At 35.2% G+C, this 143,907-nt stretch overlaps 14 protein-coding genes across 17 annotated transcripts; 5 read left to right on the top strand and 9 right to left on the bottom strand.

Moving 5' to 3' along the window:
* Nucleotides 1-5,355: 5,355 nt before the first annotated feature.
* LOC122305602 (red chlorophyll catabolite reductase) lies at nucleotides 5,356-7,774 on the bottom strand. The gene is made up of 2 exons (XM_043118195.1): nucleotides 7,332-7,774; nucleotides 5,356-6,097 (listed from the first exon to the last, which is right to left on the bottom strand). Exons 1-2 carry the CDS (start codon nucleotides 7,680-7,682, stop codon nucleotides 5,468-5,470), a joined length of 981 nt encoding a protein of 326 aa, XP_042974129.1. The 5' UTR covers nucleotides 7,683-7,774; the 3' UTR covers nucleotides 5,356-5,467.
* Nucleotides 7,775-13,675: 5,901 nt separating this feature from the next.
* LOC122305590 (heat shock factor protein HSF24) lies at nucleotides 13,676-17,141 on the bottom strand. The gene is made up of 2 exons (XM_043118186.1): nucleotides 16,011-17,141; nucleotides 13,676-14,695 (listed from the first exon to the last, which is right to left on the bottom strand). The coding sequence occupies exons 1-2, from the start codon at nucleotides 16,212-16,214 to the stop codon at nucleotides 14,090-14,092; spliced, it is 810 nt and encodes a 269-aa protein (XP_042974120.1). The 5' UTR covers nucleotides 16,215-17,141; the 3' UTR covers nucleotides 13,676-14,089.
* Nucleotides 17,142-33,069: 15,928 nt separating this feature from the next.
* LOC122305582 lies at nucleotides 33,070-34,310 on the bottom strand. Its single transcript, XM_043118178.1, has 2 exons — nucleotides 33,752-34,310; nucleotides 33,070-33,426 (listed from the first exon to the last, which is right to left on the bottom strand). The coding sequence occupies exons 1-2, from the start codon at nucleotides 34,218-34,220 to the stop codon at nucleotides 33,344-33,346; spliced, it is 552 nt and encodes a 183-aa protein (XP_042974112.1). The 5' UTR covers nucleotides 34,221-34,310; the 3' UTR covers nucleotides 33,070-33,343.
* Nucleotides 34,311-37,502: 3,192 nt separating this feature from the next.
* On the top strand, nucleotides 37,503-45,419 carry LOC122305565 (CLK4-associating serine/arginine rich protein). Of its 2 annotated transcripts, none has more exons than XM_043118168.1 (13): nucleotides 37,503-37,810; nucleotides 38,234-38,272; nucleotides 38,381-38,529; nucleotides 38,721-38,796; nucleotides 42,745-43,033; nucleotides 43,145-43,254; nucleotides 43,345-43,392; nucleotides 43,490-43,693; nucleotides 43,962-44,063; nucleotides 44,264-44,397; nucleotides 44,509-44,647; nucleotides 44,889-45,020; nucleotides 45,102-45,419. In XM_043118168.1, exons 1-13 carry the CDS (start codon nucleotides 37,614-37,616, stop codon nucleotides 45,127-45,129), a joined length of 1,647 nt encoding a protein of 548 aa, XP_042974102.1. In that variant the 5' UTR covers nucleotides 37,503-37,613; the 3' UTR covers nucleotides 45,130-45,419. The 2 variants fall into 2 exon arrangements, with proteins under 2 accessions (XP_042974102.1, XP_042974096.1); XM_043118162.1 differs by having other exon boundaries at nucleotides 37,504-37,810; nucleotides 44,886-45,020.
* A 9,468-nt stretch (nucleotides 45,420-54,887) lies between these two features.
* Nucleotides 54,888-56,797, top strand: LOC122305553. Its single transcript, XM_043118152.1, has one exon. It carries the CDS (start codon nucleotides 55,177-55,179, stop codon nucleotides 56,377-56,379), a length of 1,203 nt encoding a protein of 400 aa, XP_042974086.1. The 5' UTR covers nucleotides 54,888-55,176; the 3' UTR covers nucleotides 56,380-56,797.
* A 3,918-nt stretch (nucleotides 56,798-60,715) lies between these two features.
* Nucleotides 60,716-69,161, bottom strand: LOC122305542 (zeaxanthin epoxidase, chloroplastic-like). The gene is made up of 16 exons (XM_043118141.1): nucleotides 68,482-69,161; nucleotides 66,843-67,005; nucleotides 66,306-66,380; nucleotides 65,848-65,948; nucleotides 65,573-65,688; nucleotides 64,632-64,843; nucleotides 64,224-64,315; nucleotides 63,711-63,825; nucleotides 63,499-63,602; nucleotides 63,035-63,080; nucleotides 62,821-62,885; nucleotides 62,626-62,712; nucleotides 62,309-62,363; nucleotides 62,117-62,205; nucleotides 61,947-62,034; nucleotides 60,716-61,084 (listed from the first exon to the last, which is right to left on the bottom strand). Exons 1-16 carry the CDS (start codon nucleotides 68,982-68,984, stop codon nucleotides 61,013-61,015), a joined length of 1,983 nt encoding a protein of 660 aa, XP_042974075.1. The 5' UTR covers nucleotides 68,985-69,161; the 3' UTR covers nucleotides 60,716-61,012.
* Nucleotides 69,162-76,411: 7,250 nt separating this feature from the next.
* Nucleotides 76,412-80,169, top strand: LOC122305520. The gene is made up of 5 exons (XM_043118118.1): nucleotides 76,412-77,687; nucleotides 78,371-78,725; nucleotides 79,210-79,291; nucleotides 79,466-79,713; nucleotides 79,854-80,169. The coding sequence occupies exons 1-4, from the start codon at nucleotides 77,126-77,128 to the stop codon at nucleotides 79,670-79,672; spliced, it is 1,206 nt and encodes a 401-aa protein (XP_042974052.1). The 5' UTR covers nucleotides 76,412-77,125; the 3' UTR covers nucleotides 79,673-79,713; nucleotides 79,854-80,169.
* Nucleotides 80,170-80,731: 562 nt separating this feature from the next.
* LOC122305524 (heterogeneous nuclear ribonucleoprotein 1) lies at nucleotides 80,732-87,310 on the bottom strand. Of its 3 annotated transcripts, none has more exons than XM_043118132.1 (14): nucleotides 87,177-87,310; nucleotides 86,786-86,914; nucleotides 86,563-86,652; nucleotides 84,169-84,234; nucleotides 83,947-84,012; nucleotides 83,700-83,785; nucleotides 83,505-83,550; nucleotides 83,147-83,201; nucleotides 82,547-82,623; nucleotides 82,249-82,384; nucleotides 82,039-82,166; nucleotides 81,858-81,962; nucleotides 81,447-81,587; nucleotides 80,732-81,235 (listed from the first exon to the last, which is right to left on the bottom strand). In XM_043118132.1, exons 2-14 carry the CDS (start codon nucleotides 86,801-86,803, stop codon nucleotides 81,170-81,172), a joined length of 1,080 nt encoding a protein of 359 aa, XP_042974066.1. In that variant the 5' UTR covers nucleotides 86,804-86,914; nucleotides 87,177-87,310; the 3' UTR covers nucleotides 80,732-81,169. The 3 variants fall into 3 exon arrangements, with proteins under 3 accessions (XP_042974066.1, XP_042974065.1, XP_042974068.1); XM_043118131.1 differs by having other exon boundaries at nucleotides 87,106-87,272; XM_043118134.1 differs by lacking the exon at nucleotides 86,563-86,652 and having other exon boundaries at nucleotides 87,106-87,272.
* A 4,072-nt stretch (nucleotides 87,311-91,382) lies between these two features.
* Nucleotides 91,383-95,766, bottom strand: LOC122305516 (triacylglycerol lipase OBL1-like). The gene is made up of 5 exons (XM_043118106.1): nucleotides 95,215-95,766; nucleotides 92,924-93,117; nucleotides 92,785-92,818; nucleotides 92,017-92,636; nucleotides 91,383-91,853 (listed from the first exon to the last, which is right to left on the bottom strand). The coding sequence occupies exons 1-5, from the start codon at nucleotides 95,531-95,533 to the stop codon at nucleotides 91,578-91,580; spliced, it is 1,443 nt and encodes a 480-aa protein (XP_042974040.1). The 5' UTR covers nucleotides 95,534-95,766; the 3' UTR covers nucleotides 91,383-91,577.
* An 11,298-nt stretch (nucleotides 95,767-107,064) lies between these two features.
* LOC122301465 (transcription factor HEC1) lies at nucleotides 107,065-108,223 on the bottom strand. The gene has a single exon (XM_043112843.1). The coding sequence runs from the start codon at nucleotides 108,004-108,006 to the stop codon at nucleotides 107,167-107,169; it is 840 nt and encodes a 279-aa protein (XP_042968777.1). The 5' UTR covers nucleotides 108,007-108,223; the 3' UTR covers nucleotides 107,065-107,166.
* A 9,912-nt stretch (nucleotides 108,224-118,135) lies between these two features.
* On the bottom strand, nucleotides 118,136-119,923 carry LOC122293332. Its single transcript, XM_043101884.1, has 2 exons — nucleotides 119,848-119,923; nucleotides 118,136-119,267 (listed from the first exon to the last, which is right to left on the bottom strand). Exons 1-2 carry the CDS (start codon nucleotides 119,921-119,923, stop codon nucleotides 118,444-118,446), a joined length of 900 nt encoding a protein of 299 aa, XP_042957818.1. The 3' UTR covers nucleotides 118,136-118,443.
* Nucleotides 119,755-120,663, top strand: LOC122305508 (protein RALF-like 34). Its single transcript, XM_043118093.1, has one exon. It carries the CDS (start codon nucleotides 119,970-119,972, stop codon nucleotides 120,363-120,365), a length of 396 nt encoding a protein of 131 aa, XP_042974027.1. The 5' UTR covers nucleotides 119,755-119,969; the 3' UTR covers nucleotides 120,366-120,663.
* Nucleotides 120,664-130,940: 10,277 nt separating this feature from the next.
* On the top strand, nucleotides 130,941-132,445 carry LOC122305492 (mitogen-activated protein kinase kinase kinase 20-like). Its single transcript, XM_043118068.1, has one exon. The coding sequence runs from the start codon at nucleotides 131,042-131,044 to the stop codon at nucleotides 132,218-132,220; it is 1,179 nt and encodes a 392-aa protein (XP_042974002.1). The 5' UTR covers nucleotides 130,941-131,041; the 3' UTR covers nucleotides 132,221-132,445.
* A 2,627-nt stretch (nucleotides 132,446-135,072) lies between these two features.
* LOC122305502 lies at nucleotides 135,073-137,022 on the bottom strand. Its single transcript, XM_043118080.1, has 3 exons — nucleotides 136,200-137,022; nucleotides 135,880-136,065; nucleotides 135,073-135,775 (listed from the first exon to the last, which is right to left on the bottom strand). Exons 1-3 carry the CDS (start codon nucleotides 136,683-136,685, stop codon nucleotides 135,488-135,490), a joined length of 960 nt encoding a protein of 319 aa, XP_042974014.1. The 5' UTR covers nucleotides 136,686-137,022; the 3' UTR covers nucleotides 135,073-135,487.
* Nucleotides 137,023-143,907: the final 6,885 nt, after the last annotated feature.

Below are 143,907 nucleotides of genomic sequence, written 5' to 3'. Positions count from 1 at the left end.
CTTATCTTCAGACCTCACTTGATCAGCATCAGTCCGCCAGCTTCCAGCAGCTGAGTAGATACACACATATGATCTGGAAATTTTCAGGGTCCATCTTAAAGAGCCATCGAGCAAGCCAGCCACCAATTTTCTCTCCGAGTTTCAACACAGCCATGGATTCTGTAAAAGCACCCAAAGAAGACTCGGCCAGACTTACAAAAGCTTTCCAAGCCAGTAGTACTCTCTTAAACCTTAACAGCGACATAAGCCTCATTCGAGCAATCTGAAGTGGCATCAAAGGGTTCAAATTAATACTGGGTGAGTGGGTGTTACGTACGTGCAGCAAGATGAGGGCGGATATACAGATCCACAAAAGCAGAAGTTCATCAAGGAAGCATACTGGGGTAGAGTAATTGACCTCTTCGGTCATGATTTCAAAACCAAGCCAATGAATTTAAAAGTGCTTTAGTACATCCGGCAGGTAAGAAATGCATATATACCTCACGGCAATATTAATTCAGCTCCTGAGTCAATATGGTGACAGGCCATTTTAATAATACCTGAGTCAACATCGTCGGGTCAAACAACTCAAATATTGCTTCCCCAATGATCTCTTGCCTTATCTTATGTTGAGTTAAACCATGATGAGATGATGCTCTCTAGGTTTGTCTCTCCTACGTGCGCAAAAAAGAGTAAGTGTTACAATTATTAAAAAAAAAAATCAATGAATTAAACCCATAAATTAAAATGACTTTATATGATAGATTAAATCTATTTTACAACAAAAATAGATTAACAATCTAACGTACCACATTATTTTATAGGATGACTTTTTTGATATCTCTTTACGTTTAAAATATATTTTTTATAAAAAGTTGTCTGTTAGAAATTGATCAGAGAAATTATGCCAGCATTATTTTACTTTTAATGACATCACCCTGATTCCTTTGCATTCACCTTGGCAGTTTCTTCGTATTTGAAGGAAATTCCACCACAAGCATTAGCCAATCGATTAATGCCGATAATCCAACGATCACACACCAAAACCAAGTTCATAATATGATTAGAATTATCGAAATTCGCAAAGCAAATAAAGCATTATTAGAGTTGGGAATTATTTCTAAATCTCCGAAATCCAATTATTTGGAATTTCTTACGGACAACGCACCCTGGCTTCGCTTGTTGTGTTGGGGAAAATGTGTTTCTTCCGAACTGCTAAAAAGGAAACTTTGAGAACATAAAAGAGAATGGCAGCAGAATTTTGGGAAGAAAAGTGATTTCATTCCTTAGTAAATTCCTATACAATGTCTAGATATATATATACACATGGTTGAATACAACCAAAGAATGACAGAGGATGCAACGAATTGTGCTAGCACTACAACCATGTACAGGGAGGGAAAACAATTTACAAAATACATTACAGAGAAGTATCAGCTAGTTAATTCATAGTGGGCACCTGCAATTTTGGCCTTTTGTTCAGCTTTACATGAGGATGTGTCCTTCTGTGGCTTGAGGAAAATACCAATTAATGGACCTTCTAAATCTTGAGACTTCCCCTCAAGATGGGCATATATATTCAAGACGCCTATCTTGGATAGTAGAAACTGAAATGCAGTTGTTGGCAATGCTTTGGTTAATACATCAGTAAGCTGAAATTTAGAAGCAACATGTATTGGTATAATGATACCAACGAGAACCTTTTTCCTAACAAAGTGACAGTCCAACTCTATGTGTTTTGTCCTTTCATGAAAGATATGATTCTTGGTAAGATAGAGAGGTGACTGACTATCATAGTAGAGTAAAGCAGGTTGTGTGTGTTCTGTTTTGAAATCATTCAACAGAGAAAGCAATCGAACAATTTCATAGCTTGTGTGAGCCAGAACCCGATACTTTGATTCTGCTAATGATCGTGAGACAGTGGCTTGTTTCTTAGATTTCCAACTGATTAGAGAGTCACCAATGAACACACAAAAACCAGTGATTGACCTTCTAGTTTCTAAACATGCAGCCCAATCAGAGTCACTAAAAGCTTTGAGATGCAATGAAGTTTGCGAAGGGAAGAAAAGTCCCTGCCCAATTGTGCCCTTTATGTACCTCATGATCCTATGAGCCGTTTGTAAGTGGACTGGAGTTGGCTTGTCCATGAACTAACTTAGAATATTGATCACATATGTTGTGTCAGGCCGTGTGCTTGCCAAGTAAATCAACCTACCTACCAACCTTCTATAGCCTGTAATGTCAGTCAATAAGCTTGTATGAGAGTGAGCCAGTTTGTGGTTGAGATCTATGGAAGTGTTAACTAGTTTGCAACCAAGAAAGCTTACATCCTCAAGAATTTCAAGGCTATACTTCCTTTGACAGAGTTGGATTCATGTTGCAGTTCGAGCAATCTCAAGACCTAAGAAATATTTCAAGGATCCAAGGTCCTTGATCTTGGTGAACTTGAAGTTGGGTGGGAACCCAATTAGCCTATACCATCTGTCCTTGGTATATCCACCATTTCCACAATGATTGCAAATAAGGTTACTTCGATCATTCCTTTTTTTTTGGACCCTGATATGCTCCTAATGATGAGTGTTCTGGTGCAGGTGACATGATGGTGCAAGCTTACCTTTGCCTTTCTTCTTACAAGACCAGGGAGAAAGTCTTGTCTAGGGTTGGCATGGGACTCATGAGTACTATTTGTCCTCTAATACTATCAAAAGAGTCATTTAAACCCATCAGAAATTTAAAAACATAATCTATTTATTGAGCCTTACCAACATCACTTAGAGCATGGCAAGTGCAGTTCCCACAAGAGCATTGAGGTAGGGGACAATAGTTGTTCAACTCTTCCTAAACAATATTCAACTTGGTAAAATAGTCACTCACAGAGCAGTTTCCTTGGACAATGGAACTAAGTTGATGTTGTAGGTAATATATTCTTACATTATCAAGTTGAGCAAATCGATCTGTAAGCTTTTCCCACACCTTTTATGCAGAGTTGATGTATAGCACATTTGAGGCTATGTCTTTGAATATGGAGTTGAGGATCCAAGATAACAAGAAGTTGTTACACCTCATCCATGGCACATATAAGGGGTTGGACTACTCTGGGGTGAGTATAGATCCATCAAGAAAACCTAATTTATTCTTGATGGATATGGCTAGAGTGAAAGATCTGGTCCATGAGAGATAGTTGGGGCCACTCAAAGGAGGTGTGACCACTACAGTATTAACATTGTCACTATGGTGGAGGAAAAATGGACTGTTAGGATCTTCATAGGGTGAGTTTGCATGAGGTAATGCATTTGCATTTGTGCGAGAGGATTCCTCTTTAGCTATATAAGAAAAAAGATAAAAGAGCAGATGAAAAGAGAATGAAAAATGAGTTGAAAGGTATGAAGAGATATAGGTTACACAACCTGCTCTAATACCATGCTAAAAAGGAAACTTTGAGAACATAAAAGAGAATGGCAGCAAAATTCTGGGAAGAAAAATGATTTCATTCCTAAGTAAATTCTTGTACAATGTCTAGATATATATACACATGGTTGAATACAACCAAAGAATCACAAAGGGTGCAACAGATTGTGCTAGTGCTAAAGAATAAATCCAAAAACATTTTCCTTTAGCTCTCGCTTGCTCCTGCTTACTCTCTTCCTCTGAAACCCAAATCCATTTTCTTTTCATCTTCATCGGGCAGAGGGGGTTCGGAGCTTAGGCTTCGACCACCTGCTCCCCAAGCCAGCCCTAGTGGCATTCTTAAGCTTTTTAGTTTTTCCTCTAGGCTTTTATGTTGTTTTCCATCCTCAATGCCAACCCCAAACGATCTCCTATTTTCTGGCATCCTCCGACCAACATACGATGCCGATTTAGCCCTTCCGGCCACCAACCTACTTGTTCGTAGAAGAAAAATCTGCTTCTGCTTGGCGCGTTTGACGCACGCATGACCTCTGCCATACACGCTTTCAACGCATTGTTGCGTCCTAGAGTGGCTTTGGCTGCCACTCGCGGCCCCATCGACTTTAGAGGCCTCTGCTCCTCCGGAGCTGTCCGTTCATCCACATTCTCAGATAGCGCGTGACTTACACGCGCTGCCACTGCATGTGTTGGCTCCTCGTCGACGATTCGGCTCAGTGCCAAGCTGCTGCCCTATGTTACCACTTTTTCTAATCTGTGATCTTGTTAGAGAGGTCAAGGACCTCCCCAAAAATCATTTCAATACGACAAGTGACAGTGCATCCACCACCTTCACTGCTTCTAGTGGAGATACTACCGTCTATAGTGGTGGTTCTATTGTTCACTTTATTACGAACACTCCAATTCCTTCTTTTCAAAAGACGATGTCCTCTTATAGGACATGGGTAGGGTCCAATAAATAGGTCTCAAATAATCTCATTTTTTTCTTTTTTCATCATCACTATGCACTATTATTTATTATTTTGGGACGTTTATTGGGAACCCCACCCCTCTGCATGTATCGTGTTTTTAGTTTAATGTTATTGACTTGCTAAAAAAAAAACAGAGAGAATTGTGCGAGCACTACAACCATGTACAGAGAGGGATAACAATTTACAACGTAGATTGCAGAGAAGTGTCAGCTAGTTTATTCATAGTGGGCCACTGCGGTTTTGGCCTTTTGTTCAGCTTTACAGTTTACATGAGGATGTTTACTTCCGTGGCTTGAGGAAAATACCAGATGGAACTCCCAAATCTTGTGAAGGACGTTGGACCACGCGGTGATGTTTTGTCAACATAAGCCTAAAGTTCGTGGGCTCCGCCAATTTTATTCTTCATGTTAATAATCCTATTGTAAACAAATAAAACCCATTTTTTGAAAATTTATATATACATATAACACGAATAAATAGAAAATACAAGAGGCATAAAAATAACAAACATTTAAAAAAATAACAAACAAAATTTTTCATTAAGAAAGTAAAAGCAAAAACAAAAAGAAAATTCTAAATGTTAAAATTACCAAACAATTGAAAAAAAAATACAAAAAGAAAATTGTAGATTTTGTATGTCAAAATTGTAAATGTGATTTTACAACGCCAATAAGGACTGATTTGGTCATATAAAATTAAACTATTTTATCTTATTTCATCTCGTATAATTATTATAAATTTTTTAAATTTTTATATAAAATATTATAAAAAATTCAATTTTTTTTAAATTTCAAAATAAAATTAATATTAAAAAATATATTATAATAATATTTTATTTAATTTTCAATAAAACATCTTATCTTACCTGATTTTATCTTAAATGTCTAACCAAACAAAGCCTAAACATGTGTGTGTATTTATGCCTGACTAATGCATGTTTCGGCGAATATTATATTTGCTTTGATCTCGAAAAAAGTACAAATTGATCAAAGACAGCAAGTACAGCCAAATTAAAGCATCTCATCTACTTATTTATAATTTATAAATTTGGTGCGATGAGAAATCAATTACACAGCTGAGCTGAGACCCTCAAAACAAATATCATCGATCGATCATGTAATATTGTAGGCACTTTTTATAACTCGCAAGACTCGGTCTGCCACTTCATGCCCGAACTGCTTCGGCATGCTAGAGCTCAAGTCCATCTCTATCGCCTTTCTCTTTATCAGCTTGTCCCTCTTTTCCAATTCTGCTCTCTGTTCTATCTCCGAAACCTCTCTAACCCCACCATCAACACACATATCCAACCAAATTCGCATAACCTCGTTCGCTATGGGACCGATATGTTCCCCTATGATTTCTTCCACACGTTCTGTTCCTGTTCCGGTTCCACCATCCTCGCATTTTATCCCAACCAAGATTCCAGTAGACGATACGACACGGCGGAAGTAGAGGGACGACGAGAAGTAGGGTTGCACTTCGGGGAGTCGAGCCAGTCGTTGCCTACATGCTTCGAGTTGGGTGTCTTCGTAGAAGGTTTTGAGGTAGTCGGGATGAAGGACGGTGTCCTTGCGAGGGATTAAGTCGAGGAAGAGGATGAGAAAGGTGGGGCTGCATTGCACAAGTTCGAATTGGAAGTGGGGAATGTCTGTTGATGATTTGAGGTAGCCAGCGATGTTGGTTATCTCCATGGCACCACCACCTTGCTCCAAGTGTAGCCAACTTGCCAATATGAAATCAATCTGCCAGAAACCATGCATTATAAGAGAGATCTTGTTCACAACTCCTTATTTTAGAAGCAAAGCAAAACGGGGGATTCTTTTATTCACTCATTCAAGGGGTTTCAAGTGAAAAGTTAGGACCATACATGATCTTCTTCATAAGCATATACACACACTTTAGAAGAATGGATATCCAATTACAAATGTCATAATGATATGACATGTTATGATGCTATACTCCCCTATCCAATCACATAAGCACTAAAGTTTATACATTTGTCAACATAACGTGAATATCTTATACGTCTGCTTCTATTAAAACTCATTTTTCCAGTCAAATTGATTTATATATAGGCCAAGTGGGATGGATTTTAGGCCTCAAGGGTCACTTCAAAAGGTGAGAACGAAAAGGGAATTGCAGTTTTACACGTTTAATTTCAGGGTTCAGCCATGGCATGTCCCAATTATATACCACCATTGCCACCAGTCAAGTAAATTTGAGAGGGACAGACGTGGCAGTCAATTCTAGATCATTCAGTTTTGTCCTTTGTTTCCCTTATTGGGCCTTATCTATTCATTCAGCATTATTGCCAATTTATCTGAAGAGTTCCTGATATTCTTGCTTGGAATCATTACTCTGGAAATCTAAGAACATACATACATACATATATATATATATATATTAATCAGATGAAAGGAGAACCGGAAGTATATCTTTTAGATAAATCTACAAATGAAGCAATACGACATGCATGCACCCCAAAGAGAATAAAAGCCACACAAAATAATAAGATGTTCCGTTTTCCATTGTCAAACCCGTCGTCCCCAAGCCCCAAAAACCAACTACTAGTAAAAGCAAATCCTTCTGGATCTAAGAAAAAAATGAACAAAAACAAATCATATCATAAACGGTAATGAGAAAACTAGGCGAAAAATTAAAGCAAAAGTTGTGGAGATGCAGAAGGTAGTTAAAATTAAGTGCCTTCATATGATAATATGAACAATTATTGGGAGCAACAGCCATCCATGGCTTGCCAATTACCCAAGAATACGGCAAATTAGTTGACACTTTTGGGGATATATATACCCTGAGCTTAACTTTACAAGGTTAAGATCCCCGGAAGATGATGGTTAATTTAACTAGTCATGTAGTAAAATTCACCAAAACAAGAGTAAAATGGCAAATTGGTGCCGTATGTAACAACTACAGACATAAAATTTGCGTGGGTGAAAGAGAGGGAGAGAGAGAGAGTACAGGAGAGGTGTCGACGCCGCATCTAATTGAAAGAGTGCCCTGAGAAGTACCACTTTCATTCTGGTAGTATTCGACATCGGAGGGGACCGAAGAAGGAAGAAGATGGTTGCCGAGGCGATTCTCTATGGCCGAGATGAGGCCGAGCATGGTGTCTCTGTGTGGGGCTAATAGGTGCGGGAACTCCATAAGTTTCGACGCTTTTGTCGACATCATCTGTTGCTCCATACGAGACGGTATTGGTGGTGTTGGAAAGGCAGAAAAAGAAGAAGATGATCGGCGAGGACAGGGAGGACCTGCTCTTGATAACCTCAGGGGAACAACATGTGCTGGCGGGGGAAAAGTAAAAGCCATTCAGAAATTCTCTCTCGCACGCAAGATAGTTTTCCTTTTGAAGGTGACCTCCCTTCTGGTATACCCACAAAGTACAAGGCAATGCGGACCCTTGTGAGTTATGATCTTGTCCACAATTTTTTGCTTCCAATGCTACAAGGAACAGAAATTACATTTGTCGTTTAGATTGTGTGATTTGTTTGACGATATATAGCACCAAACTTACCTTCTTATCAAGAATTATAACTCTCTATATAACTATTTTATAAGTCTATAATTTTAAGTGGAGTGGTTTTGTAAATTGGATTTATTTTTAATAGCATGATAAAATTATATTAATTAATTAATTTTAAATGAGTTGTAAAATAGTTATAAAAAAAAATATGTAAATATATTATTGCCCAAATTCCAATTCAAAAAAAAATCATCTTTATTCTTCCTAAAAATCAAAAAATGTCTCCTTGGGACCTGGAGGATTAGGTCCTCCCTTTCTTATTTTTCTTCCCCCCTCCTGATAAGAGTTTTTTCATCTTTTTTTCTATTCTCCGGAAGGTCAAAAAGATGTTTGATCTCTATGGCTTTTTCAGCCACCTACTTTGTACACACCACTGTACTCTCCCGGCATCGCTCTACAAAGATGGGCCAAGTAACACTGCCGTCTAAGTACTAGTGATGTGGCTTACACGAGGCCCGCGTTGTGCATGAGCTCCTCGCGATGCTGAATTTCTCGACTTCAAGGATACTAAAGGATTGTGCTGTAGACGATCAAGGATAATGACGGATTCTTCATTCCACTATGCATGTTCTGAAGTTTTCCTACAAAATGAAACAAAACAAGCAATCACGGTATCTTTTTACCGATTGTGATTTTGAGGTTGATCCAGGACCCCAAGCATCTGGCTCATCACCCTTAACCTTTTTTTTTTTTTTTTTTTAGCCCCTCCCTCCATGCAAACATCCATGCAAACATAATAACCATTGCAATGAAATTTTCGTCTTTTATATTTATTATTGAATTCACCACGTAAAGAAGAATTGCACACCCAGGTGCCTACGGTTCCACCAAACAAATGTAAAAAAAAAATAAAGCATGCATTTTCAATTCTATTAGGTTTGTTAGTATGCACTGGCAGAATATTTTTTATTCATTTTTATCTTACATTATTTCATTCTTGTAATATATATATATATATAGTGGTACAAATCACGTATACAATGACAAATAATATAGTTCAGATTTTTCTAACTTGAGTACTCTATTTTATCGTCTTCAACCTCTCGGTTTCCATTTCCTGATTCTACTCTGCACCATTCTTAATATGGTACCAGAGCTATGACAGAATCGGTCTCTAATACAGATTCAAACATGACCAAAAATCCTGAAACCAACCCCTATCACCCCGCTAGTCCTTTCTTCATCCAACCAGGTGAAGGAGCCTCATCGCCATTAGTACCAGACCTTCTAACCACTGAAAATTATGTCACATGGGCTAGAACCATGCGTAGGGCTCTCAACATCAAAAACAAATTAGGATTCATTGATGGTAAGATTCTCAAGCCATCCAATGATTCCGACCCCTTCTATGCATCTTGGGAGCATTGTAACTACATGATTATCGCTTAGATTTAACACTCTACTGGATTAGAACATAGATTGAACATCGCTCATGCCGACACTGTTGCAAACGTTTGGAACAATCTTCATGAACGGTTTTCCATCCCAAATGCTCCACACATCTTTCAACTCACTAAATCTATTTCATCTCTTACACAAGACGATGTTTTTGTCAATCAATACTACAATCAACTCAAAGGATTATGTTATGAACTTGAAATTTATGAACCAATGCCCATTTGTTCTTGCAGTGCCGTGAAGCCCTTGCTGGAATATTCACACAAGAGCAAAGTTATGCAGTTCCTTATGGGACTTGACATCTCTTATGACTCAGTTCGGGCCCAGATCTTACTCCACGATCCACTTCCCCCATTAAATTGTGTTCTATCCCTTGTTCAACAGGAGGAACGACGCCGACAACTCCACTCTTCTCTAGCACCTCTTGCGATGGCCACCAGAGGACCTGATTGTTGTCCCCAAAATTCATCTCGGAATGAACGTTTATTCTGCTCTCATTGTAACATATCTAGTCATTCCTTGGAAAGTTGTTTTCAAGTCAATCCAAACCTCCCTATTTGCTCACATTGTCACATACCAAGGCACACCAAAGAGAAGTGCTACAAACTTCACAGTTTTCCTCTTGGCTATAAGAATAGTTCTAAATCTAATTTGGCTGCTAATCAATCTACTCTTGCGTAGGACAAAATTGGTCATGGACCACCTATTACTCAAGAGCAGTACAGCCATCTCCTTGCCTTGCTTCATCCAACTCAATCCAACATAGCCACGCCCTCTGCCAATCAAGCCAGCACAATCTCTTCTCCTGCTTCTGGTATTTCTTCCTTTCACTCCACTCGCACACATAGTAGCATTTCTTAGATACTTGATACCGGAGCGACACATCACATTATTTGTAATCCCAATTTTTTCACCTTGTTTCACACACAATCAAATTACCAAATGAGACCACCACCACAGCCACCAATCTCAGTGATGTTCACCTTCTTCCCTCCTTAATTCTCAAAAATCTATTGTGTGTACCTACATTTTCCTTCAATTTAATATCTACCCAATCTTTAGCCACTCACTCTAATTGCTATCTAATTTTCTTCTCTAATTCTTGTTATATCTAGGACCTTTCATCTTGGATAACGATTGGACAGGGGAAGGTGATTAATGGCCTATACCATCTTCAGCTTGCAAGACCCAACCCCACTACATTACACTCTATCTTTACTACTTTACATCCTACTACTGTAAACATTTTTGCAGTTTCAAAACTTGATGAATTTAATTTGTGGCATTGCCGTTTTGGGCATACTTCAATGACTCCACATATATTGAATGATATTTACAAAAATGGTTCTAAACCCACGGTCTCCTCCGCCAATCCTTGTGAAATTTGTCCAATTGCAAAGCATCATAAATTGCCTTTTCCATCCTCCAATATCATGTCCACTAAACCTTTTGAACTAATTTCAGTCGACATTTGGGGTCCTAACCAAACTCGAGCCTACAATGGTGCCGAATGCTTTCTTAGCATTGTTGACCAATTTTCAAGATGTACCTAGATATACTTACTCCAAAACAAATCAGAAGCTCGCACATCACTCCAAAAAAAACTTTCCCTCATTGAAACACAATTCGTTCAGATAATGGTGCCGAGTTTAACATGCCATTTTTTTTATCAATCCAAAGGTGTTGTGCATTAATTCATTTGTGTAGCAACACCTCAACAAAATGCTCTCACCGAACACAAACATCAACATATTCTCAACGTCGCTTGAGCCTTAAAATTTCAATCCGGACTTTCCATGCAATATTGGACTGATTTTGTGACCACTACTGTTTACTTAATAAACCGAACACCCACCCTAACTCTAGATCTCAAACCTCCATTTGAAATGCTTTCCCAAAAAAAAAAAGTCATCTTATTCACATTTAAGGGTCTTTGAATGCCTGTGTTTTGCGTCCACACTCACTCATGCCCGCTCCAAATTCAACCCACGAGCTCGCCAATGCTTGTTCCTAGGATACCCTTATGGTGTCAAAGGCTACAAGCTCCTCAATCTGCACACCCAGGAAATTTTTCTATCACGAGACGTAACATTTCATGAATATATCTTCCCTCTCAAAGAGCCTGCGCCCCCAGCCTTCCAACATCATACATTACCCCGTGCATTTCCTGAAAATACCACCCTTACGTTCCCTTCTAATTTCCTTGAAAATATTCCCCCATCTGACCACAACAACTTCTCCCTTACCCATCACGGACCTTTCACCACCAGATCAACCCATCAACTCCAATACTCCAACTCACATCACTTCGCCTTCCCCACCTATTCCTTGACGATCAACTTGACCAAAACAAGCTCCAGCCTATCCCAAGGACTTCCACTGTCACTAGGCCATTGCACTAACTCTCATACAATCAACATCCAAGCAGGAAGTCCATGGTTCTTCTTCTTTGACAAATTCAAAAGTAAAATTTCCTTTATCTCATGTTTTATCTTACAATTCCCTCTCACCATCTTTTAAAGCTTTTACCTCTTCTTTATCCATCCACATTGAACCAACCTCTTATTCTCAAGCCATCAAATAACCCATATGGCGTGAGGCAATGGAGTAGGAGCTCATTGCCCTTGAGCTAAATGAGACCTGGTCCATGGTCAATCTACCCCCAGGCAAGGAACTGATTGCATGCAAATGGATTTATAAGTACAAGTTTAAAGCCAACGGGTCCATTGAACAGCCAAAGCCAGGCTGGATTTATAAGTACAAGTTTACACAACATGCAGGTATCGACTTCCACGACACATTCTCCCCGGTTGCTAAATTAGTTTCCATCCGTTATCTACTTGCAGTTTCCGCTATTAAAGGATGGGATCTCCAACAGTTAGACATCAACAACGCTTTTCTATATGGAGAACTTGATGAAGAATTGTACATAAAACCTCCTCCAGGACATCCAACAGCCAAAGAGCAGAAAGTATGTCGTTTGCACAAAAACCTCTATGGCTTACAACAAGCATCTCGTCAGTGGAATACAAAATTTTCTTCCTCATTGGCTGAATTTGGGTTCATCCAGTCCAAGGTGGATTACAGTTTATTCACAAAGCAAACGACTACTTCCTTTATCACACTTCTCCTATATGTCGATGACATAATTTTAATGAGCTCAGATACTAAGTCCAGCAATGAAGTCAAGGCCTTCTTGGCAACTAAGTTCAAAATCAAAACTCTCGGGTCCCTCAAGTATTTCCTTGGCATGGAAGTGGCTTATTCCAAGGTCGGTATCCAAATTTACCATCGCAAGTACGCACTAGACATTTTGTCAGAAACTAGTCTACTTGCAGCTAAACCGTCCCCACTTCCCATGGAACCCAACCTCAAGTTGATGAAAGATGAAAGTGATAAGTTCCATGAACCTACTCTATATCGAAAATTAGTGGGCAAATTGCTCTATCTTACGAACACCAGGCCCGATCTTAATTACAGTGTCAACCTCCTTAGTCAATTCATGGAGAAACCACATGTCCCTTATTACAATGTCATCCTCAAGATCCTTCGTTACGTTAAAGGGACTCTTGAGTCAGGGTATTTTTTTCCCACAAATTCCAAACTTGAACTCATTGCATATTCAAATGCCAACTGGGCGAATTGTCCTGACACACGCAGATCAACTACTAATTTTTGTGTGTTTTTGGCCACTCACTCATCTTTTGGAAGTCCACTAATTTTTGTGTGTTTTTGGCCACTCACTCATCTTTTGGAAGTCCAAGAAACAAACTACCATCTCTTAATCATTTGCCAAGTCTGAATACATAGCAATGACTAAAGTATCCTGTGAACTTACATGGCTACGATATTTTCTTCATGATCTATACATCAACATTTCCAAGCCTTGCGACTTTATATTTACTCTTCATCTTGTGAGGGGCTATTGAATTCACTATAAAAAGAAGAATTGCACACTCAAGTGCCTACGGTTTCACCAGACAAATGTAAAGAAAAATAAAGCATACATTTCTAAATCTATTAAGTTTGTTAGTATGCACTGGTAGAATATTCTTTATTTATTTTTGTTTTATATTATTTCATTCTTATAATATATATATATATATATATATATATATATATATATAGAATGGTACAAATCACGTATACAATGACAGATAATATAGTTCAGATTTTTCCAACTTAAATACTCTATTTTATCATCTTCAACCTCTCAGTTTCCATTTCCTAGTTTTATTCTGCACCATTCTTGATATTTATTCCAATTTAAATGCTTATTTGATTTTAAAACACCCTCTAAGTCGGTAATTTTGATAATCACCTCCCAAAATATCAAAATATTTCCCAAAGGGCCAAAAGTCCACAAAGCTTGCCATCTTGATGGTTCGGTAAATCAGAAACTACAGAGATTACAATTAATTATTTATTATACATAGAAACTCCAAACTTTTCTACAAGAAATCTGCATTTTTGCAGTTACATAATTATGCTGATCAACCATGACGCTGCAAATTTTGTAGGAAGCGAATCATGTATTGTACGTAACCTTCAAGTGGATGATAAAGAAGATGTGGAGACCCCATTTTGCCCTTTGACCTCCCACATTCCACGACAACTATTATTTTAATTATCTTAATTACATAAAATGAAGAAAAAATAGATATATAGAATAGACCTTCGCCATAGTGCCGTCGAGAGTCATCTAGCTTAAAACCAGCAACGCTAGCCTGAAAGCGGTGCACCAGACCTCATCCTACGCACCCCGCCCCCTCCCTACGTGGCACACGTTGCTTCGTTAATTACACACCTTCATTTCCTTCGCTTCGGATCTATCGAAACACATTTTCTCATCGCGCCCCCTTTTCTTCCCATTTCCTTTCAACCAAACACCGAACAGTTTCAAACTCTCCTCGTTTTGTCCAATCCTATTATTTTCGTCATCATCATCACCACCAACCAATCCATCGCGGCTGGACCCACTTATTCCTTGCCGCATTATGCGATTGATTTGATCGGGCCCCACCTTCAAATACCCGGTCAGAAACGCTACCAGCTCCTCGCACTGCTGCTTCATCTGTGCCAGCTCCGAGCTCAGAATTTCGTTGTCCTTCTTCAATTTCTCGTTCTCGCCGGACAAATCGGTTACCAGCACTGTTGTTGTCGTCTCCAACGACCCCGGGTTCTTCGAATCCGGGGAAGAAGTGGAGGTGGACCCCAAGTCCTCGCCAGAGTTTGACGCCGAAGAGGGACCGTCGCCGGTAGATTTAACCCCAGCAGGATCAAGTGCCGGAGCTGAATTTACGGTCTTCCGACGTCGGATCTGAGAGAGGAGCTCCTTCTGCCCTCGCTTGAAATTCTCGTTTGCGAACTCCCACTTATCCGGCACGATCTTACGGAAGCCCTGCATCATCATTCTAGAATCAGTTCATTATTCATTTTATTTTTATTTAATAATTTATGATGTCGCATCAACTTAAAATTCGCAAGTAAATTTGGTAGCCGTCAGATTGGAAAAAAAAAAAAAAAACAGATCCAAACTTAATAATACACGTGTGGCAGCATCCGAATCAAACTACAAGAGTAAAATGATACATCCGATACATCCAAAATTAATATTACTACCTAATTTTTTTTTTTTTAAATTTGAACTATAAATTTCAAAATATAATCTTTTTATATAATTTAATTAAAAATAAATTTCTATTAAGTGATTGAATTTAATTTTTTTAAGTTATACAAAAAAATTATATTTTGAAATTTTTAATCCAAATTTAAAAAGTAAAAGGGATTAAAATGATACTATTTGAATGTTGAAGTATCTTCAACACTTCTCAACTCTTCTCACTATTATTTATTATTTTATTATTATTTTTTATCTATTTTTATTACTATTCATTACTTTTTATTTATTTTTTATTATTATTTATTATTTTATTATTATTTTTTATCTATTTTTTATTATTATTTACAACTCTTCTCAACACTTCTCAACACCCATACCCAAACAATAAAGGAGTAAGATACCGTTTTAGGTTTGCCAAGAAAAGAAAAAAAAATACCGTTTTAGGTGTAGTTTAAATAGTAAATTAAAATGAAATGAGTTAAAATAAAATTTAAAAATTAAATAAAATATGATTAGAATATAATTTTTAATAATAATTAAAAATTTTAAAAAATTATAATAATAAAAGAGATCATAATCCTTCCAGAAATTTCTCCATGCGTATGGAGTGGGGTAGGCAGATTAGCTGTACCTCCAATCGTACAGTAGCAAAGATCAAACGACCGATATGGCCCTCAACAACCAACATATTTGCATGCGAAATAGGGACAAGATCGTCTTATCAAATCGAGTGCGAACCTACAACTACTTGGAACCTTCTGGGAGTAATATCTATTTTCTCCTCTCACGACATACCTAGGCGTGAATTGATAATATATTTCAGAACCCTCGACGGGATATGATTTCAGAAAATTAAAATAATATGAACATAATCATGAAGATAAATCGATGTTCGTTTATAAACTGAACAAATAGAAAGATTGGCGTTTTAAACTTTTATTTAAATTCAGAGATATCGATGCAATATGACTTATTCGGGGCAATATTATTCTGAGATTTATAAAAATGGAAAGAAGAATTGTTGAAAATCTGATAAATGGGAATTTGTGATGGTAGAGACGGGAATTAGGAGGATGTGATTGTGAACACTTACGTATGTGTTAAGCTGGCGGACGAAGCTGGAGAAATTGTTGTGCTTGAAATAGTTAGGCAGCAAATCCTTGGCGAAATCTGCAGTATTCCACACCACAAAAGTGGTGCCGCTTTCTCCCCACGATACCACATCCTCCGTCTCCGGATCATCCACCAACTGATACGTCTTCGTCAGGAACGGCGCCGGTACACACCTTTGCGCCATTTCTCTCGGATTTGTCCCTACTCAACGAGCGTCAACAACCACCCAAACTAATTGATGTTCCTTTTTTTAATCTAACAGAAAGAAAGAAAGCAAGCAAATCTGAAAATAAAAAGATCAGAATCAAACGAAAATAAAAACGATCGATCGGTCAATTCTTTTCAGCAACTGAAGAGCAAGAGAGCGGTCAAGAATTCCCAGCCCCAGCAGTAGAAACCGGAGAGAAAGAATCGAGAGTGAACCGGATTATTGCTCCGATCAGATTCCATTAGTCAACACGGAAACCGGTTGTCGTGGTTGATGAGTAGAGAAAAATACCATAACTTCCTGTGAAAGACTAGGGATACTGGGATAGTATTCCTCTTCAAAGTTCTGGGAAGCTACACTTTTATATAAATAAAAAAGAAGGGAAAGAGAGGACGACGTTACTGAGAAGGAAAACGTACGTGGGTTCTAGAAATCTTGAGAAACGTCAAAAATAAAAAAATAAAAACCGCTGTGGTTTAGTCGCCTTTCAAAGCTAAAGAAAGAAAGGAACGAGTAAATCAACACGCTATTATTATATAAATAAATACAATAACTTTTTTCCTTTTTCTCAGACGAAAATGATGATGGGAGAATGAGAAAGAAATGGAGGTTTTTGTAATGGGATTGGTGGAATTTATCATTTGGCCTTTTCTCTCTGGTGGGAGAAGCTTCTAATACATTTCAAAAGCAAGGCAGCGAACGTTATGAACGCGTGGCTTTCACACCCCCCTACCATTTACTCTCTTTCAAAGACGTAGAAGTTGAAGAAGAAACCCTACCACCTACCTTCCATATTTTCTTCAATTGCTTCTTTTCATCGTCACTTGCAGAAGATGCATCTGCCCTTTCCGCCGACACCACAGCTCCCTACAATTTAGCCCCCTTTGGATCGATATTATTACGGACGCAAGCTCGAAGCTGGCTGCCGCTTCGCTTTGAGTCTTTGACTTCGATAGATGATTTCTAACCTATCTCATCCGATCCTCAAATTTAAATATTATTTAAATATAAATATTTATTAATTTTTAATATTTTTATCTAATTATTATAATTTTTTAACTTTTAAATAAAACATAAAAAATAATTTAATTTTTAAAATTTTTAAAATAAAAATTATATTTTAACAATACAGCAACTTTATAATTTTTTCATTTAATTTTTTCTCTTTCATTTTTCAATATTTTATAAAACATATTAACTCAAACTATTTTATTATTATTTGTTTGATTAATTAAAACTAAAAAATTCATCTCATTTTATCTGAATCCATCGTTACAACATTTTTAAATTTTAATATAAAATTAATATTAAAAATTTATATTATTATAATATTTTATTTATTACTATTTAAAATATCTTATTTTATCTATATAATTGAATAGATAGATTTCTTATCTCATCTCGTACTATCTCCACGTTCAAAATGAGGCATAAATCCAAGTCATTTCCTCTACATTCAACGGACCATCAAAATGTACTACCCATATAAATGAAAGGGTATCTTTAGGAATGTATATTTATGGTGAATTAATGCTAGATATACCGCCTACTGTTTTAAGTTGGCTCTGTTTAGGATCAGCTATCTTGACTAGGTGATTATTACTACGATTATAGTCCATATAAGATCCAGATTCATCAAATTTAAGGAAATTCTCTGTCTACTGATTTGGTTAATAATTTTAATGTTACGTATAAATTTTAGGTATGTAAAATTAATTTTTTTTATATTTTTTATTATATTAATAAAGTACATAAAAAATATATAAAAGCGTTTATATATAGAATTTTTATTATAAATATATACGCTTATATACTTGAGGTTTTTTTCCAAATTACTAATCTAATTTTAATGCGTTTCCACTCTTGATCGCACAATTTGCGGATAGGAAAGGTTTGAATGATTCCTTATTTTGGGGAATACAAATGGTCACATGATCGTTACAAAGATATTTGGAACACAACTACTGCGTGGAGTTGCTGTTAGTTGCCACGTATTCACAAGCTTTCAAACATGATAAGGTCTCTCTCTCTTATTTTTTACCACCGTTGAAATAAAAATATTATTAAAATGCATCGAAAATTTTGTTGACTCTCTCAAATGACAAGGCTATGAAATCACATTCTTCATTTCGTCATAAAAAATTTTTTCTTTCATATTTGTTTTATAAAATTATACACGTAGTTCAGTATATATATATATATATATATAAAGAATGCTACGCATCATCTTATACTATATATTTTATATATTAAAATATTATTTTTTATTTTTTTTTTATTTTATTCTTATTAAATTAATTAAATTATTTAATTTATCATCTATATACTATATATTTATTATAAAAAAAAATATAATGTATGAAATGTAAAAATAATAGGAAGAAATTTTATATATATATATATATATATTTGTTTTATAAAGGAAGGATCTGAGGATCACACGTGCAGAGTTTTTTAGTTGCGGCTATCGCGAGTTGGGGAACTTGGGTTGCTAAAATTCTTCGAACTCTTAAAAGTCCAAAGGCAAATATCAAACGCAAAATCGCAATCAACGCGGCTTTCGTTTTCTCGGACCCAAAATAAAAAATATCATTTATAGGTGGCGTGAACCCAAGGAAACCTCCTCCCCCCTTTCCATCTTCGTGCCTTCTTGTTGGACGTTGAAAATTTAAATTTTGTTATATATAAAAGTATAATCGTATATTAATTTATATATTAATATTAATTTATTAATATTTAAAATTTAAATTAATATTATTTTTAATAAAATTTATTTTTTGACCAATTACATTATATTAGTACACAGATTAGTACATAATTATATTTGTAACTATATTTTTTTTGAAAATTTAACATCGTTTGATGGTACATATTTGATTAAAAAAAATACGTAAATAATAATAATAAAATAATCTAGATTAAAAAGTGTGATACTATAGTCATAAGTTGTTTTTGCATATTTTTTTAATACTTTTAAGTAGTTTTTGTTAAAAGATATCATAATATTATTAAAAAGTACTTATTTAATCGTTAAGTAAAAAAATAAAAATAAAAAAAGCCAGTGCAGTGAGAGTTATCAGTGGACTCCATAATTTTCTTTTTTAAAAAAAAAAAAATTGAATAAAAATATTATAAAATTAAAATATAATTTTTAATTTAAACTTTGAAAATGTTAAATCTAATTTGTATTTTGTTTAGAAATTAAGAAAAATTATAATGATTAAACGATAATATTAAAAATTTTAAAATTTAAAATTTAAAATTATTTATATTTAAATGTTGATATGACATAAAATGTAATGAATAGAGATCATTTGTTAGACTAAACGCGGCCTTAATTCCTTATAATCAGTCACGCCAATGCCAATCATATTGACTTTTGGAACGAAGTCATTTTCATATAAATATATTTACACAATATTATTTTTTAAACGTGGGATATTTTTGGGCATGACCGTTCGTAATCGTCTAAGTTAGACATTTCAAAATCAACGATACGTAGTTTGGTGGTAGAAAGTGTAATGTTTTAAAACATCATTCTCATAATAGATTTTCAGTCATCTTGTTTTATCCATATTCGACTTATATATTCGTACTATACTCAATTTTAGACTGTATTTTATTTATATATCTAAAACTGAATAATATTAAATATAGTTTTAAAATATATAAGTCTTATTTAAAAAATGTAGAGCCCACCATTAGAAAAATAATTTATTTTTTTTCACGTGAATTATAGATTTTGCCAATTTTTTTAAAGATAATGTACAGAACTTACACATCTTGAGACAACTAATAATATATTTTCGTAAAAATTTATTACAAAAAATACAAGATACATACTCACATTCTTTATATTCGCCATTATCTTTATGTCTTTCTTAATTACTTGATCAACCTTAATAGTAAGGCTTGTCTTTTTTTTTTTTCTTTTGTTGATAATATTTAACATAACTAGGAGTTTTAGAACACTTAGGTCTGGTTTGAATAGAGAGATATTTTTATCTTATTTTAATATTCAAATATCCTAAATATAAAATATTTTTTTTTTTAATTTTTTAATTTTTTTTATCTAATCATTTGTACGATTAGTTAAGATTCATCCATCAACAGTATTATGTTATGTTATGTGTTGTAACATTAACTATATATGTATACACACAGTATAATAATACAAAACAAGATAAGTGAGATACGTACGTACCGTAGGTGGACCATAACTACGAAAATTAATGTAAAAGCCATAAGCACTAAGCAGGCCAGATCAACTCCACGTACGTACGGACGCTAGCTAACGAATTAAGTGTCTTGAACATGAGGAACTTGACAGATACAAATAATTCAAAACTAAAAAAATAATTGCTTAAATTATTACAATTAAGTGTGTAATTAATACGATCTGCCGGCTGTGAATCGCATCCTCCACTTATTCCTGAAGCATAGCCCATGAGATCATGATGATGATCTGCTGATCATCATCATGAACAGTGAAAAATATGTCTTCATTTTATTTTCAGTTTTTGTCGAATCAAAGCTTCGGGTCATGCGTTAAATATTATACAGTCAGATTCATTGAAAAGTTGACCAAATCGACCATTTATGTTTATATATACTTGTCACATTCATCGTTATATCTTGGTATTATTATTATTTTTTAAAATAGATTGTTAAATTCATTTAAATTGAAATTATAAGTGTCATTTATCAATATAGAAAAATTTAGATTATAAATCAACATATGCATATGCTCAAGAGTATTCCCATATACATAATGACGAACATTGTCTTAACTTCTAAAATTTTTATATGCCAGAAAAAAAAAATATTATGTAAAAACAGAGCGAAAAGACTCCCTCCAAACCCTTCAATTGAGTAGTTATAGAATGCTTAATAAGGGAGCCTAGAGACAAGAAAAGAAAAAAATGAACTCCATTCTTATTGTAAATAAATATTGTTTTTATTGCAAATATATGGACATGAATAATTTTGTAAATTTCTTTGGATAAGATTTATCTTATAGATAGTTATAAGAGAGAGTCGAGACCGAGTCTTCCATGTATTATTGATTGAATAGACTGCACATATACACATAATATATGCTAAAAATAGGTTTTCCCAAGCAAGCGATGTTATTTGTTTTTTTCTTTGGATGTCTAGTACTATTAGAGTATGATCGTTTTCAAATTTTGAAGATGAATGAGTCCGATCTGAAGGTGGCTATGAACGGGCATTCATCTTTGAACAGCTACCAACCCCTCTTAGGAAGAAACGTTAATGTTGTTTTAAAATAAAAATAAAAATGTTTTTGCGAGTATATGAAAATCAATTAACTAATTGACGGATGTTGATATTGTATTATGTTTATTATAAAATATATTAATTATAGTATATAAAATATGTTAGTTTACAAATTTATTTTTATAAAAATTGTATTTATTCTTTTTAGAATATTTTATTTATTTCATTCTTCTCTTCTTAGAGAGAAATGAGATTTGATTTGATTTAGTGATCATCTCATTTTATATAATTATTATAATTTTTTTTTAAATTTTTAGATAAAATATAATAAATAATTTAATTTTTTTTAATTTTAAAATAAAAATTATTTTATTAAAATTTCAAATTTTATGTCATTTATTTTAAAAAATCTAATTACAAATATAATTATATACTAATATATATCAATCTATTATAATTAATTAAAAAATAAATTTTATTAAAAATAATATTAATTTAAATTTTAAATATAAATAAATTAATATTGATATACAGATTAATATAATTTATTTACATGTAATAAAATTATTTATCTAATCTGGTTTAATAGGCTAGCAAAATGCAAAGACGCACCTCCCACGTCATCCTGACCTAGCTAGCTTCTACCTGCAGCCCTTCCTCCGAACTTACGGACGTACGTACGACTTTCGAGTTTATCTCACGCTGTCTCTGTATCACGGGTTTACATTCATCTACATTTTCTTCTTCTCTTTTAATGCCTACTACTTCAACGATCTTGGCAAAAGATTCTCTAGATGCACGCGGATATAAAATATGTTATTATAATACATATAAATAATTTTTTTTAATAAAAAATTATATTCCTTCCAAACTATAACTTATTATTATTATTTTTTAATAAAAAATAATATTTATAATTATAATTGTTCAAGTATTGTATAATTTTTTTAAAAAAATAAATTAATATAAAATATACATAAAAAAATTTAATTTTTTTAATCATAAACTCTATTATTTTTTAAAACGATTATTGTTAAATGGAGGGGGCGCCCACACAGGCAGACCTCCCATTTTATTGCATGCATTGTAACGCATGGCTCATGCGTTACACAGCCGGGAAACGCATGGCTTTAAGCCATGCGTTTCCAGCGTTTTGAAGGCTGGCCTCTACTCTTTTTGATTCTGGTGCATCAAAAAATAATAGTAAAAATCTCTCTCTCACTTGTTCTCTCTTGAAATAGTTTATAGGCTGTGGATTTATTAAGTGTTACTCTAGTTTTATAACTACGTAGTACACTTTACCACTAAGAGAAAACATTTGGTTTTTTGTCGCGCTAGAGAAACTTGTAGAGCATTTCTTTAAGCTAAGCCTGAGGTACTTTCCGCTGTGCTTTCTAACATTGGTATCAGAGCTTTTTAAATTGCTTCCAGTTTCTTTTTGGCATATGCATGTAAATTGTGATTGTTTTTTTTTTATGTGATTTGCGCACATGTGGTGTTGCATTTTTTTAATAAAAAAAAAACTTTTTTTTTATTTGGCCGAAGCCGCTGCAGTGGTGCAGCTCACACCACTCCTCCACCTGGTGGTGCAGCGCACACCGTAGGGTGCTGCGCGGCACCCCTGCAATGGTGCTGTGAGCACCACGGTGCCGCATGCACTGATTGGAGCCCACGGTGCATGGTGCACCATGGAGGCACCGCCTCGGTGCTGCGCGCACCACCGTGGTGCTGCGTGCACCACCCAGGTGCTGCAAGCACCTCCCTAGGTGCTGCGGCAGCACCTAGCCTCCTCCGGAGGTTCTTTCCGACGAACAGAGGCGTTGGTAACCTCCTAAAACGGTGGCTGAGATTTGCTGGTTTTGCAATTATTGTTCGAACAGTAACTGCTGGAGGAAGAAGATGACTAATGTCATTTGTTTTTGTTGCATGGGCTTGGGCCCTTCGGCCCACTGTTTTTGTTGCATGGGCTTGGGCCCTTTGGCCCACTATGTTTTGGGTTTAAAAAAAAAAAAAAAAAAAGGGGGGGGGGGGGGGGGGCGCTGGGCTTTTAAGCCCAGTGTTTTTTTTCTATAAGTTTTTTTTATTAAAAATCGAAAAAAGTGGCACAATGGGTTTTGAACCCAAGACCTACCACTAAACTAAGGAGAGGGCGCACCACTGAGCTGCGAATATTCTTTGGTTTAGGTGGGGGTTTTAAATGTTTTTATAAATAGTTTTTGTTAAATAATAATATTAAAAAAAATTGGCATGATTCAATATATGCTTAGATATATTGTTATATTACATGTGATCTTTTATTTAATGTTATAGATTAAATGTGATAACATGTGAATATTTGTTTATTTTCATGCTATTTTTTTTTCATAATGTCATAATACATGCGATCTTTTATTTAATTTTTGAGAATTAAATGTGATAACATGTATGTGTGTATTGAACATGTGGAAATATGATTATTTTATCATCTATGAATGTTAGACTTGAATGTTTAGACATTAGTCTTTATTTCTTTTAGTGATAAAATAGAAAATCTCACTAAGTAGTCTTAGTTAGAATTGTCAATGTGAATGATAGGCTGAAAGAATTGCAGTGACCCCAGTAAGAACTGTAAATGCATTGTATAGCCAAAAGACCATGGTGACCCCAGTAAGAACTATAAATGTACTGCATAGCCAAAAAGACTACAGTGGCCCTAGTAAGAACTGTAAATGCACTGATGGGACAAGAAAAATGGACTGTAATGGTCTCATATGAACCATCTTTGTAGACTGGTCCAACAGGTTGCTGTAGTCTGGCTGTCTTTGTAGACTGGCCCAACAGGTTACTATGGTCTGGGTAGCTGTCATTGTAGACTGGCCCAAAAGGTTACTGCGGTTTTAGTAGGTTATGTCTTTACATGTGACTAGACCTAGATGACTACTTAAGATAGTGGGAGTATGGTTGAGATTTATGATGATAAATTCTCTCATATTCGTTTTTTAAAATTTGCGCGGGAATTGAGCTAGAAATCTAATAATTGGATATTGTAGCGCAAGAGATGATTCTGAAGCCTAGCGATTTTTCGATCTTGCGACATGTCTAAATTTTTCTTTTTCTAACTTGAAAGGATGCGGCAGATTTCTTAGGTGTGTGAGTAATATCCCTTCTTTGCGTATTGTAGTGAAATGGCATCCAAGAATATTATTGCCGACTTAAACAAAGGGGAGAAATTAGATGGGGAAAACTATGACATATGGCATCGCAAGATTCAATATGTCTTAGATGAGCAAGAGGTCTTGGAGGCCTTATCTCACACCCTTACTATGTCTGAGGAAGGGAACTCGGAACAACACAAGATAGATCAACAAGCCTATACCCAATGGGCTAAGAAAAATCGGTGCGCGCGCATAATTATGTTAAGCAGCATGCACAATGATCTAATGTGTGAGTTCGAGGTCTATGACACTGCCCCAAAGCATGTGGGAGGCTTTGAAGTTGAAGTTTGGTGGGACTTCAGCCACTAGGTTGCGTGGATTAACCATAAGGTTCGACTCCTATAAGATGCGATCTGACCATACGATGAAGCAGCATCTTAGGGCTATGTCAACTATGATCCGCGAACTTAGGTCGGCAGGAAACAACCTGACAGATGAACAGCAAGTACAGGCAGTGATAAGATCACTACCGAATTCTTGGGAGAACATGAGCCAGAATTTGACGCATAACGAGAATATCAAAGACTTTGATGATGTCTCGCGTCATTTGGAATTGGAGGCTGAGCGCCTAGAGGCTGCTAAGCCCAATCATACGGCCTATGTGGCTAATGCTGGTTCGCGCAAGGCATCAAGGTCTAAGCGCAAAAAGTCCAAGAATGGAGTGGCTGTTGGACATATTAAAAAAGTGTCAGGAACTTCTCAGCGCACCAAGAGGGGCAAGCGCGGGAAAAACAAGTCAAAATTAGAGTGCTTCAACTGCGGAAAGATTGGCCACTTCGCTCGTGACTGCACTGAGCCGAAGAAGGTACACTCTAACTTTTCTCGCATTGTTTTTGTAACTAGCCATGTGATGGTTGCTGACTCCTATCCTTTGTGGACTGTTGATTCAGGAGCGACCGAGCACATAGCTCGAGATAGAGTCGGATTTGTGGAGTATCGCCGAATTCCAACTGGGAGTCGTGATATCAAGGTGAGGAATGGAGCTAGCGTGGAGGTACTGGGACTTGGTACCTACAAGCTGGACTTGCGGGGTGGCCGCACTCTTTTCCTCCACAATGTGCTATACGCTCCCGAAATCCGACGAAACTTACTTTCAGTTGTCACTCTATTAAAACTTGGTTTTCGGATTGTTTTTTAAAACAATTATGTTTCCTTTCATTTGGGCCATGTGTTTTATGGCAATGCTTTTCTTCAAGACGGTTTTATGATATTGGATTTGGTTTATTCTAATATAAATGAATCTATTGCTTTTCTTTCTTCATCTATTGATAATTTGGATTCATACACATGGCATGCTAGGCTTGGCCATATAGGGCAAGATAGAATGACTCGATTAGTTAAAGAAGGCCTGATAGGCAATCTCGCTAAGGTCATCTTGCCCACGTGTGAACATTGTCTAATGGGAAAAGTTAAGAGAAAACCGTTTGGAAAAGCCACTAGGGTATCTTTTCCACTTCAATTAGTCCACTCATACATCTGTGGTCCAATGAGTGTGAGGGCAAGACACGGAGGTGTCTACTTCATCACTTTTATAGATGATTTTTCACGTTACGGTCATGTCTACTTAATCTCCCATAAGTCTGAAGCATTGGAATGTTTTAGGCGATATCTAAGAATGGTCGAGAATCAGTTAGATAAGAGTTTAAAAACTCTAAGAACTGACCGAGGATGAGAATATCTCTCTGAGCAATTTAAAAAGCTCTGTGATGAAAAATGAATCAAAAGACAGTTAACAATGCCAAGTACGCCACAGCAAAATGGCGTGGCGGAAAGGAGAAATCGAACACTGCTTGAGATGGTTAGGTCAATGATGGCGCAAGCAAACCTACCAATTTCTTTTTGGGGGATGCACTTTTGACTGCTGCCTACATTCTTAACCGAGTGCCCTCCAAATCAGTAACTTCCACCCCATATGAACTATGGACCGGCGAGAAACCCAAATTGAGTAACTTGCGGCCATGGGATTCAACGGGTTTTGTTCATGATCTTTCTCATAAGTATGGGAAATTAGGCCCTAGAGGGAAGAAGTGTATCTTTATAAGGTACTCAGAACACTCTAAAGGGTATGTGTTAATAGGTGAACAAACTGATGGAAGTGTAACTGAGATTGAATCACGAGATGTGGACTTCATTGAAAATGAATTTCCAAGTAGAGGTGAGGTTGATAGGAGTTTAGAACTTCATGAGATTGTGGAACAAGAGGAAAGTGTTCCAAGGAATTTAGTTGAGAATGAGGAAGATATTCTTCAAGCTCCTACAAATGATAAAAAGGACTTAAATTCGAGTGGGAGCACACCGCTTGTCAATCAATCACAACAACCTCAGCCGCGTAGAAGCACACGTGAAAGTATTCTCCGTCGTCGTTTTGAGATTGAAGGGGAAACTTTTATAGTAGCTCCGCATGATGATGATGAGCCTAGGACAATTCATGAGGCTCTCTCATCTTCTACTAAAGATGAGTGGATGAAAGCTCTTAATGATGAAATTGAGTCTATGAAGACTAACCAGGTCTGGGATCTGGTTGATCTACCGACATGGCGTAAGATTATTGGGAACAAATGGGTTCTTAAAGTCAAATGCAAGTCGGATGGATCGATAGATAAGTACAAAACTCGCTTAGTGGCGAAAGGATATACCCAACAGGAGGGTATAGACTATGAGGAAACTTTTTCACCAGTGGTGAGATTTGCTTCAATTCGCCTGATTCTAACTATAGTAGCAAACATGGATTTGGAACTCTACCAAATGGATGTTAAGACAGCATTTCTCAATGGAGAACTAGATGAGGAGATTTATATGGATCAACCAACGGGTTTTGTGGTCAAAGGTCAAGAGCGCAAAGTGTGCAAGCTCAAACGATCAATATATGGCCTAAAACAATCATCTAGGCAATGGTACCTCAGATTCCATCGAGCCGTTCTTTCGAATGGGTTTACGATGATCACAGAGGACCATTGTGTCTATGTCAAAAGGTCCAAGAAGAGTTTCATTATGTTGTCATTATATGTTGACGACATACTACTAGCTGGAAATGATAAAGGGTTGATAGTCGCCACAAAAGAGTGGTTATCCTTCAATTTTGAGATGAAGGATATGGGTGAAGCAGAATACATTCTGGGAGTTAAGATCTATAGAGATCGTTCAAAGAGACTTTTGTGTTTGTCCCAACAGACTTACATAAAGAAAGTCCTCGAGAGTTTCCTAATGAATGAATGTAAACTCATTGACACCCCTGTTGCAAAAAGCGAGAACTTATCTAAAGAGTTATGTCCTAAGACTCAAATAGAAAAGGAAAAGATGGCCCGTGTCCCTTATGCTAATGCAGTGGGTAGTCTGATGTACGCAATGATGTGTACTCTGCCTGACATATGCTATGCAGTTGGCTTAGTGAGTAGATTCCAATCTAACCCCGGACTGGCTCACTGGAAAGCAGTCAAGAGGATTATGCGATATCTCAAGGGAACTGCAGACTATGTGCTGTGCTATTAAGGTTCAGATTTGCAGCTAAAAGGTTACAGCGATGCTGATTGGGGCAGTGACCTAGATGAGCATAAATCAACCACTGGGTATGCCTTTCTGCTCAACAATGGCACCATTACATGGAGCAGCAAGAAACAACCCTGTATAGCTTTATCCACCATGGAGGCAGAATACATAGCTTGTTCTGCAGCAGTTCAAGAAGCTGTTTGGTTACGAAGATTCCTCAAGCATTTAGACATTGGCACGGATTCTTCAGATTCAGTGACAATATTCTGCGATAGCACAGCTGCTCTCGCATATGCTAAGGACTCTAAGTACCATGAAAGAATCAAACACATAGATATCAGATATCACTACATCAGAGACATGGTAGTGCAAAAGGAAGTGGTTCTGAAACACCTCTCTACAAGTCGCATAGTTGCTGATCCCTTAACGAAGCCCATAGTAAGAGATGTCTTTGAGGCTCATGTTAGGAATCTAGGACTGCGTAGACTGTAAATGTTTTTTGTGTTTCAAATTACATTGAGATGTAACCTTTCCTTTGGGATATTAATATAATATGATTCAGTTATTGTCTTTATCGTATTGTCTTTCTAATTCACACACAAGATATGTCAATAGGCTTAGATCAGCTCACTCACACGAGCGATCGCCTCTAGCGCTTAAGAAGTGAGTAGAGATGAGACATTGTGTTCTTAGATACTTGTCCAAATGGATAAGTTAGATGACATAAAGATATGTCGTTTTAGTGGGAGCTAAGATCAGGTCCAATGAGAGGACTATGCATGGGTTACCCCCACAACCTATGTAACCTGTGGTTAGCCAGATGTGAGATCCTTTTTGACACCTTGGAGGCGAGCAAATAGAGGAACTCGGGTTAGACGCTTAAGGAGCGACTAAACTAAGATCTGTACGGTGTTGATATAGACATATGCTCTTTAAAAAAGAGAAATCCACCGTAGCATGTATTTCATACTACATGTGCTTATTCGACCAAATGAGTAAGTGAGTAAATGGTTCTCCTCTTTCTCACTGTGTGAGTCTCATTTTTTTAAAGTGTCCTTTACTTTTGACTATGTCACAAGATGGAGGTTATAATGTCTGCTACTTTGGCATGTTGTCTATGGCCATGATTAATACTGTCTAAAGAGGCATTGCTGGGAAAGCGGTTTGACCAAAATTGAATGATATGAGTGTAAAGAGAAGATTCTTCGATATCGCATCTTCGATAGTGTTTGCTGACGTCAAACTATGACGCTACATACTGGTAGCGACTAAGGTTGTGAACATATTGAAATGATTTAGAGATAGTCAAGCATTGTTTTGAGTTTTCTGAAACTCAAGAGGGTTTCGAAAATGCTTGAACTGATGCGATCGAATGAGTCTAGGACATAACCAAACATTTTAGGGATGTTACTATGCTAGTCTTCTCTGGGAGAGATTTAGTGTATGTACTCCCACTTTTTTGAAGATATGTTTGGTGGTCGCACGACCTATTTACTTGTGTGAACAAGATTGAGAACATTAGAGAGATGCAGACCTAGGGTCATGCCTATTGTGTGCGAGTGGGAGATGTTAAATGGAGGGGGCGCCCACACGGGCAGACCGCCCCTTTTATTGCATGCGTTATAACGCATGGCTTAAAGCCATGCGTTACACAGCCGGTAAACGCATGGCTTTAAGCCATGCGTTACACAGCCGGTAAACGCATGGCTTTAAGCCATGCGTTTCCAGCGTTTTGAAGGCTGGCCTTTAAGGCCAGCCGTGTAGGGGGGGCTATATATAGCCCCCCTCCTTTTGATTCTGGTGTATCAAAAAATAATAGTAAAAATCTCTCTCTCACTTGTTCTCTCTTGAAATAGTTTATAGGCTGTGGATTTATTAAGTGTTACTCTAGTTTTATAACTACGTAGTACACTTTACCACTAAGAGAAAATGCTTGGTTTTTTGTCGCGCTGGAGAAACTTGTGGAGCATTTCTTTAAGTTAAGCCTGAGGTACTTTCTGCTATACTTTCTAACAATTACATTTACACACTTAATAACTATATATAACGTTACTATTTCCAAAACGACCATCAAATTGTCATAAAAATTATCCTAGTTGTCATTTTGCCTACCTACCCTCAAGCTATCAAGTCCATTGCAATTTGTGGATCAAATCATAAAACTATGTTCCAAATTGGAGTTACTTGTTGAACATCCTTCACTCCAAAGAATCGTCACACGCTATTGATATATTACAGTAAATAAATCATTAATTTCTGGGAAGAATCCAAGTTATCAGAAGGAGCTACCAAATATTTAGATCACACTGGATTTTTTATGAAAGAACAAGATATCCAAAGGAGATTATGCCCTGCATGGGGGATTGAACCCAGATCAAGACCTCTACTGTCCCTATGGTCATGAAACTGAAAGCAGGCCAAATATAAACTGTTGGCAATGCATTTCCTCTGTGTGTGTGTGTGTGTGTGTGTTTATACGTTGTAGTTGCATGTTTCTTGAAGCTGCTGGCTATGTTATGGATTCTGTTGCCGCTCTCAAGCCATTTAATGAGATCTACACTTTCTTCAAGCAAGTTCTTGTACATAATAAATCATCAAAATGGAGTGTGCATCTCTTTGTTTAAGGTCACAAAGGCCATTCAATCATGAGTTTGGAAATTCAGAGAAATTAATCCCATTAAACTACTAATTTAGAATTGACCGGAAACTTAAGAATTAATGGAAGAATACAAAAGTAGAGATCTAGAGACTACACAGGTTTGCATTGCAAACAACATATATATACATAAATATATATATAAGTATTGAGTAGTGTAGGGTCCAAACCGTCCAATTAATTGGGTAATGGAAATACGTAGTCTTTGATGTGAAAAGGATTTTTTTTTTTAAAAAAAAGGAACAATTCAAAAATATGGACGGCTTGTTTGTATATCTCACTGTCAATCACACATATGTATCATCTTTTTTCTATCTTTAACATATGATGTTACTTTTAAAAATATGTACACATGAAATGCGCGCACACAAAGATTTACAACTGGTTTTGGTCCGCTGTAGGCGTAGCTGGACCCCATTTAGTGACAAGAGGCTGGCCCCATGACTTATAAGGGCAACAGCCCGCAATCATGCAGCCCAACAAATGGGGTCTATACTTCGGTCCCTCATTCTACAATCGCAAAAGTGATGCCCTGTTCAAAATAGTGCGAGCACTGTGTTTGGCACATGCAGCTTTGGTGACTGAGAAATGATATTTGCAATTTGGTGCCGAACAAAATTTTAAACTATTGATGATATGATATGATTTGCATATCACGTAAATGGTGTACGTGAATGATGTGATTTTCACACCATCTTGCAAGTAGAATTACTTGTAATACAGTGGGCTTCTCCTCTTATCCCCGCATCTTGATTAAAAAGAAAAGAAAAAATTCTCTAGCTCCTGGCCATTAAAAAAGGTATCACAATGCTTGGCAGAAGTTAATAATATCATGGGTCCGACCCATAGTTTTGAGCACTAGCGTTTTACTTGAGTTGTTTTTTAGCTTTCCGACCCAATAAAACTAAAAGAGAAAGAGAGTCTTGTCATCGCTTCCTATTTAGAAAAAAGCTTCTTGCAACCGGCTAGGGTAACCGATGCGATACCGTTTGCCCACATGGAAAAAATAAGATGGTGCGTTTCGTTTGCAATGAAACAAAATGGTGCTCCTTTTTTTTTTTCTCTCTTTCTCCTTCTCTCCATCCGACTCCTCTCCAACCTCTTATGAACATGCTGCAGGGAATTACGCACATCCCCTTCTCTCCATTAGTCCTGCTAACTCCCGCCAGTTTGAATTCCATGCTTCCAGAAACGCTTCATGAGCTTGTGTGCCCATCCAAACAGCCAACATCAGCTCCCCCTCAACCTTCTCCCCCTTCCTATCCTCCAATCCATACCACTGAAGCGTCGATGGACTGTCCGGGAACACCCATTTAGGACACTCCTTAGTATTAAATAATTTGAAAACGAATTCATTAAAATCTTTGTTTTCGTTGGAAAATGCATGAGAAAATTGTTGGTTTCTATGTTCCAAAGTATATGTATACAATCGAAAAAATTAAAATTAACACAGATGAGTAGAAGGTCAAACAGTCAAAGATGGAAATGCAAGGGGATGTAGGTGAACTTCTTGTTGGCAGCCGGGAGCTTCTGGAGGCATTGGTGTGCTATGGAATTGAAATTGCCACTGAGGCTTCTGAGCTTTTGGAGGCAGTGGGCATAGTGAGTGGAAAATAAACAAAATGCATCAAATCCCAAACTCAAAGTTTCAGCCAATTGCTTATCTTCTTCTTCTTTTTTTAAAAAAAGAAAAAAAAATTATGCTGACATCAGCCGGTTAGGCTACGGTTGTATACGGCGGATGTACCTAGCAAAGCTGTCCTATTTATAACGAGTTTCACTTGTAGGAACAGAAGTAGTATGACCTGCCCCATAACGAGTAATTCCACACGATGATCATCTGTTCCAAGTGTTGATTCTACATGAAATGTATTCTTTTCAAAATCAAAACTTCTGCCAGCATCATAATATCTAACCTTGGATTACACTCAAGTGTCTTTCCTTTCCTTTTCCCGAAAGGAAATAAGTTCTATCCCATGAAAGAAAACGAGCTGTAGCCATTAAGAAAAGTTATTCCAGTACTCCAGACAAAAAGCTCTACCAACATTGAGAGAGAGAGAGAGAGAGAGAGAGAGAGAGCTTTTGTTGTATTTCCTTAACCTAAACTTCCCCCAAACAGACGGAAATTACAAAACCCTATTCAATCAGACACAAGTATCTTCCTTTTCATGACCCTTTTATACCTAGAGTTTAGACAAAGAAATCTACCAATCCACCAAAACCAAGTGAAAATAGAAGACAGCTGGGCACTAGCAAATTACCAACACCACCGAATACAACCAATTAAAGCAACAAATTAACAGGCAAAAACAGTCAAACAGTACAAGTTGGTTTCCATTTAAATGGTTTCATTCAAATTTACTTTCATAATCTGGCTAATTAAAATTTAAAAATAACTAAAACAAGCAAAGAGTCGGTAGGGGAAGAGAATCATATCAAGTTGGTTGACGTTCATGTCTGGTTACTTTGACAACTCTGGTTTGGTTCGCACTTAACCCTCATACAATACCGATATATCATTCATTCATTCATTAGCTTGAACATTGCCGCACAGAACAAGCAACCACCTGCGCCCACTGTTTCAACCTTGTCTTCACCGTCTGAGGATTATCACCTTCACCAATCGATTTCCCGGAAAGAACAACAATAAGATTTCAGCACCACATAAATATATAAACATATATGTTTTCGATAAGGAGATCTATGCATTGCTATATATATACAAACAAATAGCTATAAGCCTATATGATCATTGCGCTAATTTCACGTGTATATAGTAACTAACACGTTGAGATGAAACAGATGGTAAATCTAATTAATTGGTATAATATGAAGGAATTCATATTCATGGAATCAGAAGTTTTTGGTTAAAAATGATGGCTTTAAATTTAAGGTAACACAAAAAAATATGGAGGAATTCATGAATACATGACATTTACCTGGGCCGAAAAGGTTGAGGGGACTACCGAGGGGAGACGGAGTGCTGTCGCACTCCGACGCCGTGGACGAAGACGGCGGAGTGGTGGTTGACTTGGAAACGGTGTCGTTGTATTGCTTGTTGACGGCGTAATAGAGGCCCAGAGCGGGCAAAGTATCAGACAAGCGCTTATAATCCACCTCGGGCGAAGGCGAGTCTTCGAAGCCGAATCCCAACTCGATGCAGGCCTTGAGCTCGTCAAGATCCTCGTCGGTAACGCTCTTGCTCCGTCGGTTCTTGCTGTTTCCCCTGCGCCGGAGCCACGCCTCGTCGCGGTAGGCGTCCGGGGACCACGAGTGCTGCTTGTAAAGAGGAGATATCATCGGCGGTTGAGCCAGCGACGGCGTTTCCGACGGTTGAGGTGGCGGTGGCGCGTGTGGCCGATACATGGGGGCGGCGGAGACCTCGAGCACAGCCCCTTGGGCGGGCATGTGCGGAGGTCTGAGGACCTCGGGCGCTGGGTCTGAGAGCGCTATGGCTTTTTCCTTATTCTGATGAAATGGTTGGGCATTGGCCCTTGGGATATATGGAAGCGGACGCGTTCTCAAGGGAAGGTTGTGGTGTGAATAGCAGTGGGCCAGTGGGGTCGGGTATGACTTAGCCGTGGTTGGTCCGAGTCATCATGATCTGTCGTTTAGCTTTGCTTCAGTTTTTCTTTACCTTCCTTTTTCCTGGAAAGTCATATATATTCGTTTGCTTGCCGAGAAAAATTAAGACACAAATGATTTAATTATACACGTCATAATTTAGGAGTCTTCTGGAAGTTAATAGGTGGGAGAATTGGCTGTACAGTTGTAGCCAGACATTTATATTCTATCCACATTTCTTTTTCCTTTTATTATTATTATTATTATTATTTTATCAACACAGAGTTTCATAATATCTGCTGAATGTATAATTAATTAACCTCGACAAAACGTAGCTAAATCGTATATATATATATTTTTTTTCTTAGTTGCCAAACAGAAGATATAGGAATATACAAATTACATGCACTGTAATTTTCCAAGGCTTCGTGGCGAAGAGAAATCCAGTCAAACAAATTAAGAGAATGGAGACTTTTTGCAGGAGATGACAGATCAAAGACAGATCCGTTGAATAAGAAATACAAGACCATCATAAAACGACCCTACATGATCAATCAAAATTGAGTTGAAAATGGAAGACATTGGACTTTTAAATTTCTTTTAAATAAAGCATATACTGTATTGATGCTTGGGTTCCATTTCCAAAATAATGAAAGATAATGGAGGTGATGCCGTCACGAGTCTGCTTATCATCTACTAAGGCTATATCGCAAAACCTAAATTAATCAACGTATGTAGACCGCCACAAGTAATCGTGTCCCAAAAGTTCAGGTGGGCGGCCGAAGTGGCGGCTACCTTGCTGTTGCTGCTTTACTCGGACATATTTATTAATTCTTGTTTACTCGACAACTTGACAAAACATGCTTTCGTTTTAGTGCAAAACAGGGAATTTTTTTGGGATTGCTCTCTCTCTTCTCTTTCTTCTAAGGAAATGATATGATACCGTTCCTTCTTCAAGGGAATGATCGTCGATCGATATGATATGTACAAGGCAAGTTACATGCATGTTGCAATATGAGACCAGGTCGAGGCTGCCAACAATTGGCACTCCAATACATTTCAGGATCTTCCCATCTTTAATTCATATATAGAAACGAGTGTTGCACGTAAAAAAATAGTAACTTAATTTGCGTCGTGTCTACATTTATTGTGCTTGGCTATCCTCCAATAATCATGTAGCCACTTTCTCATATTGGATATTAGCCAATAACTCTAGTTACTTTATAAGTTTATGGTTCAAATTAAATCATGTCAATTTATAAATTTTTTTTTATATAATTTCTTTGTAATTAGATTATTTCTCTAATTCTAGTTAGGGGTGGTAATATGTTACACGACCTGTTAACCTAACACAAACACGACACGATAATAGCAGGTTAGGGTTTAGTCTTAATGGGTTCGGGTCAAAACGGGTTGAGACACGATTGCTTAACGGGTTGATAACGGGTTAACCCGTTATGACACGATAAGAAAATTAAAATTATACCCTTATATCTAAAAGTAAAATTATTATAATTTCAATTTCGATATTTTTATTGTTGGATTGTAATTTTAAACTTGTAGTTAGCTTTATAATTTTTATAAATATTGTGATTTTAAAATTTATATAAAATTCTACTAAATTTAATCAGATCAAACTAATTAATTTCATATCTATTCAACCCATTTACATAAATAATTTGAAATGAATCGTATTGTATCGTGTTAACCTATTTTATAATATTTACTACTGGGTCAAAACGGGTTGACACGACACGACCCGTTATGTTAATGGGTCGTGTTAGGGTTTGAGATTTTGACACAATAAGCTTAACGGGTTAGGTTAGGGTTGAGCTATATAGTATAATATATATGCTTTGATATGACACGAACACGACCCGTTAACACGATTTGACACCCCTAATTCTAGTATTACATTTTTCCTCTATTCTTCTTATTGTAAGTTACAAATATAGGAAATTGAAATTGACCACTCGTATTTGCATCCACTCTTTGTTATTGAGTACTATCTACCAAATGGACAAAAAATAACATTAGATATAGTTTTAAAGAATGCAAACTCGCATATTTCTTTTGAAAAAATTGACCTTCACACTAAAAAAAAACTTAATTTTTTATGTGAATCTCAAATTTTTCTACTTTTTTTTAGAGAGGACGCGTTGAATTTGCAAACTTTAGAACTATATAAATCGTTTGGCCTCGATCAATGTGTTTGCATGTAAGCCGAGAAATAAAAAAAAAAAAAAAGTGTGTTGCATGCATTGTTACAATGCTCGTTACAAATTGTTTTCGGCTTTCAAAAATGAAGACTACCATTTGCTGAAATCTCTATTGAATGGATAATACTACTAATTATTTATTTTTTCAACATTCATGATGTGATATTAGATGATTATAGACTATTTATTATATTTCACTTGTAAACTTATAATTTAATATCACATTATGGGATAATAAAAAAATAGATGATGAGTAGATTTTTTCTTATCGAATACATGCCTACATCCATTTAGTATGGTTGATGCGTGATTTTTGGGATTAAGGGTTTGTTTGGCAGCATAACTATTCTCAAGTATTATTATATATTCTCATATATTTTCTTCTCAAGTATTATTCAAATACAAAATATTTTTAATTGCAAATTTTTAACTTTTTTATTTAATCATTAATTAATAATTAAAACTTTGTTAGACTTTCAAATAAAATAAGAAAAATAATACTACTTTTTCAAAATTTAAAATAAAAATAATATTAAAAAGTTATCTTCAAATAAAATTTTAACTTTATAATATTTTTATTTAACTTTTTTTTCTTTTAATATTTCTTAAAATTTAATAAAATATCTTAATTCAAATCATTTCATTACTATTAATAAATATATTGAAATATTCTAAATATTGGAACTTAATTTTAGTGAAACTCATATACTTAATTTTAGTGATTTTTTTCTTTTTTTTTTTTCAAATTTTGTAAATGGGAAGATATGGGCCAAGAAGTTGGGCCTATTACTACCTAAATGGCTAAATGCAGCCCACATAAGACGGATCCAATCGAATTGTGGCATGGACGGTCCAGATTCAAAGTTGACCGACATTCATCGAACAAATCGAGGAAGCCGGGTACAAGATACTGTGCATTGCGCTCACTCCAACACGCGCTAGGGTTTCGTTTCACCCAGCGAATAACGTAATCGTAATTGAATCGAGGCAGATAGAGAGAGAGAGAGAGAGCGCGAAGATGTGGCACGAGGCGAGGAGGTCGGAGAGGAAGGTCCACGACATGATGGACGCGGCTCGGAAGCGAGCGCAGAGACGAGCCGTGTTCTTAGCTAAGCGGCGGGGCGATCCTCAGCAATCGATCCAGGCCCTTGGCGCTCGCTCCCGAGTGTACCGGGATGATGCCCTCTACCAGGCCACTCAGGACCAGCAAGGCCTGTAAGATTCATAGTAAAATTGCCCTTTCCCAATTGAAATATTGCAGGAATTATGGTGTGATTTGGAATCGACTACGACTCTTCGAAATCAGATAATTGCGTGTTTCTTATGTCAATAATACAAGCTTTAGATGATAATTATATTTTTAGACGGATCGGAAGAAATGAATTTGGAGTTTTATTTTAAGATTAAACTTGGATTTTGCCATTAAATTTTAGGTTTATTCTATATTTACATTTTATACATACTGATCAGTTAGAAATCAGAATACCGAAGGTTCACAACGGTTTCTGTTTGACGAAAGTTGAATAAGAGTCAAAGGGTGCACTTTTGTTTTCCCTTCAATTCTCAAGTTTCATCATATTTTTTGTTAATTATCATTAATGCCATCTATTCTAAAGTTCTATATACCTTCTATCACAGGATACCTTGGAATGGGAAACAGGAAATTTTGATTGATAGGTGCGATGTTTCTCCTACGTTTTTTTTCTTTTGGGCTAAAATTCATCTTTCTACTGTCACTTTTCTTGACCGATATATTAATATTAGATGCTTCTTCTTTATAAGCAGATTTGATGGCCGTGCACTTCTGGATTTCATTCGGGATTCTGGGTCCCGACATTTTCGGGTTCAGGAGAAGTCTGAAGAAGAAGAAGAAGTAGAAGAGTTTGTTAATTTTGAGCGTTATCGGGATTTAATTAAGCACCGGCGTAGAGGATGTCGGTACTTTTTTATTTTTTATTTTTATATGATGTCTTAAATTCTGTAACATTTTGAATATATTTCTCAGTTTATACTTCTTGTTTAATGAAAAGGAATTACAAAAATATCATCCATCTCTTGGATCGAATCTTATGACTGGGGTTTAGTTTTAAACTTATTTGACAAGTGAAACTTTGTATATTAACAGTTACCGATGAGGAGGGTTTGCAACATGTAAACCAGGAGATGGAAGCGAAGGTTGTGGCTCCATTTATATCAGACAGGTTTGCCTCTACTTTTTTTTACCCCATTTTTTGTTGTCAGTTAAATCTTGCTTTCTATATTTTCTTGTAAGTAATTAATGCTCTGTACATTTGATAACTAAGTAATTTCAGGCATGAAACTATGGAATGAACTGAGACCAGCGTGTATAAAATGTTCTAAGGCTGAATTAAATATCGACTACACATCACTGATCAAAAAGAAAAAAATATTGACTTCGTTGTATAGGTTTCTGATTAATTCTTATGTTTGTATAATATTATGATGTTAAACACCTGCCAATATGTGATAATCTAGCATTAGAGAAGTTTTCTCTAGTTTGTTAAAGGAATTAACATGTTGGAAAAACTTGAAGACTATGTTGTCTGGATGGAAGCGGCTTTACTTCTCAAAAGGAGGGAGAGTAACTCTCATCCAAAGTACCCTTTCTAATCTCCCAACGTATTTCCTTTACTGGTGGGGGTGGTTATTCGGATTGAAAAGCTATTTCGAGCCTTCTTGTGGGGAGGCATGGGTGAGGAAAATAAATTTCATCTTGTGAATTGGCAAAAGGTGTGCAGCCCGAAGAAGTTCGGAGGATTGGGGATGTGTAACTTGATCACTTTTAATAAAGCTTTACTAGGAAAGTGGTTGTGGAGATTCCAATTGGAAGGGACTTCGTTGTGGAGAATGGTCGTGGGGAGGAAGTATGGGTGTGAATTGTGTTTTTTTTTTTTTGGGGGGGGGGGGGGGGGGGATGTTCTAAATGTGAGTCTTTGGAAATTTATCAAGAAGGGGTGGAAGGTGTTTGCTACACATATTAACTTTGAGGTCAGAGAAGGTACAAGAATTAGGTTCTGGTTTGACGAGTGGTGTGGTGATAGAGCACTATCTTCTGTTTTTCTAGGTGTTTTCAGATTGGCTGGAAATCAGCAGGCCGCTGTTTCAGATGTGCTGTGTTGAGCCAATGGTTCTGTGCATTGGAATATGATATTTTCTAGAAATGTGCAGGACTGGGAAGTTGAGGAGATGGAAGGTTTTTTCAGCTTGCTTTATTCAAGGAGGATAGGAGGTAATGGGAGCGATAGAATGTTGTGGAAACCTTCGGGGAGTAAAAATTCTTCTGTTAAATCTTTCTGTAAGGTGCTGACTGATTATCAGCCCGTTGTGTTTCCATGGAAGGGTATTTGGAGAGTTCCTGTGCCTCCAAAAGTTGCCTTTTTTATTTGGACCGCAGCTTTAGGAAAGATTTTGACGGCTAACAACTAAAACCTTGTTCATTTTCACCAAACATCTCATCTCATCTTACTTAATCATTATAACTTTTTCAAATTCCCATACAAAATAAAATAAACAATTCAATTTTTTCAAATCCCAATGCAAATGGAGTGGTGTTATATGTGCAAGAACAATGGCGAATCGATGGACCACCTTCTTCATTGTGAGGTGGCAAGGGAGTTATGGGATGGCCTACTTGGTAGAGCCGGGCTGTCTTGGGTTATGCCTAAGAGGGTGGTGGAGCTCTTAGCATGCTGGAATAGGCATCATCAGAATCCTCAAATGGCTGCGACGTGGAGGATGGCCCCTTTGTGCTTATTGTGGTGTATATGGATTGAAAGAAATGAGAGATGCTTCAACAACAAAGAGAGAGCGCAGGGGGATTTGTGGAATTTTTTTTGTACTTTCTTTGTTCAATGGCTTTCTGTTATAGTTTTAAAGGGAGGGAATGTTCATGAGATTTTGCTTTCTTTTCAGCTTTCTAGAATGTAACTAGGTGTCTCTTTTGTATACTTCCTGTGTACATGGGCTTTGCCTAGTTTTATTTGATCAATGATAATTCTTACTTATTAATAAAAATATTTTATGCATCCCCCAAAAATATTATTCATCATTAGTGAACACCACCGCTTAATTAAACCCCCAAAAAAGTTAAAACCACTTTTGCAAAACCTCAAAGAAACACTCTTCACAAAAGTTAGTTTCATTTGGGTTTGAGTTTTCACAGAGATTTAGAAAATGAGTTGTGCTGATTTTTCGAGATACATTTCATTGACGTTGCCAATTGAATTCTTATTTTTGTCTGTTTAAAGCTGTGGTCATTTGGGATGGGGTGATTGAAAAAATTGAAAGGAGGTTAGCGGGTTGGAAGAGGATTTATTTGTCTAAGGGGGGAAGATTATCTCTTATTAAAAGTACTTTGTCTAACCTGCCTACGTATTTCCTTTCTCTTTTTCCTCTTCCTGCAAGGGTTGAAAAGAGAATTGGGAGTTTATTTCGGAATTTTTTATGGGGTGGTGTTGGTGAGGAAAAGAAGTTTCATTTGGTTAGTTGGAAGAAAGTTTGTCAACCTTTGGATGGTGGTGGCTTGGGGATTAAAGATTTGAAGGTCTTCAATAAAGCTTTATTAGGTAAATGGCTTTGGAGATATCATTTGGAAAGTGAAGCCCTATGGAAAAATGTGATAGATGTAAAGTATGGAAGTTTGAAGGGAGGTTGGTGTTCAAAAGCCTCTAGTGGAGCATATGGGGTGAGTTTGTGGAAATTTATTAGAAAAGGATGGGATTTTTTCTCTAGTAATTTTAGATTGAAGGTTGGAAATGGTAAAAGAGTCCTCTTTTGGCATGATTTGTGGTGTGGGGATGCTGCTCTCAAGCTGGAATTTCCTGCCCTGTTCAGAATTGCAAGGGATCAAAATGCTGCAGTTTTTGATTCCTATTGTGTAAGCAATAATAAGATTGTTTGGAATGTTATTTTCAAAAGGGATATTAATGATTGGGAAGCGGATGAAGTTCAGGCTTTGTTGGTTAAACTTTACAGTATAAAGCTGGTAACTGATAGGGAGGATGGTATGGCATGGTCTTATGCTGGAAATGCTAAGTTTTCAGTTTCTTCTTACTATAGAGTTATGTCGAGTCATGGTAGTTGCGTTTTCCCATGGAGAAGTATTTGGAAAGTGAAAGTTTCCTCCTAAGGTTGCTTTTTTCTGTTGGGTGGCTTCTTTGGGCAAAGTTTTGACAACTGATAATCTTAGAAGGAGAGGACTGTTTATTTCTGATTGGTGTGTTATGTGCAAAAAGGATGGAGAATCTGTAAATCATCTTTTCCTTCACTGTGAAGTATCTAGATTCTTGTGGGATGAGGTTCTGAGTTGGACAGGTTTGCATTGGGTGATGCCCAAAGATGTGGTGGATTTAATGGTAGGATGGAAGGGTTTGAAGGGCTGTAAGAAGGCAGCGTCTGTTTGGAAGATGATTCCCCCTTGTCTTATGTGGTGCTTGTGGATAGAAAGAAATAGGAGATGTTTCGATGATAAAGAACGTACTTTGGAAGATCTTAGGGTTTTTTTCATGGGTACTTTGGGTTATTGGGCGAAAGTTTATGTAATGGTGGATAATTTCCTGAATCTGTTTTACTTTTTGGGTTTTTTTCTTTTTGTTTTCAGGAAGTTGTAGGTTTATCCTTTGTATACTTCCTGTGTACTTGGGCTTATGCCTATTTCTTCAATAAAATTATTACTTATCAAAAAAAAAAAAAAAAAAAAAAAGTTGTCAGGCCACCCAAATTATTTAAAATAAAAATGATTTAAATACCTTAGCAATGGCTTGCTTTTCTCCTTTTTAAAACTTCTGAGTCGTTTTTTTCTTTTTTGTCTAGCATGGTATTTTAAGACACAGATTGGAGGTTACTTCTGTGGTGTTCGGTGTGGGTTATTCATGGTCAAATTGCCTGTTTGTTTTTTAAGCCTAGATTTGAATTGATGAAGTTTGCTAACCTATTTTCATCACTTTGTTACGATGTGCTTTATTTCTAGTGTCCCATTCATAAATGTGGACACTGTTTCAAGGATATGTTGTCTTCATCACTTTGTGAAGCTGTGCACACTTATGCTTAAGAAATTTTTTTCTTTTGTTGTTTTGGGGGCTGAGGGGTTGAGATTATATGATTTTTGTATCTATTCTCTTTTCATGCAGATCTCAACCGCAACCTCCTGCAAGCAAAGGCTCTTATTCACAGGTGGGATTTTCTTATGAGGGGGAGGGGAAAGAGGAAGCCCATCTTTCTGATGCTGATGATAATGAGGATGATGATGAGGATGAAGAAGACGAAGATTTCAACAGTGATGATAGCAATGATGAAGGGATGGATATTATAGCAAAAGAATTTGGTGTAAAAAGGTATGGATGGCTTGTTTACATGGATAAAAAGGCTAAGGAGGAAGAGAAAAGGCAAAAGGAAGTTATCAAAGGTGATCCTGCAATTGTAAGTTTTGCACAAGCCCGTGGGCTGTTGAAGGAATATATATTATTTTGTACTGGATTTAACACTGCATGCATTTTATGGTTTTGAATATAAAATTCTTGACTTCTCTAGAGGAAGCTGAGCCGCAAGGAAAGAAGGAAGGTTTCTCAAATAGAAAGGGAGAGAGAAACAGAAGTTGCACGAGTGACTGGTGCCAGAGTGTTCCATCATGATCCATACCGGTAGAAAGTGTTTTCTGACTTCTGTTTCCTAGTGTTGCAAATGATGACACTGTTATGCTTTTTATAGCAGTGTTTTCTCTATTAATGCAGGGAGCCTAGACGAAGTCCAACTTATGAAGCTTATCCTCGCTCTAGAAGGCATGCACTTAGAGTTCTGTTTGGAAGTTGAATTTCTGGTTTAATTTCATGTAAAAGGAATAGTTTACACACTTGATTCTAATTATTGTGTCCGCAGATCAAGATCACGGTCGTATTCCCCATCATATTCAAGGCGTTATGTTCGTGGCGGGCATTCTGATGATGTTCATCGAAGCAAACCAAGGACACCAAAAATAGAGTACATTACTGAATTTGGGGGCTCCGGTGATGGGAATGAACTGAAGCTTGAACGATTTTCTCCACCCCCATCTCCACCATCTCAGGCTGACATGTTGAACCGGTCGGCGCACTCGACCTTTAATTCTTGCAAAGATAGATTCGACAATCTTTACTCTGCTGCAGCTTATCCCCCTTTTGTTGCCCGAGGCAAACTTTTCTGGTTTAGAATAGATCAGGCTTAGGGTTATCAGCGTACTGCCAGAGGAAGAGAGAAGGAAGCTTCCTTTTTGAAGCTTATTGTTTTCCTTGAAATGGATTGTTATAGAAAATCTTCTGACTTGCATGGAACCAGTGATATGGGTGTCCCTAATACTACTACTTTTGTGCAGGCCATCATCCGGTCGCATACTTGAGGCGCTTCATGTTGATCCTGCATCTAATGTGTCTCTTGATAAGGAAAAGAGTGCTAAAGTTTTGAAACCAGCAGTAAGGTATCTCATGGTGTCCGCGATAAGATTTCTTTATTTCATTTTTTGGCAGTGTCTTGAGTAGTTCAAGTAGATAAGCATGTCCATGAGGAGGTTTCATAACTTTGTGATTCTTTGTGCTCCATATCTTCTCATTTATGTTTTATTTTTACATAAATTTAGAATTATCACTCTTCTCAACTTGTTTTGTTTCCTTTTCACAGCACAACTTCAGCAATAGCAAAGTTAAATAAGGCAAGTACCTCTGGGGGGACTTTAAAACAACAACAGGGGGAGAAGAAGGAAACTCCTCAAGAACGACTTAAAAGGATTATGAGCAGGCAGCTGAACAAACAAAGTATGAGCCAGATTATCTTAATCTATGCCATCAGAAGACAGACACTGGTAGACAAAAACAAAAAACTCGTCGAAAAGATATTAACTATTGTGTAACTAATTCCTTTTGTAGTTAAAAAAGATACTGCTGCTGAAATGGCTAAAAAACGTGAACAAGAGCGCCAGAGGCTTGAAAAGCTTGCCGAAACAAGTCGCTTAGGTCGATATGGGCATCGGAGCCGCAGCCGCAGCTACAGCCGTTCTCCTTCAAGGTAGTTAAATTTATAGTATACTGTGCATGTGGGACCTATGCTTTTTTAAACTAAATGCCACTTATGGAGAGTGCCAAATCTTCTTTTCATTTTATTTTAGCAAGTGTGGCTAACATTGTAAGTACCATAAAGCATAGACTTGTCTCCTTCTCAAACTTGATAAATTCACCTTGGATTAATTTTGCTTTGGGGTTGCATATGCAAGTATTATTATGGACAAATGCTCTGTTTACTGCAGAAGATACAGGCATAGTAGAAGTCCAAGTAGAAGCAGGAGTTCCCGAAGATATTATTCTCGTTCTCGTTCTCGTTCCCATTCCCCCACCCGGTCCCGTTCCCGCTCCCGCTCTCACTCTTACTCCCGTTCTCCAAGGTTCACTGTTATCCTGTTACCTTGCAGACTAGACTTATTTGTACAATTTCTGGTGCCTGATTCCGAGAGCTAATATTGCAGGGTAAGAAGCCGTTCCAGATACCGATAGAGATATTTCTGTAAAGATGGCAGTCAAGGATTTAGATACTGTGCATGGAGGCTTTTGTATCCCCAAGAATGTAACTAATGGACAGCATTTCCCTGGTGCTTATATTGTTGGGTCTTGTTACTGTGAGGGAATATTAGGTAGCATGAATACTCGACTCATTCACAATCTCTTCCTTTTTTAGGCTTCTATTGGTTGGTTTGCTAAATAACGTGTATATATAACATCGATAGCAAGTAATTTTGATGTGCTGTGTTGTATCTCACGTTGAAATCGAAAGCCTTTATGGAAAACCCAGAGGTGCTCATATACCACATCTGCACAAAATGCGACACCTCGTGCGAATGCCGGTAGAGATTCTGATTAAAGCCAGTTTGGAACTTTATTATAGGGGTGTGGTAAATACATGAGGGTGGTGGGACAGTAGTGGTTTCTGAGTGGGAGCACTGAGAAGACACCAGTGCTGGTGGTCTGGCTGCGTTAGTTGCTGCAGTGCCGCCTAGAGTGTAGCCTTCCTGTTCAAGACCATTACTTTGTCGATAAATGACCGAGTTATGGTGGTGGAGTATCATTATTCAATGACTAAACCCGTCGAACAGATTGATAGGACAGGGCTTCAAGGCCAGGAAACATGAAAAAAATTGGCTGTGTTGCGCGTTGCAGTGGAATGACCTAATGAGTTTTGTGATCATCGTTTTTATACATCACATTTAATTTTTAATTTTTTTTTCGAGTTATTTTATTTATTATTCATATATTACATATTTGATAAGAGAAAAAAATAAAATAAAAAAATAAAAAATTATATGTAATATACGTCAAAGGGCAGTGGGGTGGACCCATTTTTGTGTTCAATAAACAAATATTCACATTGGTTGATACAAGTAAAGGTGGACTGTTACGGCCCGTGCCATGTTTTTTGGGTATTTATCTAACATTTCTATAATTTGGAGAAAATAGAAATAAAACAGTTTATTTATGATGCGGCAGCAACACACGCATGCTACGAATAGTTATGAACTACTCAGGTATTGTATAATCTTTTTAATAAAAGTAAATTTTATTATTAAATAATTTTTTTATATAAATTTTGTATTTATTTATTTTTTTAAAATAATAACTTTGTACACTCATAATTATAACTATAATAGCTCGTTGTCGCGTAGAAGTGGAAACACTCAAGACTTCTTTTTAGGAAACAGTAATCAGCAGTAAAAAAAAATTTAATTATAAACGAGTCTACGTATCAATATGTACATATTTAATATAAATGGTTAAAAAGTCAGACTTTAATTAAAATGATACCAATTTAAATTTTGAATATAAAAATAATAATTTTGGTACGTAAATTCGTTTATACTTAATAAAACTATTTGAATAACTACGTATAAATCCCATAAAATACTCTCGTGTCTCAGTCCAAACTCTTACACAAGAGTTATTGGTTATGCGTGTGTATTATCGATAGACAGGTACGTACGTAGCAGAGATCAGGTAGCCTCAAAAAACGGAAATGCTACGGTTCGATGTCAGGACAGTTTGGCAACTCGGACAAGGTCACAGTCTCAGAGCTATTCTTCTTTCTTTGAGTCTGGATTGGAGATGGTAGGATTGGAAAATGATATAGTTTACTGTCTTCTGCAACACATCTTTCAATCTTTCACTGGACATCCAGCCATCCCTAGTGGTTGTGGATTTCTGGATGCAGAGGGTGCTTCAATTCAAGTGCCAATGAATTTTGGGCACGCTTTATGTCAGAGATGAACTTCTAATTTAAAAAAAAAAACCAAAGACATGTAATTTGTTTATTGGACACTTGAATGTCATGTTCATCATGTTGAGTCACATCTTCAACAATCTCAATGTTTGATTATTCTTTGAATGTGTAGTCTGCATCCTCTAAGATGCAATTATTATTATTTGCTCATCATCTATCTTTTGGTCAAAATAAATTGATAAAGAATAAAGCTAAGATAGGCTTGGATTGGATTAAGGTAAGAATTATCTGATTGCCTAAAAAAAGTAAAATAATAATGTGATAATTCATTAGTGCAGGCCTCAATCGTATCAGGAAAGAGGACCCTTTGAAGCAACATTATTGACAAAAAAAGAAAAAAGGTTCTTTTGTTTGTGGGTGTGTTTTGCCATTGGCTGGTTGTTTGAAAACTTTGATCAGTATTTTCCATCTGTGGAAATGAGCAAAAAAGCTGAAAAATTATGTTTCAAGCCGGCCGCCTGATCATCAGTGCTGGCTACTGTAGTAGGATGTCATGCCCTTGAGGGCAACAGTTTTCAAGAAGTGATAGCTAGGCCATGGCTTTTCCATTCTACCTTATAGGATTCTGATTATGATATCCTTGTCAACCCACACTACATAATTAATACCCAAAAAAGTCATAATTGTTTCTTAGATTCTGCCTGAGCTTAAATTTGGCAAAATACATGTATCTTTACAGACCCTCAATTACTGTATTGTCCATGGATGACCTTTGAATCAACCTCTATTTTTTTTAAGAATGAAGCTAAGCATTGGTTCGAGCCCATAATTCTCGATTTATATAGAAAATAACTGCAAAAAATACATAAATGGTGTTTTGAATCAAGCGGTTGAGTTCCTTCAATGCGATGAATGGTTGAAGAAAAGACCACAAAGAGCAGACTGACAGAGATGGAAAAGGTTAATAAAATCTCGAAATCTAGCTGCAAATGATCAAAGTACGCCTAGTTGTAATAATATTAAATATTTCTTTTTGGGAGGGGTGCCTTTTTAATCTTTTTGCAGCTCTTTGGCATCGCTTGAAGCGCAAGGTATATATCTTTACGTTCCAGGTTCTTTTAAAGCTGCAAAACCCATCAAATTTACATCTACAAAAACCCCACTTTATTCCATTATCCGTATTGCACGCACGCATCTCATGTCTCCATGAAAGCGATGGATGTTCCTCGATCACTCTGCCTTTAGCCCTGCCTGGCCTATACATTATCACCTTTAACTTATTCCTCTGGCCTAGCTCGCTCTTTCCTACTGATCATATAGAGATCTGAAAGTAATCTTATAAAATACTGTTACCACCACACGAGCGGCCGGCGCCGATCGACTTTATAGCTAACGTTTAGCTTCACAAGTGGGATTCTAAATATTTACAGTGTATTTAAATTTAAAATAGGGAGATTTAAATCCAACTTGTAAATTTATATTGTTTAATGTATAGCGTTACATCTATTTTATAATAAAAAAGAGTTTTAGGTATTATATCAAGTCATAGTAAATTTCTTATAAGATGTATTTGTAAACCAAGCATTTCCTTTTATGAGAAGAGTTCGTCTCAGCTAACCGAAAACTGAAGTTGGAGGTGGGATGTTTGAACCACAGATATGGTCCTTGGTCACCTTGCTTGATAATGGCTGCATGCAATTAGGCAGATATTAGAGTGGACCTCCTGCTCTCTAATTAAAATGGCTTTAGCCGAAAGATTCCATAATGTGTAGTCGGCAATTAAGCACATTCTTTTGCAATATTCTCGCTAATCCAAGGATAAACTATGAAGAAACCAATCCATTTCTTAACAATTATGCATGTTTTACCTAATATTCCTAGAAACCTAGCAAAACCCACTTATTTTTAAGGAAGAAGAATTAAAATATGTTGGATCGAAGGTGAATGAATGAATCACATGGGATGGTGCGTGTATATATCCTAGCTGCTTCCTGGTTATTATATACAAACTTTCAATCCAAGAGTCTATATTTTAAGATGGGAGTTAGGTTAAATCCTTACCCTACAAAATGATTTTATTCTTCTAAGCATGCGTTTTATCTTTATAATGGTATTATATTTTCATCATAATCATCTTTGATCATCACTTTCAAAATTCCCTTCATTTATTTAATCATCCAGTCCGGTCTATATTTGAGGCTAGATCTTAGTTCCAATATGATATTCTACCAGTACTTTCTATCTCTCTCTCTCAAACATCATTGTGACATCACCTTAATTTGTTCCTACCAAAATTTGAGTCAACCGGAGGATCATGCCAAAACATTGTATTACTAATATAAAATATCTCTTCCTATCAATTAGACAAGTAGTGATTTCATAGCGCCAACAATTAAGAGAACTGAGAAGGGCGGGTGATGAGTTGTGTTGTCCCATCAAATTATAATTCATGATCCTCTTTCTCTGGCGTAGGGGTGACAATATATGATGCAACTCGTGAACTCAATACAAACACGACACAAAATTAGCAAGTTTGAATAATTTGATACTAACGAGTTCAGTTAAAATAGGTTGAGTACCCGTTAAGACGATTTATAAACGGGTTAATAACAAGTCAATCAGCTTAACTTATAATCAATCCATTTTGACCCGTTTAGATTTTATTTCAAAATCACAATTTTATTATTGTTAAGTGTATTTCTCAATATGTTTATGGTTTTATTGTTAAGATTGTAATTCTAAACCTATGCTCATATTTTTTGTTGTATAATTTGTAATATTAGTTTTATTATTAGTAAAAAATTGAAAAATATTGATACATATATATATATATATATATAATTTTTAAGATATTGTGGCTACTAATAAATATATATTATAACTTTTATGTAAACTTATGTTAATTAGGTCAAATGAGTTATGCATGTTAGTCCAACCAATTTACATGAAATGAGTTTAAATAAGTCGTGTCGGACTAACATATTTCAATTAATTATTAAACGGGTGACACAGTATGATCCATTATTTAAATGGGTTGGGTTAGAGTTATAAAGTTTGATTCATTTAATTTAACGGGTCGGACTTGGATTGACTTATATAATCGAATGTTCATGATTTGACACAATATGAATGCAACCCAAAAATACGAACTGTACATGTCACCCCTGGCTCTATCTCCACGTCGATGATATAATGATACAGGGGAGGGAATAAATTTAGAAAAGACGAAATTTACATTAAGTCACGTTGGAAGGGAGGGTCGTGTCTTTTGGAGAATTGAAAGGGCAGACACTGTCCGTGAGAGATGCCAAACTCATGGATGCCAACTCTCTGGTCGGTGCAAAATTACCTCCTTGATCGAAGCCCCAATCGATCAACCCTAATTTCCTCGGCCCTAATTTGCACAACCAATTGGTTTAATGTCAGGCCATGTAGTAGATCTTCTGTTGGTTTGCATCGAAATGCCAAAACGAATGAGATTGTGAGGGAAGACTCTATTCTCCTTGCGGAAAAGGGTTATGATTGAACAGAATAGAGATTTGTTCACAATTTGATTTCGTCCCAAAAAGATCTATTCTTTATAGTCAGTGAATATTTGAAGGCAATTTTATTGCAGCGACTAACTTTCGTCGTAAAAGGATAATTTTCCCACAAAAACACTCTCGTAGTTGGGCATGTCACTGCAACAACTCATTTCATTTTCCACAAACAAGTTTAGTCTAATAACACAAGTATTTCTCACTACGCTTTGTTGTGGGAAAAGAACTCGTGGCAAAAGACCCATTTTGTTGTGGTGATATTATATATAGAGTACCCAAAAAAAAAAAGTGAATTTTATTGGGTTAAGTAACTCTGTACCCCCTAAACTACCCGGTTTTTTTAATACTTTTTATTACCATAAAGTATTAAAACTAACACATTACATCCACCAACTACTGTCGACTATATTTAAATACCACCCTCCATTTTAATGGAAGCAACCATGATCAATATATGATCCAGCGCTAGAGCTACAAAAATCTCCAAGGATTATATATATATGTTAAACTCTATGTGACGATCATTATTAATGTTTTATGTAGATCTTAGTATCATTAATGAGGAAGTGGAACTTTTCTTACAAGGGTAAATCATATATTCCTTTGTTGGTGGTATTTGGTGCATTATTGATGCCGACCTCGAGATATCTCTCAAGGGTGAGATCCGAAGTTTGAATCCGCCATTAATCCTATCATCTAGAAATTAGAAAATGAAGTGTCATATTCATTCATTTTCTTAAGCAATTCAAAATTTCCTCCAACCGATTAACGAAGCGTACGTACATGTGTGCGCGCTTGATCTTTGAATAGGGCACCTAACTGAATTTATGATGAAAGCTTTACATATCATAACAAATCATGCCGACCCCGCCATGCATGCGATTTTCCTACATATATGTCATGTCCCTGATCTTCTACATGTAATTGCCAAAGAGAAGAGGATTGATTGCCTGACTAATCAGTGTTTAGAGGAACATAAATGTTGGATTGAGGAAGACAGGCAAGCAAAGTTGCCCACTACGTTCGATAAGAGAATATTCATACGGCCATGTTGTTAATTAATGTTAAATATGGACCCCTCCAACACCTTTGCCCACCAATGTTCCTAACTATACAAAAGACAACGGCATATATCCAACTACGCGGGCGCGGTACGTCTATATATATTGATCTATGGAGGAGAACTGATGCCCCAATTGGTTCCGATCCTCGTCGACACAACCATTTGGTGACATTTCCTAGAATTGTGTTACCTATGATTTGGATTGGAGAGACCCTGCTGTTTGATTTGTTCATTCACGCACGCATGCATGCATCCAACCAATTCTAATCCATTTTTTATTTGTAGCTCTTGTTGCGAGTTGATAGACCATGCACGCTTCTCAGCTTGGTCCATCCAAAGCCCCACCAATCTTAGCAGAAGTCTCTGATCTCTTTCTCAATAGCTAGCCTTCTTAAATAATTAATGGTACTGGAAAATTAGTTTGATTGAAAATAGGTGCATGAGGGTGGTGGTGGTGGTGGTCCAATAATCTCATGATATCACTTTCACAGAGTTTGGTGGTAAACAGTTATTGGGATTGAATCTTCGGGATAGCATTATCATGTGGACTGCTCATGTGATCAAGCCCTAGCCTGAATTCCCCATTCCGATTCCCGGCTAGGATAAGATCAATTTTTCTAGCACAAGTTACCGGCCAGCCATTCTTTATTTATTTTAAAAAAAAATGTTATATATATTTTTTGCTTCAGAGCAATTTTGCTATTCTTTATCATGAATTTGCAGGCTCATTGTAGTGCGAAAATGACTATTTCCTTACAAAATGGGTCTGTTTTAATCGTAAATAGTTATTCTCATCTTAAATAATCTGTTGCAAATACTCATTTTTCTTGTAGTGACATCAACAATAGTAATCAACTATCTAAAAAATTTTAAGTGATTCCCTATACCAACCACTTAAATGAAAAGTCAGTTAAAATGTGATATATCAACTGATATAAATAAATATGGTAAAATTACGAATAAGGAATATATGGCATATATCTCTTTACTTAATTTGTAAGTTTCTATTGCATGTGGTGATCTATATTGGAAACCTTGAAAAGTCTAAACAAGTCTCTACTTATTAATCGTCCATAAGATTGGTCATGTGGACGTTATTTAAGATTTTATATAATATTAATTGAGACATTGCAAGTGGATCGATGATCATCACAATTTGCTAATTAATTAATTTGCTGTGACAGTTGCATTATGGCATTAATTAGATCAATTGAACACTTAAAAGCTTATAATTATAAAAATATACCTCACAAATGAAGACCGATGTTGATCACCTTTTACATCTTACAGACCTATCTAATAATATATACATATACATATATATCGTGACCATGATAAACTCTCTCTCCTTTTCTTTTCTTTTTTTCCTGTGGATGAAAGGTCGACCGACGTTCAAGGCCGCTTTCACATGTTAGCTTCTTTTCATTCTATTTAATTTTTGCAAGTCAATCAGACATCTGATAACAATTAATCTCGTGGGGTCAGTTCATGAGAAGTAACACGTTATAACTTTTTGTCATAAGGTCACGTTACATATATATTATGTTATTTTTCATATAATAAATTATACATAAATTATTTTTAAAGCCATTTATTTCTTGTTAACCTTTGAATTAGATTATAATATATATATATATATATATATATTATATGCCGTCTTCATCATGAGTATATATTAGCACTTTTGAATCGATTGATCACTTCAGTCCAACTACTTAAATATTTATTACAGTGAAGCACTAAATTAAATCGTGAAAGCAGTAAAAGACATAAAAATTTAACCCAGCTGGCCTTAGATCTATTTGCTTTGTCCTTTTGATTTTTCATATATTTATGAAGAGTACGTACATATCTCAAATTAACTGGCATCTTATGCTTTATTCTTTGGAAACTTCAGCTTCCTCTCGTTTGCGCGCATGCATGCATGCCTGATCGATGCATCAGTACTACTACTTGACAACTTGCATGCATGCTAGCTGCTTTGTTTTATCGATGGAATATTCAGTACTGCTAGCTGCTCCAGAAAAAGAGATTTTAATTTTAATGAACTCTTTTCTTAAAATATGTGATCCCAATTATACTTCAATTTTGAAAACAAAAACTTAGTTTTAAATTGAACATTAATGCAGAGAGGTAGGGCGGTGTAGTTCCAACGTCGACCTCTCAACAATAACCTTTGAGGATGGAAGCTCGGGCATCCTGTGATGAGTATCATGATCTTAGCCTAGCTTTATAAATTTTTTCATGTGATCTTTATAAAATCTTCCTCATTATCCAATTGAAATCATATATATTAATTGATTGATTGTTTAAATAAATTGTAAAATAATTGTATTGATATCATCATTGTTCTAATTGTCACGCAATTAGTGGAGTGGAACTAGCAACCTTTATATATATATATATATATATGCTAAAAAAAACAACCTTAATTAGCAAAATGAGAATGTGGTGAATGGCATATGTACATAGGGTCTCTTTTCGGCCAAAAAGGTAGCAAACTAGGGAAGACCGACATGATATTTATTGAGATGGTACTTGGGATGAAAAAGATGAAGCCAAGTGTACCCTAACCTTGAGGAATAACTCCCAATCCAATCCTTATTTTATTTTTGACTACCAATAATTAGTTTGATTACATTTCTTTATTTGCTCATCTTTTTATTTTTATTTTTTATATGCTGTCAAGTATATAATATATATATATATATATATATATATCACAAAGGGGGAAAGAAAAAAAAGAAAGAAGAAAAAGATGTAGTTAACGTTAGAGTACAACTATGTAGCATGATGATTGTTGTGCTTTTGCTTTATCTTGCTGTCCATCTATACCAATGCATAATTACTTATGGGCCATACATTGCTCATACCAGACACTAAATTATTTAATAAACCATAAGCTTCGTTCATTGACTGGTTTAAGGAATTCCTAGACAAAACAAATGTTAATCAGATCATAATCTTACTTTCACTTTCCACTTACATCATGGTAAGTTTGGCGCCACCACTCCATCATCATCTCGACAACATGGAATAATCCCATAACTTCTATAAAGATTGATGGGTCTTAAAAAATAACATCATGCGGATAACTCGTCATACTTGGTTCAAGCAAAGCTGCCCAACGATGTCTGTCTACAAATTTTCATATGGAATTAATAAGGATGGGGTAGAGACCGAACTATTCACATTTATAAGCTATGAAAAAGAGTCGTTGCCCAACGACTCTTAACTGTAATTAACATTAAAAGAGAAAAACTAGCTTTTGTAATTATTTTAGTCATAGGAGTAACAAACGACTGTGAGTCAGTCAGTCAGTCAACATGGGGTAAACTCCCTCAAGGGGGTAATCAAGGGAAATCACTCAGGACTCGGTATAACGTCTCCGTTTCCGTTACCGATGCCCAAAATCTCAGAGTGGGCTCCAGCTTTTCCCCACCACTTCCCTCCTATATATATATCTCAAGCAACCTTCCTTCCCTTTGCATGCCATAGTAATCACTCTCTGGCTCTCTGTCTCACCCTCTTGAAAAGCACTCCGCTCCTGCACTTTTTCCTGTTTCTACTTCACAATCCCTACCCACAAACACAAACAGTTCTCTGCAAGAAAAATCTGACCCAAAAAGCACTGAACAAAACCATCGTTGGCAATATCAGAATCTCGTAATACGAAGACAAGACAAAACAAAACAAAACCAGCACAAAAAATCTCTCCTTTTTGAACGACAATGGTCGATGTTGACCGGAGAATTACCGGTCTGAATCCTGGCCATGTTGCCGGTCTCCGCCGACTCTCTGCTCGTGCCGCGGCCTCTTCTACCACTGCGTCCCTCCCTCTCCGCAACGGTCTCCTTTCGTTCTCTTCCCTGGCCGATAAGGTCATAACCCATCTTCGCAATTCCGGAATTCGAGTGCAACCCGGCCTCTCGGACGCCGAGTTTGCACGCGCAGAAGCGGAGTTCGGTTTCGCATTCCCTCCCGACCTCCGTGCGGTACTCTCTGCTGGATTGCCCGTCGGCCCGGGATTTCCTGACTGGAGAGCCTCTGGCGCTCGGCTTCATCTCCGCGCCTCGCTCGACCTCCCCATCGCCGCGATTTCCTTCCAGATCGCCAAGAACACGCTGTGGTCCAAGTCTTGGGGCCCCAGACCTGCAGACCCAGAAAGGGCTTTACGTGTCGCCCGGAATGCTCTAAAGAGAGCGCCCCTTTTGATTCCCATCTTTAACCATTGCTACATTCCTTGCCACCCGTGTTTAGCCGGAAACCCGACTTTCTTCGTCGACGAGAACCGGATCTTCTGCTGTGGTTTGGATCTCTCAGATTTCTTTGAGCGGGAATCTCTCTTTCGGAGCTCCGAGGCCGATCCTCAGGTTCTCAAAAGACAAAGATCCGTGAGCGAGAAATCGGCCGGGTCGTCCTCGAATTTCTCACGAAGGAGCCTGGACACGGGCCTTGCATCAGCCGGAGCGAGAACGCCACGATGGGTAGAGTTCTGGAGCGACGCAGCTGTCGATCGTCGCCGTCGGAACTCATCTTCGTCGTCGTCCTCATCTCCGGAACGGTTCTTTGAGATGCCCAGGTCCGAAATCCCGAAATGGGTGGAGGAATACATCGAACAAATAGGATCCGTTTTGAGAGCGGGCGGGTGGAGCGAATCGGATATATCCGAAATTGCACAAGTATCAGCCTCCGGATTCTTCGAAGGAGGAGAGATGGTTTTATTAGATAATCAAGCGGTTCTGGATGCTCTACTCCTGAAAGCGGACCGATACTCCGATTCGCTCCGGAAATCCGGGTGGAGCTCCGAGGAGGTGTCCGATGCGTTGGGTTTCGATTTTCGACCGGAGAAGGAGAGGAAACCGGTTAAGAAGCTGTCCCCAGAGCTGGTGGAAAGAATCGGTAAACTGGCTGAATCGGTATCCCGGTCATGAGATGCGTCATACGGTTCTTTTCCTCTAATCAATTTTCGTTTTTTGGGGGGTTTTATTTTCTATTTTCAAAAAAAATTAAAGCCTCGGGGTTTGGTTTTTCATCTTTGGGAGAAAAAAAAGGTAAAAAAAAAAAAAACAAAAAAATGAAAATACGAGGAAACGCGTTGTCGTACTATGTGAAACATAGCGTGTAAAAGATCAAAGTGTTGTTTATTGTTATTTTTATAGCAATTTGATAATTTTTTTTTTATATGTAATAACATAATAAAACTAATATATATTTATATATCGATGTTTTCATTTGTATATATTCCTTCTTTAATTTCCCTTTTTAATCGAATATAAAGGAACTACTGAAGCTTTAAGGACTCACTGTTGGAAGTGGGAACTCAAATAAAAAACGGTGACATCTTTTCAATTTTGATTCTCAATTGGATTGGAGACTCTTAGAATTGTGGAAGATGGTGTTGAGGAAATCTCTTCTTTCAAGAGAAAATTTAAGACAGGGATGGAGATGTTTTTTATTTTATTTCTTATATCACTTTATCTTCCTTGGAATTGGGGAAAAGATAGGGTTCATGCAGGGGAAATCTGACACAGAAACCTTCTCACCTTAGGATTTTTATTAAGGAATTTCATATAGTATCTTCATTTTCGATGTTATTAATGAATTAAAATTAATATTTACTTATTGTGATATATATCGTTTGGAGTGAATGTCACGAAGACTTTGGAGTAAATGTTATGGTTTGTTGAAGTGCCAGAGTAGATGGAAATGATGTTGGGAAGGCGGGTCCATAGGGCAGGGTTCGTACTTAGAGATGGGGATGGTTTGGAGGGTTGTGGCCGGTTTGCAAAAGTGAGGAGGGCTTCCACACCTTTTTTTTCTCCTATGATTTGTTTGGTATTGGATGTGAGGGTTGGATGAATGAGTAGTAGTACTTTCGGAGATTTTATTTGTTTTGGGTTTGGCTTTGAATAGTTCATTTTGAACACATTTGGGGGAGAGAGGCATCATCTTGTTTAGGTCCACATGTGGACGAGAACCATGTGTAAAAATAGAGACATTCTTAAAAATTTAATGTGGGATTAGTTTAGAGAAATGGGTTTTAAGTGGTTAATGGGTTTAGAGAAGTTGTTAGCTTGCAATTTTAGGTTGGTTCATTGATAATAGGTCCACATGTGGACGAGAACCATGTGTAAAAATAGAGACATTCTTAAAAATTTAATGTGGGATTAGTTTAGAGAAATGGGTTTTAAGTGGTTAATGGGTTTAGAGAAGTTGTTAGCTTGCAATTTTAGGTTGGTTCATTGATAATAGGTCCACATGTGGACGAGAACCATGTGTAAAAATAGAGACATTCTTAAAAATTTAATGTGGGATTAGTTTAGAGAAATGGGTTTTAAGTGGTTAATGGGTTTAGAGAAGTTGTTAGCTTGCAATTTTAGGTTGGTTCATTGATAATTTGATGCAATAATTTCCCCTTTTTTTGGGTAGGAACTTCAACATAAAGACACTTCCAATCCATACAATGCCCCATTTATTGAGCTAAAATTTTATGAATTCACTGAAAATTTACCTATATTTTTGTTTTGGGCAAAAATATATATCATAGGTAAAAAGTTTCTCCCTCAATGAATAATAAGAAAAGAAAAGAGCACTTATACAAAATAGAACAGTGATTTTTTTGACACCATTTCGTATTAATTTTGCGAAATGTCAGTGATTTTTAATCATTTGTGATTAGAAAAAGAGCTTGAAATATAAGGGTTTCAAATTCACAAACATTATTCATTAGATAGATTAATACAGGTTGACGATGACATTGAGACTCGGTCTTCTTTGAAATGATTATATATTTCTTCCTAAAGTCGTGCATTTCATCAAGTTTGTGAGCAATGAATCCATGATAAATGAAAACAGTGAATCAATCATGTATAGATATGAATTTGGAACCCATCATATTATCTGAAAAAATAAGGTATTTTTACACAATACGACATGAAGCTTTATGACATCTTACAAATATAAATATTAAAAAGAGGTAAAAATACATGACAAAAGATATTTATAATTTTAAAATATCTAATCTTCACGCACTCAAAAAATTTAAGAAAATTTAAAATTCACGTCATGAAATTAATTTTTATTAATAATTTTTATATTTTTTAAATAAAAATTACACAAAACTATACGTAACGTTACTCTCATTATATATTTATATTAAAACATTTATGATAATGAATTTTTTTCACCTTGTTTCGTAAATCATAAATCAGAAAGTTTTGAAACGCCTTGAGTAAGAGAGATTCTAACGTATTAGTGTACAGAGGCAGATTAATTTGTCTCTTCCGTGCAAGATTGGTGTCAGGGGTTTGTGGGCCTTTTCAATTGATGAACAGCAATAATGGGGCTGACACACAGCATTTTTATAAAAAGATAATCATAAATATTATATGTAATCGTTTTTACATATTTTTTAAATATTTTATTAATATGATTAATTATATAATTTTTTTAATATAAAATAAATATTTTAATTAATTATATTAATAAAATACGTAAAGGGTAAAGGATATACGAAAATAATTAACAACACAATCTCCCAAAAAACAAACTCTTACCAAAAATAATAAAATTCACAGCAACAATAAATGCTGCAACGGTCAGTGCCACCGCCCTCGTCTTACGGTTACCGTTGCTCTTGTCACCAAACGAATCCCCCTGCCCCGCGTTCACATCCTTCACGTTTAGGCACCGCAACTCATACAATATTAATGCAGCATGATGGGCCCCCAGTTGGATTAAAAATGGTCATGGGCTTCCCTTTTGACTTGCTGGTGTGTCTGTTCGCATATGAGGGCGCACCTGATTGGACAGCTTTTTCAGAAGGAATTTGTGGAGGGAAAATGCGGATATGATCAGAAAACAAGAAGTAATTCATCTTTTATCTATAGAAAAGGGAAAATGATCTGTGTAGTATCAAAGTAAGGTGTAGTTTGGACAGTGAGATGTGTGATGAGATGGTTTTAAATAAAAGTTAAATAAAATATTATTTTTTAATATTATTATTATTTTAATATTTAAAAAAATTAAATTATTTATTATATTTTATATAAAAATTTAAAAAAATTATTATAATAAGATGAAACAATTTTTTATATCCAAACTAAGCCTAAGTATGCAAGTTTCACCGTCTTTTTAAAAAAAGTAAAATACACTCTAGACTCATACGAGAGAAATCAATTTTTTAATTAATTTTTATTTTCAAATATATTGCAGAGAACTTATATATCATAAGATTGTATATAGGATTATTATAAAAAACTGAGTCCCGTTATGATGAAAAAGTACCGATATGTTTTTTTATTTTTTCCATAACTGTAAAGTGCATTGACACGCTGAACTTGCAAACTTTTCTTTACATGATTCGAACTCAAGAAAGCTCAGGACATATAAAACATATAGAATCACAGGCTGAGATTGAGAGAGCGGGCTGTAAAAGTAGTTCAAAACATTGAGGTTTGTCTTTTGTGTGGGGTGAGTTGGGATGGTGGGGGCGGGCGAGTTTGTGCGGATGAAAGGGTCGGTTTCTGATTGAACTAAAAAGAAGTGGGAGAGGAGAGGGGGGCAGAGTGTCTGTGTCTGTCTAGAAAGTGCGGCTACTTTTGTCATGCAAATGGTGACACAAGGATCTGGTTTGCAAGTTAATGCATGAGCGATAACAGGTGGTGGGTGATTCAAAGTTTTTGAGGACATTTCTAAGATGACTTTGGATTGAGACCACACACGTTGACATTAGGGGAGGAAGTGCCCTGGACTCTTCTGTCGCTGTTTCTGCTACAGAAAAATCTGCTGATTGTTTTAAATTTGTACATTATTATAGGGGCTAGGTGTTGCAATATTGTCAATGGAGTCACGTGGTTTGGTTTGGTATTTAGTCTTTTATCACATGGATCCGAAATAATGATTACAGAAAGTTGAGACCCTTTGGCCTTTAGTACTGAATTATGGCTAGAAGTTTCTTAGAAAAGGTGGGTTGGAATCGCCATTAGAGTCTTCCTTTGTTGGGTTTCTTATTGTGATGCAAGCTTAAACATCATACCTTGGTTAATTCTCTGCATTTTGTCGTTCATGACCTATTTTACACAATTTTATTACTGACCTTTTTTATTCTAAACAGCATTAAGCATAATTTGGGTCAGATGAGTCATGAATTACATACAATTTTCTTTTTCTTTTTTCTGTTTTCTTGAGGTCTATTGGGTCGGGAACAAAGCGAGTATTCCAATCATATCTAACAAGTGAAGATGTAGAGAGATATAAAGGAGGAGCTTAAAAAAAAGAAAGAAAAGCATCTACAACACAATCACAATGTGTACAGGCAAGTAATATACATGGGTGGGGTCCCCCTAAATTATTGTCAAGCCTGTCAATTTCACAACAGTGGGAATTAGTCCAGGATCCAAAGACAGTAATTCCGAGAAGCTTTTCACTGTTTTTAAAAGGATTTATAATATTCATGAATGCTCTCTCCACTCTGCAAATGCAGCAGAAGACTTACATCGCAGTGCCGCTCCCAATAAATGCTGTACAATTTCTGTATAAACTAATAGAGGAACTTCAGATTGTTCATACTGTCTGCACAAGTCCACTCTCCGCAATCTTTGGAGAAGATGTCATTACCTTAACCCGAAATGCTGCCTGCATATTACTTGGCTGGTTAGACGATAACAATAACTCTAGCATATTATTGCCACTTTAAGAACACATGTGAAATCCAAACAACAGAATCATATGATAACAGAAGAGGGAAAAAAAGAGCCTTTGACTAACTATTTTCAATGCTGGCTCATTAGCAGATAAACACCATGTAAAATCAATAACATTTTTTTCTCGAGAGAAATAATGAGGGCACGTTAGAACCCACATTCTGCAGGTGGAAGATCATACTTCTGATACAAATTTGAAACTGAAAGAAGATAAAAGGGGAACCAGTCACAAAGGCAATCACAGGCAAACTTGACATTTCATTTTGCAAGACCTACTTGTAATTTAACTCTACCCAGATATTTTGGGTGGATATATACATGTGCATTTTGTGACGACATCAATATATAAACCATAAGCGACAATATGCTATATACTGTGTAAATTTGCAACAATTGTTTCTACTTCTGCCTGTAAAATGTATGGTATGGTTTAAATCACTTTGGCTCAGAGAAAATGCATGAAAGTGGGTGGTAGAACTGAATAATGACTGACCGGTGACTGGACAAGACAAAGATTAACTATGGCTGGCAGCAGCATTCAGAGATGAGCTTAGCTTGTCTTTAGCTAATTTTGAAACTCATATAAGACTCCACGCCCTCCACACCCCACTCCCCCACCCTCAACCCCCCACCACAAACAAAAATAAAAAGAAGAAGAAGAAGAGCATAGATTTCATATGGAACTTCATTGGTTATGTAGTGGTCATGTCCAACATGCACTCATCCAAATTCAGCTGACATTATATTATATTCATTAAAATTCAGCAAACTCCAATACAGTGATTATTTACCACCTTCTTATCAGAACCAAACTCGATGACATCTGATGGACGGAAACGGGTAGGCAAGTTTGGAGGGACCCGATAGCGTCTCTCCTCATTACTGCACACGTACAGAGAATAAAATTAGATATGTTGTATAAACTGATAACAAAACAAATTGTCCTCCGCTTTCCATTACTTACTCTGTGATCCAGGTACCATATTCACTTCTCAAGTCAGTCAAGAAGAAGGCACCATCCTTGTAGCTAACACGTGCATGCATTTCAGAAACCTGAAAGAAAATACTTGTTATTTAACCTTGAACACAAAAAGAGGAAGCAGGTTCTTTTCCAGCTATAAAGTAAACCGCTGAAGTAGGCAACCGGCAATGTCACCTGTGGCAAAGGTATTGCTATTGATGTCCCTGGAAAGTCCTCATTTGTCACACTCCTGCAACCAAAATAATACATAAGAACGATTGACTTTTATGAGGAGAAAATATTAGTAAATCATGGGTGATAGAAGAGAATATAACAAAAAAATGTTAGTGCATGGGGTAGGACCGTAGGATTGTCTATAAATGACATGATTCATACTTAATTCAAGAACTGGAAAAGTAGCTCAACTGATGAGGACTTCTATTTGATCCATTGGAAGACCAGGTCTTATCATCAAATAAAACATAAATAGGTTTCATCCAAAAGCTTCATACCCAATAATGCAAGGCCTGTTCTCATCTCTGCTTAAACAAATAGGTTGTGAAGGGCCATTTTGATTTCCACATGGTAACAAAAACCACCTGCAAACAAAGATGATAAACATGAACCCCATTGATCAATGCATGTATGCATCAAGAAGAAGATATGTCAAAGAATGAAATTCATAAATACTAGGGCTTTGGACATACTCTCCACTAATGGCCCGCTCCAATGCCTCATCATCTGAAAACCATCTGCGTAACTGGTCATTTGCCTTCACAAAAGATTGACCACATACCACATATTAGTATCCAGATGATGACAGAATCCATTACTTTTGGATCACAAAATGAATGGGATAGACTTGTTTATGAAGTGACACAAAGTGACAAAGTACACAATAATGTTACTTAAGCAACATACTTTGTCTGAAAGTCTGCAACATGCCGGCCTTCCTTCAAGTTTTGAGCTGAAATGATAATATAGTTTGTTGAAAATGAGATGATACAGAGAAAATTTCCATTGCAACAACTCAAAGATCGTTTTTATAAATCATGTTTCTTATTCTCTGATTAAATTGAAATTTGAACTGTGGAAATTTGGAAATGCACTTTTTTTTTTCAGTACTTACGATGGTCAGTATTCCCTTATGCTACATCAGCCTTGATTTCTAGCGTGCATATCATATATATGCATTGATTATGGAAGTTTAAAAGTTGGAACAAGTGTGTATATAAGAAATTAATAATCCCTCGAAAAATTATTTTGTGACATCAAAAACTTGGGAAGAATCTGGCATAAAACAATAGATTTTAATACGTGGAATTACTAATTTTTAAATACAAGGAAACAGCTTGAGCATGGTAGAAGATGGTTTTAGGTCTTACCTGTTACCACCTAAGACCCAACTTAACATCAAGGGCATTGCCAAGTCAATAAAAAATCTCCCACCAACTCTCCCTGGATGTGGAATCCTAAACTTCGTCAAAAACTGCAAATAGGTTTGTAAGCATTGTGAATATCCACACAGCATACCAACTGCAACATCAAGCTCATTTTGTTTTTTGTTGTTAGTTGTGAGACTGAATAGAAAGCCTACCGATAATGGACCAAGTCCTACACCCAGATAAGCCTTGTAAGTTGTAGCCATCAATGCAGCCATTCTCGCCATTCCATGAATAATGGCGACTCGTAGTCTCCTAGATTCCTCATATCTAGGGGACCCAAAAAAGTGCGGTGTGACATAAGAAAGAGTACATCATTCGATTTAAATGTTATCTAAGAAACTATATGCCAGCCAAAATTTAAACAACATATATTTAAGATCAATAGAAATTTTTTCCTGTGAATAATTCTGATAAGATGGGCATTTTATTAAGTCAACTCAACTAAACACAACAGTGTGATTTCAATCGATTTGCGGTTTATCCCAAATGGGTAGCACAGTAGCCAAGAACAAAGACTTCATGAAGTTAAGATCACTGGTTAGACTCCTGTCCTCCCCCTTTACTAAGGGGTTCATTCATTCACTTAAAAATTGGGTTCCGCATATACCTGTTTTAGAGTTTCACCATTCACTTTTGAAAATTTTGCTAGGAAAATGACATACTACCTCTTCAGAGAAGAAACAATATCAATTGGAGTTCCTTGTTCAATGCTTTGTGTCCATGCTTTATCGAGTTCCAATGCGAGTTGATAACTATCCTGTAATAATGACATAAATGGTTTAAACAAATCTTACCTCACCCTTCATATGGATTCGCATAAAAGAGGCCCCATGTCCATTTGAGGAACTAATAAAAGCTTAATGATATTGTTTATTTAAATATTCTACAATTAAGAAAATCTGAAAAAAATTAGAAAATGAAAAAGAGGAAGGACAAGAAGAAAATGCTTATTATAAAAAATAAAATAAAAAATACACAGCTCCAGCAGATGAATTGTGATATAAATCTAACCCAGGATAATCATTAACTGAAATGGGATCAAAATGTACCAAATCAAAGATAGCAAGGAATACCTCAATGGCCATGCATCCCCCTTGACCCAAATTTGGCTGCATAGCATGTACAGAATCCCCAAGCAAGGTCACACGACCCTTTCCCCAAGTTAAAATTGGTGTGCGATCATATATGTCACGTCGAAGAATTGCATCTTCATCTGTGGCAAGTATCAGATCTATCACATTATCACACCAGCCCCCAAATATTTCAAGCAATCTTTCCTTTTTACCTGCACGTTGTACAACACCAAGAATTAGCAAGTAAAACAGTTTTCCGTACCCTTTTTTCCTCCCCTTTTCCAGTCAATGATCAGTAATAATCCCTCCATTTCAATAAATATGAAAGTTCACAAAGGAGAACAGGTAGAGTAGGTTCGATTTTGAATAAGGCAGGATCAAGTTTAAGCATAATACCAGAAGCTAAATGAACAAATGCTTATATTTTTGGGAGACAGACCAAAAAAGAAAACCTCTTATTTATTATGAGACAGAGGGAGACTTAAATTGCATAATTCCAGCCTATTTATTCCCCCACTATCTAAGGTTGGTCACTGGTTATAGCAGAATTGTCTTGATAAGACCTATTTTCAGGGCATGATTCTGCATTATCATTTCTTGTGCTTCAATGCACCATATGGGTCATGCTATTATAAATGATACTAAACTAACAAGTACCTTAAAGCATTAGACAACCCCAAATCTAAGTACAATTGAATAATTAACATGGAAGGACAAGGAAGATTAGAGGGATCCTCCACCAACCACATTGATGATATGACATGGAAACTAACTAGACAAACACTTGTAATTTATTACTAATTTATATATTTACTGCAAACACAAAAAGTAAGTTCATTTATGTGCATGAAAATTCCCTGTTCACAACCACACAGATTGCTATAATTTCACTTCTATTTCTTGTTTAGTCAGAAGAGCTCAAGTATCTAAAGTATATATACCACGAGGACCATCAACACCACCAGGTGGCTCCTTGTAAAATCCATACCACTGCATCTTTCCTGCACCCACATCTGAAGAAACGAAGTATTGTTTGTGTCCCAGAAATACTCGGTACCTTCAGAGAGAAGGATAACTGTAAGCCTCTATGCATGATACAAATTTATAAAAAATTACAAAGAAAAATGGTCTTAATGCATGTTTTAATCATTAAAAGGTAGAACTAAATGAACTAGGATAGAGAGCAAACATGTAAATCAAATATAATGAAACATACCCAACGGATTCAATGTCAGCAGGCACAAAATCTGCAATACCAGTATAACAAGTGTAGCCCGAGTAAATAGCTTCCGTGGATCCAAATAAGTTCTGTCTCACCTATTGAAGAGAAAAATGTTATCTACAATGTTGACCATCAAACTTCCTACCACTGGTGCAAATAATGTGTCCCAATGTTTGGAGTAGAAATTAACTTTAAGGAGCTGGTAGTGACACCAGAAATCACCGGAAAAAGTTCATGGGCCAGGTGATTGTGACCAATTGGTAACTGACCTTTTACAATAAGATATCTTGCCATACATCTTGACAGATATCATGATCTCTTTGAAAATAATATACTTCCTTTTTTATATTACTATATTTAAAAAGGACTATATTTAAAGGAAGAGAGAGTGCATTATACTAAAAAATGTCTAATAAACGAAGAGGCTTTTCATACAGGGTGCAGAATGCTACCTTCGACCATATACCATCAGCTCCAACCAGAAGATCACCTTCATGACACTGTCCATTCTCAAGAACCACAGTGACCTAAACTTGGGATTCAGAGAGAGAGAACAATAAAATGTTAACATCTCATCTCATTGTTAACAATAAACTTGGGATTCAGGGGATAGGTTTGGAAGTAAGATGAGATTCAAAATTTTCATCTCATCTCATCTCATCATCACAACTTTTTCAAATTCCCACACAAAATATAATAAACGATTCAACTTTTTCAAATCGCAATTCAACTTTTTCAAATTCTAAAACAATAATAATATAAAAAAATTATTTTATTCAACTTTTAACTTTCATCTCAAACTAAAAATTCTCATCTCACCTAAACCTATCCTAAGATATGGAAGAAACAGTAGTATGTAGGGATCTATTCATCATATGCATATTCCTTAAAGAAAGGAACTAAAAACTGGAAAATAACTTTCTATTTAACACATTTCTCGATAAGATTACAAGCAAAGCACAATCTCCAGCCAGTTAACAGCTAATTACCTTCTCTCCATTATCCTCAAATTTGACAACATTGCTGTCATTTATAATGACATCTTCCCCAACTGCATGAGCAAGAATTTGTTGCAAGGACATTCGGCTTATAACTCTCGTGACAGGAAGCCCCCGTTCTGCTGCAGGAGTGAATGTGTCAAACTTGATGTACCTGATACCCAACTTCATATTAGTTAATGCAAGAAAATGCTGATACTTGGAAGTTTCTCACAATGGTAATCTCGAAAACTATAATTATCCTACATATACAACAAATTAAGTTAAATTGAAAACTCATACTTTGGGATTATATTGGAACCAATCACTAATCTGACTGAGCATTAGAGCATTCAAGTATGTCTCTGTGCAAGGTATAAGCTTTCAACTACTTTATTTCACCAATGCTGGATTGGTCCAATGTAAAGATCATTTTCTGCCCAGGTGTTTTTTTTCTTCTCCTAGATGCGGTTCAACAATATCATGAGTGCTACTCCTTTCAGATAAAACGTATGCTTCCTTTTTCCTCTCTTGGGTAAGGGCATGGAATATTAAACTGTTTGAGAGGAGAACTCTAAAGTTAGTTCTCCTAGATCACATACCATTGATATTGTCAAGAGAATTTACATGTTTTTATTTATATATATTTTTTTACAACAACTACTTTGGGCAACAAATACATCGTAGTGCTTGCTGGCTGTTAAATAATCATCAGGACTCACCCCAACTAGTTTGCTGCATTATATTCGCATGGATTAAATTATCCATGAAACGCCTTTCCATACAAACGGGTGCAGTTGCAGCTAACTGATCTGAGGCATGAACTTCAGTTCCATAGCTTCATTAATTAAATTTGTGAGAATGCCTATGTTAACAGATTACGATGATCCAACAAGCTACACAATGCATTATCTGAAAAATACTCGTGAAAAAGGTTTTAAAAGTACAGCATATATACTAGGTTTACGATCACTTCAAACCAGAAGTGCAGCCTGCAAAATCACTATCTACTGCATCAATTACGTCACCCATTTAATCTAACCCAACCCTTTGAACTGCCTGTACATCACAAAAATTACAAGAAATTTAAGCACTTCCATGTAGATTGTAGCTTCAGTAGAGAAATAAATATGCTATAATAACTCTGGTTCTCAGAAGCATTAATAATTTAATCTATCTATGAGTTCCTTTTTCTTCACTTTTTTTTTTTTTTTTAAATGGCGGGGAACCACCCACGGCAGAGAGCCTTTAGAGCTCATCATGAAACCTAAATTCCCGAAGAGACCAGCATAGGAACCTACCGCCAGAGCCCCCCACTTAAATCGCAGTTTGATCCAGGGGGAATCCAACCTGTGACATGGGCTCATGCAAAGTAACTTGGAACGCTAAAGGTCCAGTCTACATCTTATGCAAAGCCACATCCGTGGACCCCCTGTTTATAAGTTTCTGAAACCAAACAGTCACCGAAAATAGCCAAGAAGTTAAAAGAACCAAATTTTGTTCTGAGAGTCCAATAATTTATGAATATGCAATAACTTCTCAAGTTCTTTTGATAGACATAAAAACTATTCACTACACAAACTTTAAGAATCGAACATATTACAATAGAAAGTAAAAACTACATTCAAACGCATAGTTTTAAACAACTTACCAATTGCCAGAAACCCCATCAACCAGTCCATTAATTCTATCCCCAGTGATGCATCCAACTTTCATAACCTCCTCAGCAACCTCCAAATCAATAGCTTCCAAAGCAGCCAATGCATTGCTCTGTATCTGAATTGGACCTCTGTACTGTCCCTCTCCTCTAATAGCACTCAAATCCTTCTCAAACACCACCACCTCAAACCCCTTCCTCTTCGCTGCCAACGCAAAAACTAGTCCACCGATCCCACCTCCAGCCACAAGTATCCGAAGCTTCTTTCGCGGCTCGCCATCTCTTTGTATTGGAGGTGACACAGTGGGGGCCTCTGCCACTTTAGCTTTCACCAGATCCAGCTTCTGCTTGCGCTTTCTGGTGTTGAAGTAATAGTTACAGTGCGTATAAGGAGGGAATTCTACTGGAAAGTCCTTGGAAACCAGAACTGGGAAGTGGGTTCTTGAAAAAACTGTGGTGGAGGGGTTGACGGAGTTACAAAGCAAAGTGGAAGCCATTGTTTCTTGGGAAAGAAAGACTTGTGCTCTGTGTCTGTGTTTAAGAACAGAGAAACAAGCGGTGGAATGACGACCGAACGGAAGGGGAGAGAGTATGTGAGCGGGCGTACGCGTGTGGGGTAGCAAAGATAGAAGCCAATCCCAGAATTTAACGCTAAGAATCGTGGTGCTCCAATAGTGGAGGATTCGAAAGCCATGTGGCTGTTGTTGGTCCCTTGTCCCCACGGTATAAATCTGCTGTGGAGGAAAAATCTTGCCGGATTTCTGACGTGGAGTGCGGCCAGGGGTGTAAATAATTCGGTACGGCAAAAGCGACCGAGTCTCAGTCCTGATCGGACCGATCGAATTATGAACCGGTGTCTCAAAATATTAATTTTACTTACATTTATTTTTATGTATTTTTTAAACACTCTATTAATATAATTAATTTTTTTAATTTTTTTAATACACAATTAATTATATCAGTAGAGTACACAAAAAAATATCCAAAATGACTACAAATAAAATTTTTGTATGTATATATTTTTTTAAAATATTTTTAATAATTTAATATAGTATTTATATATAATTATTATATAAGTTAATAATATAATTTTTATCAAATTTATTATCATTGACAATATAAAATATAAAATAATATATGCTATCAATTAATAAAAAATCATAAATTATGTAATAATTTATATCATTATATGTAAATAGTTAATACATCATACATTCATACATGCTTTACTATTTACACTTAAATAAAAAAAAATTTTAAATACCTAAATTGCATGCAAGCATCAATAATCTATGTACAATGAAACTATTTGATATTCATTAACCATATATAAAATGTATGACATTATTAATAATTATGCATTCTAAAGATTAAAGTCTAAGTTAGTAAGTAGTAATGATCAACATCATAAATATAATTATAGTAAAATATACTTTTAATGAGTTAGTTACAATATCCACAATAATAATTCACTTAATTTTAATTTAATAATTTAAATAATTTTTTTTTAATTTGTTTAAAAAATGAAAAAAAATAATAAAATAATTAGGATGGACTAACTAGACCAAATTGGACCATCGGATTGTATATATTATTAAATTAAAAAAATAGATTAATTTAATGTATCAACGCCTCTAGCTTCAAGTGCTCAACCTTATGTTAGGAATGGGTAGCAAAGCCCCGCACCCCACTCCATCGCCCCCACTCATGCAGGACGAGGGTTCCATTCCACTTATGCTGGTGGCGAGGGGTCTTGCCTGCACAAGAGGCAGGGGACGGAAGGGCTAAGCAACGCTCCGCATTTCCCCAATCCCACATAATATATTACATAATATATTATATATATTAAAAAAAATCCATTCAAAAGTGAAATGACGTCGTTTCATAATCACTTAAGCTCCCCCCTCCTCCCAAGCCTTCAGCTTCTCCATTTTCAAACTCTCTCTACCTCTCAGACTCCGTGATTGACTCACTCTCCTCTCTCTTGCCATTCTTCTCTCTCTCTCTCTCTCTCTCTCTCTCTCTCTCTCTCTCTCTCTCTCTCTCTCTCTCTCTCTCACGACATCTATCTACTTATCCAGTATCTTATCTCGCTGTCTCATGGTATTGCCAAAGGTAAGACTCTGCTGTCCTTTTTTTTTTTCTTTTTTTCTTTTTTTTTAATTTGGATCGAAGATTGGAGGAATGATAGGTTGAATTGGAGATGGAGGATAGGAATGATTGTGAAATTGTGCACTGTGGATTTATGGATTGTGATTTTGCATGTTTTTAGACCGATTAGATATTTGTTTTATTTATTTTTATTTTTTGGGAGTTTGTATTGTTTCGGATTGGAATCATAAACTAATTTAGGTTTCCAATCCGAAACCCTAAATTGATTTAGAGGGGATTGGAACCCTAAATTAATTTAGGGTTTCAATCCGAAATCCTAAATTGATTAAGGGGTTTCAATTGAAATCCTTGAAATTTGAAACCCCTAATTGAAACAGGGCTTTTGGATTGGTTTAGGAGTTTCCCTGAAATTTTGATTTAGGGGTTTCAATTAATGAATTTGAAACCCCTAATTGGAACAGGGCTTTTGGATTGGTTTAGGAGTTTTCCTGAAATTTTGATTTAGGGGTTTCAATTAATGAATTTGAAACCCCTAAATTGATTTAAGGTTTCAATTCAAACCCCTAAATAAATTTAAGGGTTTCAGATTGAACCAGTAAATCAATTTAGGGGGCAGGTAGCACCCCTACTTTATGCAACTGATGGTCCTCTCCTTGCTAAACCATCTCTATATTGATAAATGGTAGGTTTTCTAAAATACTTCACTTTAACTCGTCCAAATATTCAATATGCCGTGTATTTTGTATGTCAATTTATGCAAGCAACTCATGCCCCCCATCTGGTTGTTATTAAAATAATCTTCCAGTATTTAGAGGGCATGCTCAACTTGGGTCTTCAATTTGTTAGAACCTCCATATCAGCTCTTTTCACTGATGCGAATTGGGCAGACTCTAAGGATGACCTTCGTTCCACTATAAGACTTGCGGAATTGGTGTGGTTTATGCATCTGCTTCGCAATTTGGGTTACGTGCTACCAGCTTCGACATTGCATTGTGATAATATAAGTACTCTAAACATTTTCAAAAACCCAGTATTCCACCACAGCACGAAGCACATAGAAATAGAAGTTAATTTTGTCTAAGAGTGGGTCGCCCGAGGTGTCATCAAACTTGCTCACATTCTTGGCAATGAACAAGTCGAAGACAAGCTTTGGGTAGTCTCAAGTTCACTCCAAATTGAAGCAAGCTCTACATTAAACCCATCCCACCTTGAGCTTGAGGGGGAATGGAGAGACAAATCTCCATGAATCACTGCTTGTATCTCTTCTTATCAATGGTTGTCGTGATTCCTCTCCAACTGCATATTTCCAATTTATTGTAAATATTATATACGTTACATGTTTTTCCTTTTATAGTTAATTGTATAGCTATAATACTCTGTTTACTCCTCTGTAAAAGCTATATAAGTCAATATACCAGCAATGTATGAGGTAGGCTGTTTTTTCTTTTACAACCTCAATTGAAATTCAAGAAAAAAAAAAACATGATGTCTATAACATGCTAAGAGCACTAGTAGCATGATCAATCTAGCTAAATTTTGGCTAGGTTGTATAAAAACTAACTACAACACACAATATATGTAAAGTATTTTTTACCCAAAAAAAAAAAAAATGTATTTTTTACCAAACTTATTTTGATTGGCCAAATCTTAAATCATATTTTATTCATAAAATATTCCTCTTCCTTTATTCATCACGCGCCAATAACTGAGATGGATTGGCTATTTTATTTTGTACACTATTTGGTTGCGTTTGGTTTATCAATTCATTTCAATTTAATTTATCTCATTTAATTATTATAATTTTTTAACTTTTAACATATAATATAATAAACAATTCAATTATTTCAAATCTCAAAATAATAATAATATTAAAAAATAATATTCTAATAATATTTTATTCAACTTTTAACTTTCATTTCAACTCATCTCAACCCAACTCACTGTCCAAATACTTGGACATGCAAGTTGTGGTACTCGTGGTGTGTCCTAAGCACTATTCGATCCCTGCATATAAAAGATCGAACAACTTATAACCATTAGAATATTAATGTTGTTAAAAAAAGACCATTAAAAGTTTATATTCCTTAGAATAATACGAAAGTTAAAAAATTAATATGGACTTATTTTAAAATGAATAAATATTTTAATTAAAATTAAAATAAATAAAAATTTTAAAATCAATATTTTAATAAACTAATAATAGATTTAGAGAATTTTTTATTTGATGATGTTAAAAAATAACTGATTAGCCACTACTAATGCTCTTAAAACAAATGATGATTCCTTGTTGGTGGAATGAATAAAGAAAACAAAGTGGTTTGAAGGATGTTTGAGAAATTTGACACATATATTACTATAATAAGTTCATTTGGATTCTTAAAAATGTGCATAAATAATTGGAAGGGTTATGGGCAAGTTTGGAGGGTAGATATGAAAATTTTAAATTTGAAATAAAAATTTAAAATATTATTTTTTTAGTATTTTAATTATTTTAAAATTTAAAAAAATTAAATTATTTATTATATTTTATATAAAAATTTTAAAAAAATTATAATTTAAGATAAAAATTTTATTCCCCAAACGTGTCGTAAGTGATAACAGAAAAGAGTGGACATTGACTCGATCGAGCACGAGTTCATGGTCTATACATTTTACAAAACATCACATCCAACAGAGAACTTCACACGTCAGTGTCAATCGTGAATGACTAAAATCCTATATATATAGGAAAAATATAGTTACAAGCATAATTGTGCACTAATCTGTACATTAATATGATGTGATTGGTCAAAAAGTAGATTTTATTAATAACAGTGTTAATTTAAATTTTAAATATGAATAAATCAGTGTTGATACACAAATTAGTGCACAACTACACTTGTATGTAGCAAAACTCATATATATATATATATATATATATATATGTAATGTAGTCAATAATTTAAAAGTAACATATAACATGTCTTGCTCTTTTGCAATTTGGTATTCATTTCAACAAAGTAGGTTGCTTTTCAAGGGCGGTGGTGGGAATGTCGTTAGCCAGTACTACTAGTGTTTGAACCAAAAAAGGACAATTTGATTGGTTACAGTGGGATCCAATTATGTCAGAGTTTAGACTTTTCCTAATACGTGGCATCTGCTAGGGGTTTAACAGCCTGGGCCCTGGCCTACCTTATCCACGTTCAGGTGCCCTTGTGCCCCTGTGACCCCAAAAAATAAAAATAAAAATAAATAAATAGTGGGCTTTGTTGCCATTGACGTGTTGAAAAACCTGAGCCTGAACTCCACTAATTCTGATTGTTGTATACGTGTCCAGTCCTAGCACTTTTAATTTCCAAGGTGATGAGTGCAATACACACCAATGTTGGAGAAAGGGCTGAAGAAGCAACCCATGCTCATCACACAAAATATTATTAATATTAATATTATTATTATTATTCATAACAAGAAAATATCAATTTCACTATCAAATATCGAGAGATTATTCTGTGGTTACAATGAATTAATTTTTCAGATGAAATTCCATCAAAATAAAAAAAAAAATAGTAAATAGAAGGAAGCCAAGTATACCCTTTTTTAGAAGAAAATTAAGTTATTATTAATTACAAAAATATTTAAGATAAGAAACAAAAATAAAAATAAAAATAAAATAGGTTGGGCATAATGCCTAATGGAAGTGCCGTATCAAAGCTGGGCTAAAAGGCCTGAAGGGAAGATATTGCATGAGACAATTGGCGAAAGGCCCATTGGAAGAGGGTTGCAAACAAAGGTACAAAGTACAAACACAAACTACAAAGTGTGGGCATTTCATTCTATTCGAGGTCCTCTTTGTTGTAGCCAATCGTCCATTAAGATGGCTTGCAATGGGTGATGGCGATCGATGCTAAAGTAATTAAGTTTAGTATAGAATGATTTGTAGATTATATATAATATTACTCAATTAACGAAAAATATATAGGTAGTCGATATCCAATTACTCTTAGATCTCATTTGATTATTAAAATGAGATGAAAAATTTATAAATAATAATTAGATAATTTGTTAATACTGAAATGGTTAACGTTAAGATTTTTATAGAATTATGAAAAATTAGATTGAAAAAATAAATTATAAAATTAAAAGGATATTTAGAATATAATTTCTTAATATAATTTTTATTTTAAGATTTAAAAAAATTAAATTATTTTTTATATTTTATTAAAAATTTTAAAAAAGTTATAATAATTAAATAAAAAATTAAAAATTAAAAAATATTTATATTTAAATATTGAGACAAAATAAAATAGAATGAGATATTTTAAACATGTGTATCCAAAGCAGAGCTTAATCTAAAGTGGTCCCTTTATTTTGATATGAATGGCCGGGGGTCTTCCAAGGTACATATGGCCGGTGCATGGGACTTCACACCATTGACACTAATGAGGTGATGAGTTGACCATGATATTTTGCAGAATCGAGAATTCATCTTTAAAGAGGCGTCGGCTGATCCATATTATATTAAGTAATTATTTTTATTCTTTTGTCATTTACACTGATATATTAATGGATTTTAAATAATGATAATATTATGAATAAATTTTTATATAAATTATAGTACCCAATATATTTATCAATTTAATGATCATATGATGCGTACATTTATAGTACAGTGAGATGTCACAAATTTCAAATACTAGTTTTTTCATCTCAATTAAGAAATGTGCCATTCACTTTTAAAGTTGTGATTGTGAAAAGATAAAGTAAAAATGAGTAAATGAAAGATTGAAGAAATTCAAACGTAATGGGTTCCACCATTGAATCTAGGGGAGATGGCGGAGAAGGTGTAAAGTCATTAATTTTTAGATAAAGTATAGAATTAAAGTTCGAATTCCAAATCTGATATATGAAATTACAACTTATCTTAAAAAGTTTACATTGATAAACAAAAAAATATAGATTTAATTATGTATATTCTTTAAAATTGGAAGAGGAGGGTGACGAATATTGGGGCGAGGAATGTCCCATAAGGGAGGAAAGAGAGGTTTTTCAAGGAAGGGGGAGGGGGGGGACCAGACTTGGGAGGCGGAGAACCTCATCGGCAATCACATGATGATCATTAGAATTTAGGCATGGGGGAAGTCCATTACCATATGCCGCCCTCTGCATGATAATGAATTCCATGTGACTCTTTTTTTTGTAGTTTTCCTTGTATCACAAGAAACATTGCATGTTATTTGTTCAGATAAGTATGGTTGACTGGTTGGACGCTCTTGCTACTTGGAATTTCATCACAGGTGCTTGAACCTTGAACATGAGCCTGTCCGACGTGCATTTATACTCGTGCTTCACTAGATGCAAATATTACCTCCCCAAAAGAAAAAGAGAGCGAGAGAGAGAGAGAGAGAGAGAGAGAGAGGAAAAGCAAGAAGACAAAAAGAAAGTGAGCAGAAAATGTAGGCAGATTATACTTATGGTCAAACTCATGTCCTTGGTACTGATGAGTAAAAGACCACTGTTTTACTGAAATTGACTAAACAGAGACCAGCATCCAAAGCCTTCCCTCAATCCCTATCACATTACCTCATGGCTTGTACACTCTTCTTTCCCCACCTCCTAAAAGTGTTTTTATTCACCCCCAACTGATCCCAACTGTTTTCATATGTCACCGACTGTACATTCACATTCATCTCTTTAACTGCTGGGCCATCCCTAAATGATAGCACTATATTGACACAAAAGAATTACACAGATGGGGGAATTCATATTCATCACATAGAGCCATAGAGGCAATTATGTTGTGGCAGAAAGCAAAATATTTGTGGGACAAGAGGTTTCTTTCTGCTTTCGAGAAATTTTAATTATTTTGGTGTGGAACATGGGCAAAGAATGTGACGATTTATATCAGAAACCACCTGTAAAACTCGGATATTCTCCAACACCCACCTCTCGCCGTATCCTTCCCTGAGTATCTTAACTCTTTTAAGTACCCCACGACCTCCTAGTGAGGTACTTACGCACACTTTATCCTACAAACCAAGCGGTTCATAAATTAGCCGTGCATGGAAATCCTAGAAAATATGTACCACTTTGTATTTGTGGTCTTTTGTTTGTGATATACAGGACGTAGGCGTGATATTGTCGGAATTCTGTATCTTCACAAAGCGATAAAATTGTCCGTCTGTCAGACGGACAGAGATTGAAAACAGAACATGTAGCTACAAAAGCTTATGACTATGCTTTCGAGCCACGTTCGGTGTCTTTTGCGTGAAGTTCGCCGACTTCGTCGCTTCTGATACTTCGATTTGATCCGAAATATGGCCGTATGCGATTGAGGGACCTTCAAGAGTGTTGCAGTGGTCCAAATCCAATCAAAACTATGGCCAAAAATGTCATAAGCTACAGCTGTATTAGATACGAGTGCGTATAAGATTTGTTCCCAAGTTAAAGGTTTTCTTCTTGTTCAATGATTTTCAATGTGAGTTGAGCTAATAGGAAGATACCTGCTTCACTATTAGGCATAGAAAACCAGAGCTGAAATCAGAAAACCATGAAGAAAGCTTCTATTTCTCCGCACAATCTGGGTGTATTGCAAAGCCCGGGGGCTCCTAGTTACCGTGACAAAAATTCCGGGAGCCAAAGGGGTTGGAGCTCTGAACGAGTGCCAATGCCAGGTAAAAGTAGCCGGAGGCATTTAAGTGCTGCTTCTTTGATGCCATTCAATAGTGGAAGGGCATTGCCTTCAAAGTGGGACGATGCTGAGAGGTGGATTTGCAGCCCAATTTCAGGTCAGAGTAATGGTCAAGTTACATATTCACAGCCTCATAAGCGGCCAAAGTCCAAGAGTGGTCCGATTGTGCCTCCAGGGGTTGGGTGTTCTTCCAATTATTCGCCTGCAATGCAGGTGCTTGACGGGAGCAGCCTGAGGAGTTTCCTTGTGGGTTCTCCTTTATCAGCAGGAGTATTGGCTGCTGATGGTCTCTTTGTTCAATATGGTAACGTTGGTGTAGGACAGTCTTTTGTAGTGGATGTTGAGCATAGTGTCGCACATTCGGGTTGTTTGCCTGGATGGTCGGAGCTGTTGAGTGAGCCTTCATCTCCCAGCTCTCAAGGTATGATCTTCTTTGCTTTTTTATTTTTGTTGTATGTAATGTTTTAAAACAAGAACATTGTTGAGAATGAATTCAACCTGATTATGATCTTAGGCTAGAACGTTAAATTCATTCAACAGGGTTGAAAGCCTCTGTGGATGGGTTATCAGTCAGTCAGATATCCATTAACCAGTGGTAGCCTAACCACAAGATGAGGGGTTTTCGTTCCAAGTTTTACCTTAGCCATCCAATTCAGCTTGCGAGGATCACCTCTCAGACAAATTCACAGATTTAGGCAGTAACTAGAGTTAAGGGATTTATTAAGGGCCTTCCACCTGCTCTAGGAAATTGAGATAAAATCGATCTGTTTCTGAATATTTTGTGGAGGAGATTATCAGGGAAGCATAGTTAGACATAACTATAGAACCTGCCCGGAAGAAACCAAAGAACTTGCCTGTGACCCAGTTCTGTCATAATTTTTGTCATATGAGGTTGAGATAGTAACATCCTACAAAGCTTGAACAAGAAAATTTTTGAATAAACTCAAATACTATCTCAAACACAATGAAGCATGAGTAATTTCGTTTCCACAGTAATTTAAATGCCTTATTACAGTTCACTGCAGAATAATGCATTTTTAACCTAATTAAAAGTCTTTACATGTAAGCTTGTATCTGTTACATCATAAATGTAATTATGTACAGATGAGAAACTGGATGGAACTGAGGAAACTGTGGCCTCTCGTGCTGTTTCGCGAAGAGATATGGCCACACAAATGAGCCCTGAGGGCGGCATCAACTCATCTCCTAGAGCGAATTCTTCATTTTCTTCAACTCCTCCATCTTTCACATCTATTGTGGAAACAGAGGCTGGAAGTTCTACTAAAGTAGAAGTTAAGGATGTGCAGGTTGACAAACGAGCCACTGTTATTAATTGGTCTAAAAAACATATAGCCAATAGGACTAAGAAGAGATCGCTCCATGTTGAAGACTTCAATAATGATAAGGAAACTCGAACTGCATCTTGGGATATTGCAGAGGCGGAAATGAACATTTCAAAGTATGTTTTCTCTGTATTATTCTTGAAACTCTCCTGCATTGTCCATTAGAAATACTATTTCCCAACAACTTGAACTTATATTTTATGTTTTTAGGTAACTTGTGGAGAAACACAAATCTTTAAACCTGCTTTCTCCCTTCATTGCATTGGTTAGGATATATAACGAGTAAAATTGAATTTGTCCATAAAACTGAGCAATCAATGATCTGCCTTTCTTTTTTTGGCTGAATCAATGATCTGTCTTTCACTCCTTGAATACGGGAACCAACTTATCCCTCATTCATGTCCTTTCTGAGCTATTGCTCTCGAAAGTTTGGACTAGAAACAACTGATTTTCTTAGTAGACTAGAGAAAACCTTTTCTGTTTGGTAAACAAATGTGGAAGTATGGATACCGAGAAACTTCCAGTGAAGCATTCAGTTGGTGGCAGCTATGTAGTCCTGTGTAAAAGGACTTGCTGTAATAATTCTATGGTCTCGTGCAGGTTGAAAAGAGAGGAAGCCAAAATCGCCGCGTGGGAAAGCTTGCAGAAGGCAAAAGCCGAAGCAGAAATACGGAAACTTGAGGTTAATTCACTTCTAGCATTACAACTTATATACCATCTCAGCTACATTTTGACATTTTGTTCTTGCAACACTGACAAAAATGCTGAGATGCCTTGAAGGATCCGTTTCTAACTTCCTATTTGAAAAATCTATGATTTTTTTTAATCCTGTTTTACTGACTACCTCTTGGCTCAGATGAAATTAGAGAAGAAGAGATCATCATCAATGGATAAGATCTTAAGCAAGCTGAGCATGGCACAGATGAAAGCACAAAAAATGAGAAGCGCAGTGTCAGTCCAAGAAGGCCATCAGGACCCCAAGACTTTCTGCAAGGTTGTTTCTTTCAGAAAGTTTGTGCGAATGGGTTCTTTCCGTAGTTGCTTTACCACCCATGAGTTCTAAATCTACATTCAGCGCTCTCCTCTAGTTTACCCTTACACCAGGTAATGCATGCACGGAATTTCTGTCTTCAAAGAAAAGTTATCAAAAAATGTATGAAGTTCGTTTTTTGCACGACATTTTTAAATCAAACATCAGGGATTGTACATGACTACTTCTACATTGGATTCTCCATTGCCTTCAGGTAAAAGGACAGCGTAGACCAGCCAGTATGCGGATTTGAGCAGTACTGCAGTAATATGATGAGAAAGACACTTTTTTCTGAATTCAAAAGCTTTATTTTTTGGCGTTTTTGTCAACAATACAAGCTCTTCAATCTTCATATGATTATCGTGTCTTTCAATATGTTTCTGGAGTACCTTTTTGGGCATTGTACAGGGTTACATCATGTGTTCAAGGACTAAGAATTTGGATCACTACAAACTCTTCAGTTCTTGTATTTATACTTCGACCGTTATTATTGATTGTGCATAAAAACCTTCCTTTGCATGTTTTACTAATCCTGTTTTCTGTAAATCTTTCGTGAAATACACCTTAATGGCAACAGGAAAGCTCCTTGTTATTGCAACATCAATCAATCAGCCTCATGCAGTTTCAAAATGCAGGGTGAACCTTCAGGAACAAAGGGACAGTTCCATGTCCCTCGGGCTTTTAACATTAGAATAAAAAAGACATCCAACACTTTAAGGTTTTTTTCCTAAACACGAATGTACAAAAACTAAAAGCTGAGATCCCTACAATCGCCTTAGTTTTATCTCAAGCCTTAATAGAGAGCGCAATGTGTCAATTTGTAATACACTGCAAAACAATGCAAAGTCCATTTATCCCTAGAAAAAATACATGAGGAAAAAGTTGGCAATTGAAATGATCCACGTCACTTTTTTTCTGTTTGAATGCATTGTCCAGTGTAAGGACAGGACTGCCAAGAATGGCCAAATTAACAAGCAAAAAAGAAAAAAAAGAAAGAAAAAGATTAAAGGGTTTGTAAAAGGATTTAATCAAATGTGAAGTAAAGAAAACCGAGTAAGGTTTACCACTAACTGGAACAAGAAGAAGCTAATGTTAGATGAAAAATAGTGACAATTCACGGAAGGGAAAATGTCACAAATCAGACCCATGACACTGACAACCCCACCCAACTGTTTTTACATGACTTGTGGGATACAGACCGCATCCTTCCCACCCAGCAATCCAAGCTATGATGAGGCCATGCAAAATTGAACCAAAAGAGGAAATTAATTACTAATTAGTTACTAATTTAATGCATATTAGTGAGCAAGGAGGCTCAATGCATCACATAACAGACTAACTCACTAATAATGTTTCCAACCTCTGACTGAAACATGACTTATTGAACTGTTTGAGTTGGGAACCGAGTATCAAAAAGCCATCCTACCAATAAATTTTAAGTGATACAGTTAATGGACTGCAATACATTCTTTCTGACATCCCTATATGACATCAGACGCAATTTCAAGTCCTCCCAGAGGCCAAGACTCTTTAGTATGGCCTGTACCTCCAATCTGCTCTTGATGGTCTCCCCCCACTGCCGAGTCCATAACCCCACTGGAAAACAAAGGTGGCATCATGTAAGCGAACATCATAAAATCTTATCGAGAAAACACACACATAAAAAGCAGTGAGGATTTCATTTATTAATTGCAGATGAGAAGCAGGTTCTACAAAGACAGAGTCTTCTCATTCCAAAGATTACACAAGTAATAAACAGAAGTCAATTACTAGATCTGCCACGGTGAAACCTTATGCATATACTCACATCATCAAAATCCAGGCTTCCATACATCCTGCCATAGGTTCGCATTGGACCACCATAGCCGCCAAAGGATTCCGCAGGATTCATCATAAAACTTCCACTGGGACCAGCATCTTCAAGAGGTGTGGCTGAATCTATCGCAACCTATAGAGCAAGTCAATGAATGAAATTCAACAATTTTTTTTATTAGTGAATTAAAGTCTATCCTTCATGACTAATCAGAGTTGAAAAATGGTTGCATGACATCATGCAAATAACACTTGGTAGAATCGCAAAATGATCACTGTTGAAAAAGCCTAACCTACTAACCTGACGTCACAGGAAGAAGGAAATAGAAAAAGAAGGGGAAGGGCGGGGAAATTGGCATGAACGATAGTTAGATTTGAAAGATATAAGAAAAGTTCATTTTAATACCTGATGTCCGCAAATCTCATGAGGTCTTCGAGATACACGATCTGCTACACCATCATCAGCAAAAGTTACAAAACCAAAACCTCGGTGGCCAGTCCTCTTAGGGTCCTATATCATAAGCATTTTCCATGAGTATCAGTCCCTTGAATCAAACATCTGCTAATATAATATGTATCTATCTTACCCTTGGAACATAGACATCTAATATACGGCCAAATCTACCAAAATACTGGCGGAGATCTTCAGAGCTTGCCTCCTGAGGAAGCCTCCCGACAAAAATCTTCTTGCCCATTCCTCGACTGGACTCACCCCCTAATTCAACATAATGAGGAAAAAATGAATGCATATTAATATTACTGGCATATACTTGACATATGGTTTCAAAGGTACTTACTCCCATAAACTGAGCCGGGATGATCATATAAAGTAGGAGCACCAAGGGCTGCATATCTAGTTGCTGCAGAAATATAAGCATTGTATGCACCATATCCACCCTGTGCCGTTCTGCCCATTGGCCTGAAGTCATCTTCCTGAAATATATCATATTAAATAGCTGAAATAAAAAATAGAATAGTGTTTTGAACAAAATCCATATATAGAATAGAAAAAAAAAAAAAAATGGACTTTCTTCTTTGAGGAGGGGGGTAAAAGGTGCAACCAAAAGAAAAAAGGCTAGGCGTGCTCTAACTTGCCTTTGGTGTTGCTCGATCAACAACTACAGTAGAACCACCCAATTCATGAGTTTCAGCCATCAAATTGTCCACAGAGTCTGCAAGACCACAAACAGATAATTACAACTAATTTACTGCTAACCTTGGCCACGCTTGCCGTAATTTTTATTATTAAAAAAAAGTAAAGCTTTTTATTTTCTGGGTTCTGAGAGTTAAAAACAAGAATTGCTAACAAAATTTCTTGAAAAATACATGTGTTTCTGCTAACTGAATCAATTAATTCCTTTCTCTTTTTGGGTTGGGCAGGGGTAACGGGGGGTGTGCTTTGCTTAAGCATGATCCCTTCGGACCAAAAAATATAGAGAGAAGAAAGGAAAACAGAATAAGAGCTTTTGAGGATTTCCCATGCAGATAGATTGAACTTCCATATGTCAGCACACTCGTAAATGTGTATGGGATGGTATATGATGGACTCAAAAAAAGATAACATGATAGAAAGGCATCTCCTCTTCCATTAGATGGTAGTTATTGGGAAGATAAAGGCAAGATGACGGCATCCAAGTTGCCAATGTCATGCAAAAGCTAGATGCATAGCACCAAAACGAAGAAAAATGGTCTGACCTGCACTTGCAAAGGTGATAAACCCAATTCCACGATGAATTTTTGAGCCTTGATCCTTCACAGCACATGGACAAAATTGCACCATGTTAATTCCACTAACGCAATCGTTGCATGTATACATTTGATTTTGTAGTTGTGCACGTATGTAAAAAATGTACATATATATGTGGATGTACGTATATATATATGTACATCCACATATATATACACACTCGTGTACTTGGGCTATGCATATTTCTATCAATAAAATTTGTTTACCGGTTAAAGACATATATACAAACATATGTAGAGAGAGAGAGAGAGAGAGAGAGAGAGAGAGAGAGAGAGAGAGAGAGAGAGAGAGAGAGAGAGAGAGAACCTTGGGCATGTACAAATCTGTTATATCGCCATATTGCTCGAAATGACTAAAAAACCAAAGAAGTAAAAAGCATTAGATCACCATGCTTATTCATCATTATTCATAAATTATGTTGATTCCCAGAATATACAAAAAAATATAAAGTATTATGATAACATAGAAATCATTACAATAGTGTAGAAATCAGAAACATACCTTCGAAATGTTTCTTCTGTCACAGATTGTGGGATTCTAGCAACAAATATCCTGGTAACTTTCTTTGCAGGTGCTCTCATTTCCTCCTGCCAATAGAAAAACATTACATATAATTCTCAGCTCAAAACTTACATTTCTGAAAATTACTTTTTCATTTTGTCGGACAAGAGTGAGAGACAGGAAAATTATAACAAACAAATAAAATGGATGATAAAGCATCTACTGTTTTATATTTTTATAACAGAACCTTCGGGGTGGCCACTTTAACTTCCAGCATTCGGTTTCCAAGAAAGTGCTCGCCTGACAATGCGTTCTACCACGAGAAATATTTCATGCATAAAAAATGAGGAAATACATTATAAAGATTTAAAATTGTAAAACCCAAATTGTTATCAGATAAAATCTCCCAAAATGTCTAGATACATGAAGAATAAAACCTGAATTCCAATGAATGTAAATCTGCACTTACCTTAGCATCTTCAACTGATGCAAATGTTACATAACCAAAGCCACGAGATCGGCCAGTTGACCTCTCCTAAATCGTGGAAACAAATAAGGAAATATAGGCCTTCAAAAAGTATTTCAGCATAATATCAAAACAATTAAATGTATGCATTCTGCACAAGGAATCCAAATATTCAATTATTGTTGAAAATGAAGTCGCTGATGTACAAACAAATTACAATTAAATAATTGAACCCCTAGAGATTGGCTCAACTGGTAAGAGCCTTGGTCTTAGTGGTATGCTCCCTTTAGGTCTAAGTTTGGATACTTGGGTGCAAAACATTTATAGGATCCATCAGACATTTTTTTTTGGGGGGGGGGGGGGGGGGGGGGAGAGAGAGAGAGATAAGTAACAAGGTATTATCTTGTAGAGACTAAAGAAGCCTCATAAAGGTCCAACTCCAGCCTTCACTTCAAAACCCAGAGGCTCGGCTATGTCCTGAGCAATGCCACATAAACATCCATTTACATTAATCCAGCAAGGAGAACAGTGGTTTAATTCCTAGTTCTATGAAAAATTTTCAATCTATGTCAAGGCTTCATTCACAAGGAAAGGTACTAGAAACCAACTACAGAAACCATAAATTTCATTCACTGAAAATGTACTAGAAAATGTTATGGGCTTATAGCGTTGCCTTACATGATTGTCAAAATGTAAGTATAAAATGAATTTGATATTAAAAATAATACAGGAAAAATATAATTTTAAGAGAGATCTACTACTAGATTCTTCAATAGTTCTAGAGGATTGAGGCAAGGGGATCCCTTGTGTCCTTTCCTATTTATTCTTGTCATGGATGCTTTGAGTAGAATGATTGATGCTGCTGTTGTTGGAAGCTTAAAGGTCTCGCACCTCCTTTTTGCTGATGATTCCTGTATTTTCAGTGGCCCTAATCAACACCATCTTTGATCTTTGAGAGACCTTTTGCTTTGCTTTGAATCTGTTTCTGGGCTTAGCCAATTTCTCTAAGTCAGAAATAGTCTAGTGGGTCCTGTCTACTTTGGATTTGGCCAACAGTTTGGGTTGTAAGATCCCATACCTCCATATTGAGATATCTAGGCATTCCTTTGGGTGCCCCTTACAAATCCTCGTTGATTTGGGATGGTGTGATTGAGAAAATAGAGAGGTTGGCTGGTAGGAAAAAAATGTATTTGTCTAAAGAGGGAGGAATTAATCTGATTAAAAGTTCGTTGTCTAATATTCCAACAGATTTTCTTTCCCTCTTTCCTTTACCCGCTGTGGTGGCCTGTAGAATTGAGAGAATCTTCCATAATTTTTTTTGGGGTGGTCTTGGTGATGATAGAAAGTCCCATTTAGTAAATTGGGATAAAGTTTGCTCACCAGTTGCTTGTGGAGGTTTGGGGTTTCATAATTTGAGGCTTTTTAAGAAAGCCCTTCTTGGGAAATGGCTTTAGAGATATCAATTAGAGAAGGCGGTGTTATGGAGAAAAATTATCGATGCTATATATGGGGGGGCTTAGGGGAGTTGGTGTTCTAAAGAGGTTAGAATTGTGTATGGTGTGGGCTTGTTGAAATATATCGGGAATGGCTGGGGGTAATTCCTTAATCGTTTCATTTAAGGTTGGTGGTGGAGAGAATTTGATTTGGCATGATCTTTTGGTGCGGGGATTTGGTGCTTAAGAATTCATTTGCTTCTCTTTTTAGGATTGCAAGGGACAAAGAAGTCGCCGTGGCTAATTCTGTATTTTTTTCTAACAACTTCCCTCAATGGAATGTGAGTTTCATTAGAAACTTACATAATTGGGAAGTGCCCGTTGTTTCATCTTTCTTCAGTAGGCTTTATGATATGAAAATTGTGCCAGGAGGGGAAGATAGATTGGTGTGGTAACATGCTAGAAATTCCATTTTTACTGTCAGCTCTTATTATAAATCACTGACTTTTCATTGTGTCAATCAATTCCCTTGGAAGTGTATTTGGAGATCAAAGGTGCCCAGTAAAGTTGCTTTCCTCCGTTGGTTGGTGTCTCTTGGAAAGATTTTGACTCCAGATAATTTGAGAAAACAAGGTATAATCTGTCTTTATTGGTGTTATTTGTGTAAGAACAATGGTGAATCAGTTGACCATTTGTTTCTGCATTGTAAGGTGGCTAAGACATTTTGGCTAAGACATTGTAAGGAGATGATACCTTTAGTTTGTCCAGACACAAACTAAGCGCAAACATTAATTGGAAACTAAAAACTGCAGAAACTGATCAAGTAGGTCTAATGAGAGAAGAAAAAAGAAGTATCAATTATGCTACTGTGGAATTAAGCTAAGGTGGTGCGAACACACATATATAGTTGCATCAAGTTGTCAGGCAGTGAATCGTGTGAGTTAAGATCTACGGGAGGGCTAACCTTCATGACAATGCAATCCTCCAATTCCCCAAATTTGCTCATATAATCCCTCAGCCCCTCCGTATCCACATCCCAAGGAATACCCAGAACCTAGAAATGCAAATATTTTACCTCACATAATCAAGAAAATGAGATTCAAGAAACTAAAAGTTCGTATCCTACAATTCTAAATTCAAGCAAAAAGGAATAAAATAAATAATTCTTTAAAAAAAAAAAAACTAACCACAAGCTTACGGTCCATGATAAATTTGGAGAAGGCTTCGCTGTAACAAAACGGAAGCGAGAAACCCTAAATCTCTCACACAAATATATATCTCTCTCGTCTCTCTAAATCTCTCACACTCTCTGGCCCCTGCACATGGTAAGCACACCTCTTTCTCACACACAAGTGTCAAATACCAAATGAGACTCACCATTTTCACCTTTCTTCAAAAAAGAATAAATTGATTCCCGATCCTTCAATTTGCGAGTCAAACAACTCCAAGAAAACGAAAAATTACAACAAAAAATTTTCTTTGTTTATGAATATACGCGCTCACTGACCTTTTTCGAAATACCTGCGGGATTTTGAAAACCCTAAACACAGAGGTCTTCCCCTCTCTTAGTTCTCTTACCTCTCTTCCTCTCGCTCGCTCGCTCGCTAGGGCGCCGCTCCGCTCAGGACCTTTATCGAATTTGAGGATTTGGAGACGGCACCGTCCGTGTATAACGAGGCTTCGTAAATGAGAAAGAATCGTATGGTTCTCAGACCACCGTATCTGGCTCCACTTTTTTTTTTTTTTTTTTTTTACCATTTATCTGGTTTCGTTAATTGAGTAATATTATATACTGTACTATCATTTTATTTGTATCTTATTATATATGATGTGGTATATTTATTACAATTTGATCATAAAGAAGCATATGATAAATTATCATTCAATAGTGATAAATATGACACATCTTACTTGAAACGCAAATAGGATGATAGTATGGTATATAGAATTTTTTAAAATTAAAATATCTTATCTCATCTTATTTTATTATTATAATTTTTAAAATTTTCATACAAAATATAATAAATAATTCGATTTTTTCAAATCTTAAAACAAAATTAATATTAAAATTTTATATTATAATAATATTTTATTTAACTTTTAATAAAACATCTCATCTCATCAATATTACGTAACCAAACAAGGCTTAATCACATGTCTTTGAGCTTGTTTGGATTTAATAGTATTTCATCTCATCTCATTTTAACTCATTTTATCATTAAAATTTTTCTAAATTTTCACACAAAATATAATAAAAAATTTAATTTTTTAAAATCTCAATTCAACTTTTTCAAATTTTAAAATAATAAAATATTAAAAATTATTATTCTATCAATATTATATTCAAATTTTAATTTTTATCTAAAACTATTTCATCTTATCTCAAATCCAAACAAACAAATCATTAACCTTTTCATCATATTTTGATATACATCAAATTAAATCCTCAGATTTTTTAAACATTTAATTATCTATAAATAAATTTTATAAAATGAAGTTTAAAAATTAATTTAACTTAATGCATGCATCATATCTATTTTTTAATCTATAAATAATTAAAAAAAAAAAACTCTACAACTTAATATATTATGTGAAGTTATGCAGCTTGTCAACTTCCTTTTATATGTTCAAAAAAAAAAAAAAACTTCCTTTTATAAGACTTTTTCGTAAGTTGAATATTTTCATTATAATCACCCAACAACAGATGCTGAAAGATTAATATTTAGAAAAAATTCTATTTATCATATTATATCCTCAATAATTTTTAATATAGAGTCGAATGATTGATTCCTAAATAGAGTATACCGAATGAAAAAAATCTAGTTACAAGTACAACGACGCACTAATATGTGCACTAATCTAATGTGATTGGTCAAAAAGTAAATTTTATTGAAAACAATATTAATTTAAATTTTATACATACAGGAATTAGTATTGATATATAGATTAATATGTGACTTTATTTATACGTAACAAAACTCATACTAAATAACCTCTAATAATTTAATACCGCATAATATAATTGTTGAGTAAAAGCATAGTAAATAGCAATATTTATATTTAAGAAATGATAAATATCATTTTTCCTTTTTTATATGGTCAAGTTACTATTATTTTAGATTAATTATAAATCATACCTAATGAAAATAATAATAACTAAAAGTTATACAAACATCACTTTATCATCATTATAAAGAAATACCTTTTAAAACACCTATAGAATGGGCTTTAAAATGTTTCTTAGTCCCAACCACAAGTCATTGTGCTCGAGCTATGCCATTTGCAAGAAGAATAGGGTTCCTACAAGGAAATATTTATCTTTGAGGTTCTAAATGAAGAAGCATTAATTGAAAAGGGTAAAAAGGATGATTTTGTGAAGGTTCTAAAAGAAGGAAAAACTTGAAAATGGTTTGTACTAAATTGGCCTATGGCTTCCCTTCTTTTACGGCATTTGACTAATATAGGAGAGAAATGCGGGTAGGTTTAGATGGTGAGATGATAATTTTTAATTTTAGATAAAAGTTTAAAATAATATTTTTAATATTATTGTTTTAGAATTTGAAGAAGTTAAATTATTTATTATATTTTGTGTATGAATTTAAAAAAAAGTTGTAATAATAAAATAAAAATTTTATATCTCATCTCACTTGTCAAACATACCATGCTAAAAGTGTGACTAACGCAATCATCAAGACGCAATAATTACCTCAATGGAACTTTGGTTTGCTTTTGTAGAATAGAAAAAGGCAATTAACCACTTTAATAAATTTTAGAAAAAATGATTTATACAGTTTTAGACTATTTAAGTCATGTGTACTTTATTTATAAAAAGTATAAAAAACATGAGATCCATATGAAAAAACTAACTTTTGCATGGTGGATATTTTGTTTGTTTTAAAAAAATTTCACGAAATTTGCATATCCTATAATTGTATCAAGCATTAATAAGTAATAATGTCAAGAACTTCACAATTTATTGTTTGGATAGATGAAAAATGAAACAAAATTTGTAAAGAATGGACCAAAAATCAACTTCCAAATAGAAAGAGAGAAAACAAATATAGCCAATCTCCATTACATCAAGACGACAAGTATTTTTCAAGAGAATCGAATATAAGCTAATTTCAATCTATTTTTACAGAAATAATTGTTATCAAAATCAAATATTTACTTGCCAATTGGCAATAACACACGTATCAAACCCAAAAACTGACCCTAATTACAATTCAGCTCAATCAAATAGTCAGGCCCACGTATATTCAGGACTTCGGCCCATGAAAGTCAAATTTAAGAACAGCCCATTTCATCTCGAACTTTACATCATTGGTCCACTTAGCCCCTTTGCCAATGCCAACCACCCAAATAAATAAAAATACACCACATTATTGCAAAGAACAACCAAATATAAATCTATGATCCACAAAATATATATGAAAAGTTATTGGTTACTAGTAAGGTTGTGTTTGGTCGTCATTTCAAATAAATTATTGATAAGATTCACTATTTTTTAAACTACTCATAAAAAAATTAAACTCATCTCGATATATTTTATATATTTTAATCTAAAAAGTTAAGTTCATCTAACCTACAAAATATTGCTATTCACAATTCAAATCAATTCATCCTATCAACATCCAAACCTAATTCTTTTGTTTTTGTTTTTAGTATTTGGGAAGCTAAGTTAGGTATGGACAGTAATAATGCAGTAAAATCATGGTTTTCCAACATGATTTGTTGAGAGTATTTATCATGTATATGGTGTCGGAGGATTTGATTGATTATGATTGCCATCTGCGATTGCTTCGCCTTATAGCATTAGACATGATGAAAGTGAATTCCAGTGCAAGTCATGATCAGTACCTTTCAAATGTACGTGTACATCAAAATATGTATATGGTCCATCGAGTAAAGCATGCATAAATTAATTTCTCCAAGAGTCTAAGATTCTTATCCTAATTCCTCTCATATTAATCAAGAAACCCACGCCAAGCTATTGTCATATCTATATAGAAAATTGACGTTTAGAATATATAATCAATTGATAAATTAATGTTGTGAGAATAATTTTATCGTGTCATCAACGGCCTACAATGTCATATATGATATTGATTGCAAGTATTTGTTCCAATAATATTTGCTAGGGATAAGCATGTTTTCACATCAGGCAACTAGCTATATGTTATAAATATTAGGGTTAAAAAAAAAAAAAACCCATGCAAAATGTGGATATATATACAAGTTATTCTATTATGTTGATGTGTAAAATGCACTATCCACATTACTTAAATGGTAAGATCTGATTCGTTATATTTAGATTTTAAAACTTATATTCCAAGTCAAATTATATCACGTAAGCATTTTGCATCGATGGTGTACTCTATGCACTAATACTTATAAATAGAGTTTATACATCATGAGAAATTCTATATAGAAACCTTATATCATACCCTTCAACGTCTTATTCAAAATGTGATTTGTCATTTTTGTCGCAGCTTCAACTTAGATTTTTCATTTATTATTATTTAATTAAAATCCAATCCAACCATATAATTTGTTGAATAAGTTCATAATATTAATTTATTTATTTCACAGGGAAGCAATGCTGACTAATTAAATGGAAGAGATATTGAAACCAGAAAAATAAATAATAAGCTAATTCTAATATTAATTGAGGCATGCATGCAGCAATATGCACTGATTCTGAACGGAGCAGTACTGAATTAGTGATCATTTACATATAAGATTATAGTACTGCACAGACTTTCCATGCATGGGATCGATCGATTTACAGTTTCCGAGCTGAAACTTCATTTAATTTGAAGGTACTAATTAAATAATACCATAATATATAACATCCTTAATTAGATCAAACCATGCATACCAATTTATAATGCAATACTACTTGAGGACAAACTAACAACGCCATGATAACAACTCCTAAAACTGTGTTGGGAATGAACGCAGTCATGTTTTCATGAACTACTTTTGGTTTTCTGGGTCCTTGGGACGTGGGAGAAATAAGTCAGAGGATCCCAGTCGAGTGGCATTTACATAATCTTGTGGGCAATGAGCTGGTATTCCTGGAATTATCAAACCAATTACCCTAAATATTTTGAGGAGTGAGCTTTCTCTGTACTCCGGTCCCCTTGTATACTTGATTGTAAAGCTTCTGAACAGCTCCCGAAATGCAGTTAGCATCATAGGAATGGCTCCCAGTGGTGAGAAATAGTTCTTGTTTGGTTCCTCAGAAACAATCTGCAATATTAATATATAAAAAAAAAAGCCCAAAAAATACATTAATTAAATATTACACATTAATGAACGATATATATTTCATTGATTATTTTGATCTATGCTATATACATGCATTGAATCACCGGATCGATCGATCGTCTCATGAATTAAATAGCTTCATTACCTTTCCTTCGTATGCTGTATTATAGTAGAGGCATGTCCCAAAGTGCTTGAACATCAGTGTTTTGTCATCGTAGGGCAACCTAGGCACCAGATCATTGCTGTAAACAAACCTAAAATAACGTATGTTGTACTCCTCCAAATGTTTTTCCATAAACTTCCCAAAGTTTTCATCTCCAACCCTAGGCTGCCCATACGTATAAACACCATCCAACCGCTCCAACAACAATTTCTCCTCGTGCATTAACAATATCGTTGGAAAGAGAATTGCTAGAGACCCACCCATACTGTGGCCCGTCAATATATACCTTGCCCGGTCGTTTTGTTTCAAAAGTTCTTTTAACATGTCTCTAATGGCATAGTACGCTAATAATTTTGGGCGGCTGTCGTCTTGTTTAACTAATTCCTTAGGCCAACCAACATTCTTCTGCAACCCTAGTGATTTCATGAAGCCGCCATGGATTCTTCCAACTCCATGAAGTTCATACCAGGAGATGTCAAAGTCAGAACACCATGCATCTGAATCAAAGGGTTCGGTTCCTCTAAAGGCCACAACAATAGTATCCTGCCCTTCGTTTTTATCTCGAAGCACAAAGGCTTGTGTAGTGGCTTTTTCTTGATAATCTGCCCCACAAAATTTATAAGAATCAACTATGTAAGATGTTATTTCTTATGAATATGCATACATAAGTAGTAGTGCATGCAGATTAATTGTGGAAAGATTTTTTAGAACAAGTGAAAATGAAAATTGCGTATCTGAATTATATATTACCGTTCCAGAAATCATAAGAATCCACGAACTCCATCTGCGCATGCATGCAAGAGACGAACGAACGTACGTATCAAGGTCTTAATCCATTAACAAATAAAATTACAGCTTAATTACATGAATTTAAGATAAAGATCTATACCTTCCATTGATCCTTGATCGTAGCTTCGAGATAGGATCTGTTCTCATATGATGCTTTAGAGGCCATCATAGACAGTGCTGCATGGTACTTACCATCTCCACACTTGATGCTACCGTCCAGCTCCACTCGCTTGTCCAAATTACCAATAAACGACAAGAAATTTGCTGATGATTTATCCGGTTTTTGCACACTCCCTGGGCATATAATCATGATTAACGGCCAGCTAAAACCATGAATTTTCTTCATCTTGATCATTTGAGATGAATATGATTCATTTGGAATAAAACATATTTAATTATTAAAAATGATTAGATTAATAAAATAAAAGGACGAAAGAATCTCATACTTTTAACTAAAGGAATAGCTTCCATTTTATCATTATATTCTGACGAGCTACACGTTGATTCATGCAGGTTTGAAATGATCTGAAAGGTGGAAGTACTTCCAGTACTTCAACGTGATACGTACGCAACAAGCCAATTCAACGGAAGTAAATTAAAGAAATTAATAAAGAACTATAACGTCATATATAGGCCCCATTAAAGAAGAACATAAACATATGTTGGAGCTCCTTTTTAAAAATAAAATAAAATAAAGAATACCATGATATCGATGGTGGGAGAATAACTGTCCTCATAATTAATTAGGTGTTTATGTTTATATGCCATATAGGAAGAGAAAAATGGGATAGAATCATAGAACTGAAGGTGTGTAAGTCTTACGTATTTATTTAAAATTTATTATTAAAAATTGTTTTCACGCATGAATTCTCAAATTTATTTATTTAAAAAAAAAAATCTATTTACCATCTTTTTTCTCATCATCTTATGATATGGTATTAGATTATAAGTTTACAAGTAAAATATAATAAATAATCTCCAATCATCTAATGCTACATTATGAAATAATAATGAGAATTAAGATGATGAGTAATATTATTCTTTTTTTAAATGTGCAAGACTTAACCAACTTAAAAATACAAATATAATTTATCTATATATAATAGAGCGCTAGCTAGCTCCTTATGAGTAACTCTGTCCTGTTTGCCCAACTACCATACATATATACATATCTATGTATGTATAGAAATTATTTGCAGTTCTCAAATGGGGCCTGCAGCCATTTATTATATTTGTATTTTTAAGTTGGGTAAGCCTCGCATATTTTAAAAAATAAATAAGTAAATTTGAGAATGTATGTATGAAAAAATGACTTTAAAAATGACTTTCTCAAATGAGGACTATACGCAGCGTTACTTTCAAATTTTAAGAAGGATATTTTTATAATTTTAAAAAATTATAAAGATAAAATTATTTAAATTTACGTTACAGTTTCTAAACGAGGACTAACGTAGCATTGTTCATATTTTCTTCCTTTTAATTAACATGAGAAAGGTCTAGGCCGGGAAGCCCTGCGGAAAGCAGAGTGCATTAATTAATTTAGGATAGTCCTACGGACACGGATAGATGTACTGCTGACCGATTATCTCAAAATGTTTTTTTTTTTAAATATTAAGAAAAATATTTTTTAACAATTAAGAAAAAAATAAAAATAAAAAAATAATTTAATAAATTTCTTATAAGTTAAGAAAACAAATAAAAAAAAGCACCAATGGGTGCAAATGCTTCGGTAGACCATCGCCAAGCATTTTTCATTAATTTGTGACCCACCATCATCAAAGTAATTAATAGAAACGACTACTACGCTTCGACCTTATCTTTTAATTTGGAATCCACTAGTGCTCCACTCAAATCAATAAGGCCTGCCTTGCTACTACTATTCCTCCGAATGCCCTGATTAGATTCCAATCGCACGGAAATCAGGATTTATTCACATCTTGACCTCATGTCCTCCGGTCTTTTTCCTTTTCCTTTCCCTTTCCCTTTCCTTTCTCTCAAAAAAACCAGGCACAAAGAACAAAAACAACACGCCAATACTCATAATTTGAAATGTATATATGCATATATGCATTTCGATTGAAGAATTAATGAACTACCGTACTACTAATTAATATGCCATAATGCAGACTGCATTCTTGCACATAACTAAATGGCAATGGGTTCATCGATTTTCCATGCACAAATGCATATGCAGATTAGTTGCAGATCATTTGAGTACTGCTGATACCTTTATATAAATCATCAACAGGCGCGGATATGTTAGTTACTACGATATTTTTATGATCTAAACACTTCTATAGAAATATATGTATCTCGTAGAATGTTGTATCGGTTTATAAGGGAGATATCTGGCTAGCAAGGAATTAGCACAGCATGAGGAGGAGTACTGACCTCGACAGAGATTTAGGAAAAGCCTACCCAAGCTGCGATTACTTGAAACAAGGTTCAGCCACGTCTCAATCAACGATCCAACAAATCCCAGCGGCTTCGCCACAAATTGCAGGAACTTCTGGGCAACTATGGAGATGAATATGAGCCACCTCCGACGAAAGCTTTCCTCCGTGCTATCATGGCCAGCGCTGTCCACAAAGTCCCTTTTCCCTATGTCACTGGAAAACAGAATGTGAATGAGATCGAGGAAGCGCACTTCCTCCGGTTTCAGTAGCATATAACTGCAAGAGAAGCCCTTGTCGCAAGTAGCGGTCGCCATGGCCAAGGCTAGAGCGCTGTATCTGCTAATAAGAGATCGAAGCAGAATAAAGTCTGGTGCTTTATGTTCAGATGTCCCTTCGACTATGCTTCCCAACTCTATATATATAATAGATAGAAAAAGCAGATGATGTACGTTGGGTTACCTAACGAAAAACAATTATAATATATTTTCATCATTCTAATTTCCTGATCAGATGATAGCTAAACTAAATATATATTTTTAGTGTTCATTAACGCGTGGAAACCGGTTTTGATCAATGCTAAAATCTATAGATCGATATATAGACGACAATCAGTATTGATTCTTTTGTTAAATTGAAAGGCAGTCTTCGCCATGGTGGCATTGGTAGGGTCAGCCTTGCCGTGCATGACAACTCATCGTTTATACATATATGGTCACAATCACGTGCTTCGATCCTTTTCCATATTTTTTTTAATATACTAAGCATCTGCCATCTGCCATCTCATCTCTCCTAGGGTTGAGCACCGTTCGGTCGGTCCGGATAAAATGATGGACCAAATTCTTTTCAGATAGGATCGGACTGAATATTTCTAAGGATCGGATCGGTTCGGTAGCTCCATTAGATTTATTTTTATTTTTTAAATTGTTTAATAAAAATTTTTTATTTAAAATATTAAATTAAAACTAATTGACTTATTAAATAAAAATTACATAGTAAATTGTACACTTATTAATATATACTAATATTATATATTATAGTTATATATTAAAAAATATAATAATATATTGATCTAAATATATATAGTTATAGATTTAATACTAATACCATAACTAATAATTATACTAGTAGTATTACTAATATATTATATGTTAGTGATAAATTGGTAATATTATATTAAATAATACTCTATATAGTTATAGTAATTTAACTATTATTGAACCAACTAGTGAGAAAAACTCTCCCTTCTCTTTAGGAAAAAAGTTCAAGGAAACCGCTTGAGGGAGGTAGGGCTCCCACCTCCCTCCCCTTTTTTTTTTTCTCCTTTCTAGTTAGCACTATGATGTTTTTATCAGTGTTGCTTTTGTTTTTTCAGATTGATAATAAAAGCTGTGACCGTGACTCTAATGGGATGAATGGCCTTTACCAGGCCTGGCTCCCAAATTCTTAATCTCTTTTATTCATGCAGTTGGGTAGGGAGGATTTACACATCGGTGGTGGAGGGTCTCGGTTGCATACGGCAATGATTTTGGGCGGTTTAAAAACCCATGACCCAGTCCAGTCCCTGATCGATTAGTATTGCGTGGTTTACACGACGGGGGGGAGCTAGCTTCCAGACGTATAAAATGAAGAATGCAAGCTTGAGAGTTGCATGCGGGGATGAGCATGATTTGGTGTTAGCTGCTGAAAGGATGGTCTGCTGAGGGGACGGTTTTGGAGGATCTACGACGGGAGCGAGGGTAGTGTGGCTTGCTCTCGGAAGCAATGATTTGTGTGTGGGTTTGGGATGCATTCTGGCGTGGTTAATGGACTATGTTTCATCCATGGAAAACAGAAGAAGCTTTCGGTTTGCATGCTAACGTGTATGGAGGGATAAAGCGTTTCTTCGGGGTGGAGCCTAACCATAGCTCTTGGAGTTTTTCTTCAAGGATGGTGGTTGGAGAAGGGGATTAGCGACAGTTGTTTACAGTCTAGTTGTAGTCCCTTTTTTTATATTATGCTCTATTTCTCTGTTTTTTCATTTGGTTTTACAGTGTTGGGCGGTAGTTTTCATTCTGTTTGGTTTTATGGTTTTTGTTTAGTCTGGAGGCGATGCAATCTTCCGCTTTTGTTGTTTAGTTTTCTGGGTTTGGTTTAGTCTGGAAATAAGTGGCTTCTGGTGGCTATGTTATGGAGTTGAGGACTTCGGTTGCAGTAAAGTTTTTATGGCCATAAGTTTTCTGGTGGCAGCATTCTGTTCTCTGAAGTTGGCGTCCGGTGCTCTATGAAGTTAGCTCGTATTCTGCTCGGTTATGCACGGATCGTGTATGCTGATATGAGAGAGTTGCAGGACGAGGCAGGAGGGAGAGTGGGCTGGGGTAGCATTCTGTTAGCTGCTCTGTCATGTACTGGTAGCATGACAGTGGGGAACAAAGTGGGGAGTGTAGGGGTTTTTGTTTTGTTTTATTTCCTATTTTATTAAGTGCATAATTTGAAATAGCAATTCCCTTTCGTCTTTTGGAGGAGAATGGTAGTGAGTCCCCATCCTCCTTTGGAGGGTGGGAGTGAAAGGTGTTTGTTTTCTCATAGACAAGTCGAAATGGACACTTCTATTTTTACAGAGTCTTCCATCTCAGAAGAGCTATGTCGTTAGAGAGTTTTATAATTTTTTTAGACAGTATCCGGCATAATGAAAGTTGTGTGCGAGGGGCTTATAACCGATGAGTAGTTGGCTAGTTAATCGGGGTTTGTACTCAGATTTTTTGTTACAGCTGTAACTTCCTTTATTCATAAATTGAATTGAAGTCTATTTTAAAAAAAAAAAAAAGTTATAGTAATTTAATACCAACATATTAAGTTATCTATATTAATATTATTATAAATTTATATATATTATAATTTATACTATAACTTTTACAATATGTTAATATATTTATATATATTAATACTATATATTCTAGTTATAGATTAAAGAATATAATAGTTATGTAATATTGTGATATATATAATTAATTTATATTTTTTTTATTTAGTATAATCTAGGGTGAAAAACTCTTAGACCTCGTATTGGACCAAATGAATTTAAACCTTTTAAAATTGGATCAATTAGATCGAACGATTAAGTCTGGTTCGGTCGGTTTATCCGATTTAGATGGGCCGAATCTCACCTCTGCATTAATTAATAATGTTCATAGCATATTTTTTGATCATTGAGGCATTGGACCCTACCAAAAATTATCACGACGTCATAAATTCACTTATATTGTATAACATATTATATATATATATATATATATTCCAGATCGATCTAGGCCAAACGTGGAAAACGCTTGATCTTTTGTTTCCCGAGGAAAGTGAGCGGAGTAAACATGCGAGGATCATCGTAATTATTGTTGAAGCCCTTTCCATCGATCTTTTGAGGGTCAACATCATCCATTTCTATGTCATCGTGGGGCAGCACTACAGCTACCGTTGGTAGGGCTACTGTTAATTATAATATGTGTTTTTATTTTTAATTTTATATATATTTAATATATTTAAATATTTTTAAAAAAAATTATAATATTATTAAAAAATACTTAATAATTATTAAGTAAAAAATAAAAAATAAATAAAAGAGGCCAGCGGAGCTACCAACCGTGGCCTAAGTATTTCCCATGTGATCAATATATACGTATTTCTGCTGAACGCGTACGTACGTACGATATTCAGTAGTACTTGACCTAATCACAGGGCTTTAAAATTAGGAAAAATATAATTATAAATATAATTATTCATTAATTTATACATTAATATGATGTGATTGGTCAAAAAATAAATTTTATTAAAAACAATGTTAATTTAAATTTTAAGTATGAATAAGTCAGTATTGGTACACAGATTAGTATGCGATTGTGCTTGTATATAGCAAAACTCTTAAAATTAAAGTGCAAAAATAATATGAATTCCAATATTTAAATAGATGAAAAATTATTCTTGTCATCCTCACACTTCACACACCACATTTATTTTAATTTTTTTTCATTTTTTTTTATAATAAATATGTAGTGCGTGGATGATAAATTAAATAATTCAATTAGTTTAATAAAAATAAAATAAAATAAAAAATAAAAAAAATAATATTTTAATATATAAAGTATATGGTATATGATGATGTGTAGCATTTCTCTTTTATAATTTTTTCTTTGTTCTATTTGGGACTCAATTGTCGTTTATGCCATTCATACAATTAATATAGTGAATCAGTGATCATCTACTTTTGCCCTCCTATTAATAATACCCGCGTCCCAATTTAAATATCTTAGTTTTTTTTTTTAAAATTTATATACTATATTATCATTTTAATTTCATCCCATCATATTATATTTATTATTATTAATTGATAAATAGTGATAAATATATCACATCTTATATATATAATACACGAGATAAATATTATCCAATAATAATAAATATACTACAAATTATATAGTGAAATAACAGTAAAATGGTGATATAGTATATAACATTACTTTGCTTCTTTTTTTTAAATAGCCCGAAATATGCGCTAGCTAAAAATCCTCAAATTAGTGGAAAGTTCTTAATTAGTTAATTCTCCAATTAACTTTTCGTGCCCACCACGTGATAGGTCCTACCTATATTAATATAATGTATAGCTTATAAAATGTTGTTTTGCTTTCATGCATCAATGTCTCATGACATCAAAGTCATTCGTCGTTATTATTTTCTGTAAGAAATTAATTAAAGGGGAAAATATTATAGACTAATTATATATGATCAGCGTTAATCATATGGTCCATATATTTAAGATAATGTTGAGATATTTTAAAAAATAATAATAATCTTTTTAAGTCAAAAGGGTGCAATTAAATAATTGAAAGATCGCAGACACGAGGCATAATTATGGACCAAACATGTACGTGACGTACGTCGTGTCCCGAAGTCATAATTAATTATATGTTTGAATGTTTTCTTTCATCATTGTTGGCTAACCTGTCCTCCAATATTGACCCACTAATAATTCCCGTGAAAAACATGGGTCTGAAAATTACTTGAAATATATCAAATGGTTTCTATATATATTAAATTTTATTATTTTTAATTTAATATCATAATTTTTATTAAAATATATTACTATAATTAATTTATAAAATTAGTTTAAATGAATTAGATCAATTTATATATTAAATATGATAAAATTCAAGATAAAAGTTTAAACTATTTTGTTAAAAGATATTGTGTAATAATTTGAAAAATACTTCAGCTTTCCACTATTATGAGGAATAGTCATTGCCATCTGTGGAAGAAGAATAAATAATATAAAGAACAAAATATCATCGTCAAAGTGGTGGGGTTCTGACTAAACATAAAGATGATAATCCAACTGGATATTGGACAAGAAAAGAAAAAAACAAAAACAATGAAATATGATAATGACCGATTTCTCTACCAATAAAAAAAAAAAAAAAATTGGTAAATTTGAGAAATATTCCCATGGGCGGAGTAAATATGCTAATGATTTCAGTTTTTTTTTTTTTCCCCTCTCTCGAAAAGTAGAATATTTATAGATAAATTATCAGATACAAAATACAAATTTGATGGGATGACAGTCCCTTATAATATTTCCAAAGCCATCACATATTATAACACAAAAAAAAATAATAATAAATTACAAAGAGGGTGATCAGAACCAAACAAATAGCTCCCACCCAATTCCCACAATAGAAAGACCTCTTAGTGATAGTTTTAACGTAGTCTGATAAACAGACTATACAATTGTAGCTGAAAGCCGCAGTACAGAGGAGTGTGCTACAATGTGTTGGTCTAGACTAGCTGGAATGAACTATTACATCTACTTTCAATCGATTCTAGATTAGGAAAAGCTGGAACATAAGGTAGCAACCAATCATTGTGTCGAATCGCCGGTAAAGGGCGAAAACTGGAGGTGGGAGTGCGTGCCGCCACATTTAGAGAGTGAAAAACGGCCTAATCTGAAAGATCCGACGACAGAACTCCCTGAAATATGGAGGCGCATGAATATTTAAGTTACAAAAAATCTCATAAAAGTAAAATTATAAATTAATATGATTTAATACAATATGTTAAAATGTAAAACTACTTTTATTACAAAATATGTTTAATTAAAATAAAGAGCAGAAAATAATGGTTTGGCAAGATGCCAAAATTTGTATGGTATTAAATAGACTACAACATATACAGAGTAAGTTACAGAACTAACAACATGATAAGATTAAAACACAACAGTTAAGTACATCCAATAGCTAAGTGATAAGGGATAGAGCCCGTTGTTGTGATAAGGATATGTATCCATCATAGTTATTTTCAGCACATAATGTAACACTAATGTATCATATGGAGTAATATTAATTTATAAATTTATTCTCATAAAATCTCTTCATAGATATAGCAACTCTCTTAATTTTTTAAGATGCAAAAATTTATGCGTCTTTATAGACTATAGTTTTGTCGAAAGTATGTCTTAAAAAAACTGTTATATCTCCGATTATTGTTATTAGATATGAACGTACCACATTAGATCCTCAAATTCTTACCGACACCTCAGAGATTTAAAAAAAAAAAAAAAATTGTTAGTTGGTCGTACTCGTACAGACATGTTACTGCAGCTTCTCTGTCTTTGTATTGTTTTGTAATTATGGGCCAAATGTGGGCCGAAAATCTTACGGCACATTCCACTATGGACCGAAGCTCCATCTGGTCTATTCAGTTTGAGTTTGGGTCGAGAAGGTGAGAAACTATGGAGCCCATCCTAATGTGGGTTGGGTATATATAGGTTGGGCTGCTCCTCTCATTTTGCATATACGAATTTCAGAACCTTGCATGGTCCAAGGGCTGCTATTAGGGCCCATTGGAATTGAAACAAAAAATAAAATAAATGTCTTTTTATAGACTTGTTGACGGTTCTCTTAAAAAAAAAAAAAGTAAATAAATAAAATACTTGTTGATGGTCTTTTAGTGGTGGCATTTGTCCACTCTTTCATGAGACATGCCTTCGAATTTCCATGCCTTTAAATCCTAACTAAAAAAAAAAAAGATGTATATAAACACTTATTCAGTAAATAAACGAGAGAGAGAGAAAAAAAAAAATAGAATAAAATATTTTAATACAAATTAGTAAGAAAAATGCAATAAAAAGATAATTGGAAATGATTGTGAAAGATAGATGGTCTAACATGATTAATCCAATATATTATATATACCTAATCACCCACTAATTTCGCATCGAGTTCGTATTGGATTCACAGATCGTATCACATATTATCTTTTGGTTCAAGATGATCTCTGCCAGCTATAACAGCTAATTCCTGATCAACCTGCCCCCTTAAATTGGGCACTTCTGCCAAAATCTAATCAAACCAACCAGCTACCCAACTATTTATATTTGTCTTTAATCTTAGGTAAACTACACATACAAATGAATCTGATTAAATATATATATATACAATCAATTTTTTAGCTCCTATATATACGACATTATCTTTATTTACTACACTTCATATTATAGTCGATTGCTCTTACCCCCAGCTAACTTCATTTTATTTCACTTTTTTCTCAGCCAAGGGAAAACAAAAAGAGAGGGTATCATTATGTTGTGAAGCTTCATGGACATGATGTTCTATGATTCTATCTTCTCCTTCATATACCGAGAGAGAGAGAGAGAGAGAGAGAGAGAGAGAGAGAGAGAGAGAGAGAGAGAGAGAGAGAGAGAGAGAGAGAGAGAGAGAGAGAGAGAGAGAGAGAGAGCACATATGATCAATTCAAAGGAGATCGGACGACTAATTAAGTCAACAATCGAGGTGTGAACAAAATTAGTTGGGTTAATATATTTCATCCAAATAGTCATAAAAGAAGAGGAATAGATCACGTGGTCCATGCGGATAGGTGCCAGTAAATTAGAAGTAGACAATTAATGAACTTGCCGCGTGACTTGAGAGAGCAATATATATATATATATATATATATTTGTTTATATGAAAAAGATTCATGAAAAAGTTATATTATATGTGCAAGTGTCACTACAACAAAAAATATTTTTTGGGATAAAAATTTTCGTCTCAAAATATATAGATTTCGTTCCGAAAGATTTTTTGGGACGAAAAAATTTCGTCACAAGGTCGTCCCAACATCACTGTCCCAGAAGATATATTGGGACGAAAATCACAATTTCGTCCCAAAATATATCTTTTGAAACGATTTTGAAATTGACCGTTCGAACGATGACCTTTTTTGTCACGGTTAAAATTCGTTCCAGAATGGCGTTCGAATGCTTCTCAGTTACTGTTCGAACGTTAATGTATCTTTTGAACGGTTATCAAGATACGTTCAAACGATCAATAGAATTACGTTCGAACGTTAAAAGAACAAATTGAACTGTATAAGAGATTAAACGGTGCTGATCAATGTTCGAATGTTATGGTAATGACCTGCGTTTGAACGTTTTTTGAGCATCTGGTATCGTTCGAACGGTTTGGTCATTAATGTTTTAACGGTACATTATCGTTTGAACAACCTACCCATTAATGTTCGAACATGACACGATCGTTCGAACGGATATTATTTTTATTAAAACCAATAATTATAAAAAAACTAAATAGACATCCATAATATTTGAAAAACATAAATTAGAAACTGTTTAATTACTCACAAAAGTTTTATAATAAGTGTGAAGAAATAAATAACCATGATACTAGCATTGTTCATACATAATTAGATAATGTCATAAGCTAGACGTAAAAAACCATCAGTTGGTTGGAGGCCTGTACTGTTGCATTTGGAGTTGCATGTCTCTCCTGAACTCTGCTTGTTCTTCTTCATGTTGTTTGAGGCGCATCTCCATGTCTCCTTGTCTCGCCAATTGAGCCTCTAACTCTTGTTGTTTTGTAACCAATTCTTCAATATAACATGTATCAAATAAACAATGCAAGATATGTTAATTAAGTATTTATATTATTAAATAATTAGATAGTTATTTTATATCTTTCAAAATATTTTATTAATTATAACTATTTGTATTTTAATTAACATTTTAGTTAATAATTATAACTATTTGTATTGTAATTAACATTCTAGTTAATAATTATAACTATTTGTATTGTAATTAACATTCATTTTATTAATTATAATTAGAATTTATATTTTAATTCAAATTCATTTGATTACTTTTAACTTTTAAGTATTTAAGTATTATTAAATCTAGATTATTTTTATTTTATTTAAAATTTATTTTATTAATTCAAAGATTAAGTATTTTTGTGTTATTAAAACAAAACTATTTGTATTAACCTATAGTTGAATAATTCAACTATTAAATATTTAAGTATTATTAAATCTTAGATGATTTCTAATTTAATTCATTCTCATTTGATTACTTTAATCTTTTAAGTATTTAAGTATTATTAAATGTAGATTATAAATAATTAATTTTTAATTCAATTCCTGCATTTAAAGTATTAATTATTTTAACACTGAGCAACATAACGTTCAAACGATGCTAGTCACCGTTCGATCTAAGGACATACGTTCGAATGGCACACGAATACCGTTCGAACGAATTAATTCCAGATTACAGTCGTCTTCAACCTCCGAAAATCTCAACATTTACAGTCTAAATTACATCAAAAGACAGCAAACTATATGACGAACTCATTATAGCAAACGAAAACACTTATATAAAATATAAAATGAGAATATATTTAAGGAGAATACCTGATTTGGAGAGATAAACCGGAAAATCCACCCGTACCCAATGCTCAAAACTTAAATACTCTTCACCAAACGATAAAAACAACCTCTTAATCTGAAAATATAAGAGATTGATAGAAGTTAGTAATATTTAAGGGCTGGATTGAAGAATAATGGTGTTGGTTTGAAGAAAATGAGCGTGGGAGCGACTAGAAGTCGACTGGAATGAGTGCGAGATTGTGAGGTTCTGTCGTGTAAATGTAGAACATTGACGTTCGAACGGTTATTTAATGAACGTTCGAACGTGAAAATGGCCATTCGAGCGTTTTCTTATACGTTTGAACGGTTATTTTAGTCAATTTTCAGTTAATACGTTCGAACGGTATTAACTTACTATTCGAACGCTTCAAATAACGTTTGAATGATGAATATGCATCATTCGAACTTTTATAATTTACCGTTCAAACGGTTTGTCAATTTCCCTCCAAAATAATTTTGCCTATCGCGCCAATATTACGTTCAAACGGTAACAATTAAACGTTCGAATGATTAATCATTAACGGTCGAACGGTTAACTTATTTGGAACAAAAAATTTCGTCTCTAAGAATAGCATTCGAACGGTCTGACATTCCATCATTATTTTAGAATGAAATTCAAATTTCGTTCCAAAATCTCACTTTTTGGGACGATTTCCAATTCGTCCCAAAGTAATTTCGTCCCAAAAAATCATTTTTGTTGTAGTGTGTATTACATCCTCATTCTATTTTCATCTCACGAAATGTGTTTATGCAACATCAATAATATTCACCAACGATTAGATCAATTAATCCTAATTTGTAGTTTGATAAATTTAAGATATGGTAAATAATGTTGTATAATGATCATCTAATTATAAGATCATAAGATTAGGATAAGAGTATTAGCCTTTTCATATGTACAGGAGATCTAGGAGGTCTAGCACCTAATAATCAAAGCTTCTTTGGGTATATATGTACTTGAGACGGGTTTGTTTGGTTACACAGTTTACAAAAGGTGAAATGAGATGTTTTGTTGAAAGTTGAATAAAATTATATTATTATAATATAATTTTTTAATATTAATTTTGTTTTAAGATTTGAAAATTTTGAATTGTTTATTATATTTTGTGTGAAAATTTAAAAAAATTATAATAATTATATAAGATGAGATAAAATGGTTTGATTTTGTGTAATCAAACCAATCCTAAGAAGTGAGATTAAGGTTCGGTTTGGTTGTAAGATGAACATTTTGAATTTTAAGATAAAATATTAAAATATTATATTTTAATATTATTATTATTTTGAGATTTAAAAAAGTTAAGAAAAAATTGAATTATTTATTATATTTTATATGAAAATTTGGAAAAGTTATAATGATAAGATAAGAATTTTGAATTTGAGATGAGAAATTTGAAAAGCCAAACCGAACCTAAATGTATGTCATAAATAGTCTTTTATTTGTGCTAGATGCGGTTTGACCATAATTTTTATATTTTATTCTTCTTATATAATTTTGATTGTTTTGGAGGATAAGAAAAATGGCTAGCTGTTGGTAATGAAATGATCAACTAGGCATGCATGATCCCTTGAGACATGAACCCTTGTGTTATCCGACCCTGCATCGATCGGGAGCCAACCTACTTGATCTCCCATCCCAGCCAGTATCAAAATCATGAGATGGGAAACATAAATAAATTAAGCAATCGAAAACCAAAAAAGAAATATATATAGGAATAAAAAGGAAAAATAAGTGAATCATGCATGGTTGTTGTTAGTTTTTTTTCTTATGTAAAGGTCCCATTAATGATCCTTTTTGGCTTTTATAATAATTAAGTAATGCTAAATATAATTATGGATAAATGTGTAATTCTTGCATACATTTTTTGAAAAAAATAAGGTTTATTATTCAAAAAATAAATTTTCGTGTAAGTTTTTAATTTATCTATTTTTTAAATGAAGTATCTGGTATTCGCATACTTCAAAACTGTAAATATCATTTTTCATTATTTTATAAATCTTATAACCCGAGCATGTTAAGTTCCATGCGCCATGCATATCGTGAGGATGATTTAACTGATCACGTAGTACTAGTACTCCTCATCAAGAACTTAAAGCTGAAATTAATTAACGATGATCAACAATAACCATGCAATATTCATTAGAGAATATATTAATGCTCTTTGGTACAGTAATAGGTAAGAATATAATTTGGAAGAAACCGACAGTATTTTCTTTACATGAATCCCACCAAGTCCCTCTCATGACCGAGCTGCTGGGCGTTTGGATAGAGTACCCCAGCACCATTTGAGCAGGCTTTCGCCAAACTAGAGTAACTCACAACATTGGCATTCGTCATTCCAACTGGGAAACCAACACCCAGTACTGTCCTTTTTGTCCCGGCAGCTTGTTCCAACGTTTGCACTTGTTTCTTCAAGAACTTCACGTAATGTATGGCTTCATCCAACATCGAAGCCGTGTCCATCTTTGTTCCTCCTGGAACCAGTCTTTGCAGAATCCTTATTCTCTCGCTTATCCTTTCCCTTCTGTGCCTCGCTGCCACGCTCTGTGGATCCTTGGAGATCTTCACGTTCCTGCGCTTGGGCGGCTTTATCGACTCTGGGTCTATGTGAATAGGTTGCATCGCTGCTATCCGGAAAATCATCTCTCTCATTGTTGCCATTGACGAATTCTTCTTCTGATCATGATATGAATTATTCGGAAGCGATAATGCAATACCGGAACAAGCAATATTGTTCCTGAGTCTCTGATCTGACACTACATGGGTTTGAATAGATGGTCTCAGGGGCTCTAGGATGGTTGGGTTTCCCATGAATGGTAAGGATGCAGGTGGGTTTTCCAATGTGGGTGGAGCCATATTATTTGGGGAGATGTGGAAAATGGGTGGCGTGGTGTCAACGCTGCTGGTGCTTCCATCGGAGAATTCGATTTCAGCTGGGTATGTGGGAGTGTCATGGAAAGGGTCGCAGAACTCGGGAAGCTTTTCCATTTGCATCATCATTGTCATCATGTCCATGTGATCCCCTGCCGATGATCTTAGCATGTCAACATCCATGGTTAATAATTTCTCACACGCCCTTTTGTGCACCGAACAGAGAGAGAGAGAGAGCTACAGAGGTATGGGGGAGCACTAAGAGAATGGACTGCCAGAGAGTTAGGGTTTTATCTGTTATATACAGAGATAAGGAGAAGGGAACGAATAAAATAGTAATATATAGAAAGTGTGGGATTATCTCGATCCGAAACCGACCACCAATCTAGGAGGCCGCTCGCTGTAAGTGGGAGGGCTTTATATAGCAACTTGTGACCAATATTTTACTAATGGAAACATGGAAAAATCTCGAATTCATTTAAGAATGTATTTATGATCACTGACAAAGGACCGCCCATCGTTGTGGCGTTGCCTCTAATTAAGCACTATTATCTCAATTCTAAAAGTCATATATATATATATATATATATTGTGATATCACTTTTATCTCAAAAGTTTAAGTAGACTCTATTGTCTAGTCTTAACATGTAAAATGTTTAATTAAATAGAATAAAATTTAGGGTCAAAATTCAAATTTAAAACCTAGATAATAAATGGCTCTAAATACTAAGTGAAATCGTTATTTATTCCAAAAATTTAAGTTAAGAGCGAATTAGATGGTACAGATCACTGAGGATTTGATGAATTAAAGAGGTGCATGAACCAGTACTTGTCATGAAAGCTACGCGGTATATATGATTCTTTTGACCGAAACTTTATATTTGATTTTGCGTTGAAATTTTACTTTCTGATCATAAAAAGACCATGCATGCAACCCCACAATCACATGACATTTGTCAGATCCACCTACACCAAAGCTGGTGCTCCCGGCGGTGAGATATTCCGGCGGGTTAGTGGCTTTATGGGATTGTGAAGTAGTGGAGATTGGGGACCAAACATACATCAAGTAATATTCCAGCTTTGGTTAGATCCCGATGATGAACTCATGACTACAACGTTTGATTATCCCTTTGCTCCATTGGCACGTTTCTCGATGTGGATTAGGAGCTGGAGGTGATGCTGACCGGCCCCCTAGCCTCTACAAAATGTCTTTTGATCAGTTTTGACCCCAGCTACACGAACCATTTTGCAGTAGTACTGCAATTTTCTTACCCAGTAATTGATGGTAATGAAAGTTTACAATATCGGTACGAGCCAGCTTCTCATAATCAATCTTCATGAAAATTGAAAACATATCAAGAGAGAATGATTTCTTCTTCTTCTTCTTCTTCTTCCTCCTCTCTTCTTCTTCTTCTTCTTCTTCCTTTTTTTTTTTTTTTTAAAAGCAAACAAATTAAGGACTGGTGAACATGTAATTAATTTTTAAACGTACTTGAAATTATTACTTGTCTAAAAATTTAAAAATTTAAACTGATGGTATGAGTTAAATTTTATTATTGAAAAATTATATTTGTAGTTATATAATGTGTAAGTACCCTATACTTCTTTTACAAAAAAGAATAAATATAAATTTTTCATAAAAAAATTAATTTTTTAATGATAAATTCTACTCTTTAATTTTCAAAATAAGTGTGCAAGCTAGCACAACTCATAATTGTATCTAACATTAATCTTAATTTATATCTTAATACTCCATCTCACATTTGAGTCAGACTCCCCTTCAATAAGTGAGCCCAACATGTGGAATATTTTAATTAAAAGGTTCAAATTTTAAACCTTTTATTTGATATTATGTAAAATCATTATTTTTCTAAAAAATTTAAACCGATGAAAAGATGTAGATTTTATTATTTAATTTATAAATAAATTATATTCTTGTTACAACTTATATAAAAAGGAGCAATGCATTCCCCCAATTGTACTTCAAGAACAAGTATGGGAAGTCAGATCGATCTTTTCTCAGCATATATGAAGGCAAGTATACTGCAACAACTCTGCTATAACAGCTCCTAGGAAACCAAAAAGAAAAATCAATGCCATAATAGCCAACCTCGACAAGTACACATGCATGAAGGACTGATCAGCACAGAAGTTTCAGCAATTTTCCAGCAGTTAAATAGAATACATATATATACACTGATCAAGATGACCATGATAATTTTCACCCTTCTACTCAGGGACCCCCATATGAAAATGAAAGAAAAGCTTTAAAATTTTATAGAATCCTATAATTAATGATCGATCGGCCAGAAGCACAAGCAAGAGATAAATGCAAAGCTGCATGCAGCTCAGAGGGTGGTCCCAGTTATCTCTATCGACTCTCTTATTTATATATATATATATATATATATAGACATCATGATATTCTTCAATCTTCAACCCAATTGGTTGGTTTTCTTTTCTTTTACCTCTGATCGATCTAGTGCTGCACAAACAAAACCGCAGCAAAAAGAGAATCCAACCTTCAGATTGTCTGCATATATATGCCTTTCGATCGGCTTTCGTTTAACCAATATTACTTCCATTTCAGACAGCGTTGCATGCTTTGATTTGCATGATACATATATCATCCATCAGAGCTAAAGCAATAAAAATTTTACATTATGCAAATATAAAGAAAGATTCATTAATTATATATATATAGCTTTGAAATTAATGTACTGTTCGACAATACTCATGTACCAAAGTCTCTAAACTTTAACTCTATTAAAATGGAAGATCATAATTATTGATCAATCCTAGCTAGGCGCTCTTAATTTCAACGAAAGTGTAGAGTCAACTCTGCAACTTTAATGGTTGGCGGTGCAGTCTTTCGCCAATTAAAACTAAAATATATATATATATATATATAGCTCAAGAAATTAATTATCGTGGCAGCTAGCGTCGGTCGATAGCTAGATAGCCAAAATTGTTACATGTTCATGCAGTACCCATTTTCTCTCTTTTAATACTGTTTGAATAAAAGAGGAACACGAGAAATTGACCACAAAATTAGGGATACAAAATCGATTAATCGATGGATATATAGTTGGAACACTAGAAACCACATGATATATGTATGGTAGCAAATAAAACCATTAGACATATAGCTAGCCATGGCTTTATCCGAAGTTACGCTTGATTACAGTGATGTGCAAATAATACCACGACACTCGCAATACTGCTGTAAGAAAAATAATTTTACATCTTCTAAATTCGTCAAAAACAAAAAACAAAACGCATTGCTAATAAATAATCGCGATGCGGTTTGTACGTATTTCTTGCGACAAATTTAGGCTACGCAAAAAGACTTTTTTTTTTTTTATTTTTATAATAATTGAAATGTTTAGTTTATGAAAAGAACTACAAAGAGTTATTATAGAAATTGACGTGGTTTAGTTGTCTATTATGTTAAATTATAAAACTCTTTTTTATTCACTACAAAAAAAATAAGTATTTATGAAGAATTATTTACGATAAAAATAATTAAATATAACTAAAATAGACTTATTTTGATAAGAAATAACTATTTGATAGTAAATAAATAATTTTTTTGTAGTACTGATAATGATAAGGTATGTATGATGCATGATGTCAATCCTGTTAGGTTAGCTTGTAAGACTTTCTTTTATAATCATCTTTGTAAACTTCAAGACTTTCCTGTCTCACTTTATTCTATCAGAAGTCTAATGGCTAGGATCGATAAAGCTAATTTAGATCCGGTTGGCTTCTTGTTTTAGAGATTGCACTAATAATATAGCCTGCAGAGCCAAAACCTTTATGACTTTGTGCCATGAACCCCAATGCATAGAACTGAAGGGATAGTACTAGCTGGAGAATCTTAGACAAATAAGAATAACCAAAAACTGGACCACAACAGCTTGAAGTTGTGCTAATCTGGAGCCCATGATGATTGGGGTCTATACATGATCTATATTGCCTCTATATATGACAGTACTAGTTGTCATTGTCTTTTAATAAAAGCGATGGCACTGATCATAGGCACGAAAACGCATTACTACGTACGTACACACATGTGACATAGACGCGCGTTGTCCAAATTTCGTTAGAGAATCCGAGCGGAAGGAAAACTAATTAAGGACTCCAAACGCCTTATTTTCTCAGCAGAAACCTTTCGCTCAGAAGTCAGAACCATGTAAACTGATCATGTCACACCCGCCATGCTTTATATATAATAAGGGCTTCGAATGCTAGCTCCCTTTCTTTAGCATGTCCTGAACTCTTCACCTTTTATGCTTCGCAAGTTAAATATATATCTAAGCCTGGGGGAATTGAACTTCGTTTTATTTTTAACAAAAGTGTTGGGTTCGTGCCTCGTGAATTGTGGTTTATTCTTGTGACAATCTAATTTGATGACTTGGCCCGATAAGGATATATGTATTATCTTTTTTTGGTGCATTTTCAATTAGACTTGAGCCATGGAGTCTTATAGGCTTTGGCTGAAAAGTTTTTACCTCGTTTGTGGCTTGAGAATCGTCAGGCAGAGAGAGTTCACTCGATATTTGCACACATAACAAGTCGCTTGACCAAAGCTCAAGCAGATAATTTGTACGATAGGTCACTTGAGTGAATAATTCAGAAATTATGAAATTAGAATTTTTGTCATATGACTCTATAAATATTTACTGAATGAATAGTATAACCGTTTGAAATAGTATGTGTTTTCTCCCAAAATATATTTTGTCATTTTTTCAAAATGATAAAATTCTCTATAATTTCATGGATATAGGCATGGTGCTGAACCATGTAATTATTTTATTTGTTTACTTTTACTTTTGTTTTCACAACGAAAAGTGCCCTGCATAATGCATTGTTGTCTTGCGCCTACAAAGATAAATTAAAGAACAGACCCATGCGGGCTATGTTCCTCTCGATAGCAAGGTTCCTTGTAAAAATATTTTCCTGAGTTGTGCAGTTCGGGTGAACACAAAACTATGTAAATCAGAAGTCAATTCTCTCCAGTCTTCCGTATGTAAGAAGTCTATTGTGCCCAACACTTTAGCCCAACCTAAGGAGCCCTTTAAGAATTAAGCTTTTTGGGCTGAGATCAGACTTGCCCAAGCTCAAAATCGAGCACAGAAATCCATCTCGAATATGTGTACAGGTTGCCCAACCTCCCGAGCGGAAGGGTCCAAACTCCAATCACCCAGGTTGCGAAAAGAGCTCGGTTCGAAAGTACTTTGTCTAATCTGTCAGGTTCCAACAGCTGCATGTCAAGTTGGCCCATTTGCATTGGGCTCATTCTAATTTTCTTTTGCTTAATAATCCCCCAAAATAAAACTCTTATGATTTCCTATTTACTTTTTTTTTCAGTAAAATTGTACCGTGCTTATAACCAAAAATAAGCATAAAACTAACTAGGAGCTATGGAATTAGTAGAATGCAATGCAAAGATGCTTGTTAAAGGGTGTCAAATATTAATTAAGATAAATTATATTTACAATTTTAAGCAGAAGTGTTACTGGCATGGTATGGGGGATGGCTTTTCAACCCTGCGTCCCGCCCCGGTAGGTGGGAGGCTGGGGTCAAAAAGTCATATGTCCGCCCTGCCTAGGCCAACAATTTATTGGGTTTAAAAAAATATTTTTTAATATAATTTAAATTATAATTAAAATTTAGAAATATTAAAAAAAATAATATTTTAGATTACCATCGTTTTATACAAACTAACCTTTATATATGAGATCAAGATGAGTTTTGCTATATACAAGCACAGTTACGTACTAATCTGTGTACCAATATTGATTTATTCATACTTTAAATTTAAATTAATACCGTTTTTAATAAAATTTACTTTTTGACCAATTACATTATATTGATACATATATTAATACATAATTATATTTACAACTGTTATAAAACTTAATAAAAAAAGGAGAGAGAGTGTCAAGAGATTGAGAGCGAGAGAGGTTAACTTATTGATTTCTTATCAAAACATATATTTCTTAAAGAATTCAACGATATATATAGGCGTACAAAGGGGACTATGCTAGCTCACTATGCTAGCACTATGCACTATGCATTTGACGACTAGATAAATGTGGTCATACAATTCAAGATAGTTTATAACACTTCCCCTTTGGATGACCATATTTAAAGAATATGCCTCGTTAAAACCTTGCCAAGGAAAAACCCTGTGGGAAAAAACCAATGGCGAAGGAAAAAGAGTACATTATTCATATGTATCGCCGAGTGCTTTAAGATTGCCTCATTAAAACCTTGCAAAGGAAAACCCAGTGGGATAAAACCTTAGCGAAGGAAAAAGAGTACAATCAGCACAAGTCTTCAAGACGTTACTTCCCCTTCTTGATATCAATTTCAACTTTCTTCTCATGAATTGCAATGATCTTCTTGTGTGTATCTGAAAAATAACTCGCATTTGTACATCCAACTAACTGTAGACTTGATCCATGTGGATAAATTAATCACAACTGGATCTTTCTGCTCATCACTACTCTTCTGGAGTTGTACTCTTCTGGAGTTCTTGTAAATAATACAGTTAGTGGAGAATTCATCAACATTAAACCGCTAACCTCATAAAAACGGTGGCCAGCCTTTTTAGATCAGACAAGCATCGCAGGCTTTTTCAACTCTTCTGTAGGTGTCAGGCGTGTTGTCAGGGGCCGCAGCTGTCAGACGTGCTATCAGGCGTGCTGTCAGGTGCCTCAGCTGTCAGGCGTGCTGTCAGGCGCCGCAGAGCTATGAAGCTATATTTCGTCTCTTTTCTCTTGCTTCACGAGAGATAATTTTCTCTATAAAAGAGATATTCAGCTCATCTTCATTCGCATCTCATCTTCTTCACTTTTCTGTAATCATACTGCATTTTACTCTGCAATCTCTTTCTGCATTTTTACTCTGCAATGGCTCAGCGATCTTCTCGTGGCCAATATATGAGGTACTCTGCACCTAGTTCATCAGCTGTACCTGCTACTACCACAGGTGCTATCATGCAATGTAATGATCTGACTCATAGGGCAGATAATGAAGCTATCTATGAGCTTGTGAGTCTCGGTACCCGATACTCATCATCTATTGTCGCATTTTCTCAGCGACTGCAATCCAGAACTTGTGGAGTTGACTATCTCCACGAGAATATTGCTATACTTCAGCGACTTCTTCTGGAGTCCAACATGAAGATAGAATCAATAAAGAAAGAGAATAGGAATTTAAAATCTTTGCTTAAATCTTCTTTTCGATTGCCCACCGCTTTAGATAGGGATGACATGCAGATTCTTGAAGAACAAGAGCATTTGAAGAATGAGGCAAAGTGCCTTAAATTTCTGTAATTCTTGCTTCAAGATAATAAAATAATATTTCACAAATATTCATATTTGTGTTTCTATCTTCTGGTAGATGTTCTGTGTGCTTCATTTTATTTCTTCTTTAATAATGCACACTTCTTATTAAACCTATAATATGAATCTTGAAATACTAATTGTATTTAAAAGATGGTATTTCATGACTAATAACATCATCCATCTTCCCCTTGAAACCGCAAGGGTTTCAGATTTATATTTCAAATATGTGCAGTTTCATGAGCTCTTCTGGAGCCTCAATGACATTTAAATCATATATATAAACTGCAATAATAGCTTGTTTTCATTTGCGTTTGGATTGCTTTAGATCATATAAGGATCTTTGAAACTTGATAGAATACATATTTCCAGATGTATTCATATTAGAAGTTTCAGACATTTTCTATCCTTCAGGGATTTTCATATATATATCATGATCCAATGATCCATATAAATATGCAGTTAATCATGCATATCCAAACTCTCGGTAACTTTCAAGCTAATAAAAATCTCAATATGATTTCAACCATTAAAATCATATCAATATTGTTTCTTCGAGAAACTAACTTGTGATTTCTATATCACATTTTCATATTAAAAGCTTCAGGCCTTTTATATCATGTATATAAATATCCACTGATATTTAACAAAAAAAAAATCACCTCTTTAGGTGTTTGGATTTCAGGTCCATATTTATCACATTTTACTTAGTGATATCAATTCTGCAGGAATTGAAAAACTGACTTGTGATTTATATATCACATTTTTATTTTCTTTCCATAAATACCCACTGACATTCAACAAGCATCACCTCTTTAGGTGTTTGGACTATAAGTCCCGATGCATCATATTTTACTAGTGAATCAATTCTGCAGGAATTATTTCTTTCGAATATTGGCCAATATTTTACGTCGGTATTCTTCGACGGTTCTTGATTCACTTGCTACATTACTTCTGGTAATGTCAATTGCCATCTCATATGGAAATACGTTGTCGACAACGATTTTATTTCTATTCATAATTTCTCCATTATTCATGAAATGTAACGAGATCTCGTTATTTTCAGGTACCTGTCCCTCTTCAAGGGAAGACATTTTCATGATAAACCTCTTCAGGAGGCACTCTTCAGGAGATTTGTACTCTTCAAGAGTTTATATAGGAGAATTTTATACAGAAAATCTGGATGGACTTTATTGCTTGTTTCGTGGGTATGGCCTCTTCAGGAGCACCAAAATATTTGTGTCTTTCTCTTTTGAGATGTTCTATCTTTTGTATCTATACGTCTCACATGCCTTTAGACATGTCTTTAGACTGCTGAATTTCTTAATTGTCTTACAGGGACTTCAATCCTCGCTGGGATTTTAGCAGCTAGAATATGAGACATTTTTATCTTATTGCATCCAAAATTTAATTATCATCTGAACTTCTGGTTCACATATGATAATCAAGATAACGTCGAATTATTTCATCTTATTTGCTTCTGGCAAATTTTTCTTTCCACTTCTGGTGGTAAGGCTTTATAGTAAAAGAATCTTCTGGTTCTTTCATGGACGTCCATATGAAAATCATTCGACTTATCGTAATTGATTTTGGATGATCAAGATAACCATGAAAAGATACAAATATTTTGAATCATATCACTTTTTGATGCATCATAATATTTGATTCAATAATTGTATAATATCATCTCAAAGAGAAAGTTTATAGCTTTTCCAATACGAGCTTCTGGCTCGAAAAGATATTCATTATCACGTTCAATCTCTTAGTTTCTTTTGAATGAAACGTATAATTCTTTTCACTTCAGGGAATAGAATGATATAAATTCATTATCATTCACTTCAGGGAATGATATAGATCTAGTAAGACGTAACTAATGATTCTTATCAAAAACTCATTATTTTGCTCAGTCACTGAAAGACCTGACACAAATTTAGAATATATTGTGAACGTTTGCATTTCATATTACTACTTCAGGAGCATACTCGATATTGCTACTTCAGGAGCACATTCGAGACGTTCATTCAAATATATATTCTTTCCACAATTTCAATTATGCAACTTCAGGTGCATAAATCATAATGAGCTTTTAGTACAAATATCAATCATTTAAACTATGAGATACTCAAAAGCTGTTATTGATTTAGGACAATCCTTCAGGGATGCTCCATTTCCATTCTCAGATAAATAATATCATCAATAAATAAAATTTGTAATTAAACTATGTAAATAAACATAGAATTTATCAAATAATAATAATGAATATAACTATTAATATTCATCTCAGTAATTGTAAATAATATATTAAAAACTTACTTGATGTCCAACATCATATGAGTAGAAAAGCTGCTGATGAGAAGAAAAATTAATTCACCATCATTATCATCACGTCTCAAAAGGAAACCTGTACCAAAAAGAAAAAGAAAAGAAAGACTTTTCTTGCAATTAGATTTTGGTAATATATACTATCTACATTAAAGATTAGGCCAAATAATTAGAAACGACAGCCATTTTTTGACTAGAGGATGATAAGCAGCGCATTATTGCTATCCTCTTTTCAAGTTTCTCCATTCTTTTTCTTCCCGGACCTGCAGTCTGTGGTCATGCAAGAGAACTTCCTATATTTTAAGATAATGTCTTCTTAGAATAATAAAAGTAGTTGGACAGCTTGCATCAATCTAGAACAACAACTTGCCACTCCCATAGGACCTACTTATCCTCTTCATCTATCTTTCTATTTACAAAAACCAAACGCTTTCCCAACTTTGATTTTTTTTATTTTATTTTATTTTATTTTATTTTATTTTATTTTAATAACAAGGGTCCTGTCCCTTGCTCTCTCTTTCATTATTTTTATTTTATGTTTTATTTTTAAAATATTGCCAACAAGCCCCACGCTTTTGACATCACAATGGGAAAATCTGCGCATAGCTTGTTACAGGAAAGATCATATCTCTGAGCTTTGTTTTGTGCTCGGATTCGACGCTCAAAACCTGACCGATCATAAGAGAAGCATGACCCCAGTGGAACGCAAAATAGCTGAGGATGCATTTCTCAAACTCCTCAATCAACTTCACGTAGAGGGACTTAGCGTCTGGTTCATTCGCGAAAAATGCATAGATGCTCTCGCACTCTTTGGGATTTTTCAAATAATAGTCAGCCAACTTGCATAGTTGGGGACATTCATTTGCATCTGAAAATCCCATTTGCCGAGCAACATAAAGGGAGAATCTCTCGAGCTTTCCGACACGGCCGGATTCTGTCCTTTCTAGCCGTGGAATAATTTTTTTTTTTTTTTTTTTTCTCTGGCCGGCCTAGATCTCTGCCGGTAGTATTGTGCCTCCACGGCTGCTATGAATCCGAAGGTGGAGGTGGCACGTCTGATTCGGTCGATAATAACAGGGCGGCAGGGACCAGATTCGACTCCGGCATAACCACCATCCCCAGCTTCTTCGTTCACCCACCCGAGACCCTCTCCGACCTCAAACCCAGCTCTGAAGCCATGGTTGATGATCTGGAAGAATCCGAAGGTGGAGGAGGTGTTGTTCTCGGGGGAAGCTTCGTGCTGAACACCGGGGGAATCGAAGTTCAAGACGCGGATCTTAGCGCCGACGTCACCCAAGACCCTGAGCTCGACGCGGTCGTTCAAGGAAGCGTCCCTGACTAAATCGGCAGCGTCGGCTTGGAGCAGGTTGACACGGTCAACGGCGATGGTGGCCTCCACCTTTCTGACACTGTGGGCCTCCTGGAAGAACCCGGGAACCGAAGCTTTTCCCAACGGGATCCCACGATACATGACGGTGAACCTGGACTCGCCGTACTTGATACCGACCCTGTTGGGATTCACCGCCGTGAAGAGCATCCGTATGTTGAGTGAAAGGTAGGCGGAGGTGGTGGGGTTCGTTGAGGGGTTGGTTTCTGGGGCGGAGGCGGTGGAGAGAGTGGGCATGTTGATGCCCATGTACTGGACGCCGACCTGTTGGAGATCGAAGGAGGGCTTCTTGGGTTTGACGGCCAAGATGATGATCAAAACGACGGCCAGGATTAGGAGGGCCAAGAAGGAGAACAAGAGGATTATAGTGGGTTTTGATACTATTGCTTCTCAAATCTCTCATTAGAAACCCATACCCAATTTTGACGAGGATTAGAGAAACCAGAGAGACGAGAAATGGGAGTTGGGGTGAGGAAGAATTTTTTCTCGCATCGTGCTGATAACGTGTTATAAAACTTAATAAAAAAAGGAGAGAGAGTGTCAAGAGATTGAGAGCGAGAGAGGTTAACTTATTGATTTCTTATCAAAACATATATTTCTTAAAGAATTCAACGATATATATAGGCGTACAAAGGGGACTATGCTAGCTCACTATGCTAGCACTATGCACTATGCATTTGACGACTAGATAAATGTGGTCATACAATTCAAGATAGTTTATAACAACAACTATATTTTTCTGACGAAGATAATATAATAAGCATATTTAAACAACCTGTGACTTTAGTAGATGTTATAATGGTAAAGGTGAAAAGGAGAGGGACATTCCCTAATCGGATCGGCCGTGTTAAGAGGAGAGAAACAAAGGTTTCACGGTGAACGAGGTAAACAACGCGTAGTATCCGCAGCATTGATGACGTACAGCTGTAACCTAATCAATTTCTCTAGCCTTTCCCTCACAGCTGCATGTGACTGATCCCCTTTGTCCCCTGCTCCACTCTCTCTGATCTCCTTCTACAGACGCATGCTTCTCCATCCCCTCTCTCTCTGACCCCTCTATTCCTCATACTCTGTGGATTTCCATGGCGTCCCCAGCTCTTCCCAAGCTTCTCATTCTTTTCTTACTCTTTGTTCTGGTCAATTTGGGTCCCTCTGCTCGGGCTCAGCTCGAGGAGACGAGCTTGAAGCTGATGACGGACGCGTTTGAGTGGCCGACGACAATGCCATCACTCTACGACGAGTTCGAAGACGAGGGGGATGATGAGGACGGCATGGACAGTGGGTCGTCTGGCCGTAGGTCTCTGTTCTGGCGGAGAGTTATGAAGTACTACATTTCGTACGGCGCGCTCACTGCCGACAGAATCCCATGCCCGCCCCGCTCTGGGAGATCCTACTACACCCCCAACTGCTTCAAGGCCAGGGGCCCTGTTCACCCTTACACCCGAGGCTGCTCCAGAATTACCCGCTGCAGGAGATGAGTGATCGATGAGGTATATTTGGGTGCTAAAATGCTTAATTAATTATGGATTCTATTATGTTCATGGCTATATGAGTTTTTGTTTCTGGGTTGGGCTGCGAATGTTGATTTAGCAGTTTGAGTAGTGTGAGCTTTGGGTATTTACTAGGTGAGTTGTTGATGGCATGGGTTCGATGCTTCGGGACCATATATGCATTTGTATTATTCTCCAAAGTGTGTAAGTCTATGTGCTTAGACGCTTGAATGTGTATGGAAATTAAACCTGGTTATTGCTTATAAATTGAGGCATCTTCGTTTCATCGATCTGTGCCATTGCTTAATAATTGGGAATTATATGTATAATTTTTGTAACTCATTACAGCTAAGAGTGGTTAAGTAGCATATGATATCTCTGTTATGGTGACTGCTAGACGTGGTGCAGATAATTGCTTGGTTCATTAAGGTATTTTGTTGGCCAAGTGTCTTTTTATTGTAAATATGTTTGTTTTTAGGAAAAATATAGTTGCAAGTATAGTTGTGCACTAATTTGTGCACCAATGTGATGTGATTGGTCAAAAAGTAGATTTTATTAAAAACAGTATTAATTTAAATTTTAAGTATGAATAAATCAGTATTGGTACACATATTAGTATGCAACTGTACTTGTATGTAGCAAAACTCTTGTTTTTATACATTTTTATTGTATGTTAACATGAGCACTAGTCCCTGGGCAGATAAATACGATTAATGGTAAAGGTATCGTTTCAGATGGCTTCAACTATCCCAACTACTCTCCAACAACTTGCTAGTACTGTCACCTACCTTCATTCATGAAGATTTTACTGGCTGGAGAGCAATCCTAATTTTTTTATTTTTTTTAGAGTAGTATGTTTACATGGTGCACCTGCTAGCCCCCAAGATATCTCTAATTAACATAGTTGATTGCTAAAAACGTTATAGCTTTTTCTGGATAGAACTCAATTGTATAATAATTCAAGTTCTTTTTGTTCTGAAACATTTTGTTACTCTAATGCATTAGTTATAAAAAGGTACCGTTTACTTATAAAAAAAAAAAGTTATAAAAAGAAAGGTTTAGCACTGAGTCCTGAATCTCTACAAGGGCTTCGAGAGTGAAAGTTGTGATGGGCTTGGCCGGAAAAAAAAAGTCCCCATTCTGTTCATTTGAAGTCAACAGTTTTTATTTTGTTATCTAGGTACTGATGTTTTTGAATTTTATTTAGGATTCTTTGGTCCAACTCCCATATTTTGGTCTACCTTCCTAATTATTTTAGGAACAACCCATGACCTATGTTGAAGTGAGGAAGGGGGTCCATTAGCTTTTAAGTTCTTTTCTCTTTTGAATCCTTGGCCTCTAGAGCTTAAAGTGAGAGAGGGAAGACATATAATGTAGATCTCACAACATTTATTGAGCATTTAATATTGTTTGAAAAATCCATTATTTAAACAGCAATTGCTAAAGAAGTGTTATACATATCTTTTGAACCATCATCATTTCATTATCTCTTTCTTGATGGGGTATCAAATAATTGAAAAACTAGATTTTTTATTTTTTTTTCCCAAGCATTTGATGCACATCAGGAGATGATGATTAAAATTATAATGAATAGTATTTTCCTAAATTCTATGGGGGTGTGCCAGTGTCAAATATTTGAGCAACAATAGAATAAAATGCGCACATTAATAATTCATGCAGATCTTAGTAAATAGGCAGTGGCATGCAAGCAACTTTGAGCCTGGCAGAAGTTATTCATGTTCTTTTGCTGTGTACCTTGAGACTTGATTCACCATTTTGTTCATATGCTGATCTTAGTAAATAGGCTCTGTGCTTCTGCTCCAAATTGAGGTGCTGCAAACTTCACCAATAGTTACTATTACAAATTTGCTTGCCGTGTTGATAGCTATATCATTTTGTTATGAACAATCATCCAAAGCATAATTGAAGCATTCTTATCAGAAATCAAATCACTTGGTAATTATGAAGTTATATTAGAAGAATAATTAAATCAAATTCGTGGTTTGATATTGCTATATTATCTGCTTTAGGCCAGACTTCTTAGCTTTTTCTAAAGAAATTAATACCTTTATATGTGTTGGTCTATTTTGTTCTTAAAATCTCACTATTGTTTCCACGATTGTGTATACATATTTTATATTAAAAAAAAATTTAAAATCGTGAATTATTTTTTAAAAAGGGTTATTATTTTTCTTTTTGAAAGAAAAAAAGAAGAAGAAAGTTTAGATTTCTTAACAAATTAGATGACATATAATCGTGAAATACATAAATGTCGCGTAATCGTTTTGAAAAAGAATGAATTACATAAATGCCATGTAATTATTTTGAAAAAGTTTATTATTAAAAAGTTAATTTTTTTTATGTAGGTTTTATATGTTATTTTATTTTTTAAAGTGATTATGTAGTGGTTGTATAATTTATAATTATAAATATCTTTTCTCTTTTATTAATTCGTGCTGCACATTCCACTCTTGGATGACCTAAGAGAAGATCTATGGATTGGGAGGGGGAGTTGAATATATTTCTTCTCTGTTTTAATCATTAGAATTAGGGGAAGAAAATAGCGAAATAAAGCAAAAACCTGAAGGGATAAACACAACACATGGCTTGAGCTCTGAGGGTTGTATTGACAGATCTTATACGATGATCTTCTAGCGATCCTTAGCTGCACACACGCAGACACATTAACTTCATGTACAGAAGACTAGAAGAGGAATATGGTTCTCACGTCTCATCTGGAAATTCTTTGAACTAGATATCAAACATTGCGTACTTCCTTAACCTTCCTGGAAAGTTGATGCTTTAAAATCTGGGCAATGAATTTGGACTCATTTGAATAGTTTCCAGATATGGATATAAGTTAACCTGGACCAATTTCTTCATTTCCAATTTTCCCTCATGTCATGAGCCAACCTGACCTAATCCAATGTACAGACGGCTGCAGCAATTTCAACACATTTTCCTTTATTTATTTATTTTTTATTCGTCAATGAGATTTTATATTGGACACACATTCATCAACAAAATGAGAGGAAATCAACTTGACTGTGGGTCCCACCGGTCCATGCAGCTTAGCATTTTGGTGAGATTATAGCCGAAAGCAAAGAACGCACAGAAGAATTGAAATCGTTGTGGGGGTCGAAATCAAAAATGGCTGGCTAGTGGGCCACCGCTCAGATCTTTATTATAAAGTCCGCCCACATGAGCCTGAGGCTTGAGCTGAGGACTGGGACCCTCGCACTGGCCGGGTCCTCTGTTGGTGGAAACCCCGTAAACAGCTCGTTTTCTTTGTTGTGGAGCGCAGATTCATGCATGTGTTTCGGTAGTTAATTTGGACCGCCAACGTTTGTCTGCGCGCACTTCGGCGACGACCGACAAATCCCACCATATAATAAAATTCTCAAGTAGTCCTCAAGCAAAATTGACGCCAGCCCCATTTTTTGGGGTTCAACTTGTAAGAATTAAAAAATGGAGGCTTGGATTTTTATTTTTTTATTTTTTATTTTTAAATTGCTATGTGTAGTTTAAAATTTTCTTAAATTAATTCTTAAGTTATTTGTTTGTTTTAAAAAGATATTTCCGCCCAATTTTCATTAATCTAGTGATGAAAAAGGCTGAAGTGGTACATATATATGTCATGTCATAATTTTTTTAATTTACACTTGTAATATATATCACACGTGTCCTCTTCCAATTTGTTAGAAAGTTACAAGTATGTATTGTGTCAGCATGTTTCATCGCCATCAAGTCGAATACATTTTTTTTTAAATAAGTACTTTTCATTTTAGGTATGAGTTAGTGCATGTTTGTGATTGCGGTGAAAAATATAGTTTTTAACTTTGAAACTTATAGTTTATAATTTAAATAACAAGTTCTATTATTAAAAAGTTATTTACGTTTGGTAACCATGATTTTAAAATACCTTTAAAGTTAGTTATATTAATTTTTTAAAATATACAGTTATCTGCAGGAGCTTTTTAATAAAAATTCAATTTGGTACTTTTAAAAAAAGTAGTTTTTCAGCTTTTTTAAGTGATTAAAGTGTTTTTTTTATAAATTTATCAAACATATCATTTTTTTTCTTTAAAATAACTTTTAAACAATTAAAAGTATTTTTTAAACTTTCAAACTCAATCTCAAATATACTCTTAAAGAACAATATTTAATCAAAGATTTGTGTAACATGCAATTGTGTTTGTATTATTATCTTGTATGATTAATATACAATCTTATCAAGTTTATTAATATAATAATATTATACATATTACCATAATTATAAATTTCCAAAAAAATAATTTGGGGTCATGTCAAAACAAAAGTTGTAAATTCAAATCGCGAATTCATGCTTTTATTCCAAATGATGATTTAACAAAGTGATTCAATTCATATCGTACGTTGGAGAGACGGGACAAGTAATTCATGTGAAAAGTAGCCCAAGATATCATTTTCATTTGACGTCGAAACAAGGAATTTTTGTCAGGTTTGCAACATTATAGTAACGGTTCATGAAGGTAATCGTGTATAAAAATCAAGGAAAAGTGGTAGGAATTAAGGTACACGTCACAAGTCATCACAATCGAATCAATCGATCTTGGTGGGTAAGAAGTGACCGTCGAGAGAGAAACAGATCTCCACGTTAACGATTTAGGTTAATGACACACTACTCGTACATGCATCATGCATGGACGGTGATATGAAAAGTATCATTTAGTGACAGGTTTTTCATATTTATTTTTTATTTTTTTGAGGTATGGTAGGGTGAGATAAAAGTAATGTTTAGCCTAAACGGTAATGTTAGATCATATAATTGAAAGTTGTAAGATATATAAATTTCATGCACTTATTTTAAAAAAATAGTAAGACTTGTATTAAAAAGTGAAATTTTTTATACATGTATCAAATTTGTAAATTTTTTTCAAAAGAGAAATATTCTAATTACAAAGAGATTTTATAAAGATAAATTAATAATTATATAATTTAATATGATACGTTAAATTATAAAATTATTTTTATTATAAAATAAATTTAACGTATTTTATAAAATTATATTTTATTTTTATTTTTATAAAATTTCTTTATAACGAAACACTTCATTTTCTAAAATTGAGGGGCAGCAATTACAAGTTTTAAAATTGTAAAAAATCAAATAACTTGCACGATATCGAAGATGTTATTATAATATTTCCATGTGAACATAAAACAGAAAACTATTTTAAAGCATTACAGCCCTTTATTTTGAGGAATAAACTCATGAATTTTTCTTAAATATATAGTTTAATTTGGCGGCTAGAAACAGTTAAGGACTCCAACTGTATTACTAAATAAAATGTATGATATGATATAATATAAGATGAGATATCTGTATTTTACCTCTAGAAAGAGGAGGTTTGAGAAGTCTATATATTTCAAGGGATTAATTTATAGCAATGCCGTAACCACAAAGCCAGAAAATTATTTGGATGGGGATGCAAATTGGAGAGACGAGCACTGAAAATAATGCCATCCCCATCACGACATTTTCACGTAAGATTCTGTTTCATATTTTAGTAGAATGGAGGTTGTTTTGCGTAGCTTGAAAATAAGACATTAATCAAATGGCTGGGATTGGCCCCCACATCGAGGTTGTCTTCATTCGAAGTGATACTGATTAAAGACCGCAGGCGAAGATTTGCAGGTCCAAGTGGGCGTGCTGCGTTTCAAGTAGGAGCACGTGAGGCAGGCTTTGGTACTCCCACTTTTTAACTGAAAACGGCTGCTGCTATTCTGCTTCCTGACTTCCTCAGCTCCTGCTTATCCAGAGGGAAAAAGGAGAAGTGTAATGTTTTGCTTTCTATTTTTATTTTTTATTTTTTCCATTTAAGGAATTGATTCGAATTATTACTTCAATTTAGAAAGATAGGAATTATGCCAATCAAACTAAAGATTTATGGAAAGTATAATGTTAAATGAGTAACGTGATGCCTCATCTGTTTTTAATCAAATTATATAAAAATGTTAATTGATTGAATTTATTTATTTTTTAATTAGGTAAGAAGGTTATTTTATAAAATTTTTAATTCAGATTTAAAAAGTAAAAAATAAATTGGTAGTAAAACAATAGTAAAGAAAATGTAACACTATCATTTATATTTATAATCTAACATACCACATGTTAATTTGTGAGTTTATTTTTATAAAATTTCTTTATAATTAAAATATTTATCTAAACTTATATCTTTCGTTAGAAATTATTTTTTAAAATAATAAAAAAGTGAGAATTGTAGGAAGTATTTATAAAAATAGATTTATAAATTTATATAATTTGTTAAAAATATTATATTTATTTATAAAAAAAAAAAATAGAGGAGGTAAAAAACATATGTTTACGTGGGAAGCCAACACAGACAAATCGGTTGGGTCGGCTGGGTCGGCAAAGAAGGAAAGTCTGGAAACACGGGGAAACAGAAATAGAAAGACACGATGGTAAAAGAAGAGTTCTTGCATGCAGAGGCGAAAAGGGATTGGGGGGTGGCTTGTACTCAAACACTGTATCCAATCCAAGCTATTGTATGTATGAAACTGGTTCTAGATTTGATGAGATCAGAGATTCAGATATCTCCCGGTTTGGCGATTCCCAATTTCCATTAATATTCCTTTCCCAACTTGCGTTTGCGTATTTATCTCAAGCTTCTATCTTTTTCTTTTTTTTTGAAATTCGAGCAAATCAATCCACCTTTGTACTTTACCCCAAGCGTAGTTTAAATGTTAAATTAAGATAAGATAAGATAATTAATTAAAAATTAAATAAAATATTATTTTTAATATTATTATTATTTTAAAATTTTAAAAAATTTAAATGATTTATTATATTTTATATTAAAATTTTAAAAAAATTATGATAATAAAATAAAATAAGATTAGATGAAATAGTTTTTTCTTAACCAACAGTAAACTTGCCGAGAAAACGATTTTGAATGAGATTTTATGGTTAGTTGAAAATGAAAGTAGGTTATGTTAATTCAATTTTTACACTCTCTCTCTCTCTGATCTCTCGCTCTCATCAGCATAGCATCATCAATCTTATACTTGAAAGTAATGCAACAGAACATCATGCATGCATGCATCCATTTTGTAACGTGGCAGGCCGGGTTTTCCTTAATCCAAGCAACTAAAAAGGATACCTTTTTAACTTCTCAAAAAACAAGTTATATATAGCTCTATGAGTAATAATCCATCATTATCAACACATATCACGCTAATCATCATGTGCATGGATGAAGGATTTGGGTTGGATTATTTTTTTAACTTTGGAGAATTTCAGTGTTGATTTCCTTTAATTTGTTTGGATTAATTAGATCATGAGGATATTTATTTCAAAAAGTTGTTTAATTTTTGAAAATTTAAAACTGTCCAACATATATATTCCATCCAAATTGTAATAATAGTAATTTAAATAAAAAATTCTATTCATCAGCTTCATGTGCACCGTACATTTATTTTTTTACACTTTAACAAATGTGTGATATATGACTGTTGAGTAAAAAAATTTATTTAAATATAATATAATATTTATATTTTATATTCATCATCACCATTGCTTTTGCCCCCACCACCCTCACGAGCACCACCCATCATTAGTGACGAGAAAAAACTAACAAATTTTACTCAGTGCTATGAGTATTGTAAATATGATTAATTATCAGATATTTCTTTTAAGAGATTTTTCAAATGAATTACAAAAATGCAACAGAAAAACCCTTACCCCCACATGATCATCTCGCCCCTACTTTGAATCAAGGGTGGGTCTATAGCCGCTGTTGGGGGCTCTCGTTAGTTAATATATTTTATATATATTTTAATTTGTTGATTTTGTATATATATATATTTTAATTTATTTTACTTGTATTTATTAATATATTTTTTTTAAAATCACAATATTATTAAAAAATACTTACTCAATCATTAAGTAATAATAATAATAATAATAAAAAAAAAAGAAAATCTTAGCGGGAGCTACCAACTAGAAAAGTAGCATTTTTCTTTAATCAAACCTCACAACCCTTGGAATTGATACAAGAATTATAACCACTACCCCACACTACATGAACCTACCCAAAACATTATTTTTTTACCCATTTGAAGAAATGTGTGACTCAGTTTCTGGTCACTTGTAGAGAGCGTCCGTATATACTCTAAATCTTAGTCTTGAAAAATGATTTGTACAAATTTTAAATATATAAATTTCATATAAGTCTGTATAAAAGTGGATCACATATTAAAAAAGTGTTAAAAACATATTGTTTATTAATGGGAGCTATTTTTTTACTATAAGACTTACAATAGATTTGTCTATTTAAAATTTGTACGCATTACTCTTTAGTCTTTTATATATTCAGCCAAATAATGGCATATTATATATATATACTTATATATAAGAAAGTTTTAATATGTGGACGCATTGTTAATACGTAATTAATTTATGTCGTATTAATTAGTAAATCGATATACGCATGATACATTACGCCTTTTGAATTGATCTGTGAGTGACCACGTACGTTGTACATAAGTAATCTTTCACATATTAATGACAAGGTTCCATACGTACCTTCTGGTCACGATTAAGTAAGATTAGAAAGAATGACTTTTGAACTTGTATATATATTGAGGATCAAAAATGATATTTATAGTTGTGGTCATGGTGATGCAAGTGTTATGCAGTCTCTTTAAAAAAAAATAAATTAATACAGAATTTATATAAAAAAAATTAATTTTTTAATTATAGATTCTACTCTTTTTTAAAATAATTACGTAATATTTACATATTCTATAACTATATATAATATTATTTATAGAGAATTTATGCATGCATGCATGGATGGTAATTAGAATTATTATATATATATATATAATTAATGGCCGACGATCCAAGACTTTCTATTAATATTCGTTTCTATTTCTTCAAGTAACAAACAACCACGACCCCCTCCATCCCTATAACTAGCTACCTTATAATTCATTGACAATGAGTGTCGTGAAAAAGAGAGGGGAACAGATATTTTTGTTTGCACACAGAGACACGTTTACATAGTGTCGGTTATGAAACTCGTGGGAAATTATTTTGTTTGTTAATTTGGATCTCATGTCAAATATAAATTAACAAAGTGTCCGCGTGGATTTAAATTTCCTACCGACCTCACAGTCTATATATTTGAACATTTATATATATATAGAGGTTATTATATATTTATGTTTGCAGGACATATAATGATGTCAGGATCGGATGCTCTGTGCATGTCGGGTTACATAATCAAAAATTCTGATTATCAGTTATATATATATATATATATAAGAATCATATTTGCAGTCACGTGTAAATTCTACATGTTTTTTTTTTAAAAAATTTGATAAGATATAGGATATATATTAAAGAATTATTTTTTAATAATAAATCATATTCTATTTTAAAGAGAATGTGTAGAATTTATACAACTTAAAATTATATTTTATATTATTCATATATATATATCGATCATATGCTAATAAAAATGGTGTGTATATAAATACATGATGATTCTTCATGTTTTCCTTCACAAGTACGCTAGACATTATTGTTTTTTGAAGAAACTGATTAATTTGATGGAAAATAAAGCCATCGCATGAGGACCAAACCTAAATGGGAAATCTAATTCACCAAACCTAAGTGAGTGTTTTTGTTGTTTTTTGTTTTTTGAAAGAGGGGGGCGGTTAGCTGGTCACTTATCAGTGTCATACTGACTTCAATCATTGGAACCATTATATGCCCAATTTAATAATGATAATGATAGTGATAATTATTAATCACTATTTCATTTCCTATTTTTCAAACATGTAGTTATAACATTGAGTGTCACATGCTCAAGACTATTAATTTTTTTGATTTTTGTGTCTTGCTGGCCCAACTCACTTAACTTGAAGCACGATCGACCCCTCATTAGCGTCATTGAGAGGGATTAATATTTGTTAAGATAGAATTATTCATATATTAGAGTAATTTTATAATTTAACGTACCTTATCGAATCATGTCATTTCCATAATTTTATAATATTGGAAAACAAAACAATCCAATGATTAGGTTCTAATGATAATTGATAAGGTTAATGAGAGTAATAAGAGGTGTGAGTTTTTGTGATGCAAACTAGATATAGATGACATTAAACAGATAATGTTAACTTGTGCATGAGAGATCATAGATGTATATAACCATTAACTCCTCAGATTTGCGCACCAAAAGAAAAATAAATATTTAACCATCACAATCTAAATCCAAATCCAATCCGATTAAGATTTCAGTAAAAAATAAAATCTCAAAAGGATGCATTGCATGGATCTTCCATCTACCACTGCCATCAACATCCCACGTTTCCAATCTCTCTCTCTCTCTCTCTCTCTCTCTCTCTCTCTCTCTAATATCCAATATAGAAGCCAAGAATATCCTCGCATATCACGTGCTTCAATTATGGCTTTAATATTAATCCTTGAATAAAGAAATATATAAAAACATAACAAAATTAAGGAAAGAAATACTATTCCTTGATATAAAAGGACATCCATGCTTAGTTGAGGAAAGCAGAGTTCAGCTATTACCTACGTTTCCTTCTTCCCCTGACAAAGAAAACCAGAGCAAGAAACTGTTCTGAAAGCGACCATGGAGTGGGTTCGAGGAGATCCAATCGGTCATGGGAGCTTCGCAACCGTGAGTTTGGCCATACCCAGAAACAGTTCTGCTCGAGCTCATCCGGTAATGGTCGTTAAATCTTCTGAATCATCCAACTCCGCCTCGCTAAGGAACGAGAAACATGTGCTCGATCAGCTTTCGACTTGCCCCGAAGTCATTCGATGCCTTGGAGACGATCTCAGCGTCGAGAAAGGCGAGGAGTTCTATAATCTGTTCTTGGAGTACGCCTCTAATGGGAGTTTGGCCGATCAGGTTAATAGTCGTGGCGGCCGGCTACCCGAATCCGATGTTCGGCGATACGCGAATTCGATACTCAAAGGGCTTCGTGATATTCACGCGAAAGGATTCGTTCACTGCGACATAAAGCTTCAGAACATCCTTTTGTTTGCCAATGGAGCAATCAAAATCGCGGATTTTGGACTGGCAAAGAAAGCAGAGCAACAACAGAGCATGCCCGAGATCAGAGGAACTCCGATGAATATGTCGCCGGAATCAGTTAACTGCAACGAGTACGAATCACCTGCGGATATTTGGGCTCTTGGGTGCGCGTTGGTGGAGATGCTCTCCGGGAAGCCGGCGTGGGACTGTGGTCCCGAGGTGAATATGTGGAAACTTCTGCTTCGAATTGGCGATAGTGATGAAGTGCCACAAGTTCCAAAGGAATTGTCTCTCGAAGGGAAAGATTTTCTCGGCAAGTGTTTCGTGAAGGATCCAATAAATCGGTGGACGGCTGAAATGCTTCTGGACCATCCCTTCGTTGCTGCTGATGATAATAACGATCACGACGCTGTTCCATTGGAGGAAACCGATAAATTAAAAACATCAACATCTCCGAGAAGTCCTTTCAATTTTCCAGAATGGGTTTCGGTGCAATCTTCGGTTGTAATTTCACCGGAATCTTCACCGGAGTCCGGTAAATTGTTTGAATGGGAAGTAAATTCTGATTTCAGTTCGTCATTCTTGTCAAGTTTTTCTTCTCCGACGGATCGACTCCGGCAGCTGGTGACCGACGAGGCACCCAGTTGGTCCTTTTCCGATAGTTGGTTCACGGTGAGGGGATCAGAACCGGGTGATTTAGAACAGATAAGGGAGGAAGAAGTGGCAAGTAATTTTGGGAAGAGTTTCATCACATCTAACGGTTCTGATTAGATTGTGATCTTTTTGACTGTAAATATTAGGAGAGAGAGAGAGAGAGAGAGAGAGAGAGAGAGAGAGAGAGAGAGAGAGAGAGATGTATTTTAACAGTCTGACTCTACTCGATTGAATGATTCTGATTGGCCCCTCGGGTGGCCGACTTTGTACAGAAAATCTTTTATTGAGTTTAAAGTTTTGCAAGAATTACTTTTCCAATACAAAATTTGAGATTCTGCAGAAGATATGCGGCATGCCTCTTATGTGTTAATCCTGTTTTCAGAATATTTGGAAAAAACTTCATTATTTGGTCAAAACTAAAGTCCAAATCTTCAACATTTTGTGGTTTTCTTTGTTTCTCAATGTTTAATAAATCTAAAAAACTAGTGCAAAAAAATAGAATAAGTGTAGTGGGTGTAGTCAAAATGGTCAGGGCATAAAACAAAAACAATATGCTGATTCGGATAGGCATATTATATTTAATATATCATTTATCCACCATTAAATTAAGCATAAATAAAAAGAAAAAATAAGGTCATTACATTTCGACAAAATATCCGCACCGAAGTTTTATAACTTTGAATCCGCTATCTCGATCATAATTTTCCCATCCCAAAGGGGAAAGACCCTTTCAAGTGGTGACTTAAGTCACTAGGTCTTCTTTTGTTTGGCAAAAGAAATTAGATTTTCTCAACAGGAGAGAGAGGTGGCCAACAACCCATGCAAGTGTGGGTGTAATTGGTAAATGAAGTTGATATTATTTGGGAATATTCTTCATTGGAGGCCTTTCAAAGGGTTTTGGCTTTAAATAATTGGGGGTACCAAACAAAGTTACAAAGCAGCCCAGCCAATTCTCCAGTTTCAAAATACGCAATTTGTGACTGAATTTGTGGTTGGTTTTGTTTGTTTATCCTCCACCCACCATGTTGGAGTAAAAAGATATTCTTTTCAGATATTTTCTTATACTCAAGTTCCTTCTTTGTATAATTATCAGCATTATGTGTCATATACTCTTTATATATATATATATATATATGAGAATCGAGCTATATACCACCAAGTCAACGGGTTCTTGGCATCATGCTCTTGGTATATGCCTCATATACTTGGTTTTGAATAGGAAGTTATCCACTGACAAAAGCCCTAACAAATTATTATTATTTTCAATGGAGTGATGATTTCATCACTGTCTAATATAGAAAGAAAGAAAAAAATCCAAAGGTATGTGATATCTGAGGGACTGACAGTATAGTTGAAGTATGGTGATTAAGATTAGGATTGAGTTGACCAGAATTGGTATTTTTGTGGGGTAGGATCTAAGTTTGTCTTCCAAGCTATACCGAATTATTGAAGGTTAGGTAGTTCAGACAACTTAACAAACAAGAATCAATTCGGTGCACCAAAACATCTTAGTAGGTTAAGGAGAAAAAAGGAAGAAGGCTGCTAGAAGAATTATGAACTCTATAGCAACATAAGCTCATGTACCATTACAACTTATTTTCATGAAATAAAGTTCGATTAGGATAAAAAAGTTATAAAATAGAGTAATTTTACAATTTAACGTATTACATCAAGTTACGTAAATTTATAAATTTATTTTTATTAGAATTTTTTTTACGCGTCTCTTAAAAATAAAATAAAAATTCAATCCAATTAAAATTAAGGAACTGTAGTTCGATTCATTTAGAGATTAAATATAAATGGATTTGGGTTCCTAAATATTAAAGGTACAAAAAAATTCATATTAATAATCAGTCGATTCTTAAATCTATTTTTTTTTTTAAAAAGAATTTATCTTTAAAATTAATATACAATATCATATTAATATTATAAGATAAAACAAGATAGATAAAAACCATGAACTTCGGTTCGGCTGAATATAAGTGGACTTGGGTTCCTAAGTACGATAGTGTTGGATCTGAAACAATATTTCAAGGCCCACGTGTTCTTCTCCCCACCGACCAGGCCACCACCCCATGATTTGTGAGGGAAACGTCAGTCTATGGGTTCAGCAAAAGTTGAAGCGCTCGTTTGGTTAAAATTATATAACATGAGAGAAGAAATTTATGAATAATAATTAAATTAATACGTGTTATGGGATTTTAAAAAATGAAAGAAAAAAATTTAAATAAAAATATTATAAAATTAAAATATTATTTTTATTTTGATATTTGAAAATGAATTGTTTTTTTTTTTTTTGTAAATTTATAAAAGTTGTAATGATTAGATGAAAATTTTAAAAATTTGAAATCTAAAAGTTCTTGTGTTTGAATTATATTTGAATGTTTGAATTATATTTGAATGCTGAATGACTATTTTTGAAACAAAATGGGGCCTTAGGCTTGGTTTGGTTTTACAAACCTTTGAAATCATCTCAACATCAAAATACTATTTAAATACAAATATTTTTCAATTTTAAATTTTCATATTTTCTATCTAATCATTACAAATTTTTCAAAGTTTCAAACAAAATATAAAAAATAATTCAATTTTCTCAAATCTCAAAATAAAAATAATATTTAAAAAACTATATTTTAACCTTATTTTAACTTCATATTTTTTTATTCAACTTTATTTATTTCATTTCTCAAAACCTTATAAAAATCTTAACTCAAACTATTTCACTAGTATTCATAAATTATTTTATTATTATTCACAAATTTCTTATCTTATATATCTTACCTATATAACTAAGAGAGACCCTAATACAAATTTAAATCTAAGTTTTAACTTTTAATATGATCCAAACAGGGGATTTAGATTTTAAAGGCCTAAGTCGAAGTGCTCCTTGGCTAGATCCAAACGCACCAATTAAGAAATTTTGATCAATCGGTCAATAAGTTACAAGTGAAAAATTGTAATAACAATAATAATAATAACAACAACGACAGTTCGGACCACCGACAAACTCCTCCCTTCATATCTATGTATTTTCTCATTTTTTGCCTTAAAATCCAAGCAAAAACTTAAAGACATATTAATCGCTAGCTAAATAAATTTCAAGTGGAAAAAAATTAAAATAAAATTCATACAACCGACCAACTACTCAACTCGTGTTCGGCTATTTCCTGGATTCTTCAAGTCAGTCAGCAATGAGATCCGGAACCCCCTGCAGTCAATTCCTGCTTCTAAGCCGAAAAGGCTGCATTTTCCGGTAATTATTTCCCCAACTATTTAATGCTTAAATAAATTATTCCATTAAAAAAAAAAAAAAACTCGTTTTCGTAATCAACAACTAAATACATGACCAATACATTCATCTGATTCTGGGGTATTATTTTTCTTTCACTGGTGATCAGTGCACTTGTTCTTGAGCGAAATGGCCTTGCTCATTTTCTTTGGATCCATTATAACTGAGCACTCAACCGTCTTGTAGAACCTGGGCTTCACCAGTTTACCCAAAACATACGCTTTCGATCGAACCATGAACTTCAAAGTCAGTGGCACTGGCTCAATTGGTGCACCATTCAAACTGCTCAAGCTTGCTCCCCCTCCATACAATGGGACATTGCTTCCTTTCAGGATCACAGACACTGATCTCTGACTCTTTCTTGATTGATAAAACTTTTGTACCTGAAAATTATCAACACCCATATATTGAATAAATTATTATTATCAGAATGAAATGAAGATTTTCGAGTAATTATAATGAATGGAAAGAATCTTGGATGGCTTACGGTTCCAGAGGCTACAGTGAGTTGAAAATAGGAGAGATCTAAAGGCATTGATGCGACATGGACCCCGAAAAATGTTGCCGTGTTTCGAAATGTAAGCTTCACTGTGGAATTCATGGACACCATGTTCGTGGCTACTCCTGAGAAATCTGCACCCGCTTGAATCACAAACTGGTCGAATAAAATGCTCTGCAATCATGCACAAACAAATCAACACCCTCGTGATCACAAAAAAGTATGCTGCTTTCTGTTCAATTAATTCTCATTGAATGTACAGATAAACAAGACATTAATGGTATGGTAATTGGAAGATCGATGCACACCTTCATAGTAATAACGGGTTTCTGGGGACGACTTGCACCCCAGAGGATCAAAGAAAAGAAAGAGAAAAGCACAAAGAAGCCGACAACAAAGGCGAGAAAGTAGCAGCGGCGAGTGAGGCCATGTGGGTTCCCATCATCATTGTTAAGAAGGTCTTCTTCTTCAATGGCACCGAACTCTTTCCAGGCCTTCCAACCCTTCCTTTGGGAGCCGTGGTTCTTAGAGCGAGAGCCGGGCTTGAGGGAGGCGGAGAAGCGAGTGGAGGAGGACTCCCGAGAGTGTGGGCCGAGAGAAGAGTTGGAGTGGGAGTGGGGAGGGGAACCCATGGGGCTGAGCACTGGGCTGGAGTGGAAGGAGTTGGTCGTCTTCTCATCATGAGAGTCCCTGGAAGGGCTCTGGACGTAGTAGACAGGCCGGCGAGGGGACCGCGCCGGCGAAGACTGGGATAGGCTGCTCACCTCGGAATCGGTCTTGGCCAGCATTGACATTGTTTTGTTGAAGTTATGGTGCTGGCGTTAATGGCGGCGGTGGTGGTGGTGGTGGTCAGGCTAACATGCACAGCTAACTCGAGAGCCAAAGGGTTAGATGGAAGAGGATCGGAGGAGTGAAAGTATAAAGAGTGCATTGACTGTTTGATTTTTGATTGAATATAATTAAATTCTTGAACAGTTAAAGAATCTCCAGAACGCACGTCATGGGTACAGCACGTTATGTTTTTGCTTTCTTTATTATTTACGAAGTCTTGAGTATGAAGGTAATTAATACCATAAGGTGGATCTCTGCGGAGGCCAGGACCCATTGGCCATTGCAGTTGTCTCGTTGCTGATTTTGGTTTATTATATTGTCTTTCAAAGATATACTTGCTCAGGCAACATATATACGTAGTCCATACCATCTACTCATCTAGGTCCCATCTGAGGCTTGGGAAAAGAAAATAGGTCTCTAGAATGGGGGCTTGGATTGTGTAGGAATTTGACTCCTGCATAATAGAAGGACGTAGTCCATACCATCTAGGTCCCATCTGGCCGTACAAGCGATAATAGTTGCATTAAGTGATTGCTACGTCTGTCCATGGATCTACCACACAAGCCACATGGTCAAAACTCCACCTTATTTTTCGGCTCTTGTTAAAGCAAGATCAGCGGACTAGGCTGTGGTATGGGTTGTCCGGGTCTTGCCAGTTGCCACATAGAAAGTAGGCGCCAAGAGTCTGAATAATAATATATATATATATAAGCTGCAATCACAGTCTCCCTCATAATGACTCCAAATTTGGATTCCAAGGACACGTACTCTTAAGACTGATCACGGTTGTGAAAAAACAATTAGCTAGATTTTTATTACACGTGATGATGCAGTACCGAATCGAATACTTAAAGATCAATCCGTGAAGTTTTGCAGAAAAAAGTTGTATCAGGAATGACAACCAGGCCTAAAATAGAAGATTAATCTCGTTACCCCACAAGTACGATTAATGATCGTGCATGGAAGCTAGCTTTCTCTGCATTACTGAATGATATGGTGGGTAGTTAGGGGACCTTTAAAATACCTATAGATTTTCAACAAGGAGGGAATCCCCCACATCTGGTTAGCGGATGGTCTACTTATTTTCAGTAATTAAAGGTGATGTTGGGTAGATGTTCAATATAAAAGGAGTGCCTGACAAACTTCCATAAATGCGTCAAAGTTGTTTACGGATTGGGTTATGTAAGTGCTGTATCATATCTGAACTCGTGGGTTTCTACGGCTGTGCCTGGGAAGGACCACATCCTGAATATTTTAGGATTCAAGGAGGATGAAATTCCTGTTGGTGCCTCGGTACTGTGTCGTTAATCTCTTCTTGATTGCAAAAACCAGATTGTTATGCCCTTACAGAGAAAATTATGACAAAGGCTGTGACTTTGGACTTGTACGGTGTTACCCTTTATTGGCAGGCTTCAAGTCATCAACTCTTATCCTTTTTTCTATCATATATATTGGTCCTCCGTAATTCTATTACTTAAAGCAGTCATCAGGCCGCAAGTGGAGCAAACACTTGGGGCTTTTATACGAAAGGAAAGTGAGCTGAAAATACAGGGCACTGGGGTTTCTTAAAAAATTGTTTGATATACATATAATTTTTTTTTATTGAAACAGATGGTAACCACTCATGACATGGCCCAACCTAAGTTTATTAAAAACCTGTATAATTATGACGGATAAATACCGTGGTAACATATCAAATCTTTGAATTACTAGACCGACATAAATCACCTAAAAACAAACAAAGACCAATCAAAACCCGCCTATCACAGCATGTCTCAAACAGCCTTGAAAAAACAAACCACTCTAAAACAAGCCTAAACTCTAAAGTGCCGCAAATCTGCAAAACCAAAAGAGAAAACAAAATACGAACCTAAACAAACCTATGTACGAAAGGAGGGGAGACCCTACCTATCCAAACAAAGAATCCCCTTAAGGAGACGAGGTAGAGAATACCACTCTTCATAAATCACGTTCTTGCCCATTTCTCTCTCTGGAACAAGAAAATCAGCTACAATATTACCTTCTCTATATTGATGGAGCACCATGAAATTTACCCCTTCTAGCACCGCCACTAGATCCTCCCAAAAATTCCAAAGGTATCATAAGGTGCATATACCTTTCCGAAGCCAATCCATGATAATGCGCGAGTCACTTTCAATTATCACATTCAAATAGCAAAGTGGTTTGCAAAAAGATTTCCTTCCAGGATTGCTTTTAGTTCTGCGCTATTATTCATGCCTTGTCCAAAATGACTAGAAAAAACAGACATTGCCCTACCAAGGCAATCTCAAATAATTCCTCTACCTCCTGAAATACTTGGGTTTCCCCTACAACTACCATCACAATTCAGTTTGACCTAATCAGAAGGAGGCTTAATCCACAACACGAATTTAAATGGCCTTGTGCAAAAAGGATGATGTAGAAGTTGGAGTTCCTGGACGATCTCCATATCTGGTAGCATAAGCTTCCGTAAGGCACTTGAGTAAACTGTAATAGCACTAACCCAATACCTAACTTGTCTTCAAACCAATTCTGCATTTTGTTGCACACCATCCATTTTTGCTTTGCATCTTTCTCTTTCATAAGCACCATGTAATTATACACGGAATCACTCCAATTAAAATACCTTTAATAGATGATTTTTTGGCATAAGAAAACTAGCTTGTGACTCTGTTTTCTAGGGGATGAGCCAATGAAAAGGAGTCCCCAACAGCACACAAGCTCTAAGTCAAATTTTTACAGCAACTTCACTTGAATAGAGAATGTGATCACTATCTTCCTAGCACCTCTGCGCATAGCAATCACATGCCAAAGTCATCGAAATTCCTTTCGCCTAAACTCTCTCATCTACGGCCAAACAATTGAACCAGACTTTCCATAAACAAATAGATTTTTTTTTGGGAAGTAAAGGGTGCCAAAGCCAATTGTTCCACACTAGAATTTCTCCACAGCTTCTCACTGCCTCCCATGTTGTTCTTGTAGAGAAATTACTATCAGGTGCTGGCTTCCAAATGCAAACGTCCTCACCTCTTTTACATGCCAATACATCGTACAAAATTTTCATAGCTCTATAAGCTCCCACCAACTTTAGTAATAAATTAGAATTCCAATTGTTGTGATGCCAGCAGTCCCGAATACATAGCTTCTTGTTGGTGATCACCTCTGCACTCACAGAAAGCAGACTAGAAGCAAGCCACCTATCAAACCAAAATGAAGAGTTTCCACCTCGTACCAAGATTTTCACATTCTTCATGATTTCCGGAATGATAGCCACCATATATCTCCAAAACCGCGAGTCAGTTGGTCTCTCCTTCCGAGTTAGAACATGGTCATTTTTGCAATATTTGGTCCTGAAAAAAATCTGCCCATAAATTGTTATATGTAAGCAATCTAACAGCAAGTTTCATATGGAGAGATGTTTGAACTTCCTTAAGATCTCGCACACCTAACCCCCCTTCCAAGGTTGGTTTACAAACCTTCCCCCAAGAGCACCAATAAACTTTCCTTTTACCTTCCACCTCACCCCACCAAAAATTAGCCAAAAGAGAATTAATGCGAGAGATAATGCACAACGGAACATTAATGACGAACATCAAGTGTATAGGCATGCTAGACAAAATATGTCTAAGCAAAATCAATCTACCACCTTGTGAGAGCAATTTAAATTTTCATTGGCTATTTTCTTTTGAATCTTATCCATTAGAGCATCCTCATCCGGTTTTACATCCTCATCCATATAATTTAACTCAAATACTCATTTCCTTAAATTTATCCCTAAAATTTGTTTATCTTCTAAAAACCTCCTACATCTCATTCCCCATCTCTATCTCTATTCTTTTAAAAAATATTTCTCTATTCATTTTTATTACTTTTTTCTCTCTTTTCCATTTACAATCTTAATTACTAACTCTTTTGTCTTATTATCTTTTTTTTTTCAAATATCACTTTCTACTAAATATTTATTGGAGATTTTGACTATCCAATACAGTATTTTTTTTAAAATTGAAATTCGTATTATAAAAATAATTTTTTTATTAATTAGTGCATTTTCTAACGTGATGACAAATTTAATTAGAAGAGTACTCAATATCTCTAATGAAAAACTGAAAGTCATGTATTGATGATAAAATTTTTTAATTGGATGAAATGGTAATATTTCAGCAACTTTTCTTCAACGGTAATATTTTCTGTCCTTTCTCCAACGGTAATATTTTTTATTTTTTCTCCAACGGTAAATTTTTTTATCTTTTCTCCAACGATAACTTTTTTTGTCTTCTCTCAAACGGTAACATTTTTACTCCTATGTGTAACGATAGGAGTAATTCCTCTATAAATATGCAAACTCAAGCCTCATTTCCTCTATAGAACCAAACTTTTATTGTATCCTTTGATCTCCTACTCCTTTCATCAAAGGACTCGTACTTTCTTTCGCAAATTATTGACATACGTATCCTCTGAAGATGATAGCGATGTTCAAAACATGGAGGCGGATGGACAGTCATCGAGGCGACGTGGCAATAGCTAACGTCGTAAGTTTATTTGACGTGATCATATTCAGGGACACGAGCGCCTATTTCGTGATTATTTTACTGAAAATTCAGTATATCCCTCGAATCTATTTCGAAGGAGATTTTGGATGAATCATCCCCTATTTCTTCGTATTCTAAATGAAGTAGAGTCTTACGACCCGTACTTCGTCCAGAGAAGAGATAATGCCGACCGACTCGGTTTATCTTCTATGCAAAAAATACCGCAACACTTAGAATGCTGGCATATGGGGTTACTGGAGATTTTATGGATGAATACATACGTATTGGTCAAAGCACCGCAATGGAGAGTCTAAAAAAATTTAGCGCCAGAACATCGAGTTGGGGTCGGGGATGGGGACATCGTCTTCCTCCGTTTTGGATCCTCCTTTGTGGCGCGCCAAATCCACTTAGGTTGGTCCTTCAACAGGTGCCAACAATGCTCGAACTAAAATGAGCATTTCTCGAGTGATTGGTACATAACCTTCGCCTTCTCAAACTTGAATGGGAAAAAATTAAAATATTAAACCAATGTACCAATCGAGAAATTAAGATCAAATTGCCGCCAAGTAATGATTTGGAAATTCTACTTTATCTTGTTCGGTCATGCTACTTTGATTTAACCCTTCAATTTGGGCTAGTTTCGTACAAAATTTGTTTGTGGTCTTTTGGATAACTGATCACCGATGAATTAAAGACTTTATTGTCCAGTCATTTGTGGTTTCCTTAAATTGCTGGAAGTACTCATAAATTTTCTCCCAAAGTTGAGAGTGTTTTTGATCTGTTCCCTGGACGGCATCAAGGCTACAATTTAGCCATGCCGATACAAGTAATTTGTCTTATTCGAGATTGAAATTTGCACCCCTCACAGATTTTTTATTGCCAATAGGCTCATTAGGGGTAGGGGTGAAGAGTCACCAAGGGTCATTGGAGATGATCTACTTTGCCCACCATAAGTGGGGTCAAGTTAAGGATCTTGACTTAGGAGGTTCGTGAAGTACATATGTCCAAAGTCTTGTGAATCCATTGCTAAAAACGCATTGAAAATGTTAGAAACAAAATTTGGAAAGTTTAGAGTGTTAGTCCGGGTGGATGGCTTAAAAACCGTTTGGTATGATCTTGGAAAGTTGGCTACCCACTGATGGCTGCTACAACCGGTTGCCAATACTTATTGGCCGTCCTGATTACCTAGCCATTGGGGAAATGACCATTAAATTTTCCGTATCACCACAAACGGTTGTCATCATCACAGCCTTGTGGTTTAGTTTACACATAATATAACTCAATTAATCCATAATACCAAACAACATGCAAAACAAAATAATCCTAAATACGAGCATCCTCATCCAGTTCTACATCCATATCGAATATATAAATAATTAAAAAGGCTCAGAATGGTGTAAATATTGACACCATGTGTAAGCAAGGAGCCCAACATCGAATGGCTGCAAAAATCTCACCCGAACCCCGATTGCCTTTTGTGGAGAGTACCACAAACTGCAATATGGCAATTCGGGTGAGAATTATCCCACCATATCGATGGGGCCCCATACACACTTCTGACATAACCCGCACTATAACACCATCATCACAGCCTAATATAAACCCTCTCTCTTGAGAGATACGCAACACTGCAAATGACCCAACATCAAATATCAAAATGAGCAAACTATTTTGTTCCAATGACAGTTGCAATATTCCATCAGTTCAAGCATATAGAAAATGAGCATGTTGGGCTATTAATACCATCCATAATATAAAGTTATGTAGGGAGAAATTTCACGCTCTAATTATATTAAAAAATAGGAGTCCGAAAGCTCAAAAAAAGCATTTTCCAAACACAAGTTCTTAATAACAAACAAGAGCAAGAGACTAAATTAAAGGGACCGAATACAGCATGTTAAAGGAGCAAGAGCAAGTTCTTAATAGCAGCATGTTATTGGAACACCAATAAAAATACCATCAATTCAAGATGATTTTAAAAAGCATTCTCGCATTTCCAACAAGATTTAATAAAAGTATGATCAACTATTATATATGTGAAGTATTCATCTATCTCTAAAAAGTTAAAGATCAAATGTCCACCACGTATGGAATTAATCCATTCAAGTCTCTAATCAGAGATAAAAATTAAAATCTAGAAAGTAGTTGTAGTGAAATTAATTGTCTTCTCAAATAATCACAGGTTACAAAGATTGTATAATGTATTTTTACAAATTGCATAATGAAAACAGAATTTAGAAGAGAGATCACAATATTCAAGGGCAAATTCAACATTGGATATGAAAGACCAAGAAACAGCAGCCCAAGATGCATGCTTTGAAGGAAAAAGATATGGAAAAAAATCTAGATCCGAAATTCATCAAGCAAAGATGTTCACAGCAACTGAAAACCAATCTTGGATCACCAAAGATTCAAAATCATAAATCTTTTCTGGCCAACCAAACAATACATATGAGCTAGATAATCATCACAAGAAAAGAGTATACATTTTCGCAGCAACCAAACAATAGAGGAAGGAAAATATGATAGAAACATCATGGATGATTTTCGGGGTTCCCAAACAATCACAGAAGGAAAAACAGGGCAGCAAACATTTTATGAACTTCGCACCAACCAAACAAGGGCACCATTCATCAAAATGCAAGCCAAACCTCAT

This window comes from Carya illinoinensis, chromosome 1 (genome assembly GCF_018687715.1).
Source record: "Carya illinoinensis cultivar Pawnee chromosome 1, C.illinoinensisPawnee_v1, whole genome shotgun sequence".
Taxonomy (NCBI): domain Eukaryota; kingdom Viridiplantae; phylum Streptophyta; class Magnoliopsida; order Fagales; family Juglandaceae; genus Carya; species Carya illinoinensis.
Note: the sequence above shows the minus strand (reverse complement) of the source record. Positions and strands in the feature narration are given on the sequence as shown.

Bases quoted from the DNA above. Each gene is read 5' to 3' on its own strand.
- LOC122305602 (XM_043118195.1), bottom strand. From the start codon at position 7,682: ATGGCTTTTACTTTTCCCCCGCCAGCACATGTTGTTCCCCTGAGGTTA. The intron at 6,098-7,331 runs GTACTCTCTCTC...GGTTTCTGGCAG, and splicing joins GCGGCGTCGACACCTCTCCT to ATTGATTTCATATTGGCAAG.
- LOC122305590 (XM_043118186.1), bottom strand. From the start codon at position 16,214: ATGGCGCAAAGGTGTGTACCGGCGCCGTTCCTGACGAAGACGTATCAG. The intron at 14,696-16,010 runs GTAAGTGTTCAC...ATGATGATGCAG, and splicing joins TCCGCCAGCTTAACACATAC to GGCTTCCGTAAGATCGTGCC.
- LOC122305582 (XM_043118178.1), bottom strand. From the start codon at position 34,220: ATGCCCGCCCAAGGGGCTGTGCTCGAGGTCTCCGCCGCCCCCATGTAT. The intron at 33,427-33,751 runs GTAAATGTCATG...CGATTGGTGAAG, and splicing joins CCTCAACCTTTTCGGCCCAG to GTGATAATCCTCAGACGGTG.
- LOC122305565 (XM_043118162.1), top strand. From the start codon at position 37,614: ATGTGGCACGAGGCGAGGAGGTCGGAGAGGAAGGTCCACGACATGATG. The intron at 37,811-38,233 runs GTAAGATTCATA...CTTCTATCACAG, and splicing joins ACTCAGGACCAGCAAGGCCT to GATACCTTGGAATGGGAAAC. The intron at 43,393-43,489 runs GCATGCACTTAG...TTGTGTCCGCAG, and splicing joins GCTTATCCTCGCTCTAGAAG to ATCAAGATCACGGTCGTATT.
- LOC122305553 (XM_043118152.1), top strand. From the start codon at position 55,177: ATGGTCGATGTTGACCGGAGAATTACCGGTCTGAATCCTGGCCATGTT.
- LOC122305542 (XM_043118141.1), bottom strand. From the start codon at position 68,984: ATGGCTTCCACTTTGCTTTGTAACTCCGTCAACCCCTCCACCACAGTT. The intron at 63,603-63,710 runs GTAGGCTTTCTA...ACCTATTTGCAG, and splicing joins TAGGACTTGGTCCATTATCG to TTTTTGACGAAGTTTAGGAT. The intron at 62,364-62,625 runs GTATGAAGCTTT...TTTTGGTTGCAG, and splicing joins AACAGGCCTTGCATTATTGG to GAGTGTGACAAATGAGGACT.
- LOC122305520 (XM_043118118.1), top strand. From the start codon at position 77,126: ATGAAGAAAGCTTCTATTTCTCCGCACAATCTGGGTGTATTGCAAAGC. The intron at 77,688-78,370 runs GTATGATCTTCT...AATTATGTACAG, and splicing joins TTCATCTCCCAGCTCTCAAG to ATGAGAAACTGGATGGAACT. The intron at 78,726-79,209 runs GTATGTTTTCTC...GGTCTCGTGCAG, and splicing joins GCGGAAATGAACATTTCAAA to GTTGAAAAGAGAGGAAGCCA.
- LOC122305524 (XM_043118132.1), bottom strand. The intron at 82,167-82,248 runs GTAAGTACCTTT...ATGTTGAATTAG, and splicing joins TCCCGGCTCAGTTTATGGGA to GGGGTGAGTCCAGTCGAGGA. The intron at 81,236-81,446 runs GTGAGTATATGC...TTTGTTTTCCAG, and splicing joins GAAGCCTGGATTTTGATGAT to TGGGGTTATGGACTCGGCAG.
- LOC122305516 (XM_043118106.1), bottom strand. From the start codon at position 95,533: ATGGCGACCGCTACTTGCGACAAGGGCTTCTCTTGCAGTTATATGCTA. The intron at 93,118-95,214 runs GTCAGTACTCCT...TTATATGCCCAG, and splicing joins TTTCCTAAATCTCTGTCGAG to GGAGTGTGCAAAAACCGGAT. The intron at 92,819-92,923 runs GTATAGATCTTT...ATGCATGCGCAG, and splicing joins CGATCAAGGATCAATGGAAG to ATGGAGTTCGTGGATTCTTA.
- LOC122301465 (XM_043112843.1), bottom strand. From the start codon at position 108,006: ATGGATGTTGACATGCTAAGATCATCGGCAGGGGATCACATGGACATG.
- LOC122293332 (XM_043101884.1), bottom strand. From the start codon at position 119,923: ATGGAGAAGCATGCGTCTGTAGAAGGAGATCAGAGAGAGTGGAGCAGG. The intron at 119,268-119,847 runs GTGAGGGAAAGG...GAGAAGCAATAG, and splicing joins GGGATCAGTCACATGCAGCT to TATCAAAACCCACTATAATC.
- LOC122305508 (XM_043118093.1), top strand. From the start codon at position 119,970: ATGGCGTCCCCAGCTCTTCCCAAGCTTCTCATTCTTTTCTTACTCTTT.
- LOC122305492 (XM_043118068.1), top strand. From the start codon at position 131,042: ATGGAGTGGGTTCGAGGAGATCCAATCGGTCATGGGAGCTTCGCAACC.
- LOC122305502 (XM_043118080.1), bottom strand. From the start codon at position 136,685: ATGTCAATGCTGGCCAAGACCGATTCCGAGGTGAGCAGCCTATCCCAG. The intron at 136,066-136,199 runs GTGTGCATCGAT...GCATGATTGCAG, and splicing joins AACCCGTTATTACTATGAAG to AGCATTTTATTCGACCAGTT. The intron at 135,776-135,879 runs GTAAGCCATCCA...GATAATTTTCAG, and splicing joins TCACTGTAGCCTCTGGAACC to GTACAAAAGTTTTATCAATC.